At 41.8% G+C, this 131,869-nt stretch overlaps 16 protein-coding genes and 3 long non-coding RNA genes across 29 annotated transcripts; 8 read left to right on the forward strand and 11 right to left on the reverse strand.

Moving 5' to 3' along the window:
* Nucleotides 1–6,808: 6,808 nt before the first annotated feature.
* LOC117767373 (gamma-crystallin M2-like) lies at nucleotides 6,809–8,090 on the reverse strand. The gene is made up of 3 exons (XM_034594939.1): nucleotides 7,991–8,090; nucleotides 7,231–7,476; nucleotides 6,809–7,122 (listed from the first exon to the last, which is right to left on the reverse strand). The coding sequence occupies exons 1-3, from the start codon at nucleotides 8,021–8,023 to the stop codon at nucleotides 6,844–6,846; spliced, it is 558 nt and encodes a 185-aa protein (XP_034450830.1). The 5' UTR covers nucleotides 8,024–8,090; the 3' UTR covers nucleotides 6,809–6,843.
* A 1,560-nt stretch (nucleotides 8,091–9,650) lies between these two features.
* Nucleotides 9,651–17,418, forward strand: inpp5e (inositol polyphosphate-5-phosphatase E). Of its 3 annotated transcripts, none has more exons than XM_034594919.1 (11): nucleotides 9,651–9,759; nucleotides 11,048–11,905; nucleotides 12,720–12,843; nucleotides 12,933–13,030; nucleotides 13,234–13,358; nucleotides 13,893–14,012; nucleotides 14,124–14,231; nucleotides 14,450–14,611; nucleotides 14,715–14,830; nucleotides 14,953–15,089; nucleotides 15,312–17,418. In XM_034594919.1, the coding sequence occupies exons 2-11, from the start codon at nucleotides 11,109–11,111 to the stop codon at nucleotides 15,442–15,444; spliced, it is 1,920 nt and encodes a 639-aa protein (XP_034450810.1). In that variant the 5' UTR covers nucleotides 9,651–9,759; nucleotides 11,048–11,108; the 3' UTR covers nucleotides 15,445–17,418. The 3 variants fall into 3 exon arrangements, with proteins under 3 accessions (XP_034450810.1, XP_034450812.1, XP_034450811.1); XM_034594921.1 differs by having other exon boundaries at nucleotides 9,661–9,752; nucleotides 11,051–11,905; XM_034594920.1 differs by having other exon boundaries at nucleotides 9,675–9,813.
* Nucleotides 17,419–18,238: 820 nt separating this feature from the next.
* pmpca (peptidase, mitochondrial processing subunit alpha) lies at nucleotides 18,239–23,453 on the reverse strand. The gene is made up of 13 exons (XM_034594922.1): nucleotides 23,361–23,453; nucleotides 21,574–21,776; nucleotides 21,398–21,477; nucleotides 21,186–21,268; nucleotides 20,957–21,051; nucleotides 20,704–20,804; nucleotides 19,997–20,260; nucleotides 19,468–19,560; nucleotides 19,256–19,374; nucleotides 19,064–19,154; nucleotides 18,786–18,848; nucleotides 18,536–18,680; nucleotides 18,239–18,445 (listed from the first exon to the last, which is right to left on the reverse strand). The coding sequence occupies exons 1-13, from the start codon at nucleotides 23,405–23,407 to the stop codon at nucleotides 18,276–18,278; spliced, it is 1,554 nt and encodes a 517-aa protein (XP_034450813.1). The 5' UTR covers nucleotides 23,408–23,453; the 3' UTR covers nucleotides 18,239–18,275.
* Nucleotides 20,664–41,296, forward strand: LOC117767374. The gene is made up of 3 exons (XR_004614875.1): nucleotides 20,664–20,676; nucleotides 28,412–28,416; nucleotides 40,655–41,296. It is a non-coding gene; the product is annotated as an uncharacterized LOC117767374 (long non-coding RNA).
* LOC117767370 (granzyme K-like) lies at nucleotides 24,084–26,390 on the reverse strand. The gene is made up of 5 exons (XM_034594937.1): nucleotides 26,180–26,390; nucleotides 25,949–26,090; nucleotides 25,268–25,406; nucleotides 24,888–25,163; nucleotides 24,084–24,792 (listed from the first exon to the last, which is right to left on the reverse strand). Exons 1-5 carry the CDS (start codon nucleotides 26,241–26,243, stop codon nucleotides 24,637–24,639), a joined length of 777 nt encoding a protein of 258 aa, XP_034450828.1. The 5' UTR covers nucleotides 26,244–26,390; the 3' UTR covers nucleotides 24,084–24,636.
* On the reverse strand, nucleotides 32,744–38,263 carry LOC117767369 (granzyme A-like). 2 transcript variants are annotated; one of them, XM_034594935.1, is made up of 5 exons: nucleotides 37,985–38,263; nucleotides 34,324–34,465; nucleotides 33,647–33,785; nucleotides 33,267–33,542; nucleotides 32,744–33,171 (listed from the first exon to the last, which is right to left on the reverse strand). In XM_034594935.1, the coding sequence occupies exons 1-5, from the start codon at nucleotides 38,046–38,048 to the stop codon at nucleotides 33,013–33,015; spliced, it is 780 nt and encodes a 259-aa protein (XP_034450826.1). In that variant the 5' UTR covers nucleotides 38,049–38,263; the 3' UTR covers nucleotides 32,744–33,012. The 2 variants fall into 2 exon arrangements, with proteins under 2 accessions (XP_034450826.1, XP_034450827.1); XM_034594936.1 differs by lacking the exon at nucleotides 37,985–38,263 and adding an exon at nucleotides 34,554–34,617.
* Nucleotides 41,297–42,219: 923 nt separating the features above from the next.
* LOC117767366 (granzyme K-like) lies at nucleotides 42,220–44,275 on the reverse strand. Its single transcript, XM_034594928.1, has 5 exons — nucleotides 44,018–44,275; nucleotides 43,794–43,935; nucleotides 43,123–43,261; nucleotides 42,743–43,018; nucleotides 42,220–42,647 (listed from the first exon to the last, which is right to left on the reverse strand). The coding sequence occupies exons 1-5, from the start codon at nucleotides 44,079–44,081 to the stop codon at nucleotides 42,489–42,491; spliced, it is 780 nt and encodes a 259-aa protein (XP_034450819.1). The 5' UTR covers nucleotides 44,082–44,275; the 3' UTR covers nucleotides 42,220–42,488.
* Nucleotides 44,276–45,331: 1,056 nt separating this feature from the next.
* Nucleotides 45,332–51,585, forward strand: LOC117767375. The gene is made up of 3 exons (XR_004614876.1): nucleotides 45,332–45,697; nucleotides 48,553–48,557; nucleotides 51,550–51,585. It is a non-coding gene; the product is annotated as an uncharacterized LOC117767375 (long non-coding RNA).
* LOC117767368 (granzyme A-like) lies at nucleotides 45,689–47,450 on the reverse strand. 2 transcript variants are annotated; one of them, XM_034594934.1, is made up of 5 exons: nucleotides 47,349–47,450; nucleotides 47,125–47,266; nucleotides 46,539–46,677; nucleotides 46,167–46,436; nucleotides 45,689–46,071 (listed from the first exon to the last, which is right to left on the reverse strand). In XM_034594934.1, the coding sequence occupies exons 1-5, from the start codon at nucleotides 47,410–47,412 to the stop codon at nucleotides 45,913–45,915; spliced, it is 774 nt and encodes a 257-aa protein (XP_034450825.1). In that variant the 5' UTR covers nucleotides 47,413–47,450; the 3' UTR covers nucleotides 45,689–45,912. The 2 variants fall into 2 exon arrangements, with proteins under 2 accessions (XP_034450825.1, XP_034450824.1); XM_034594933.1 differs by having other exon boundaries at nucleotides 46,539–46,683; nucleotides 47,122–47,266.
* Nucleotides 51,586–51,704: 119 nt separating the features above from the next.
* On the reverse strand, nucleotides 51,705–58,030 carry LOC117767367 (granzyme A-like). 3 transcript variants are annotated; one of them, XM_034594932.1, is made up of 6 exons: nucleotides 54,666–54,716; nucleotides 53,234–53,309; nucleotides 53,018–53,159; nucleotides 52,339–52,477; nucleotides 51,959–52,234; nucleotides 51,705–51,863 (listed from the first exon to the last, which is right to left on the reverse strand). In XM_034594932.1, the coding sequence occupies exons 2-6, from the start codon at nucleotides 53,295–53,297 to the stop codon at nucleotides 51,705–51,707; spliced, it is 780 nt and encodes a 259-aa protein (XP_034450823.1). In that variant the 5' UTR covers nucleotides 53,298–53,309; nucleotides 54,666–54,716. The 3 variants fall into 3 exon arrangements, with proteins under 3 accessions (XP_034450823.1, XP_034450820.1, XP_034450822.1); XM_034594929.1 differs by having other exon boundaries at nucleotides 52,339–52,475; nucleotides 53,004–53,159; XM_034594931.1 differs by lacking the exons at nucleotides 51,705–51,863; nucleotides 51,959–52,234; nucleotides 52,339–52,477; ... (1 more) ...; nucleotides 53,234–53,309; nucleotides 54,666–54,716 and adding exons at nucleotides 56,212–56,614; nucleotides 56,710–56,985; nucleotides 57,090–57,228; nucleotides 57,572–57,713; nucleotides 57,788–58,030.
* Nucleotides 51,958–56,866, forward strand: LOC117767376. The gene is made up of 3 exons (XR_004614877.1): nucleotides 51,958–52,025; nucleotides 55,391–55,396; nucleotides 56,783–56,866. It is a non-coding gene; the product is annotated as an uncharacterized LOC117767376 (long non-coding RNA).
* A 1,826-nt stretch (nucleotides 58,031–59,856) lies between the features above and the next one.
* On the reverse strand, nucleotides 59,857–63,741 carry LOC117767364. 4 transcript variants are annotated; one of them, XR_004614874.1, is made up of 6 exons: nucleotides 62,961–63,741; nucleotides 61,821–62,189; nucleotides 60,720–61,031; nucleotides 60,454–60,576; nucleotides 60,179–60,353; nucleotides 59,857–60,128 (listed from the first exon to the last, which is right to left on the reverse strand). XR_004614874.1 is itself a non-coding variant. In XM_034594927.1 (5 exons), exons 1-5 carry the CDS (start codon nucleotides 63,238–63,240, stop codon nucleotides 60,250–60,252), a joined length of 1,167 nt encoding a protein of 388 aa, XP_034450818.1. In that variant the 5' UTR covers nucleotides 63,241–63,741; the 3' UTR covers nucleotides 59,857–60,249. The 4 variants fall into 4 exon arrangements, 3 of the variants coding, with proteins under 3 accessions (XP_034450818.1, XP_034450817.1, XP_034450816.1); XM_034594927.1 differs by having other exon boundaries at nucleotides 59,857–60,353; nucleotides 60,454–60,555; XM_034594926.1 differs by having other exon boundaries at nucleotides 59,857–60,353; nucleotides 60,454–60,558.
* A 1,477-nt stretch (nucleotides 63,742–65,218) lies between these two features.
* Nucleotides 65,219–75,348, reverse strand: LOC117767363 (cell division cycle protein 20 homolog B-like). 2 transcript variants are annotated; one of them, XM_034594923.1, is made up of 12 exons: nucleotides 75,172–75,348; nucleotides 74,662–74,721; nucleotides 70,054–70,276; nucleotides 69,286–69,395; nucleotides 68,750–68,801; nucleotides 67,911–68,030; nucleotides 67,288–67,493; nucleotides 67,098–67,192; nucleotides 66,650–66,878; nucleotides 66,022–66,147; nucleotides 65,823–65,946; nucleotides 65,219–65,575 (listed from the first exon to the last, which is right to left on the reverse strand). In XM_034594923.1, exons 2-12 carry the CDS (start codon nucleotides 74,713–74,715, stop codon nucleotides 65,478–65,480), a joined length of 1,437 nt encoding a protein of 478 aa, XP_034450814.1. In that variant the 5' UTR covers nucleotides 74,716–74,721; nucleotides 75,172–75,348; the 3' UTR covers nucleotides 65,219–65,477. The 2 variants fall into 2 exon arrangements, with proteins under 2 accessions (XP_034450814.1, XP_034450815.1); XM_034594924.1 differs by having other exon boundaries at nucleotides 67,911–68,027; nucleotides 75,172–75,347.
* gpx8 (glutathione peroxidase 8 (putative)) lies at nucleotides 71,143–72,751 on the forward strand. Its single transcript, XM_034594938.1, has 3 exons — nucleotides 71,143–71,409; nucleotides 71,550–71,811; nucleotides 72,133–72,751. Exons 1-3 carry the CDS (start codon nucleotides 71,203–71,205, stop codon nucleotides 72,294–72,296), a joined length of 633 nt encoding a protein of 210 aa, XP_034450829.1. The 5' UTR covers nucleotides 71,143–71,202; the 3' UTR covers nucleotides 72,297–72,751.
* A 3,829-nt stretch (nucleotides 75,349–79,177) lies between the features above and the next one.
* LOC117767795 (multicilin) lies at nucleotides 79,178–82,375 on the reverse strand. The gene is made up of 7 exons (XM_034595658.1): nucleotides 81,904–82,375; nucleotides 81,739–81,811; nucleotides 81,571–81,650; nucleotides 81,037–81,097; nucleotides 80,687–80,913; nucleotides 80,284–80,394; nucleotides 79,178–80,173 (listed from the first exon to the last, which is right to left on the reverse strand). Exons 1-7 carry the CDS (start codon nucleotides 82,087–82,089, stop codon nucleotides 79,733–79,735), a joined length of 1,179 nt encoding a protein of 392 aa, XP_034451549.1. The 5' UTR covers nucleotides 82,090–82,375; the 3' UTR covers nucleotides 79,178–79,732.
* Nucleotides 82,376–83,534: 1,159 nt separating this feature from the next.
* Nucleotides 83,535–85,821, reverse strand: LOC117767793 (cyclin-O). The gene is made up of 3 exons (XM_034595655.1): nucleotides 85,283–85,821; nucleotides 84,522–84,707; nucleotides 83,535–84,426 (listed from the first exon to the last, which is right to left on the reverse strand). The coding sequence occupies exons 1-3, from the start codon at nucleotides 85,646–85,648 to the stop codon at nucleotides 83,875–83,877; spliced, it is 1,104 nt and encodes a 367-aa protein (XP_034451546.1). The 5' UTR covers nucleotides 85,649–85,821; the 3' UTR covers nucleotides 83,535–83,874.
* A 1,134-nt stretch (nucleotides 85,822–86,955) lies between these two features.
* tut7 (terminal uridylyl transferase 7) lies at nucleotides 86,956–99,740 on the forward strand. Its single transcript, XM_034595915.1, has 29 exons — nucleotides 86,956–87,297; nucleotides 88,295–88,730; nucleotides 88,866–89,020; nucleotides 89,202–89,318; nucleotides 89,439–89,616; nucleotides 89,762–89,850; nucleotides 90,153–90,204; nucleotides 90,338–90,407; nucleotides 90,537–90,663; nucleotides 90,803–90,922; nucleotides 91,030–91,164; nucleotides 91,322–91,499; nucleotides 92,113–92,798; nucleotides 92,966–93,116; nucleotides 94,058–94,144; nucleotides 94,241–94,341; nucleotides 94,541–94,598; nucleotides 94,817–94,920; nucleotides 95,034–95,123; nucleotides 95,212–95,325; nucleotides 95,658–95,735; nucleotides 95,836–96,013; nucleotides 96,332–96,379; nucleotides 96,509–96,600; nucleotides 96,692–96,807; nucleotides 96,928–97,127; nucleotides 97,354–97,427; nucleotides 97,533–97,596; nucleotides 98,045–99,740. Exons 2-29 carry the CDS (start codon nucleotides 88,313–88,315, stop codon nucleotides 98,101–98,103), a joined length of 3,939 nt encoding a protein of 1,312 aa, XP_034451806.1. The 5' UTR covers nucleotides 86,956–87,297; nucleotides 88,295–88,312; the 3' UTR covers nucleotides 98,104–99,740.
* A 625-nt stretch (nucleotides 99,741–100,365) lies between these two features.
* isca1 (iron-sulfur cluster assembly 1) lies at nucleotides 100,366–104,889 on the forward strand. Its single transcript, XM_034596482.1, has 4 exons — nucleotides 100,366–100,521; nucleotides 102,084–102,137; nucleotides 102,924–103,029; nucleotides 103,544–104,889. The coding sequence occupies exons 1-4, from the start codon at nucleotides 100,441–100,443 to the stop codon at nucleotides 103,690–103,692; spliced, it is 390 nt and encodes a 129-aa protein (XP_034452373.1). The 5' UTR covers nucleotides 100,366–100,440; the 3' UTR covers nucleotides 103,693–104,889.
* A 4,184-nt stretch (nucleotides 104,890–109,073) lies between these two features.
* psat1 (phosphoserine aminotransferase 1) lies at nucleotides 109,074–113,933 on the forward strand. The gene is made up of 9 exons (XM_034596553.1): nucleotides 109,074–109,247; nucleotides 110,429–110,489; nucleotides 110,650–110,719; nucleotides 110,858–111,063; nucleotides 112,082–112,254; nucleotides 112,401–112,570; nucleotides 112,748–112,876; nucleotides 113,246–113,383; nucleotides 113,552–113,933. The coding sequence occupies exons 1-9, from the start codon at nucleotides 109,191–109,193 to the stop codon at nucleotides 113,652–113,654; spliced, it is 1,107 nt and encodes a 368-aa protein (XP_034452444.1). The 5' UTR covers nucleotides 109,074–109,190; the 3' UTR covers nucleotides 113,655–113,933.
* Nucleotides 113,934–131,869: the final 17,936 nt, after the last annotated feature.

Genomic DNA, 131,869 nt, shown 5'->3' on the forward strand with positions numbered 1-131,869 from the left:
TCTGATGTTAAAGCAGAGACTCGATCTGCGAGTGAACTCTGCGCTCCCGGTGTTCTACGTGTTTATCTTCTCGACTTGCTAAGTGGCTAACGTGACAAAGGTCAGAGGTTAATCCGATGAAGCCGTCTCAGAGGCCGTGAAGACTTTCCTTAACCCCTTCACTTCCTCATCTGGACAAAGCCGAGTAGACAGGGAAAAGTTGATTTAATGGCAAAAGAAAAACAAACTCACCTTTTCAATCTTCTCGCAGCAGCTGTGGCAGCAAATCCCTGTTTTTATTTTAAAAGCTGCTATAATCAGTATAAGTATAATTAGTATAGTAAGTAAAAAATGAGGAATCCAACCCTTAAAAACATGAATTCATCATTTTGGCACAAGAGACGTTTCTCATCGGTCAAAGCTGGTTTGTGTTTTCCATGTTGGTGCTGATAACACTCAACCTGCTCATCATGAGGTCAGAGGTCGATGTCTGACCGCCGCTAACCAGTGCAGGGTGTGTGTGTGTGTGTGTGTTCGGTTACACAATGGGAACACAATAGTCCTGGCTCGATCCCATTGCTCTGTTCACCCAGCACTTCCTGGATGTCTGCTGTTACGAGCAGACGGGATTCCACAGTTTGTTTCTTTCCCAAAAAGCTTCCAACTGCAACAAGCTGGAGGAATAAGTCATCGAGGACAAACACTCAGCGCCGGAGCCAACATTCCTCCACCTGAGTTGTTATCGGTGATGGCTGGAAACAGAGGAGGAAAGAATGAAGAGTGTGAATTCTTTAAAACTTTAGATTTATCTGAGCACAGGTTTAACTGGGCAAAAAAATATATATATTTAACTTTAGTAGTTGGAATTTATGATTTTACTTCTGCTCTATTAATTTTAATTGATCAACCCATATGGATTTTTGGGGGTCGATGACAATATGATGGAGTAAAAACTTTGTGGTTCTGATTATCAAACCCTAATAACAAAGAAATGTAATTGAGGATTCATATTTTACAGTTTAACCATAAACTTAATGATAATTAACTATACAACAATATACAGAGCTTGAATATGATACAGAAAACATACATAATCATTTTCACATGAAATATAAACACAAATGCATCTTTTCCACATAGTAAAAATGTAAAATAGAAGTTTTCATGTCGGCAAATGCAGAATTGAAACAATTAGTTGATTTATTCAATCAATTAATGATTCAATTTGATCAATAAAACTAACAGTTTTGATGACTGAATAACTTTTTATGTCCCATTTTAGATTTCTTCAGTTTCAGCTTCTTAAATGTCAGGATTTTGCTGCTTTTCGTATCGTATATGTTGGTAAAAAATATTTTAAAATAAATTAATAAAGGCCCCAAATCAAAAGGTCGTGAACTTGCATAGTTGGTTTTAATGTGCATTTACATTATGTATTTTATCATGTTTTCTGTGTCAAGGCCTCAGGTAAGTGTGTCTTCTGATTTTCACCTGAATGAAAAACCTCCACCTGCCAGAGAAGCTGAAAATAGAAAAATCAAGTAGTATCTAAGTATTAAAAGTATCTAAGTATTAAAAATATCTAATTTAAGGATTATTCTACAAAATCAATGAAGTTCATTCTTGACTTTGGAAACAGTGGTTTAACAAAACAATTTACAACCCAGCTTTTCTCTGAGGAACAAGGAACGTACTGTCCTTGTTGTACCTCAGTTAAAGATAGTCATTAGTCATGGATTAAATATCTCATAAAAACAAGCTCCATCTCAGCCGGCTTCTTAAATTTCTGCAAACATGTTACAAAGGGAGTCCCCTTGGCCTGTGTGTGTTTGGACGGTCACGGCCGGCTGCAGTCGCTCCCTCAGCTCTGAGCTGCTGTGCCTCAGGTCTGTAACGTGTGCCTGCTGTCTGTTGGCTGGAGATGCTATCATGTGTGATTAGTGAACAGCACATCTGTCGGCACATGCTCCCTCTCTGTCTAACAGCCGTCACAGCTGGGAGCCGCCCCGAGGAGAAACACCCTGCACCTGCCTCCGTCTCCGCTCGATGTAAACAGGTAGAAAAAACAATCTGTGTGTGTGTGTGTGTGAGCAGGAGGGGAAATGTGGGATGTGAATGAAGGCATTTGCACGGATGAGATCAAGTTGTCAGGACACGTAGAGGCCACGATACCTGAGGAGAAACACTGAGCTCAGTGGGGGTCACAGGGACGGAGCCCAGAGGATGAGTCATGTGAGGCCGGTGGGATCACATCCAGCATGTTGGAGCAGAACATCAGTGAAAACATGCTGATGTTTATCAGTGTTACACAATATTTCCAACAGAAAGTGGCTCCAGCCATCACATGAATTTACATATCAGTCATAACATGGTATTTACATATATCCAGATCTTTACCCTGGAGCATGCAAGTAGGGTGTTGTATGTTTGTATTGTGTGTGTGTTGGTGTGTGTGTGTGTGTGTGTGTGTGTGTGTGTGTGTGTGTGTGTGTTGATGTGTGTGTGTGTGTGTGTGTGTGTGTGTGTGTGTGTGTGTGTGTGTGTGTGTGTGTGTGTGTGTGTGTGTTTGTGTGTGTGTGTGTGTGTGTGTGTGTGCAAAATAAGGTCTACAAGGTCTACAGTTTAATAGAGGGATGATCTAAAGCTTATATTGATCAGAAAATGATTCCTTATCGTTTGACGTCATATGACGGGTTGAATTTATAAAGTCATGATGAAATAGCATAGCCCATCCAATGCTTTTCATTTAAAAATGAAAGTCTTAAAAATGACATTAAACCAGACTGTGCTGAACTATCTTCATCATTTGCAATTATGACATTTGAGGCTTTTTGTGTGGACGTTTCTAAAATGGTCTTTAAAGTTGCCAAATCTAGTGAGAAAATCGTTAGTCGTCACATTTATTATGCACCGTCTTTTATTTCAGCGTCTTTTGGACCAAATTATTGGACGTTTTTGGACAATGTTGGCTGTTTCTCAGGAAGACGTCAAAGTATGTTCAGAATTTCACGCTATAATCCAGCCGATAATTAAGATATGTCTCTCAAAACCTGTATATTTTGAGACATTGGCCACAGAGCCACAAAAACGTGGGAAAAACCAGTCCTCTTTTTCTATGAAGATTCACCAAACTTCTTTTTATAGAACCGCAAAAGAACCTTTATCTTATTTTGCAACTTCAAAAATTAATTCCCATCTTCACAACAAGAAAATGCCACGGGTGCATCAGTGGAGAAATCGTTTAGATTTTTTTTTTGTTGCGGTTTTCCGAGTCTCCACAGGTTGGGATCAGGGAGGGAGAAAATGGAAACCTGCCAAACGAAAGCGAGCTGTGATTTTGAAGAATCCCGCCTCGGGTTAAAAGACGATGACCCGAAGCCGACTTTGATCTGTGTTCATATCCAGGCTGAATAATCTGGGCTCCTTTGACCGCAGCTAATGATGTCTGTGGTGTGTAAGCACAGACTGCGGAGGGGGATCTGTAGCCACACAGGCACCTTTAATGAGTTTTATTTGTTTTGTTTTATCCTCCTCCACCTCCCGCTCACCTCAGTGCAGGGTAACGAAGAATCAGACGTCTCTACACCTTCGCGGGGCTAATTATCCGACCCCCGTGAGGATCATCTCACAGCTTCACCTAAAGGAAAAGAGATTCCTCCTCCTCCTCTCCACATAATTCTATAATAACCTCCTTTGTTAGTCCTCATTGAATGTTGAGCGTCTGTCTGCTGCTGTTTCTAAATTTACTCGTGGACAAAGAGGAAGCGTGTGAAATCAATCCTGAGCAAATATTCTTTTGTTTGGCTTTTACTTGATAGTAATTAGTAGTTTCACCGAATCCTTTCTTCAAGAAATAAGAAACACATTTATCCGCCAAGACTCACCAGTTCCATTAAATTCAACCAAGCAGCACCAAATTTCACACACTCATTGAAATCAAAAATGATGAAAAACGTCTCATCTTGCAATGTTTAAGAAATTGAAAAGAAATTCCTGGATCCGCCCCCTGATTCAGATCCACACCAAAATTGAATGACCAATACTAAATGACAGGTGATGACAGGTTAGTTTATTAACTGTTAACATTTTATATATGGGGACATAAATAAAATAAAACACGACATTTGAAGATGTAACTTCGACCTCTGGGCAGTTGTGGAGAACATTTCTCACCAGTTTCTTATGTTTTCTAAACCAAACAATTAATTAAATCTAGTTCCACCTCAACCAAGTATTGCTAAGTAATAATAATCAAATAAATTATCACACTCACAGCGTTGAATACTTTTACTTTTGAATCTTTGAGTGTATTTTTGTGATACATACTCTGACTGAAGGAACTGAATAACTCTTCACTCGCTGGTGATGGAAACGTTATATAGTGTTGAAAAGGAAGAGAAACAGGTTCATGACAACGAGGTTGGGAAATTAAATCCCGGCCCATCAAGGATATACTGTATGTACCACGAATACTTTTTAACTTGAGTAAAACTTCCCCCAACTTTTGTGTTAATGCTGCACTAAACCAAACCGCGGCCTCGGAACGTCTCCAGGGCTCAGCGTTAAACTTTAATCCATGTGTCCCACTTCAGAGTAATTTTCTCTCTCTCAGAAGTCATAATCACTGACGCGGACGTTTGCCTGGAAAGCATGTCCTTTAGCGGTATCGGTCACGGCACTTCCTCTTTCACAATGCGCTCCCTATCTCTCCGTCGGACGGCAACTCCCAGGTCCCAGTCCATCTCCTCCTCATTAAGCATATGTCTCACTTTCCATTTCAGACCGGAGATAGCGAAGAAGCTGCACACAAAAGCACTATTTTCAGGCCTTTCTGCTCATCTCGTCTGAAAGTCTAATGAGAGCAGATCAAATATAACTGACACCGAGGGGAGACAAAGGGAGACGTAGCCCTCGGTGAGAGATGAGGCGAGGCAGAACAATGGGCCGGGATGTGCCGTCACTGCGGCGGTACGGAGCAGGACCAGTGAATGTAGATGATTCTGTAATGAGGGATTAAGTGGTGGATTATGGGTCTTTATTAAGATGTTTCTGATCCTCATTAGGCTGAATCTCATATCAGGGCATCGATTCCCCTCTCGCTCGCTGGATTGGCTGCTCTCTGGAGGAAGAGGAGAGAGGAAGGAGTGAGAAAGAGAGAAAGAAAGAGAGAAAGAAAGAAAGAGGAAAAGAAAGAAAGAAAGAAAGAAAGAGAGAAAGAAAGAGGCATGCGCCTTTAATGTGCTCCTCCGAGACATACAACTAAAACTGTCTGTATATAGGGATTTATCTTGTTGGAGTATATAAGTGAATGATACATTGTGTTAGCAGTTTATTAGGTACACCTAAAATCATATATAAAGATGGACGACATGACAGATCCACAAAAGTGAAGCCAAAGCGTCACGATCGCCATCTGGTGGCCGACTGAAGTAATGCTCATACACTCTGCCTCCTCCATGTTAATGGCTGGGCGATGTGTGATAATGTCATTGAATCTGATTGGTGGTGTGAGTCATCTGCCTGTGTGACTGCATTGGCAAACACACAGTCGAGCAGAAACATTTCAAAACAAATTATTCACATCTCATTGTCCTTCAGCGGCCAAACTGCAGCAGTGTAAATATAATCAGTGAATCCTGGCTATTCCAGTATTTATACGACACCGTCCAAGTTTACTATGTGAGGCTGTAGACACAATGGTTTACAGTTCACTCAGATTCAGACTAAACTTCCTCCTGCTCGGTGCAACCATTTCAGTATTTATAATGAGAAGGAGGCAGTTTGAGTCTGTATGTTTCACGCATGGAAATCTACCGACTCCTGACACTTGTCCTACATGAAAACCTGTTTTTTTTATTTTAATGTCTGCTCTGCCCATAAACAACCAGCTTGGGTTTAACAGCTTGTGTGATTTCTATATCCACACAGTTATATTCAAGGCAGCCTGGAGCTTTTCACCCAAGTAAACACACTATGGAGCAATGTGTTGTTTTGCCAATTTTTTATTGTAGATATTTTGCTTTCCTAATTTCTTCCCCCAAAATAGCTTGTATTCATCAATGAGTCTCTATGATATTTTCACGAAAGCCAGATGTACCTGAAAGATTCAGTGTGTGGGATTTAGTGGCATCTAGTGGTGAAGTTGTGTACACACAACCAACTGAATACCCATGGCCTCGCCCTCACGTTTCACTGACTCCACCTTCTACTCTCTGATAGAAACACAGTCACAGACATAACACATTTTAAAACAGTGCAGGTCTGTTTCTGTGTAAAGACACCATCGATCTTATTGACCTGGCCAAGCTAAAGAAAAATGCTAAACTTAAAATTAAAAAGAGCACATTAGACTGCTAGTGCTTTAGTTTGTGCAGGTTTTTGGAATAAAAATATTTATGACAGATGGAGAGAATCGCTATCAGACATGCTCTTGAAAAGATGGTTAATGTTGGATTTGGGTCATTACAACTGTACAACCGTCATTTATGCAATTTTCAGTTTTACTGATTTTATTTTTACATACATTTTCTCTTTGTAATGCTATTTTTGTAATACGAAGACACACCCTGGTCTTCTTCTTCTATTTGGCAAGTTAGGTTTTCTATTTTACATGTTATATTTGTTTAAAAAAAATGTTGTATCCATTATTTATTTATTTTATTGGTCCTTAAGCGCATTGTACAAGTACTTTGTTTGTTTGTTTGTTTGAAGATTGTTCACAGTTGTATGTTCAGACCCACAGCTCAACTGACTGAATGATGATGAAAAACCAGCTCTGAACTGTGTGAATGTGTGGAAACGCCCAGAGTAAAACGACAGGAAGCAGCAGTTTAGGTTTTGACAGTTTTATTCAGTGCAAAGAGTTTAATAGCAGGAGTCGGTGATGCGCTTCATGCTCATGAACCTCATTCCGCTCATGCCGGTGTTCATGAAGGTCCTGTACTCGCCGGGCCTCATGTACATCATCCTGCCTCTGTAGTTGGGCTGCTCGTACATCAGCCAGTGGCCCTCCATCACGTTGCTGGACTGGCAGTTGGACATGCGGAACCTCTCCATGATGTTTTCACAGTCGTCCATCAGCTCGTGCATCTGGCCGCTGAAGTTCTCCCTCTCGTAGATCTTCATCCTGAAGGAACCCCTGTGCTGTGGTGCAGAAGAGGAGCATTATCTTCAAGCTTTTCTACGGCTTACTATCACTTGGATTTCAAGCAATTTCAGTTACAGGGAATCTAGCCAGGTGTGAGATCTTACCATGGGGATCATGCGGCAGGACTTAACGCAGTCGCCGCTGGTGCCCATCATGCTCATGTAGTCGGAGTACTCGCCCCTCCTCAGGAAGTGCTGGTTGCCCATGTAGTTGGTGCGGTCGTACACCATGAAACAGCCTTTCTCCACCCTGCAGGACTGACACCTGCTCAGGAAGGAGGACATGTCGGGGCAGTCGCTCATGCACTCGTAGGTGCGACCCTGGAAGTTCCTCTCCTCGTAGAAGATGATCTGGAGGGATAGAGGGAAAGGCTTTGGTTTGGCAGTCGTGAGGTACATGAGAGGCACAAGTTCGAGTAAACCCAGTAAATATGGAGTGACATGAGTTGTGCTTCAGGCCCCATAAGTCAATCATTCACTCTTTAGCTTTATGCTCAGTTTTTGTTCTCCACCACCAACTTTTACGGGAAATGTCTTTTTCTTTTTTTGGATTAAATTCTCCTATATGTTTGTTGGCTAGATGCTAACTTTGTCTACTGTTTGTAGCTCGGCAGTTTTCGCTGCTTGCTACGACCAAAATACGCAACTGGATCGCTGAATGAAAAAACAAACAAATTAAATACCAAAACAATAAGCTAAAATACACTCAAAAACTGAAAGTAAACAGACAGGACATTACAAGTCCAAATGTTGTGTTTGTCAATATTTCTGCCAATTAAGCCATGTGCAGTTTAATCATTGAAAGATATAGTTATCTTAAAGCAGTAATAATATTATAATAATATTACTGAAAAGAAGAACTTACCCTGCTCATGGTGTTCATTCCAGTGGAAGTCATTTTTGCTGGTCAGTGGGTCTCTGCTGTGGCTGGAGCTGCTGCGGTTCTTGCTCTTGCACTAAACTGTACCCTGCCTGGTTTAACCCTTTTCTTTTATACCTGCCGCCGTAGACTGGCCCTTTGTGTAAACCCCCTGAGCCAGCAACGATGCCATAGAAATGCACAGAATATGGAGGGATTGTCCCCCGTTTCCAGGGGGCGTTTCTCGCACAACACATGCTGGTCACAGAAAGGGGGGAAGGGGTTAACAATCGGGGGTCTCACCTTGACGTTGTTCTGTCATTGTCACAGACAGGGTTGTGTCAGCAAAAACATTTTTCCCCCCGCTGAATGTTTTTTTTTAACGTGGATTGATTTATTATCTGTCATTTGTGAAGTCGCTGACGTCGCCCTGTATTCACTGTTGTACATTACATGAAAAAAAAAAACTATAGGTAAAAACAGAGTGATTATAAAACCCTGAATGTTAAACATTTTAAAAAGAGTTTTATACAATAAACAGCAAAAACTTGCCTGTGAAGTTATAGTTATTAGTTCACAGAGAAATATTGGGTTAGTGATTATAGGGTTGATCTTATTAAACACAAAACACATTGATACATCATAAACCAAATTCAGTAACAAAAGGAGTTATCTTCTCATGATTCCACATATACATTTTGAAACACATTAATTTGGTTGTCTTTTATTTTGAAATACAGTAAAATTAAATACAGTAATCCCCTTATCTATGTATCGAGGTCAGAGTTAGAAGGTTTCCCAGCCAGGTTTTATATCTGAACCGAGCAGCTCAGAAAACACAACAAACCCTGAGGCAAATGGATTAAAACAGCAGAACACGTCAGGTTTTTCACTTCTATCATCCAAGACCAGAAATCTGAGGCTGCAGTGGACACAGGCTCAACAAAACCTGGACAGTTGGAAACTAGAAAGAAGCAGATGGTAAGATTAGAATTGAATGAGGGTGAATTCTTGGACCCAGCCCGTTTGTGTCACCTCTCAGTGTTGCCGGCAATGTGCATCCACTTATGGCCAAAATGTACCCATCTTCAAATGTCTACTTCCAGCAGTCACCAGATTTGTATCTAACAAACACTGGATATCTGCAGTATCGCTGAGAAATCTAAAGAAATAGAGATTTGAAGCAATCGGCTAAACACGGCTCAAGATGTTTAAAGGGATAGTTCACAGAAAAATGAAAATTCACTCATTATCTCCTCACCACTATGCCGATGGAGGAGTGGGTGAAGTGTTTGAGTTCAGGCTAAAAACACAGTGTAAATGATGTTGTTTCTAGTTGAATTTGAATGTCCAGGTTTACGGACACTCTTGTGTTTTTATTACATTTGAAGAAGTCGTTATAATTTACTTATTGGATTGGATTTGGCTGCAAGGTTGTTTACCCCTGAAACTCCAGAAGTGTTTCATGACTCAAACACCCATCCTCCATCAGCAGAGTGGTGAGAGGATAATGAGTGAATTTTCCTTTTCTTTTTAAACTATCCCTTTAAGTTCTTGGCGAATAAGAAGAATAAGGAAGGTTCCGCTTGCAGTTCCACTTCTCCTCACAGGATGGCGCTGTGACACTGACTCAGACTCGGCTGTGTGTCACCGTCTCCTCTTGGTTACTGGATCTTTGTTGTCAAACGTTGCTAAGGAAGTCAGAGCTGCTTCTGTAAAACTTAGCCTCACCGAGAGCAGACAGCTGAACACGAGAGGTAACTTCACTTCAGTGTGTAAACAACAACAAGACACGAGGACTGGAACATCACCTGTTTATTAACACAACTGTAAAAACATCCGCTGTACACGTTAGCTCGGCTAGCTGCTGCACCGCTAACATGCACTAGCTTTGCTAACTAGCAGAGCTCTTGCTTTGCTAACTAGTAGAGTTGTAGCTGTGCTAACTAGTAGAGTTGTAGCTTTGCTAACTAGTAGAGTTGTATCTTTGCTAACTAGTAGAGTTGTGGCTCGCTAAATTAATCCAGATTGATAAATAACGTCAGTATCTAAATGTGACTCGTTAGCTGAACGACAGCTAGCTTAGCACAAATCACTGCGTCTCTCTTCAGCTGTGTAGTTGGATAGCAACAGGGTTGTTGGCTAAGGTTAGCATTAGCTAGCTGCTATTGATCAGTCAACGCTAACTAACTAACTAAATAACTAATAGTCCATGTTGTCATGATGACACTATGTTTGTTTATTAACTGATAAACTACAGTACAAACTTTTATCGTGATTCTGTGTGTTGGATGAAGAATAACAAAGAATGAACCACGCTTCAGATTTGTTGCATCTGAGTTCAGGGAAACTTGATGAAAACAATAAATAGAGATTTGGTTTTTGACTAATTTGAAACTGGGGTTTTAGCTTCTCTGAGTTAATTTAGTCCAGATTTGATGAGTCTAGATCTGATCTGCATAAAGAAAAAAGCTGTGAAATTCCCCCTTTTCATTTTGTTTGTTTCTGTTTCAGCAAATTTAATAAAATTGTAATTCTTATTTTATTTTGTTACTATGTTTTAAACAGTCTTAAGCTCCTCTGGCTTAATTTAGTCCCTATTTGACAAGTGTAGATGTGGTGTCCTGGATGAGGGACATCAAAGTGTTTCTCTCTTTCCTTTTTGTTTGTTTTTCAACACATATAATAGATTTTCCACAAATCTGAAGCTGTGATTTTAACTGTACTCTCTCGTCCAGATCTGACAAGTCTCACTACAGTGGTTGTGCTTCAATCTGCACTGAAACCTGCTTAATGTTAATTACTGTATAATAAAGCAACAATAAAGATCACTCATCACTCCACAGACAAATCAAAGTTATGAAAGAATAAATTATCTGGAGTCAACTGATTACTAGTCTTTGATTTGACAGATTTGTTTTTCCAGTTAAGATTCCTCTGAACTGTGTGTGAAATGAAAGCAGCTTCTACAGTGTTTACATTCTTCCTGCCAACTGATGAATATTTGGCTAAATACATTTATTTGAACATTTTACTGAATCCCTTTCTGCTTTACATCTTCAGGTCTAAGCAATGAGAGAAGTTTTACCATCTGTCCACAGCGGGTCTCAGACATGACGAGAGGATGACTGAGAATGGCGAGGACGGCGGCGTCCATCAGCACAGTGAAGCTCCTGACATAAGGGGTTCAGTTGTCAAGGACAGCCGGCCACTCAAAGCCCCCTTAGTAGATGTCAAGCAACCAAATGATGCCCTTAAACTCACTGCTAGGAACAGAGAGGGAGAGCTCATTCCTTACCAGCCTCGGCCGCCCTTAATACCCAGGCAGACAAAGTCCAAGAGGAGTGGCTCCGTTGAGGAGACGATGAGAAACAGGAGGCTGAGAAACAGCCAGGAGAGCCTGAGTGACCCGGCTGAGACTGGCTCCTCCACAGACTCGCTTAAAGACGACCAAACAGGACCAGATCCAGGCGGGTTCATCGTCAGTAGCGCTGCAGCCGTCAGGAACCAGGACTCCGGTGCGAGACCCCTCTCTGCCACTTCCACAGGATCCCCAGTCTTCCGGGAGCGAGGGAGCAGTCTCTCAGATTATGAGAGGAGGCCTCAAAGCCAGCAGAGCGACCCCACGGACCAGCGGGTGCGGTCCACCAAGGTGCGCCTGTCCCCGGTGCAACCCACGGGGCCGCTGCCCGCTCTGGAGAAGGGCTTTGTGTCAGCCACTTTAAAGGCCGCTAATAGGATTGACAGGGATTGTTTGGATTATGCCGTGCTGGCCAGAGAGAAGCTCGGGGAGAGACTCCACAGGAACCTGAGCGACAGCCGGCTTCTGGAGAACATGGGGTCGGATAGTGCCTCTGTCAACTCCATGAGGTCCACGTACAGCGTGCTCAGCCCCATCAGACCTCAGGACGTCAGGAACAGGTACAGTAGCAGAACAAGGAGAGGATTTCGCTGGAGTCTTCTTCAGTCTTCTTCAGATGTGCAGCCTTTTTCCTACAGTTTATTCTTTCTGGTGTCAGAGCATTTTTAGAAAACCGGTTTCTGCCGAGGCTTCCTAAGCTGCTAGTTTAGACGTAGGTTAGTGACACCTTGAGCCAAATTTAGAACTGGGTCTGTGTATTTTCATCCTTTGTATAATAAATAGTTATTCATTTGCACATTTAGTTAACTTTGTCTATAGTGGGTCAGGGAGCTCTGACCAGGCGTTAATATCATTCTCATCAAAGGAAAGGTTACTATGCACATACACTTTAGACACAGTATCTTATATCTGCTATGAGACTTTAAGATTCAGTAGTCCCCTCTGCTTGGACGGTTTGGCTCAGCACAGCGCATCTTTCCTGATGGTGAGTTTGGTTCAACATCAGGACTGAGCGACACCAGCAGACTGTTCATTTCTTTGTGTGTGTGTGTGTGTGTGTGTGCAGTGCTCACATCTTTTAGAGAAAAGGGGAACGTGAAAGTGTGGAGGGAGATTAACACAGGATCTGAAGAGATGCTTGTTCAGCACAGTTTTTGACAGGAGGAGCAAAAAAAAAAACAGTTTTAGCCTAAAGTCTTGCTACACATTCAGAAGCCAGGAGGGAAAAGTCAGATGTTTGTTTTTATACCTTTGATATAAAATCTGAACCACAGTCTTCACTTCTCTCCTATTGTATATTAAGTTGTTATCAGTTAAACCCAAACACACTATGCTTCTAATAAAAGTGTTAACTGTCCAACTTGTATTTTCTAGGAGTTTTCTGGAGGGCAGCGTGCTGGGAAACGGTGCGCTGCTCGGGGCTGAGGAGCTGGACCGCTACTTCCCTGACCGGAGACTGGGCGTCTTCATCGCCACGTGGAACATGCAGGGAGAGAGGGTACGAGGAAATCGTGTCTCTGCAGCGTCTCACAAACCCAGAAACACCTGCACCAACTGGGATGTAACTGAGTTTTTGTCATTTCTCAGGGGCTTCCAGTCAACTTAGACGATCTCCTCCTTCCAACTGACTCTGAATTTGCACAAGACTTTTATATTATTGGGGTTCAGGAGGGCTGTCCTGACAGGTATGATACACTTTGTTGGATTTTAGTCATGTTCACTGAATAAAAGTGCCTTATGTCATGATTGATTATTCTATCAGGGATGTAAACATAGCTCTAAACGTGTGTGTGTGTGTGTGTGTGTGTGTGTGTGTGTGTGTGTGTGTGTGTGTGTGTGTGTGTGTGTGTGTGTGTGTGTGTGTGTGTGTGTGTGTGTGTGTGTGCAGGAGGGAGTGGGAGACTCGACTTCAGGAGACTCTGGGACCTTATTACGTCATGCTGTACGCAGCATCGCATGGCGTTTTGTTTCTCACTGTATTCGTCAGAAGAGACCTCATCTGGTTCTGCTCGGGTCAGTGCTACTTCACTTAAAACATGAAATAAACGTCAGTTTCAGGGGATTAAACTCGAGCTGAAACACTTTAGCAATAAGTTGATCTACAGATATATATTTTTTTTTTTAACAGAAATGCCCAGAATTGACCAATTCCACTTCTTGAGAATATTTGGTATTCGCTGATTTTGTTATTTATGTGATAGTAAACCGAATATTTTAATATTTGTGTGGACATAACAAGACATATGAGAACACCCCTTTTCTCTGTGGGAAAATGTAAAGAAAGTCTGATTGATGATGAAAATAAGTCCCAGACTCCTCCCACATTGATCTATGCTTTCATAAGTTTAGTGTAGATGAGATTGTGGAAAGATGATCATATTATTTTATTTTTAATTTGATGGTTTCACATTTAATCCACAGTTAGAATCAGTGTAAAAGGATTTTAATGTGATGACACATTTCTTCTCTGTACACGGCTCCTTCTCAGGTTTTTGTGTTTGAATCCATCTGATTTGTCACTAACCTTCATTCTGTTGACTGACGCAGAAGTGGAACACGCCACAGTCACGACCAGGATCATCTCTCAGATCAAGACAAAAGGGGCTGTGGGAATCGCCTTCACCTTTTTTGGAACTTCCTTCCTCTTCATCACATCCCATTTTACCTGTGAGTAGAAAGTGCGACTGTAGAAAGGACTGGTTATACGCTTCTACTGAAGTGAAGGAGGGATTGTGGCAGTTCCAGTGTTTCTAACTTGTCCTTCTGTTCCTCTTCCAGCTGGAGACGCCAAAGTTTACGAGAGAATCCTCGATTACAACAAGATCATCGAGGCTCTGGCTCTTCCCAAAGGCCTTCCAGACACAAACCCTTACCGCTCCACGCAGTGTAAGTTTCCCCTTCTTGAAAGATGAGGAATCAAGACTGTGTTCCAACCCAGAGATTTAATAAACCGTGTATCATGATGACTTTAACAGCTGCTGCAGTAAACGTCATTCTCGTTGTTCAAACATGATATTTCATGTATTTAAGTCACTTTTAAAATTGTCTTAAAACTGTTAGAATTACATTTAAATATATTGAGATCCAGTCATTTTTAATTGCAGCTGACGTCACCACAAGATTCGACCAGGTCTTCTGGTTTGGAGACTTTAACTTCCGGCTGAGTAAGGACCGCGGTGAAGTGGAGACCATCATGAGCCGCACCACAGGAGGCGACATGGGCCCCCTGCTGGAGCACGATCAGCTCTCTAAGGAGATGAAGGAGGGTAAGCAGGAAAGACAGAGGGTTACATTTCTGTGAAAAGATTTGTCCTAAATGGTCTTGGTGTGTTTGATCCTCACCCTGAGAATTTGATTCCGTTTCTCCAGGTTCTATCTTTAAAGGCTTTCAAGAGGCACAAATACACTTTCCCCCAACGTACAAATTTGACATCGGCCGCGACGTCTACGACACAACTTCTAAACAGAGAACGCCTTCATACACTGTAAGAAGCTCTGTTAATTAAACCTCCAAAATGAGTCAAATACAGTGTTCAGCTGCTGTATCTGGACTCAGGTCCTGTTAAATCTCCGCTGGGTTTAAGTTTTCTGTTGTTTGTGTTCACAGGACAGGATCCTGTTCAGGAACAGACAGGCCGACGACATTAAAGTGGTCAAATACAGCAACTGCTCCGGCATCAAGACCTCAGACCATCGACCCGTCATCGGTGTCTTCCAGGTCAAACTAAGACCGGGCAGAGACAAGTGAGTCACAGACAGTGTTAGTGGCTTCACTGTAAACGTGTTTTTTATAGGATCACCTTCTGTTGTAGGTCATTTAAAAACTATCTTATTCATACATTTTGGCCATTTGCAGATGTTTGGTCAGTAAGAATGTTTTTTCTGCCCTTTAAACTCGATGCTTAATTACTTTTTTTATTCTGACCTCATAACATCTGCTGTTCCCTGTTTACCTCTGTTTGTCAGTATTCCTCTGGGTGCGGGACAGTTCGACCGAGGCTTGTACTTGGAGGGCATTCGGAGGAGGATCAACAGAGAGCTGAAGAGGAGGGAAGCCATGAAGCACCAAGGGAGCAGCACCATCTGCGCCATCTCTTAGACCCTTAAAGTGGATTCTCTGGACCAGGCCAGACTGGACCAGGCTGGACTGGATCCAACTGTTCCAGAAACAGGTGGAAACGGACCAAAGGGAAACCAGAGTTGTCTTGAAGTCCCGCTCCGGGGGAAAATCATGTTTTTATGTCCCCTTAGTGCCTTTTTATTTGACAGAAGACATATTAACACCTTAACACTGCAGTAAACAAATGAGTCTGAAAATAACGGATTTCGTACAGGCAGGTTTTGTGATGTCACAATCCTCAGAAACCATTCCTGTCAACATGTGGGAGGGGCTCAGCGGCTGGAAAAGGCTCAGCTACAGGTGAGCGGAGACGGGGGGGGGAGAAGAGGAAGAGAGAGAGAGAGAGAGAGAGAGAGAGAGAGAGAGAGAGAGAGAGAGAGAGAGAGAGAGAGAGAGAGAGAGAGAGAGAGAGAGAGAGAGAGAGAGAGAGCGAGCAGGAGGCCTCACTTCACAGATCCTGCTCACAAAATAAGAAAGGGACGTGTAGAGTTGTATTTAAGCCATTTTAAGGCATTAAACCTTTTGAATATTTTATTTTGGGGAACAAAGATGATTTTTTTGGGGATGTATTAAAGTACCGGAGTGGGACTTTAACTACACAGAACCAAGTGCAGGTTGTGGTAACTGAGCAGACTGCGCCCTCTGTTGGACATTCTGGAGAACTTTGTGTGTGTGTGTGTGCTGCTGGTCTAAGGGAGTGTCTGACTGTCCTTGAGGGCAGGGACCTTGAGGTCAGTCAGACAAGCAGCGATTCGCAGACACAGCTGCAGTCTGGCCTTTATTTATTCAGCCCCCTCCGCCCAAACACAACAGGTACAGCGTGGGGGTGGGGGGGGTTGTCATTGTTGCTTTACTCTTCAGTCACACGCTGCAGTGTGAGCTGATGTAACTGCATTTCATTTTCTAATTCATTTTCTAGCCATTTAAAAAGCATCATGAAACCCAGTGTTAAGGTTTTTGTCTGAATTTGTCATTATTGTTGAAATGCCTTGTGACTTAGGGAATCACACGTAAGTGCAGTCAACGTTTCGCTGCACCTCACATCACACTGGTCGATTTTTACCTTTAAAGAAGAAGAAGAAGGGAGCTGTTCCATTGTTTCTGTCGTCGAGTCAAATGGCATGAAATCAGCGAACACTACAGGGATGCGGTCGTTACACGGTACTGTTGAATTTCAAGTGTATCTGACGTTTTATTTTTTTAAGGAACTCACTTCCTGTAAAATAGACGGAGGATTTTATTTATTTACGTTATTGCCTGTCACACATTTTTCTCTTATCAGGCCAAGTGATCCTTTACAGCAGATTCTAACTCATTGCCTTAACCTCTCACCACCGTGCTGCGTAACCTCATATATACTGTAACCTTTCCACGTACTGTATGTCACATTAATGTTTCCATCATGAAGAGCAGTCGGCTCCACGAAAAGTGCCTGTAGGTCTTGTTTTCATTTCCTCTGGACCTCTTTGTCTTTTTCTATGTTCACCTGTGATGTCACAGCGTTAATAAACATTTTAAAACACTCGTTTGTCGGCTGAATTGTCGTAAATCACACTGCAACGCTGGAGCTTTTGAAATATATTGTTTTTATTTCAAAAAAATAATATATTTGATGGAATGGAACTGCAGTTGTTTACAGGTCACATTTGTTGTATTGGCTGCATATTGTCAACGTGTGGCCTTCTCTTGGTTTTCCAGTTTTACCAACTCCTAGCTTTAACAGGCGACCTCCGAAATTTTATTTTAATTACGACTAAATTTCCCAAACGTGAGGTGTTTCTTTACTATTCTGTCATTATCAAGTGTATGTTCAAACACAGGACAGCATTAAATATTAACTATTCATGTGAATCCTCTCAATTTACTGCCACTTGTGTAATTACCACTCAAAACAAAAGGGACTTTGAATGAGTCGTGTCGACACTGAGGATCAAACCGCCCACTCCTCTCTCCTCTAACTGTCCAGCCCAAAATAATTTACTGTCAAACCTCACCTTAAATTTATCCCCTTTTATTGAAATCTACACGGACACCAACAAAAACATAAAATACAGAAAAAGGTTTGACTGTAGAGTTCAGTCTCTTCACAGAGCGTCGATCTCAGTCCACAGATGTACAGTTGGCCAGCAATGTCTTTACCACGAGTATCAACACTAACAATCACTGTGAATTGTGTCTCCTGAGCCTTTAGAGATTATGAAGTGCTTTTGTATAAATAGTACGATTTTTCAGTTTCTTCATCATCTGCTCTGGAAAAAAAAAAAAAAAGAAGGTCTGAGTTGGAGCTCTGTGAATTTTTAAGAGCAGGAACGTCTGTAAAACTGAAAAATCGAATGGCTCAATAAAAAGTAACAGCATTGACAGTGCTGCGGATGTTACCCGTCCTCCTTTCTCTCGTCTCTATGCTGATTCCTCTGTGTAAAAACTAAACACATCGATGCCGAGGTTTTTTTAAAACAGGAAATGAATACTCTTAACTTTGCTCGTGGGTGGGGGGGGGTTGTCCCTTTAAAACCCAACTCCTGCAAACCCTCAGTAAATAATGACGCGTGGCTTCATGCCCACCAAACAATAAATACATACAATCCAACCGTATGTAGACTACATCTGAGTAAAATGTACCTTCTCTTTAAAATCCACAGTCGCAAAGGTTCACTTGAGAGGATTAGCGCCCCCCCCCCCACTGGGTGAGCTGTGCGGAGCTCTGGGTGAGGAGGGAACACTTGATCTTCCAGTTCAGCTTATTTACAGGGATGTTTGCCAGTTCACATAGTGGTGGTGGTGGTGGTGGTGGTGGGAGGGAGGTGAGTCTATCGGAAGAGACGATACATGCGGGGCAGACGTCCGTCTTTGCTGGACAGGGCGGCCTGGATGTGCTCGTACGACGGCAGCTCCGTCAGGTCTCCCAGAGCCGCTACTGCGGGTTTACTACGCAGCATCTTGGTGGTCACTCTCTTAATGTCGCTGGCTGTCACGTTGCCTGGAAATTAATAAGACAAATAAAATAAGAATTAATTTTACAATGTTTTAGAGCCACTTTCCCAGTCAACAGATGTTTCTCAGGACTCACTTATTAGGTCGCACAGTTCATGTGGCAGTTTTCTCTTTCCCGTGGACAGAACCTGTCGTCCGACGTCCTCAAAAATAACCGGCCGCGACTCCAGGTTCATCATCAACATGGACTTGAGCTGAGTCTTGGCTCTCGCTAGCTCCATCTGGACACACAGGGGGAAATGTATAATCACTTACTTACTCTTTGATCAAGTGACAAGAGTTATATCACAAACTCCGTACTGGAGTTTCCCTGCGATGAAAGTTACCTCTCCTGCGTTTCCAGCCATTTGAATGAACTCTCTGGTTATTATTTCCACCATTTCCCGCACCTGAAGAAATGAATGTATGCAACAAATGAACAAACGAGCTATTAACCATTAACCATTAACAGGAATGGTTTTCACTAAGACAACACTTTCAATACCGGTATTAGTGTGTGTGTATATATGACATATATCCGAGGAGGTAGCATTAAGGACCTTGACTAAGGGTCAAATTACAAGAACCAGAAGACACTCTGCTGGTGTTTGGGCTCAGTACCAACCTGTCTGGGGTCTGAACTGGCATGGATACACAGCAGACCGCTGTCCTCATAGCTGTGATGGTAGGACGTGGCGTTGTACATCCAGTGATGCCTACAACAGATAAGCCAAATTAGTCACAATGAATAAAACCTGTTGTCTGGAGTTGTATTTGTGAAGCAAAGGCTGAAACTAAAATGCACAGAGATGCTGACCTGTTGAGCACGTTCAGGTAGAGGCGGGTGAACATGCCTTTACCGGGTCCTCCTGCCGAAAAGGAGCCTCCTCCACCCATCATCATGTTGAGCACTGCGAAGGGGATGAAGTCCTCCTCCTGGAAAGGGAAAAACAGGAAGCACTTCTTAAAAAGGTTTGTAGATAACAGGCATCACACAAGTGACTGAAGGAAAGCTCCACAAACACCCACCAGGAAGGAGCAGCTCTCCAGGCCGATCATGATGTGGGTGAGCTCGGGGATCGGGGTGGGGCCGAGGCTCACGTCCGACATGTCCTTCTCCATCTAACAGGTGAAAAAAAAGATGTTGTTATTAAACCTTATATCTTATTAATAAATTAAAGTAGTGCTTGAAGCAGAATTTCCACTTTTAACTCAAATTCCATCCTTCGTAAATACAGCCAAAAAAGAAGATTTTCTTTAATAACTAAAAATAACTAACACTAGACTTGGACCAAATATAGATTCATTTGTCCATCAATATTTATCTACATGACAGCAAACTGTGTAGTGCCGTGAAAACGTTATCCGTGTGTTTTTGTATTTAAAGCATTAGACGCATTTTTTTTATGGTTGTTGTTCTGTTCCACATGATTCTGTTAATGTGAACAGATCTTTTATTATCTTTTCCACCATTTAAAAGCTGGAAACCTTTGCACCTGAAAATACGTTTGGGCCCAAATCTGGTACAAAGATGTCAACAATAAAACCGATGAATCACCTTGACGATGCCCCCCGTGTACTGTGCTACGGACAGGTCCACGTTGGACACGCCGCTCGCTCCCCACACCGGCCTCACATCCAGCAGGTACTTCCTGGCACATTCCACCAGCTGCTCGTGCTCGATGCCCACGCCGGCCAACACCATCCGCTCAGGGCAGTAGTAGTTACTCAGGTAACTGTGAAGCATTTTCCTGTCGATCTTTTCCACGTTATCTGTGGGACAGAAGCGCGGCAGTCCGACCGTGTTGCCTCGATATGCAGCCTGGCAACAAACGGCAAAGAGTCAGGTACATGTTCGAAGACACTTCAGTAAGACAAATTACAACTTTGGGCTTTTACTTCTGTTGTCGTGCAGTTACATAGAAACCTTTATATGACCAAGACGTAGTGGTGAGATTCTACAAACACGAGTACAAAAATAAACAAATATATAACGTGTTTAGTGGTGACATCTTAAAATGTTAACATTAGTTTGCCTCTTTGTTTGATGGAGTTATGAAAAGCTTTTTAATCTTTAATCTACAGGTTGAGCTTGACAGAAAACTTGTAAAAACTTTCTGACATGTTACAATTCACCCCAAAAAGCTGCAGCCCCCCCATAATTAACTCTCTGGGTGTTATAAGACACTGATAAAGATCTTGGATTATTCCAGGTTACTTTAACAGAGAGGTAGTGTTGTAGTGTCAGAACCATGTGTGACTCACAGCGTGGATCATCTCGGTGAGTAAAGGTTCAGGGTCCGGCCTCATGTTTAGGTCTTCTAACTCAAAGCGCACCACCATTCTGGTCATCTCAATCTCATCATCTGCATGGAAACAACACATTTCACTTTCACTCAAACACTGGTGCAGACACCTCGCAGGTGGTATAAACCTGTCCATTTGTTGTTGAGTTATTTTGCTTGCACTTACACAAACAAACACACACACACACGCACAGGGTCGTTATTTGACTTACCCAGTAGGCGAGGCTGTAGTACAGCATCAGAGAGAAGACTAACCACTGTATCCAGACCCTTCACTTCAGCAGACACTGCATACATGGTTGTATCTCTGCACAGGAAAATAAAACGCATCCCAAAGAGCTGTGTTACTAATAACAGAGGAAATAACAAGCTTCTACTTGGACAGCATGAATATACAAGTGTTAGACTTTACAACACTGAGACAGGTGAAAGATTTCCTACCTTGATGATTGGCAGTCACATATTCCTCCGTGCTTTTCCAGCGTCAGCAGGATTTCATCTTTGCTTCCATACTGAGCTGTAGACTTTGAGGATAAAACAGACTGTTGTCAACAGGAGTTGATGTAAGATGATCACCTTTTATTTTCTTTATTCGGCCTTACTGTTAACATAACATTTTTTTTGCCAAAGGAAGTACAAGTGGAAGTACTTACAGAAAAGGCAAGTTTCTCTACGAAATGTGCTATTCCACTTGGGTATTTTGCTTCATATCTGGATCCCGAGTTTACTAAAACTAAAAGAGAAAAAAAAAAAGAATCCTTAATTTACTTCAACCAGATCCTGAACAAATTATAGAAATTAAAATTAGCATATGAATCCTGCAACTTACTTCCAACTGTGCAAAATTGACCAAACTTGTTTTGTGAAGCAACTTTGAGGCCATTTTCTAGAGTAGTGATCTTGGTCTCGTATTTCTCGTGACCATCCACGGATGCAAACACTGGCTTAGGGATCCCAGGCAGCGGCGAGGACAGGGAGATATTCGAGTATCTGCCGACGCTGCTGTACTCTCTGTAGGCGGCGATCCCAAACCTTCAAGTACAACAAAGAAAAGCATCTTCAAAATCCTCGCTCAACCTCAGGCAGTAGTAGAAACAGTACAGAGCTATAACGATTAATTGATTAATATTAAAAGAATTAACTGCTGCTCTATAGATAATCAACTAATAACTTTGAATAGGGGTGGACGATATGACAAAAAAATCTGTCAATATTGTTAATTATCACAATAAATGTCACATTGTGAATTTCTTTTAAATTTAAAGACTGATGTTTGCTCTAGAGTGAAGTTTGTGGTTGTTTTAAACTTTCCTATACGAGCCGAAAATGACAAACAACATTTGAACATGACTCTTCACATGTGTTTTGCTACCTGTTCGCACTTTATTTGAAAAAATTTGAAATGACTGATACACACACACATGTGCAATAACTATACATACACACAGTTAAAGTTGTTACTTCATTTGCAAAGAATGTCTCACTGCACCTTTGAATGTATATAGTGTTAGTTTTGTATTTGACTGTTTTATAGTAACCTCTTTCTACCTTGCTTTTATTTTAATTGAACTATTGCACCGCTGAGCTGATCAGTTTCTTCTTTGTACTGTTGACCTTGTGTGGACACTTCTCTAAAAACAACAACTGAACTTTACAACCTTCACGAAGGGAGCATTACCCTGAGTCTGTCCCTGTGAAAACTATATATACTTAATGGTTTAGCTACTTTCGGTTTTAGTTACTACTAAACTAAGTTAAACACGGTTTTAGGACTGTCACTGACTGGTGTTTTTAATTATTCTCGATTAATCAATTCATCTCTAGGTCAATAATAATGTGAAGAAAAAAGAAATCCAGAACCAAACATATTGAATTCACTATAAAAAAAAACAAATACATTTGAGAAGCAGAATCTGGATCATTTTTACTTATTTTCTTTAAAAGAAACTAGAGCCGGGTGATAAAACAGTATCGGTCAATATCACAATGCAATTTTCATGTAACGCAATTTGACAAAAGTCCCCAATAATAGATATGAATTAGGTGAATGAATGTTAAAGCAGCTCTTACGAGTATTTAAGTTAAATCAGTATCTCTCTATAAAAAAAAAAGAGGTTTAACAGAGACTTAACATTATAACCTTCACTTCACAGCTGTTCGGGACATTTAGCAGAGTGGAGGGCAACTAGAGATATTTGACTTGTTCATTAATGTGATTAAACATGAGGCTCAACATTGATTACGTATGTTTTATTTGGCTGTTTTTTAAAGTTGTTGCTCTCAAATCTTAGGTTCAGCTCACTATCAACAGACAGCAGCGAAGTGACGGAGCTGATGAACAACAGTAAATGAACAAACCGGAACTTTAAACTTCCATCTGTCTTCTACACCCCCCCCATCAACAAAGCCACTGACAGCCTCCTCCTGTTTTCTAACTGTATCAACTCTTTGATGCAACATTAGCTCAGCCTGTTAGCATCGTGCTAACCGAGGGAGCTAAACCAAACTGACGAGAACGTAAGAGTCGTGACACTGAACACGCGCATCGCGTTGTGTTGACGGTGATTAAAAGAGTCTGGTGACGGTTTACAGAGACGAGTTTAAACACGTTGTTACCTCTGGACACGACTCCAGGATCTGCACCTGGACATGTGAGTCGCCATCTTCGATCTCCTGTGACCGGAAGTCAACCCGGATGAGAATGATGAAGTCTACACGAGCACTTCCGCTTTGGACAAAAGATACAAAAATAAAAACTCTATTTATTTGATTTATTTCCATTTTATCACAATTATAATGTCACCACAACTAAGTAAATGGTATTATTACTGTTGTAAAATTGTGGATAGAGAATTGTATCCATTCTTCCCACAGAACGACTTCAGCTCAGCTTGATTTGGCTTCATGAGGTAATTCCCCTGCATCCAATGTAGACTCCATCTCTGTCGTCACTACAGTGTTTTGTTTACCAGGCATCAGAGCTGAGACTCATCGAATGTTGGAGCAGACGCTGTGTTTGACTGAGCTGCACACTGCTGCACCCCCTCCAGCACCATGGGCTTCCTCCTCTTCTTCTCCCCTCATGTGATTCTCACTCTCTTGTCATGACTCACATCCAAGAGACCTTCATCTTATTTAAAACATCACCTGGATAATATAGTCCTTGTTGGTGTTTGTAAATGTGAATATAACTTTACACCTTTATTCAGAAGGAGAGGAACGGCAATTTTAGAAAATGGCTGAGTTCTCTTGACATTTGCAACAAGTAAATATGATAATTTCATTTTTTGTGAACTACAGATGACCTGAAGGAGAGCAAGAGAAAGAAAACACAACATATAAAATGATTTGTTTTTATTTGAACACTGATCTTAGGACCCTGAAACCAGAGAAAACACGGCGCTGGGAGGGAGAACAAAACGTAAAAGAGTCAGCTGAGAGAAAGAAAAGCTGAGAGAGAAAGACAGACAGACCATGTGCCCTCTTTATTTCGGCCTCTGCCTCTATGACGACAGAAATGTTGGTGTGGGGTTTTAACACAGTATAAGAACATGGATCAGTGATGATTAGATAATACATCATGGCCCAGAATTTATCTTTATTACAACACTTGTTTTCCACAAGACTTGAGCTGAAGCCTCAGTTTCAATTTAGGCTCTTGATACAGGAAGTGGTGAATCTGTCTGGTTGGCATCAGTCTGGTTGAAGGACTCAATAATGTCCCTTTGGCGATTTGCTTTCATGATAAACACGTGTCTCTCCAGTTTAGATTTCAAAATAAAATCACCTTGGCCTGTTTTATTGCAGCAGAAGCAGAAATCTCCCTCGTATCACCTCACATAGAATTGATTAACATGGTCGCAAATACAAACTCCTTCACAGCGGGTGCTCATTAAATGTTAGACTTCATTGTCTCTTTGATCCATTTGAGTTGTTCCTCTGTGAGATACGAGTACACTGTTGGCTTGTGAATCCGGCCACACCCTTCTCCGAAAGAAGTGACTCCAACCAGCCCGTCGCTGCACATCAGTGGGCCTCCTGAATCCCCCTACAGAGAAAACCACAATCACTGACAGGCAGTCCAGACACTGACAGGAGGGACGGCAGTTAAATCCCTGCAAACAAACATTCACCGTTACTTACATGACAACTGTCAGCAATCCTCTTCCCGTCTGAACCGGCACATATCATGCCGCTGGTGATCTGGTAAATGCCTTTGTAATATTTAGCAGAGTTGCACTTCTCTCTGTCGACCACAGTCACAGTGACGGACATCAAGACGTCGGACCCTGCATTAGCATCCTCGTTTGTTTTGCCCCATCCTGCCACCATGCAGCTGGTCCCAGCTACCGGATCTTTGATGGCATCATCCAACTTAAGACACTTCACCGTCCTGGTTTCCTTCACAGGTTTGTCAAGCTGAATTAAGAAAAGAACAAAATGTATTGATGTTGACTATCTTCACATATATTGGCTGATTGTTCCATTTATTCATTAACATTGATGCTGTAATGTTATTTTACCTTGAGCAACATGAGGTCATTGCCCTTTGTAGCTGAAACATACTGGGGATGAGGAAAACGCTTCTTGACATTTATGACCTGCCTGGAATTCGCTTCATTTGCCTTGATGGAGTGCACCCCCAGAAACACAGTCCTAATTCTGCAAGACCAAAACACAGTATTGTGTTTGATTACAATTCACATAACTGCTCTGCACGCTGATATTTAAAGTGTTTTTAGATAAGATAAGATAAGATAAGATAATCCTTTCTTAGTCCCTCAACAAGGACGGCAGCAAAGAGGACAGTCAGAAATACACCAGTAAAGTAATGATAAGTAAACATGTGATACTTATAAGTGCAAGGAAACACAAATGAACTAGAATGTAAACAGAATATATACAGTGGGAGAGTATATGCCTCATTAGATTGATCGTATTACAGTGATCATGTGCGTCCAGTATGATAAAGTAACTGTGATTAAGTCATAATTAGTTTATGCATTCAGATCATGTTAACATGTTATTTTATCCAACACATTTGCATCGGCAAATTAATCCGAAAGAAACATAATGCTGCATTTTCTATAACCACGTAAAATTTCTTAGATTTTAATCAGTACATAATGTCTTTTACACTGTCTGTTGGAAATGAAGATTATTGTTGCCGCATGTCCTGAAATGTTATAATTATGGTAACGCACTGTCCACAGTGGGCAGCAGTCAGGACCCATGATTCATCGATCAGTATCCCTCCACATGCTGGTCTGGTTCTCAGAAGCAGAGCCATGTACGGCAGCGAGTGGGGCTTCACTTCTTTCCCATTGATAATCTCAGAGCCATCACCTAAAACCAAAATTCAGATGATACATTTAAAAAAAAGAAAATAGAAAAAGTAGTAACTGAAATATTTAAATCAGAAATATTCTACTCACTTGAGTGGACAATGAGGAGGACCATGCAGGAGAGGAGACCGGTGAAAGCCCCCAGGCAGGACATGTCTTCTTATCTCTCTCTTTGATCTGATGGTGAGATGCACTGAAGTCCCCCTCAGTGCTCACACTCGTCTTTATGTCCTGAAGTCAAAGGATGTGGTCTGACCATGGAAACTCATGAGTCAGCATATTGGACGCAATCTTGACATAAGATCTGATGTGCACCATCTCTGTGCAGAAGTCTGTGGTAACCACTGTTATCATTTACCGCTCATCAGGTCGGGTGGAGACTATAAGTGATGCAGTTTTTTTTAATCAGTACAAAAATGTAAATGTAAAACAGGCACATAACACTAACAGCTAATAAACTGTGGGATAGCAACCAAATATGAAAAACTAATCAGTGAGCATGAGCATTAGGCATGGTTCCTATAGTCTTTATACTGGATCAGCTTCACCTTTATTGTACAGGTAAGAGAGTGGTAATACTTTCACTAACTCTGTGTCAGAAAGAAAATACACATCATGTTCTTCAATAATCTTCAAATGAACAGAACACATCAATCAAGTCATCAATCTTACTGCATTAGTTAATTCCTACTGACACAGTTTGCCACCACAGACACTAACAAATTGCTTTCTGGTTACACCATACCTACACATTGTCAGGTATGACTGGGGAAACAGCTTTTTAGTGTATGTGTAGGTCTTAGACAGTGAATATAACTCTGGTACAGTACATTTCTACTTGGAGAGGTTCTAGAACATACGATGAATGGCGATGACACAATAGGTAACCACTGACCACTCATTTCAGGAGATGTGGGAAAATCAGACATCCTAACCACAGAATAACCTGCACCAGAGTCGACCATGAAATTTAGTTTGTGACCGTTAACACAGTTCGAGTTGAGGCATTTTCTTAAAAGCATCATTATATTTAACATAAGAACTACAAGGTTTTATGTGCTCTGGTGTAAGTGTGTGTGTGTGTGTGTGTGTGTGTGTGTGTGTGGTGAGTACAGCAAGCTGTCTTCATTGCAAGTGCGTGTTTCACTTCCAGTGAAGGGAGCAGAGGAGCGGAGTAGTGGGAGTATATTTAGGTAGGTTAAAGACCAGTCGAGCTGCTGCATTCTGGAGGAGCTGCAGAGGTCGGATGGCACTAGCAGGTAGACCTGCAAGGAGGGAGTTACAGTAGTCTAGGTGTGAGATGACAGAAGTGGAGAGGACAATAATGAAAAGAGAATATCATAAGTGGAAAGATTAGACCTGGTTCGTTTTCTCATCGTCATGTACATCAGCACCAGACCTTTGTCCCTGTGAGACCTGTGTCTTCACAGCACTTTGCAAGCTTAGTTTTAGAGTGTGCCGTTCTCTCGTTCCACAGCTCCACCACTGGCTTGGTGACCACACTTGCAGTTTGTTTTGAGGCAGGAAAGGCTTCAACCCATTTTGACCACATGTCGACCATCACTAAGCAGTGAGATTTACCTTCTGATGGTGATAGCTCTATGATGTCCATCATCAGATGTTCAAAAGGTCGAGTAGGTGGTGGGTGTGCTGCCTGGCTGGTTACAGCCACTGGCCTGCCGACATTGTGTGTGGCGCAGATTACTCATTCCTGACAGTATTTTTGAGCAAAGGTGGAGAAAAACCTTTCGGATACCAATGTTCTGTGATCATAGATAACATCTTGTGATCTTTACCGTGAGTTAACTTAGCATAATGAGGAAAGAAATGTTTTGGCAAACAGGGTTTGTTGTCAGGGTCATACCACACACCAGTTCGTAACATAGCACCAGAGGTCTTCCATAGGGAGATCTCAGGAGGAGTAACAGTGGACTGTACTGCAGAGAGAGGAGGTCATATCAGAAGTGACATATACTGTGTGTATGAAAAAGAGGAAGTGACATGTGAGTGTGACAGCCTGTTGTTTGAAAGAGGAAGGTACATTTGAAGATGTGATGAAGTTTCTGTTTTGCCAAAGGGTGTCAAAACCATGAGTTACACCGAATGCATATCTGGAGTCAGTGTAGACTGTGGGTGTTTTACCAGTAGACAATTTACATACTTCCGTGCTGAGAGGTGATGAGGAAGAGAACTCAAGAGGAGAACGTCATTATCTGAACATGCAGAAAAACCAACAGTAATTACCAGAGACAGGGTCACGTGAGGAGGACCCATCTACATACACAGAGTCAAGTCAGAGTTAGAAAGAGGTTCGTCAGAAAGGTCAGGTCGTGGTGAACACTGGACTTGAAGTTCAGCAACACAGTTGTGTTCTTCCCCGTCGTCCAAAAAAAACATTGGATAAGTCTAGAACCGAAAAATATTGGACACATTCAGAGATTCATCGGGAAAAGGCAAAAACAGAGATTCATAAACATGATCTGGTGTGTCTGTCACATGTGATGTGCAGTGCAATGAATCAGTGTGCATAAAATCAGAAAAGGGGTGACAAGAGAACGTGACATGGAGAGCAGATCAGTTAAAGTATTTATAGGAAGATGCCACTGACATGAGGAAAGGGGGGGAAGAGGACTCATGCGTAACCGTCACTCCATCAGGGGAGGATACCAATTACAGGGAGACAACAGAAAATCATGTTCAAACCTTATGGGCTGTTTGTCAAATTGAACCGTGCACGGGAGAGGTTCTGTGAAATTTTCCTTTACTGTTGCTGTTGAGCCTTGAGAGAAAATAAAGCGACCACTCATTTCAGGAGATGTGGGTAAATCAGACATCCTAACCACAGAATAACCTGCACCAGAGTCGACCATGAAATTGAGTTTGTGACCGTTAACAGTTCGAGTTACTGCATTTTCTTAAAAGCATCATTATAATATTTAACATAACTACAAGGTTTTATGTGCTCTGGTGTAAGTGTGTGTGGTTAGTACAGCAAGCTGTCTTCATCGCAAGAGCGTGTGCATTTCACTTCCAGTGAAGGGAGCAGAGGAGCGGAGTAGTGGGAGTATATTTAGGTAGGTTAAAGACCAGTCGAGCTGCTGCATTCTGGAGGCGCTGCAGAGGTCGGATGGCACTAGCAGGTAGACCTGCAAGGAGGGAGTTACAGTAGTCTAGGTGTGAGATGACCAGAGCCTGGATCAGAACCTGCGCCGCCTTCTGAGTGAGAAGGGGACGTATTCTCCTGATGTTGTGCATCATATAAGCATATAAAAATGGAAGGTGTAGGAGGAAATTAGGTTAAACATCATTATCACACAAGTCTGTTGACGGAAGTGGAGAGGACAATAATGCAAAGAGAATATCATAAGTTGAAAGATTAGACCTGGTTCGTTTTCTCATCGTCATGTACATCAGCACCAGAGGCCGGACCTTTGTCCGTGTGAGACCTGTGTCTTCACAGCACTTTGCAAGTGTAGCGTGAGGGAAAGCGGGGATAGTGAAAGGTTGCCACCTGGGGAGTTTCACCTCCAGGAAATACTAGAATATGGTAAGTGCAACAGCACAGGTTCGTTTGAATCACGGGGCAAGAGACATGTACTAATGGAAAATAACTTTAATATAATAGAATAAACGCAAACAAAAGCACAATGACACAAACAAACAGAATACAAATTAACATGTGAAATAAAACACTTCTGACAAGATCACACAGGGACAGGGCTGGGACTTACCATGGCGACGAGAACCAAAGAAAAAGGGAAAGGATTAATAAACTAACCACCCGTGACACTGCAAACCAACAAAACGGGTTGTGAAGAAAACTCCACCACCAGGGATTGGGTCGCCGCCTCAGGCCCACAGCACCTGACCAACAATAAAAGGATAATTAAAACATGTCAGGGTTGAAAACAACAAAACAAACCAAATACAAACAGAGTAAATGGGATTACAGGTTACTAAAAGCTAGGCGTCCCTCTGATGTGGTCACTCCACGCGCCGTGAAGATGTAGCGTGGAGAGCCACAGTGAACGAGACAATACTTTAAAAAAAACCATACACTTCGTTGGTCCGAGCCAGGCAGTCTTTAACTGTTCGAACCGTGCCCCTATCAGCCGCAACAGTTCATAAACGTGTCGGTTAAGACAGTGCAATTTCCAGTAAAGCCAAAACAGCAGGTCCGTCTGAGGCGTGGTGGCCAATGACGGCCGACGAAGGAGCAGGGCCTCAACGAATGCAAAGAAACAAATTCAGTAATTAATATGACAACATACCAGAGTTTGATGAATAATGGGACCATGCGCACCACCCTGTCAAGCCAAGGTACAGCCACAGCAGCCCGGAGGGTGGGAGTCTCCCCCAGCCGTAGCTGAATCCAGCTGTAGCACAACATAACCAGTCAGCTAGGGTAAGATAAGCAAGAGACGGCAGACAACGTTACTTACCAAGCGGACCCGCAACTGCAGCCCGAAGGTCCCCTGGCAGAGCGATCCCACGCCAGCGGTCAGGCACGCTGCGTATGAGGGGGGGGGGGGGGGCGTATTTAAGGGAGGCGTTAGCTGTTGCACAAACACGCCACACTCGGCCGCGGCTACAGAAGTAGCTCTTCCACGCCATCCAACACCCACCGGAGAGGAGCGGAAACGGAAAGGAGGGCGAGCCAAACACGGCCACCTCCTTAAATACGGGACGCATGACGTCACCTAACGACCGGCGCGCCATTACAACAGGTAGAGCGCCCCGCAGCGGCAGGGAGGGAGCGCGCATCTGGCTACACAGGCATCGGTGCTGAGACTCATGGAATGTTGGAGCAGACGCTCCGCTCCCCCCCCCCATCTCCAGCACCATGGGCTTCCTCCTCTTCTTCTCGCCTCATGTGATTCTCACTCTCTTGTCATGACTCACATCCAAGAGACCTTCATCGTATTGAAAACATCACCTGGATAATATAGTCCTTGTTGGTGTTTGTAAATGTGAATATTACTTTATACTTTTATTCAGAAAGGTTTTTGGCTGATTTCTTCTTATCTCTCTCTTTGATGTGATGGTGAGATGCACTGAAGTCCCCCTCAGTGCTCACACTCGTCTTTATGTCCTGAAGTCAAAGGATGTGGTCTGACCTTGGAAACTCATGAGTCAGCATATTGGACGCAATCTTGACATAAGATCTGATGTGCACCATCTCTGTGCAGAAGTCTGTGGTACCCGCTGTTATCATTGACCGCTCATCTGGTCGGGTGGAGACTATAAGTGATGCAGTTTTTTTAATCAGTACAAAAATGTAAATGTAAAACAGGCACATAACACTAACAGCTAATAAACTGTGGGATAGCAACCAAATATGAAAAACTAATCAGTGAGCATTAGGCATGGTTCCTATAGTCTTTATACTGGATCAGCTTCACCTTTATTGTACAGGTAAGAGAGTGGTAATACTTTCACTAACTCTGTGTCAGAAAGAAAATACACATCATGTTCTTCAATAATCTTCAAATGAACACAACACATCAATCAAGTCATCAATCTTACTGCATTAGTTAATTCCTACTGACACAGTTTGCCACCACAGACACTAACAAATTGCTTTCTGATTACACCATACCTACACATTGTCAGGTATGACTGGGGAAACAGCTTTTTAGTGTATGTGTAGGTCTTAGACAGTGAATATAACTCTGGTACAGTACATTTCTACTTTAAAATATCCCAAATACACCACGGATATAAAACCAAACAAACCTAAAGGTGAAGGTGTGACAACGACAATATTTGTGCATGGAATACTTTCTCTGAAAAACATGACATCTATTTCATTTCTTGACTCATCAGTGTTAGCTGAGTTACACATTTGCTCATGTTGTGCAACAAGAAACAAGGGAGGTCACAAAGTTCAGCAGTTGCAGTATTTATTTTACAAAGAAAGCTAACTTAAAGTTATACATGGTAACCAGTTCTGTGGGTGGGTGAATAGAAGTAAGAGTCACAAAAATGCCAAGCTGGGATGTCCATGTCGAGGTAGACCTGGTGAAGGAGAGAGAGCCAGATCCCAGTCTGCAGGCCTCTTAAATATTAGCCCCCCCCCCCTCCAGCACCATGGGCTTCCTCCTCCTCTTCTCGCCTCATGTGATTCTCACTCTCTTGTCATGACTCACCTCCAAGAGACCTTCATCTTATTTAAAACATCACCTGGATAATATAGTCCTTGTTGGTGTTTGTAAATGTGAATATAACTTTACACCTTTATTCAGAAGGAGAGGAACGACAATTTTAGAAAACGGCTGAGTTCTCTTGACATTTGCAAAAAGTAAATATGATAGTTTAATTTTTTGTGAACTACAGATGACCTGAAGAAGAGTAAGAGAAAGAAAACACAACATATAAAATGATTTGTTTTTATTTGAACACTGATCTTAGGACCCTGAAACCAGAGAAAACACGGCGCTGGGAGGGAGAACAAAACGTAAAAGAGTCAGCTGAGAGAAAGAAAAGCTGAGAGAGAAAGACAGACCATGTACCCTCTTTATTTCGGCCTCTGCCTCTATGACGACAGAAATGTTGGTGTGGGGTTTTAACACTGTATAAGAACATGGATCAGTGATGATTAGATAATACATCATGGCCCAGAATTTATCTTTATTACAAAAAAATTTGCCACAAGACTTGAGCTGAAGCCTCAGTTTCAATTTAGGCTCTTGATGCAGGAAGTGGTGAATCTGTCTGGTTGGCATCAGTCTGGTTGAAGGACTCAATAATGTCCCTTTGGCGATTTGCTTTCATGATAAACACGTGTCTCTCCAGTTTAGATTTCAAAATAAAATCACCTTGGCCTGTTTTATTGCAGCAGAAGCAGAAATCTCCCTCGTATCACCTCACATAGAATTGATTAACATGGTCGCAAATGCAAAATCCTTCACAGCGGGTGCTCATTAAATGTCAGACTTCTTCATTGTCTCTTTGATCCATTTGAGTTTTTCCTCTGTGAGATACGAGTACACTCCTGGCTTGTCAATGCGGCCACACCCTTCTCCGAAAGAAGTGACTCCAACCAGTCCTCCGCTGCACATCAGTGGGCCTCCTGAATCCCCCTACAGAGAAAACCACAATCACTGACAGGCAGTCCAGACACTGACAGGAGGGACGGCAGTTAAATCCCTGCCAACAAACATTCACCGTTACTTACAACACAGGTGTCAGCTCCATTTGTCCCGTCTGAACCGGCACATATCATGCCGCTGGTGATCACGGGATGTCTGTTATAATATTCAGCAGAGTTGCACTTCTCTCTGTCGACCACAGTCACAGTGACAGACATCAAGACGTCGGACATTTTCTTAACATCCTCGTTTGTTTGGCCCCATCCTGCCACCATGCAGCTGGTCCCAGCTGCCGGATCTTTGATGGCATCATCCAATTTAAGATATTTCACCGTCTTGGTTTCATTCGCAGGTTTGTCAAGCTGAATTAAGAAAAGAACAAAATGTATTGATGCTGACTATCTTCACATATATTGGTTGATTGTTCCATTTATTCACAAACATTGATGCTGTAATGTTATTTTACCTTGAGCAACATGAGGTCATTGACCTTTGTAGTTGAAACATACTGGGGATGAGGAAAACGGTTCTTAACCTTTATGACCTGCCTGGAATTCTCTTCATTTGCCTTGATGGAGTGCACCCCCAGCAACACGGTCTTAATTCTGCAAGAGCAAAAACACAGTATTGTGTTTGATTACAATTCACATAACTGTTCTGCAAGCTGATATTTAAAGTGTTTTTAGATAAGATAAGATAAGATAATCCTTTCTTAGTCCCTCAACAAGGACGGCAGCAAAGAGAACAGTCAGAAATACACCAGTGAAGTGATGATAAGTAAACATGCGATACTTATAAGTGCAAGGAAACACAAATGAACTAGAATGTAAACAGAATATATACAGTGGGAGAGTATATGCCTCATTAGATTGATCGTATTACAGTGATCATGTGCGTCCAGTATGATAAAGTAACTGTGATTAAGTCATAATTAGTTTATGCATTCAGATCATGTTAACTTGTTATTTTATCCAACACATTTGCATCAGAAAATAAATCCGAAAGAAACATAATGCTGCATTTTCTATAACCACATAAAATGTCTTAGATTTTAATCAGTACATAATGTCTTTTACACTGTCTGTTGGAAATGAAGATTATTGTTAGCGCATCTTCTGAAATGTTGTAATTATGGTAACGCACTCTCCACAGTGGGCAGCAGTCAGGACCCATGATTTATGGATCAGTATCCCTCCACAGACTGGTCTGGTTGTCTGAAGCAGAGCCATGTACGGCAGCGAGTGGGGCTTCACTTCTTTCCCATTGATAATCTCAGAGCCATCACCTAAAACCAAAATTCAGATGATACATTTAAAAAAAGAAAATAGAAAAAGTAGTAGCTGAAATATTTAAATCTAAAATCTTCTACTCACTTGAGTGGACAATGAGGAGGACCATGCAGGAGAGGAGACCGGTGAAAGCCCCCAGGCAGAACATTTCTTCTTTTCTCTCTCTTTGATGTGATGGTGAGATGCACTGAAGCCCCCCTCAGTGCTCACACTCGTCTTTATGTCCTGAAGTCAAAGGATGTGGTCTGACCATGGAAACTCATGAGTCAGCATATTGGACGCAATCTTGACATAAGATCTGATGTGAACCATCTCTGTGCAGAAGTCTGTGGTAACCGCTGTTATCATTGACCGCTCATCTGGTCGGGTGGAGACTATAAGTGATGCAGTTTTTTTAATCAGTACAAAAATGTAAATGTAAAACAGGCACATAACACTAACAGCTAATAAACTGTGGGATAGCAACCAAATATGAAAAACTAATCAGTGAGCATTAGGCATGGTTCCTATAGTCTTTATACTGGATCAGCTTCACCTTTATTGTACAGGTAAGAGAGTGGTAATACTTTCACTAACTCAGAAATTTTTTAGAAAATGGCTGAGTTCTCTTGACATTTGCAAAAATTAAATATGATAATTTCATTTTTTGTGAACTACAGATGACCTGAAGAAGAGTAAGAGAAAGAAAACACAACATGTAAAATGATTTGTTTTTATTTGAACACTGATCTTAGGACCCTGAAACCAGAGAAAACAAGGCGCTGGGAGGGAGAACAAAATGTAAAAGAGTCAGCTGAGAGAAAGAAAAGCTGAGAGAGAAAGACAGACAGACCATGTGCCCTCTTTATTTCGGCCTCTGTCTCCATGACGACAGAAATGTTGTATGGGGTTTTAACAAAGTATAAGAACATGGATCAGTGATGATTAGATCAGTGGTTCTCAACTGCCCTGGCTTTGGGACCCACCATCACCCCTTAATGACAAGCCGCGACCCAAATCGAGGAAAGTTTTCAACTTCTCAAATGTATTTAATGAAAAGATGGTGCAGTTTGAACATGAGATAGTACAGAATATCACAGTATGCCAACACAATAAAACAAGTTTAATGATAAACCAAAACGACCAGCAGGTGGCGATGCTAGAGAGGGAAATATTCCCTTTTATACTCAATTAGCTGCATTTTAATTAAAAAACAAAAAGTGCATCTTAGGGACACAAGGTAATACAACATACATAACAATTCAGTAACTTCTGCCTTTTTTAACAGACTCAACGGTGCTTTCATGCACAAACATGAAATAAAAAAGGTCCACCTACTGAGAAGTAGTTTCAAAAAGACTCAAATTATGAAGCTTTAGCTGAGAATACTCACTCACTGAATCTATGACAACCAACACTGCACTATGGAAAAAATTCAGTGTCTTGAGTTGCAGCTTTTATCCACAAACTCAAAATAAATCAAACAAAAAGTGCAATTGAAAAAGATTCAAGTATACAAAATTAACTTTTCTTCTGATTACCTTATCCCTTTTACACTCAATTAGCTGCATTTTAATTAAAAACCAAAATGTGCATCTTAGGGACACAAGGTAATACACCATACTGTTAAGGAGTGTGAACAGACGGCACTCCGCTGCATTAAAAAATCCCCTTCAAAATAAAAGCACAGGATTTCTTTTAACATTTTTTTTGCCCAGGTAAAGGCCCGCGACCCACTTTTGGACCCACCAGTTGAGAATCACTGGATTAGATAATACATCATGGCCCAGAATTTATCTTTATTACAACACTTGTTTTCCACAAGACTTGAGCTGAAGCCTCAGTTTCAATTTAGGCTCTTGATGCAGGAAGTGGTGAATCTGTCTGGTTGGCATCAGTCTGGTTGAAGGACTCAATAATGTCCCTTTGGCGATTTGCTTTCATGATAAACATGTGTCTCTTCAGGTTAGATTTCAAAATAAAATCAACTTGGCCTGTTTTATTGCAGCAGAAGCAGAAATCTCCCTCGTATCACCTCACATAGAATTGATTAACATGGTCGCAAATGCAAAATCCTTCACAGCGGGTGCTCATTAAATGTCAGACTTCTTCATTGTCTCTTTGATCCAGCTGAGTTGTTTCACTGTGAGATACGAAAACACTCCTGGTTTTTTAATCCGGCCAAACATAGATCCGAAAGAAGTGACTCCAACCAGCCCTCCGCTGCACATCAGTGGGCCTCCTGAATCCCCCTACAGAGAAAACCACAATCACTGACAGGCAGTCCAGACACTGACAGGAGGGACGGCAGTTAAATCCCTGCAAACAAACATTCCCCGTTACTTACATGAAAGACGTCAGCTACATTTTTCTTGTCTGAACCAGCACATATCATGCTGCTGGTGATCACGGGTTTGCTGTTGTAATATTTAGCAGAGTTGCACTTCTCTCTGTCGACCACAGTCACATTGCCGGACATCAAGACGTCGGACATTTCCCCGTTGTTTGTTTGGCCCCATCCTGCCACCATGCAGCTGGTCCCTGCTACCGGATCTTTGATGGCATCATCCAACTTAAGATACTTCACCGTCTTTGTTCCCTTCACAGATTTGTCAAGCTGAAATGAGAAAAGAACAAAATCTATTAATGCTGACTATCTTCACATATATTGGCTGATTGTTCCATTTATTCATTAACATTGATGCTGTAATGTTATTTTACCTTGAGCAACATGAGGTCATTGCCCTTTGTAGCTGAAACATACTGGGGATGTGGAAAACGCTTCTTAACCTTTCTGACCTGCCTGGACTTGTCTTCATTTGCCTTGATGGAGTGCACCCCCAGCAACACGGTCTTAACACTGCAAGAGCAAAAAAACTGTATTGTGTTTGATTACAATTCACATAACTGCTCTGCACGCTGATATTTAAAGTCTTTTTAGATAAGATAAGATAAGATAACCACCAGTGAAGTGATAATCAGCAAACATGCGATACTTATAAGTGAGAGAAAACACAAATGAACTAATATGTAAACAGAATATATACAGTGGGAGAGTATATGCCTCATTAGATTGATCGTATTACAGTGATCATGTGCGTCCAGTATGATAAAGTAACTGTGATTAAGTCATAATTAGTTTATGCATTCAGATCATGTTAACATGTCATTGCAAATAAATCCGAGAGAAACATAATGCTGCATTTTCTATAACCACATAAAATTTCTTAGATTTGAATCAGTACATAATGTCTTTGTACACAAGATTATTGTTGGCGCATGTTCTGAATTGTTGTAATTATGGTAACGCACTTTTTACAGTGGGCAGCAGTCAGGACCCATGATTCATGGATCAGTATCCCTCCACAGACTGGTCTGGTTCTCTGAAGCAGAGCCATGTACGGCAGCGAGTGGGGCTTCACTTCTGTCCCATCGATAATCTCAGAGCCATCACCTAAAACCAAAATTCAGATGATACATTAAAAAAATAAAAAAAGTAGTAGCTGAAATATTTAAATCAGAAATATTCTACTCACTTGAGTGGACAATGAGGAGGACCATGCAGGAGAGGAGACCGGTGAAAGCCCCCAGGCAGGACATGTCTTCTTATCTCTCTCTTTGATGTGATGGTGAGATGCACTGAAGCCCCCCTCAGTGCTCACACTCGTCTTTATGTCCTGAAGTCAAAGGATGTGGTCTGACCATGGAAACTCATGAGTCAGCATATTGGACGCAATCTTGACATGAGATCTGATGTGAACCATCTCTGTGCAGAAGTCTGTGGTAACCGCTGTTATCATTTACCGCTCATCTGGTCGGGTGGAGACTATAAGTGATGCAGTTTGGCCATTCTCCGTAGGCGCATTGGCCTGCGGGAGAATATACTACCTAGTGAAAACTGTTATGTGCGCCATTCACCGCCGCGGCGTGGCCATTCTCCGTAGGCGCATTGGCCGGCAGGAGAATATACTACTTAGTGACACTGCATAAGGTTAGAGGGGAATGTACTACCTTGTGAATGTAACAGTGAATAACCAGCAGATCGAATGCTCTAAACCCAGCAAGCACCAGATTTGCAATGAATAGTATTTTACATCGGAACAGATATACACATTATTCAGGCTCAAGGGGCAGGAACTCATGATCTTTTGAGCATGCAGAATGTCCTCCTTATGGAATCTGACGTAGCGTTGGTATGCAGAGGATGACCAGCGGCCCATTGCCTTGCAGGAGAACATACTACCTAGTGAGACTGGTATGTGTGCGCCATTCAGGAGATTCTGCTGTCCTAGTGTTCCTAGACCTGACGGCCGCTTTCGACACGGTCGACCACGCAATCCTAATGTCACGCCTGGAAAACTTTGTAGGGATTAAAGGTACAGCACTCAGGTGGTTTGAGTCTTACTTAACAGATAGGAGTTTCTCTGTCCACCTGGGTGACTACTCCTCTAGGAAGGCCCTACTTACATGTGGGGTACCTCAAGGATCTGTTCTAGGCCCTGTCCTTTTCTCTCTATATATGCTGCCCCTAGCCTCAATTTCTGAAAAATATAATGTCTACTTTCACTGCTTTGCAGACGACATTCAAATATACTTGGCCCTGAACCAAAAAACTAAGACATCACTGCAGCCCCTCTTTGATTGCTTAAATGACGTAAAATCATGGATGGACTCAAACTTCCTCAAATTAAACAACAATAAAACTGAGGTTATCATATTTGGACAACCAGAACTGCAAGATATGGTCTATCTTGGGCCTTTGGCTTCTTATACTCACTCCACTGTAAAGAGTCTTGGTGTTCTTTTTGACAGGGCTTTTAATTTTGAAAAACAAATCTCCTCAGTAGTCAGAGGTAGCTTTTTTCAACTGCAACAAATAGCCAAGGTAAAGGCTTACCTCCCACAAAAAAACCTAGAGAGAATTATCCACGCATTCATAACCTCCCGTCTGGATTATTGTAATTCCCTGTATGTAGGCTTGGACAAATCATCCATTAAACGCTTGCAGCTAGTCCAAAATGCTGCTGCCCGCCTGCTGACTAGGACAAAAAAGAGAGACCATATTACACCCATGTTGCGCCTCTTACACTGGCTTCCTGTTTGTCACAGGATCGTTTTTAAAATCTTACTTTTAACTTTTAAATCTCTTAACGGACTGGCACCGTCTTACTTATCGGAACTTCTCTTTATGCACACTCCAGTTAGGGAACTGAGATCAGCCACGCAACTGCTCCTTGACAAACCTCAGACAAGGCTAGTAACCAGAGGTGATCGCGCCTTCGCAGTAGCCGCCCCAAACCTGTGGAACAACCTACCACTTCACATCAGATCTGCCCCGTCTTTAACAAACTTCAAATCACTACTGAAAACACACCTGTTCTCCCAAGCTTTCATCGCAGCTAATTTTATTTATCTTACATATATCTTTTATTTTGTTTTATTTATTTTACATTAATAATTGTATTTTATTTGTATTACTTGCACTATAATGTATTACCTTTTTACTGTCCTTTTGTTGTACCATTACTCCTGTAAAGCACTTTGGTCAACCAAGTTGTTTTAAATGTGCTATATAAATAAAATTGACATTGACATTCATCACCGTGGTGTGGCCATTTGCCTTACTTCTGTGCAGAGTGAATGACTCTACATGAACAACTAAACTTTTACCGACCCGAGTACTTAAAAGGGCATTTTAAGAAATGATAGCCGAGTAAGTGTTGAGGCCCTCACTGTGTGCAGGTAAACTTGGTTCTAAAGTTCCGAGGTGACGTTGAACTAGGCCGCGGCTAGATTTCAAAATAGGATCCTTGATTTTAGTAAGTACGAAAAATACCTGAAATCCACTCTGGATTCCGTAGCGGGCATCATGGCCTGTCATATATGAAGATTTTCTTATATGTATATCTGCGTATACATATTACATTACATTACATGTCATTTGGCAGACTCTTTTATCAAAAGCGATTTACAATTAGTGCATTCACCATCTATGAGGGGCCATTTGAGGGGTTCAGTATCTTGCCCAAGGACACTTTGGCATGCAGATGGGAAGACTGAGGATTGAACCCCCAACCTCTGGTTGGAGGACGACCACTCTACCCACATATAGATATTATATTCATATAAATGAATATTTCCAGAATAACAAAACAGATTACCTGCTAGAATTGGATTCCTATGGGAATCAGGAATTGTTGCCATAGGAGACAGGAGAATCAAACCCATGGCTGGAGCTGGGACTACAGCTCCCATAATCCTGTTGGAGTGAAGTACCAGGAAGTACTGAAACACAACCCGGCTCGCAGGTGTTGTTTACATCACGTGCAGGGAAGATGGCGTATTATTCGAGACTGAATTGTTTCAGTCATAACGTGCAGTGCAGATTTCATTCAACAGGGGGGACAGGATGGAAGCCCAGCGGTTGCTTCCTCTGCCTTCGAGGGACAACATCCCGAGGTGAGGGAGAAGTTGGTGGAGCAGCGAGGCCCCGGGAGGAAGCCGTCTGCGAAGCTGCCACCAGCGTTTGTTCGGCCTCGCGGAGCCTCCCCTTAGTCGAGAAGTAGTTGAAAACCTCTTCGTGGCTCAGAACCGATGAATTAAACGCTGCGGGCGCGCAGCTCCTCCAGGATGTGGTGCACGCCGAGAGGCCCGCGGGAGCCACGGCGCAGACGCTGGACGTCCGATTAACACGTAGTGAATCTCGAAGGACCGAGCCCAAATTTCGGGAATAAAGCGAATTTCTTCATCGGAGGACTCACTCGCATTGAGAGAGACAAACGACCCACGGAGGAACAACGGTCACTTGGTCAACCGCTGAGACGCTGAAGTAACTGGTAGCCATACTGCTGCAGCAGTGTGAGCAAAGGGGATGATGGGAAAGTCCTCTCTGGTTAAATAGACCACCTGATGATGTATGTCACCTGATTGGCGCAGCGCAGCTCGAGTTGCCTGCCAGAACTAGCTCGCCGGCGTCGCCACATTTAATTTCTTGACTCATCAGTGTTAGCTGAGTTGAGATCTTTTTCATTTTTAATCACAGCTTTGTAAACGTCATTTGTTTTCCAATGAGCTTTGGCCTTGGTCCCAAAACCTCATTGGATGTAGGCAGCACGCACTAATATAAAAAATACATGTAAAAAAATCTAAAACTCTGTTTGACTGAGCTGCACACTGCTGCCCCCCCCCCCCATCTCCAGCACCATGGGCATCCTCCTCTTCTTCTCGCCTCATGTGATTCTCACTCTCTTGTCAATACTCACCTCCAAGAGACCTTCATCTTATTTAAAACATCACCTGGATAATATAGTCCTTGTTGGTGTTTGTAAATGTGAATATAACTTTACACCTTTATTCAGAAGGAGAGGAACGGCAATTTTAGAAAATGGCTGAGTTCTCTTGACATTTGCAAAAATTAAATATGATAATTTCATTTTTTGTGAACTACAGATGACCTGAAGAAGAGTAAGAGAAAGAAAACACAACATATAAAATGATTTGTTTTTATTTGAACACTGATCTTAGGACCCTGAAACCAGAGAAAACACGGCGCTGGGAGGGAGAACAAAACGTAAAAGAGTCAGCTGAGAGAAAGAAAAGCTGAGAGAGAAAGACAGACAGACCATGTACCCTCTTTATTTCGGCCTCTGCCTCTATGACGACAGAAATGTTGGTGTGGGGTTTTAACACTGTATAAGAACATGGATCAGTGATGATTAGATAATACATCATGGCCCAGAATTTATCTTTATTACAAAAAAATTTGCCACAAGACTTGAGCTGAAGCCTCAGTTTCAATTTAGGCTCTTGATACAGGAAGTGGTGAATCTGTCTGGTTGGCATCAGTCTGGTTGAAGGACTCAATAATGTCCCTTTGGCGATTTGCTTTCATGATAAACACGTGTCTCTCCAGTTTAGATTTCAAAATAAAATCACCTTGGCCTGTTTTATTGCAGCAGAAGCAGAAATCTCCCTCGTATCACCTCACATAGAATTGATTAACATGGTTGCAAATGCAAAATCCTTCACAGCGGGTGCTCATTAAATGTCAGACTTCTTCATTGTATCTTTGATCCAGCTGAGTTGTTTCACTGTGAGATACGAGTACACTCCTGGCTTGTCAATGCGGCCACACCCTCTTCCGAAAGAAGTGACTCCAACCAGCCCTCCGCTGCACATCAGTGGGCCTCCTGAATCCCCCTACAGAGAAAACCACAATCACTGACAGGCAGTCCAGACACTGACAGGAGGGACGGCAGTTAAATCCCTGCAAACAAACATTCACCGTTACTTACCCCACAGGTGTCAGCTCCATTTGTCCCGTCTGAACCGGCACATATCATGCCGCTGGTGATCTGGTAAATGCCTTTGTAATATTCAGCAGAATTGCACTTCTCTCTGTCGACCACAGTCACAGTGACGGACATCAAGACGTCGGACCCTGCATTAGCATCCTCGTTTGTTTGGCCCCATCCTGCCACCATGCAGCTGGTCCCAGCTGCCGGATCTTTGATGGCATCATCCAACTTAAGATACTTCACCGTCTTTGTTTCCTTCACAGGTTTGTCAAGCTGAATTAAGAAAAGAACAAAATGTATTAATGCTGACTCTCTTCACATATATTGGTTGATTGTTCCATTTATTCATTAACATTGATGCTGTAATGTTATTTTACCTTGAGCAACATGAGGTCATTGACCATTGTAGCTGAATTATAGCCGGGATGTGGAAAATGCTTCGGATCCTTTCTGTCCTGCCTGGACTTGTCTTTTTTGGCCTTGATGGAGTGCACCCCCAGCAACACGGTCTTAACACTGCAAGAGCAAAAACACAGTATTGTTTTTGATTATAATTCACATAACTGCTCTGCACGCTGAGTGTTTTTAGATAAGATAAGATAAGATAATCCTTTCTTAGTCCCTCAACAAGGACGGCAGCAAAGAGGACAGTCAGAAATAGACACCAGTGAAGTGATGATAAGTAAACATGCGATACTTGTAAGTGCAAGGAAACACAAATGAACTAGAATGTAAACAGAATATATACAGTGGGAGAGTATATGCCTCATTAGATTTATCGTATTACAGTGATCATGTGCGTCCAGTATGATAAAGTAACTGTGATTAAGTCATAAATAGTTTATGCATTCAGATCATGTTAACATGTTATTTTATCCAACACATTTGCATCGGCAAATAAATCTGATAGAAACATAATGCTGCATTTTCTACAACCACGTAAAATTTCTTAGATTTTAACCAGTACATAATGTCTTTTACACTGTCTGTTGGAAATTTAGATTATTGATGGCGCATGTTCTGAAATGTTGTAATTATGGTAACGCACTCTTTACAGTGGGCAGCAGTCAGGACCCATGATTTATGGATCAGTATCCCTCCACACTCTGGTCTGGTTGTCTCAAGCAGAGCCATGTACGGCAGCGAGTGGGGCTTCACTTCTTTCCCATTGATAATCTCAGAGCCATCACCTAAAACCAAAATTCAGATGATACATTAAAAAAAAAAAAAAAGTAGTATCTGAAATATTTGAATCAGAAATGTTGTACTCACTTGAGTGGACAATGAGGAGGACCATGCAGGAGAGGAGACCGGTGAAAGCCCCCAGGCAGGACATGTCTTCTTTTCTCTCTCTTTGATGTGATGGTGAGATGCACTGAAGCCCCCCTCAGTGCTCACACTCGTCTTTATGTCCTGAAGTCAAAGGATGTGGTCTGACCATGGAAACTCATGAGTCAGCATATTGGACGCAATCTTGACATGAGATCTGATGTGAACCATCTCTGTGCAGAAGTCTGTGGTAACCGCTGTTATCATTGACCGCTCATCTGGTCGGGTGGAGACTATAAGTGATGCAGTCTTTTTTAATCAGTACAAAAATGTAAATGTAAAACAGGCACATAACACTAACAGCTAATAAACTGTGGGATAGCAACCAAATATGAAAAACTAATCAGTGAGCATTAGGCATGGTTCCTATAGTCTTTATACTGGATCAGCTTCACCTTTATTGTACAGGTAAGAGAGTGGTAATACTTTCACTAACACTGTCAGAAAGAAAATACACATCATGTTCTTCAATAATCTTCAAATGAACAGAACACATCAATCAAGTCATCAATCTTACTGCATTAGTTAATTCCTACTGACACAGTTTGCCACCACAGACACTAACAAATTGCTTTCTGATTACACCATACCTACACATTGTCAGGTATGACTGGGGAAACAGCTTTTTAGTGTATGTGTAGGTCTTAGACAGTGAATATAACTCTGGTACAGTACATTTCTACTTTAAAATATCCCAAATACACCACGGATATAAAACCAAACAAACCTAAAGGTGAAGGTGTGACAACGACAATATTTGTGCATGGAATACTTTCTCTGAAAAACCTAAGATCTATTTAATTTCTTGACTCATCAGTGTTAGCTGAGTTGAGATCTGTTTCATTTTGAATCACAGCTTTGTAAACGTCATTTGTTTTCCAATGAGCTTTGGCCTTGGTCCCAAAACCTCATTGGATGTAGGCAGCACGCACTAATATAAAAAATACATGTAAAAAAATCTAAAACTGTGTTTGACTGAGCTGCACACTGCTGCAAACCCCCCCCCATATCCAGCACCATGGGCTTCCTCCTCTTCTTCTCGCCTCATGTGATTCTCACTCTCTTGTCATGACTCACCTCCAAGAGACCTTCATTTTATTTAAAACATCACCTGGATGTTTGTAAATGTGAATGTAACTTAACACCTTTATTCAGAAGGAGAGGAACGGCAATTTTAGAAAATGGCTGAGTTCTCTTGACATTTGCAAAACGTAAATATGATAATTTCATTTTTTGTAAATGACAGATGACCTGAAGAAGAGTAAGAGAAAGAAAACACAACATATAAAATGATTTGTTTTTATTTGAACACTGATCTTAGGACCCTGAAACCAGAGAAAACACGGCGCTGGGAGGGAGAACAAAACGTAAAAGAGTCAGCTGAGAGAAAGAAAAGCTGAGAGAGAAAGACAGACAGACCATGTGCCCTCTTTATTTCGGCCTCTGCCTCTATGACGACAGAAATGTTGGTGTGGGGTTTTAACAAAGTATAAGAACATGGATCAGTGATGATTAGATAATACTTCATGTCCCAGAATTTATCTTTATTGCAACACTTGTTTTCCACAAGACTTGAGCTGAAGCCTCAGTTTCAATTTAGGCTCTTGATGCAGGAAGTGGTGAGTCTGTCTGGTTGGCATCAGTCTGGTTGAAGGACTCAATAATGTCCCTTTGGCGATTTGCTTTCATGATAAACACGTGTCTCTCCAGTTTAGATTTCAAAATAAAATCACCTTGGCCTGTTTTATTGCAGCAGAAGCAGAAATCTCCCTCGTATCACCTCACATAGAATTGATTAACATGGTCGCAAATGCAAAATCCTTCACAGCGGGTGCTCATTAAATGTTAGACTTCTTCATTGTCTTTTTGATCCAGCTGAGTTTTTCCTCTGTGAGATACGAGTACACTCCTGGCTTGTCAATCCGGCCACACCCGATTCCGAAAGAAGTGACTCCAACCAGCCCTCCGCTGCACATCAGTGGGCCTCCTGAATCCCCCTACAGAGAAAACCACAATCACTGACAGGCAGTCCAGACACTGACAGGAGGGACGGCAGTTAAATCCCTGCAAACAAACATTCACCGTTACTTACACCACAGGTGTCAGCTGCATTTGTCCCGTCTGAACCGGCACATATCATGCCGCTGGTGATCACGGGATGTCTGTTGTAATATTCAGGAGAGTTGCACTTCACTCTGTCGACCACAGTCACATTGACGGACATCAAGACGTCGGACATTTTCCCGTTGTTTGTTCGGCCCCATCCTGACACCATGCAGCTGGTCCCTGCTGCCGGATCTTTGATGGCATCATCCAACTTAAGACACTTCACCGTCTTGGTTTCCTTCACAGATTTGTCAAGCTGAATTAAGAAAAGAACAAAATGTATTAATGCTGACTATCTTCACGTATATTGGTTGATTGTTCCATTTATTCATTAACATTGATGCTGTAGTTATTTTACCTTGAGCAACATGAGGTCATTGCCCTCTGTAGTTGAAACATACTGGGGATGTGGAAAACGCTTCTTAACCTTTATGACCTGCCTGGACTTGTCTTTTTTGGCCTTGATGGAGTGCACCCCCAGCAACACGGTCTTAATTCTGCAAGAGCAAAAACACAGTATTTTGTTTGATTACAATTCACATAACTGCTCTGCACGCTGATATTTAAAGTCTTTTTAGATAAGATAAGATAACCACCAGTGAAGTGATAATCAGCAAACATGCGATACTTATAAGTGAGAGAAAACACAAATGAACTAGTATGTAAACAGAATATATACAGTGCGAGAGTATATGCCTCATTAGATTGATCGTATTACAGTGATCATGTGCGTCCAGTATGATAAAGTAACTGTGATTAAGTCATAATTAGTTTATGCATTCAGATCATGTTAACATGTCATTGCAAATAAATCCGAGAGAAACATAATGCTGCATTTTCTATAACCACATAAAATTTCTTAGATTTGAATCAGTACATAATGTCTTTGTACACAAGATTATTGTTGGCGCATGTTCTGAATTGTTGTAATTATGGTAACGCACTTTTTACAGTGGGCAGCAGTCAGGACCCATGATTCATGGATCAGTATCCCTCCACAGACTGGTCTGGTTCTCTGAAGCAGAGCCATGTACGGCAGCGAGTGGGGCTTCACTTCTGTCCCATCGATAATCTCAGAGCCATCACCTAAAACCAAAATTCAGATGATACATTAAAAAAATAAAAAAAGTAGTAGCTGAAATATTTAAATCAGAAATATTCTACTCACTTGAGTGGACAATGAGGAGGACCATGCAGGAGAGGAGACCGGTGAAAGCCCCCAGGCAGGACATGTCTTCTTATCTCTCTCTTTGATCTGATGGTGAGATGCACTGAAGTCCCCCTCAGTGCTCACACTCGTCTTTATGTCCTGAAGTCAAAGGATGTGGTCTGACCATGGAAACTCATGAGTCAGCATATTGGACGCAATCTTGACATGAGATCTGATGTGAACCATCTCTGTGCAGAAGTCTGTGGTAACCGCTGTTATCATTTACCGCTCATCTGGTCGGGTGGAGACTATAAGTGATGCAGTTTGGCCATTCTCCGTAGGCGCATTGGCCTGCGGGAGAATATACTACCTAGTGAAAACTGTTATGTGCGCCATTCACCGCCGCGGCGTGGCCATTCTCCGTAGGCGCATTGGCCGGCAGGAGAATATACTACTTAGTGACACTGCATAAGGTTAGAGGGGAATGTACTACCTTGTGAATGTAACAGTGAATAACCAGCAGATCGAATGCTCTAAACCCAGCAAGCACCAGATTTGCAATGAATAGTATTTTACATCGGAACAGATATACACATTATTCAGGCTCAAGGGGCAGGAACTCATGATCTTTTGGGCATGCAGAATGTCCTCCTTATGGAATCTGACGTAGCGTTGGTATGCAGAGGATGACCAGCGGCCCATTGCCTTGCAGGAGAACATACTACCTAGTGAGACTGGTATGTGTGCGCCATTCAGGAGATTCTGCTGTCCTAGTGTTCCTAGACCTGACGGCCGCTTTCGACACGGTCGACCACGCAATCCTAATGTCACGCCTGGAAAACTTTGTAGGGATTAAAAGGTACAGCACTCAGGTGGTTTGAGTCTTACTTAACAGATAGGAGTTTCTCTGTCCACCTGGGTGACTACTCCTCTAGGAAGGCCCTACTTACATGTGGGGTACCTCAAGGATCTGTTCTAGGCCCTGTCCTTTTCTCTCTATATATGCTGCCCCTAGCCTCAATTTCTGAAAAATATAATGTCTACTTTCACTGCTTTGCAGACGACATTCAAATATACTTGGCCCTGAACCAAAAAACTAAGACATCACTGCAGCCCCTCTTTGATTGCTTAAATGACGTAAAATCATGGATGGACTCAAACTTCCTCAAATTAAACAACAATAAAACTGAGGTTATCATATTTGGACAACCAGAACTGCAAGATATGGTCTATCTTGGGCCTTTGGCTTCTTATACTCACTCCACTGTAAAGAGTCTTGGTGTTCTTTTTGACAGGGCTTTTAATTTTGAAAAACAAATCTCCTCAGTAGTCAGAGGTAGCTTTTTTCAACTGCAACAAATAGCCAAGGTAAAGGCTTACCTCCCACAAAAAAACCTAGAGAGAATTATCCACGCATTCATAACCTCCCGTCTGGATTATTGTAATTCCCTGTATGTAGGCTTGGACAAATCATCCATTAAACGCTTGCAGCTAGTCCAAACTGCTGCTGCCCGCCTGCTGACTAGGACAAAAAAGAGAGACCATATTACACCCATGTTGCGCCTCTTACACTGGCTTCCTGTTTGTCACAGGATCGTTTTTAAAATCTTACTTTTAACTTTTAAATCTCTTAACGGACTGGCACCGTCTTACTTATCGGAACTTCTCTTTATGCACACTCCAGTTAGGGAACTGAGATCAGCCACGCAACTGCTCCTTGACAAACCTCAGACAAGGCTAGTAACCAGAGGTGATCGCGCCTTCGCAGTAGCCGCCCCAAACCTGTGGAACAACCTACCACTTCACATCAGATCTGCTCCGTCTCTAACAAACTTCAAATCACTACTGAAAACACACCTGTTCTCCCAAGCTTTCATCGCAGCTAATTTTATTTATCTTACATATATCTTTTATTTTGTTTTATTTATTTTACATTAATAATTGTATTTTATTTGTATTACTTGCACTATAATGTATTACCTTTTTACTGTCCTTTTGTTGTACCATTACTCCTGTAAAGCACTTTGGTCAACCAAGTTGTTTTAAATGTGCTATATAAATAAAATTGACATTGACATTCATCACCGTGGTGTGGCCATTTGCCTTACTTCTGTGCAGAGTGAATGACTCTACATGAACAACTAAACTTTTACCGACCCGAGTACTTAAAAGGGCATTTTAAGAAATGATAGCCGAGTAAGTGTTGAGGCCCTCACTGTGTGCAGGTAAACTTGGTTCTAAAGTTCCGAGGTGACGTTGAACTAGGCCGCGGCTAGCTTTCAAAATAGGATCCTTGATTTTAGTAAGTACGAAAAATACCTGAAATCCACTCTGGATTCCGTAGCGGGCATCATGGCCAGTCATATATGAAGATTTTCTTATATGTATATCTGCGTATACATATTACATTACATTACATGTCATTTGGCAGACTCTTTTATCCAAAGCGATTTACAATTAGTGCATTCACCATCTATGAGGGGCCATTTGAGGGGTTCAGTATCTTGCCCAAGGACACTTTGGCATGCAGATGGGAAGACTGAGGATTGAACCCCCAACCTCTGGTTGGAGGACGACCACTCTACCCACATATAGATATTATATTCATATAAATGAATATTTCCAGAATAACAAAACAGATTACCTGCTAGAATTGGATTCCTATGGGAATCAGGAATTGTTGCCATAGGAGACAGGAGAATCAAACCCATGGCTGGAGCTGGGACTACAGCTACCATAATCCTGTTGGAGTGAAGTACCAGGAAGTACTGAAACACAACCCGGCTCGCAGGTGTTGTTTACATCACGTGCAGGGAAGATGGCGTATTATTCGAGACTGAATTGTTTCAGTCATAACGTGCAGTGCAGATTTCATTCAACAGGGGGGACAGGATGGAAGCCCAGCGGTTGCTTCCTCTGCCTTCGAGGGACAACATCCCGAGGTGAGGGAGAAGTTGGTGGAGCAGCGAGGCCCCGGGAGGAAGCCGTCTGCGAAGCTGCCACCAGCGTTTGTTCGGCCTCGCGGAGCCTCCCCTTAGTCGAGAAGTAGTTGAAAACCTCTTCGTGGCTCAGAACCGATGAATTAAACGCTGCGGGCGCGCAGCTCCTCCAGGATGTGGTGCACGCCGAGAGGCCCGCGGGAGCCACGGCGCAGACGCTGGACGTCCGATTCACACGTAGTGAATCTCGAAGGACCGAGCCCAAATTTAGGGAATAAAGCGAATTTCTTCATCGGAGGACTCACTCGGATTGAGAGAGACAAACGACCCACGGAGGAACAACGGTCACTTGGTCAACCGCTGAGATGCTGAAGTAACTGGTAGCCATACTGCTGCAGCAGTGTGAGCAAAGGGGATGATGGGAAAGTCCTCTCTGGTTAAATAGACCACCTGATGATGTATGTCACCTGATTGGCGCAGCGCAGCTCGAGTTGCCTGCCAGAACTAGCTCGCCGGCGTTGCCACATTTAATTTCTTGACTCATCAGTGTTAGCTGAGTTGAGATCTTTTTCATTTTTAATAACAGCTTTGTAAACGTCATTTGTTTTCCAATGAGCTTTGGCCTTGGTCTCCCCCCCCCCCCCCCCCCCCCATCTCCAGCACCATGGGCTTCCTCCTCTTCTCGCCTCATGTGATTCTCACTCTCTTGTCATGACTCACCTCCAAGAGACCTTCATCTTATTTAAAACATCACCTGGATAATATAGTCCTTGTTGGTGTTTGTAAATGTGAATATAACTTTACACCTTTATTCAGAAGGAGAGGAACGGCAATTTTTGAAAATGGCTGAGTTCTCTTGACATTTGCAAAAATTAAATATGATAATTTCATTTTTTGTGAACTACAGATGACCTGAAGAAGAGCAAGAGAAAGAAAACACAACATATAAAATGATTTGTTTTTATTTGAACACTGATCTTAGGACCCTGAAGGGAGAACAAAACGTAAAAGAGTCAGCTGAGAGAAAGAAAAGCTGAGAGAGAAAGACAGACAGACCATGTGCCCTCTTTATTTCGGCCTCTGCCTCTATGACGACAGAAATGTTGGTGTGGGGTTTTAACAAAGTATAAGAACATGGATCAGTGATGATTAGATAATACTTCATGGCCCAGAATTTATCTTTAGTGCAACACTTGTTTTCCACAAGACTTGAGCTGAAGCCTCAGTTTCAATTTAGGCTCTTGATGCAGGAAGTGGTGAGTCTGTCTGGTTGACATCAGTCTGGTTGAAGGACTCAATAATGTCCCTTTGGCGATTTGCTTTCATGATAAACACGTGTCTCTCCAGTTTAGATTTCAGAAATCTCCCTCGTATCACCTCACATAGAATTGATTAACATGGTCGCAAATACAAAATCTTTCAAAGCGGGTGCTCATTAAATGTTAGACTTCTTCATTGTCTCTTTGATCCAGCTGAGTTTTTTTTCTGTGAAATACGAGTACACTCCTGGCTTGTCAATCCGGCCACAATCATCTCCGAAAGAAGTGACTCCAACCAGCCCTCCGCTGCACATCAGTGGGCCTCCTGAATCCCCCTACAGAGAAAACCACAATCACTGACAGGCAGTCCAGACACTGACAGGAGGGACGGCAGTTAAATCCCTGCAAACAAACATTCACCGTTACTTACCCCACAGGTGTCAGCTTCATTTGTCCCGTCTGAACCGGCACATATCATGCCGCTGGTGATGACGGGTGTGCCGTTGTAATATTCAGCAGAATTGCACTTCTCTCTGTCGACCACAGTCACAGTGACGGACATCAAGACGTCGGACATTTTCTCAACATCCTTGTTTGTTTGGCCCCATCCTGCCACCATGCAGCTGGTCCCAGCTGCCGGATCTTTGATGGCATCATCCAATTTAAGATACTTCACCGTCTTTGTTTCCTTCACAGGTTTGTCAAGCTGAATTAAGAAAAGAACAAAATGTATTAATGCTGACTCTCTTCACATATATTGGCTGATTGTTCCATTTATTCATTAACATTGATGCTGTAATGTTATTTTACCTTGAGCAACATGAGGTCATTGACCCTTGTATCTGAATCATAGCCGGGATGTGGAAAATGCTCCAGAACCTTTATGACCTGCCTGGAATTCTCTTCATTTGCCTTGATGGAGTGCACCCCCAGCAACACGGTCTTAACACTGCAAGAGCAAAAACACAGTATTGTGTTTGATTACAATTCACATAACTGCTCTGCACGCTGATATTTAAAGTGTTTTTAGATAAGATAATATAAGATAATCCTTTCTTAGTCCCTCAACAAGGACGGCAGCAAAGAGGACAGTCAGAAATAGACACCACTGAAGTGATGATAAGTAAACATAAGATACTTATAAGTGCAAGGAAACACAAATGAACTAATATGTAAACAGAATATATACAGTGGGAGAGTATATCCCTCATTAGATTGATCATATTACAGTGATCATGTGCGTCCAGTATGATAAAGTAACTGTGATAAAGTCATAATTAGTTTATGCATTCAGATCATGTTAACTTGTTATTTTATCCAACACATTTGCATCAGAAAATAAATCCGAGAGAAACATAATGCTGCATTTTCTATAACCACATAAAATGTCTTAGATTTTAACCAGTACATAATGTCTTTTACACTGTCCATTAAAAATGAAGATTATTGTTGGCGCATGTTCTGAAATGTTGTAATTATGGTAACGCACTCTTTACAGTGGGCAGCAGTCAGGACCCATGATTCATCGATCAGTATCCCTCCACAGTATTGTGTGGTTGTCTGAAGCAGAGCCATGTACGGCAGCGAGTGGGGCGTCACTTCTGTCCCACTGATAATCTCAGAGCCATCACCTAAAACCAAAATTCAGATGATACATTTGAAAAAGTAGTAACTGAAATATTTAAATCAGAAATGTTGTACTCACTTGAGTGGACAATGAGGAGGACCATGCAGGAGAGGAGACCGGTGAAAGCCCCCAGGCAGGACATCTCTTCTTATCTCTCTCTTTAATGTGATGGTGAGATGCACTGAAGTCCCCCTCAGTGCTCACACTCGTCTTTATGTCCTGAAGTCAAAGGCTGTGGTCGGACTATGGGAACTCACGAGTCAGCATATTGGACGCAATCTTGACATAAGATCTGATGTGCACCATCTCTGTGCAGAAGTCTGTGGTAACCGCTGTTATAATTTACAGCTCATCTGGTCGGGTGGAGACTATAAGTGATGCAGTTTTTTTCAATCAGTACAAAAATGTAATTATAAAACAGGCACATAACACTAACAGCTAATAAACTGTGGGATAGCAACCAAATATGAAAAACTAATCAGTGAGCATTAGGCATGGTTCCTATAGTCTTTATACTGGATCAGCTTCACCTTTATTGTACAGGTAAGAGAGTGGTAATACTTTCACTAACTCTGTGTCAGAAAGAAAATACACATCATGTTCTTCAATAATCTTCAAATGAACACAACACATCAATCAAGTCATCAATCTTACTGCATTAGTTAATTCCTACTGACACAGTTTGCCACCACAGACACTAACAAATTGCTTTCTGATTACACCATACCTACACATTGTCAGGTATGACTGGGGAAACAGCTTTTTAGTGTATGTGTAGGTCTTAGACAGTGAATATAACTCTGGTACAGTACATTTCTACTTTAAAATATCCCAAATACACCACGGATATAAAACCAAACAAACCTAAAGGTGAAGGTGTGACAACGACAATATTTGTGCATGGAATACTTTCTCTGAAAAACCTAAGATCTATTTAATTTCTTCACTCATCAGTGTTAGCTGAGTTGAGATCTGTTTCATTTTGAATCACAGCTTTGTAAACGTCATTTGTTTTCCAATGAGCTTTGGCCTTGGTCCCAAAACCTCATTGGATGTAGGCAGCATGCACTGATATAAAAAATACATGTAAAAAAATCTAAAACTGTGTTTGACTGACCTGCACACTGCTGCAAACACCCCCCCATATCCAGCACCATGGGCTTCCTCCTCTTCTTCTCGCCTCATGTGATTCTCACTCTCTTGTCATGACTCACCTCCAAGAGACCTTCATTTTATTTAAAACATCACCTGGATAATATAGTTCTTGTTGGTGTTTGTAAATGTGAATATAACTTTACACCTTTATTCAGAAGGAGAGGAACGACAATTTTAGAAAATGGCTGAGTTCTCTTGACATTTGCAAAAAGTAAATATGATAATTTCATTTTTTGTAAACTACAGATGACTTGAAGAAGAGTAAGAGAAAGAAAACACAACATGTAAAATGATTTGGAGGACCATGCAGGAGAGGAGACCGGTGAAAGCCCCCAGGCAGGACATTTCTTCTTATCTCTCTCTTTGATGTGATGGTGAGATGCACTGAAGCCCCCCTCAGTGCTCACACTCGTCTTTATGTCCTGAAGTCAAAGGATGTGGTCTGACCTTGGAAACTCACGAGTCAGCATATTGGACGCAATCTTGACATGAGATCTGATGTGAACCATCTCTGTGCAGAAGTCTGTGGTAACCGCTGTTATAAGTTACAGCTCATCTGGTCGGGTGGAGACTATAAGTGATGCAGTTTTTAAATCAGTACAAAAATGTAAATGTAAAACAGGCACATAACACTAACAGCTAATAAACTGTGGGATAGCAACCAAATATGAAAAACTAATCAGTGAGCATTAGGCATGGTTCCTATAGTCTTTATACTGGATCAGCTTCACCTTTATTGTACAGGTAAGAGAGTGGTAATACTTTCACTAACTCTGTGTCAGAAAGAAAATACACATCATGTTCTTTAATAATCTTCAAATGAACAGAACACATCAATCAAGTCATCAATCTTACTGCATTAGTTTCGCAAATAATAATTAATGGATCTTGAGAAAGAAAAAGAATCTGGCATATTTACAACCGACTGATATCTATCAGTGTGTAAAATTTGGTGCAGCCTGATTTAATTTAATTGGACTGAATACCTGCACGTCTGCAGACAGTGGTCCCACACGGTAAGGTCTCAAAACAAAGGTTGGACTCGATGAAACGTCGACTCCGTCTCTGTCGTCACTACAGTGTTTTGTTTACCAGGCATCAGAGCTGAGACTCATCGAATGTTGGAGCAGACGCTGTGTTTGACTGAGCTGCACACTGCTTCACCCCCCCTCCCCAGCACCATGGGCTTCCTCCTCTTCTTCTCGCCTCATGTGATTCTCACTCTCTTGTCATGACTCACCTCCAAGAGACCTTCATCTTATTTAAAACATCACCTGGATAATATAGTTCTTGTTGGTGTTTGTAAATGTGAATATAACTTTAAACCTTTATTCAGAAAGGAGGGGCATGGCAATTTTTTAAAAACGGCTGAGTTCTCTTGACATTTGCAAAAAGTAAATATGATAATTAAAGAAAAATTTGGGGGGGAGGGCCCCCAATCTCCACCTCAGATCAATAATGCGTCATAACCAGGGCCCCACGTTCCCCCAAGTTCAAACCAAACCGTGAATGTGAGCAAACTAGGGCTGGAATGTTCTTTACAAGTTGTTGAATTGAATTATACGTTTGAGAAGGTTTGTGGGAACCATCTGAACTACAGATAACCTGAAGAAGAGTAAGAGAAAGAAAACACAACATAAAAAATGATCTATTTTTGTTTGAACACTGATCTTAGGACCCTGAAACCAGAGAAAACAGAAAAGCTGAGAGAGAAAGACAGACAGACCATGTGCCCTCTTTATTTCGGCCTCTGCCTCTATGACGACAGAAATGTTGGTGTGGGGTTTTAACACAGTATAAGAACATGGATCAGTGATGATTAGATAATACTTCATGGCCCAGAATTTATCTTTATTGCAACACTTGTTTTCCACAAGACTTGAGCTGAAGCCTCAGTTTCAATTTAGGCTCTTGATGCAGGAAGTGGTGAGTCTGTCTGGTTGGCATCAGTCTGGTTGAAGGACTCAATAATGTCCCTTTGGCGATTTGCTTTCATGATAAACATGTGTCTCTCCAGTTTAGATTTCAAAATAAAATCAACTTGGCCTGTTTTATTGCAGCAGAAGCAGAAATCTCCCTCGTATCACCTCACATAGAATTGATTAACATGGTTGCAAATACAAAATCCTTCACAGCAGGTGCTCATTAAATGTCAGACTTCTTCATTGTCTTTTTGATCCATTTGAGTTGTTTCTCTGTGAGATACGAGTACACTCCTGGCTTTTTAATCAGGCCACACTTGGTTCCGAAAGAAGTGACTCCAACCAGCCCTCCGCTGCACATCAGTGGGCCTCCTGAATCCCCCTACAGAGAAAACCACAATCACTGACAGGCAGTCCAGACACTGACAGGAGGGACGGCAGTTAAATCCCTGCAAACAAACATTCACCGTTACTTACCTGACAACTGTCAGCAATCCTCTTCCCGTCTGAACCGGCACATATCATGCCGCTGGTGATCACGGGTTTGCAGTTGTAATATTCAGCAGAGTTGCACTTCACTCTGTCGACCACAGTCACATTGACGGACATCAAGACGTCGGACATTTTCTTAACACTGTTGTTTGTTCGGCCCCATCCTGCCACCATGCAGCTGGTCCCAGCTGCCGGATCTTTGATGGCATCATCCAACTTAAGACACTTCACCGTCTTGGTTTCCTTCACAGATTTGCCAAGCTGAAATAAAAAAAGAACAAAATGTATTAATGCTGACTATCTTCACATACATTGGTTGATTGTTCCATTTATTCATTAACATTGATGCTGTAATGTTATTTTACCTTGAGCAACATGAGGTCATTGACATTTTCAGCTGAATCATAGCAGGGATGTGGAAAACGCTTCTTAACCTTTATGACCTGCCTGGAATTCTCTTCATTTGCCTTGATGGAGTGCACCCCCAGCAACACGGTCTTAATTCTGCAAGAGCAAAAACACAGTATTGTGTTTGATTACAATTCACATAACTGTTCTGCAAGCTGATATTTAAAGTGTTTTTAGATAAGATAAGATAAGATAATCCTTTCTTAGTCCCTCAACAAGGACGGCAGCAAAGAGGACAGTCAGAAATAGACACCAGTGAAGTGATGATAAGTAAACATGCGATACTTATAAGTGCAAGGAAACACAAATGAACTAATATGTAAACAGAATATATACAGTGGGAGAGTATATGCCTCATTAGATTGATCGTATTACAGTGATCATGTGCGTCCAGTATTGTTAGCGCATGTTCTGAAATGTTGTAATTATGGTAACGCACTCTTTACAGTGGGCAGCAGTCAGGACCCATGATTTATGGATCAGTATCCCTCCACAGACTGGTCCGGTTGTCTGAAGCAGAGCCATGTACGGCAGCGAGTGGGGCGTCACTTCTGTCCCACTGATAATCTCAGAGCCATCACCTAAAACCAAAATTCAGATGATACATTTGAAAAAGTAGTAACTGAAATATTTAAATCAGAAATGTTGTACTCACTTGAGTGGACAATGAGGAGGACCATGCAGGAGAGGAGACCGGTGAAAGCCCCCAGGCAGGACATGTCTTCTTTTCTCTCTCTTTGATGTGATGGTGAGATGCACTGAAGCCCCCCTCAGTGCTCACACTCGTCTTTATGTCTTGAAGTCAAAGGATGTGGTCTGACCATGGAAACTCATGAGTCAGCATATTGGACGCAATCTTGACATAAGAACTGATGTGAACCATTTCTGTGCAGAAGTCTGTGGTAACCACTGTTATAATTTACCGCTCATCTGGTCGGGTGGAGACTATAAGTCATGCAGGTCATGATCAGGGTGCAGACGTGTCAGTGAGGGTGGGCCCAGAACGCAGCCGCTAAACGTGGAGGCTGGTGTCGACCTTCTCAGCTTCATTTCCCTTATGAGTGGCTTTAATCACGATTCAGAGGAAACCTAGACTGCTGGAGGGAAGTGAACGTGACACAAGGCGGGTGGGACAAATGCACAAAAAATGAAACTCTTAGAAAGGTTTATTTTAATTCATTGTTACCTTGAATAAATTGTTTTTTTAATCAGTACAAAAATGTAAATGTAAAACAGGCACATAACACTAACAGCTAATAAACTGTGGGACAGCAACCAAATATGAAAAACTAATCAGTGAGCATTAGGCATGGTTCCTATAGTCTTTATACTGGATCAGCTTCACCTGTATTGTACAGGTAAGAGAGTGGTAATACTTTCACTAACTCTGTGTCAGAAAGAAAATACACATCATGTTCTTCAATAATCTTCAAATGAACAGAACACATCAATCAAGTCATCAATCTTACTGCATTAGTTAATTCCTACTGACACAGTTTGCCACCACAGACACTAACAAATTGCTTTCTGATTACACCATACCTACACATTGTCAGGTATGACTGGGGAAACAGCTTTTTAGTGTATGTGTAGGTCTTAGACAGTGAATATAACTCTGGTACAGTACATTTCTACTTTAAAATATCCCAAATACACCACGGATGTAAAACCAAACAAAACTAAAGGTGAAGGTGTGAGAACGTCAATATTTGTGCATGGAATACTTTCTCTGAAAAACCTAAAATCTATTTAATTTCTTGACTCATCAGTGTTAGCTGAGTTGAGATCTGTTTCATTTTGAATCACAGCTTTGTAAACGTCATTTGTTTTCCAATGAGCTTTGGCCTTGGTCCCAAAACCTCATTGGATGTAGGCAGCACGCACTAATATAAAAAATACATGTAAAAAAATCTAAAAACAAACACAAGTATTGGCTAATACTATTTGAAAAACGTGTGTCTTTTTGATACAGTCTTTTAGAATTTGCCACCACATCTACGTGATGGTGACGTTTCCCTTTCAGCATTGATTTTGAACACAAGAGGCTTTATATGACGTGACTTTATGTTATGTAACTTCTGGCCAATGAAGAAGATTTCACATTTATTGACATTAAGCCTTTTGAAATAAACCAAACGCTCTGAGGTTTTATTTGATACAAATTAAATTAAAAAACGGCTGAAGTTCAAATCAGTGCAGTAATAAAAAATAATTCAGAGAACATTTTGCCAAGCAGCTGTGTTGAACTCACAGTGCTAATGTAAACAATAACTTACTCTCTAAAGAAAGAGGGCTTCATATATCCCACCTTGTTTCACAGGTTTAAGTAAAGCTTTGTCGACACTGCAAACATCAATGTGTCCACCCTCGATTATTCATGCAAACAGATTAGCTTTGATTAGCGATGGTTTGATATGATCTCAGAATCAACGAAACAATAAATTGCAGGTATAATCTTTCAGTGTTTGTGAAAGAGATGAGAAGATGAGAAGATTCCAGTAAGTATGACACTAAAATACCACAAAAAATACAGGCACGACTCTTCCTCCACATACTGTGTGTACAACTGTAGTTCAATTACATCATTGTCACAGGATTGTGACGTACAACAACGTCGGCCGGTGGAACTCTTCAAATGTAGAAATAAACGTGTTTGCTGCAGTTTGTGCTTTGATGCGCTGCTCTTGTTCATATTTGTTTACGACAGGTCGGCACTTTCGCCTCTCGTCTCTCTGCTGATGATTAGTGAGTGCCACAGTGGCGCCCAACACGGGGCCCAACATGGCGCCCGACACATCCAATTGAGTGACAGCTCCGCAGCAGCTCCAGTCAGTGGCTGCACTGATTCAAATGGTGGAGGAGATCACGGCGATGCACTGGGAGCAGGCGGCGGTGAGCAGACAGCAGCGTGAGGTGCTCTACTGAGCAACCTCCACAATGATCTACAACACGGATCATTTTAATCTTCACTTACTGGTCAGGTTACTGGTCAGGTTCTCAAGAACTTCCAAACATTGGTCCTGTTTTTCCAGGTTGGAAAGCTCATCTCTTCCTTTCAGTTATATATTCAACTTTTTCTGGATTCTTCATGTTGTCATTCCCTTAGTGGATGGATGTTTACCCCTTTTCAGCCAGTTCCTGTGGTTTCTCAGGGATCAGATCAATAATTACACCCTCCATTGATCTCAACTCCTCTGAGACGTCATGATCCAACTCAAAACCTGGAGAAGAAGAAAAGACAGGAGGGATGCATGTTTAACAGGCTGGTTTGTTATGAAAAGTATTGGATATTCATTTTCTTACACAACAGAGGAGACTTGCCTTTTTTGATGATACGATAAAGAATCCACAGCGGAGGAACCAGGGACACGATCTTGAGCAGCTTCAAAATGACAGGGATCACGTTGTGCTGCTTAGTAGAATCTGCTAAGGAGAAGAGAATGTCTATATATGACACAGAGATATAAGAGTTAACAAGCAGCAGTTTTTAAAATGTTGTCAGTGTTGACCAGTCATTGTGATGAAACAAATCTTCCTAAAGTCCACAACAACAGACAAATATGTAGTTTACACGAAGTCCTTCCTACCCGTTTTGAAGTGTAAAGTTGTAGGATCACTTTGAAGGATCCTTTCACCACCAGTCACAGCATCAGGCCGAACAACGAAAGCAGCGACGTGGATGAAGGTCTCCGGGGCTAGAGTCAGGTTGGAGATGTTGACGCTCATGAAGGCAGAGCCATCGGTGTAAGAGTATAGGACCGTGTCACATGTGCTGGTACACGTGGTCACGTTGTAACTGTGTGGTGTCATCTGCATAAAGGCAGAGATGTTCCAGCTAAGATTCAACTGACCGTTGCCCACTGATGCTGCCTTCACTGCCGTCTGTGGAGCAAGTGGACCTGTGAACGAGAATAAACAAGCCAGTCAGGTCGGTTTCACACTTGTAGTCCAGCTCACGTGAGCTTGAGTGTCTTGTGCAGAAGTTTCCTTCCCCTTAGGTGCCAAGATTGTTGCTGTTATACATCACAAATATAACTGATTAGGGTTTGGGTATGGCTGCTTTAAAGTCTAGTATCATATAAATGAAATGGTTGGAATTCTATGCTTGGCTCTTTGCAGGTAGGGGGGGAAACACATACACATGTAACATCAGCAATGGCTCGGTTGTGTCCCTGCATTTCATGACAGTGTGACAGTAGCCGTGTCTCAATTCAGGGGCTGCGTCCTTCGGAGGCTGCATCTGAAGACCAACTGCATCACAGTGGCGCGACTAGACTGTACTATTTCCAAGGCTCTTCCAAACGCAGCGGACAAACGATTAACTGTTTTTCAAGGGGTTAATGGAGTCGGCAAGCAACGAGACATCCGATGCTTAAGTAGCAGGCTTCAAATCAGCCGTACACATGTTAAAAAAACAAAGGGGCATTAAAACTTTCTCATCGTGACAAGGTGGTGACGGGAATCCCCTGTAGACCAGACCGTCTTGTCTTGGTTCGGCCTTCGTTTGCATCCTATGTGCATTATGTATCTACATGTGTAATGTGTGTATCTGTATGATTTCCATGTGAGATATGAACATGCACAACAATAAAAACAAAGCTCCACCTGGAACAATGACGAAAATCCACAAAAATTATCATATTTACCAGTTTATAACTTGTAAACAACTACGATGAAGCATTACTCACCCTGACAGACAAACATGTGCAGCTCGTCACAGAAGCGAGCCAGCAGCTTCTCGTCTTTATCCAACATGGACTCCAAACTGGCACAGAGGCTTCTGTGATTCCTCCTGTACCAGTGTGTGTACTTCAGCTCTTCCCCGTTCACCCAGGTCCAGTTGCTGAGGCTGCTCTGACGCCGCAGACCGAGCCAGAAGCTGACGTTTCTTCCAAGAGTGGCATTGAGGACAGAAAAGTATTGCTCCTCTGTGTTTAGCACGGCCAGGTCCACATAGTACCGCTGACAAAACTCCCGCGCTTTGGACCAGGACATGGGTCTCTGGAACAGGAAGTGATGTGAGGGAATCTGAGCCACCGCTACGACAAGGCACACCACTGAGTCAGGGGGACAAAACAGAAAGGAAGAATGGTTGAGCTATTAACAGCTGTGTTTCTGACCTGATTCCATCACTGGGCATGGATGGATTACTGTATTTTAATACTGGAATGTTCTCCAACTAAATCCAGTATTTGTTTAATTTGAGTTTTTTCTTTCATACAAAATACAGAAATACAAAATACAGAAATACAAAACACACAACGACCCTAAAGAAACACAAAATTACATCAAACTGATAAAAACGGCTGCTAATAACCACAAAAACATGCAGGATGACTAAAAAGATGTAATGAGATGTAAAATCATCTCAAATATAGCTGCAAAACAATACTAAGACATCAAATGTGGCAGCAAAGATTCACAAAAAGTCTTGTTTCTCTTTCAAACTCAGGGACCAGCTCATATGTTGGACAGATGGGGTCCCATCAACACGTTTGACCATAAGTGCATCTTATTCTGTCTTAGTCATACAATTATACAACAGCCAGGGTACAGGATAAAGACTCTCGTAATACTATACTGCAGGTGGTATGGTTTTTTCTTATCATATAATAAAGATCTTCAGAAAACAGCACTAGTCTGTCAGGGGGGGGGGCTGTGATATATCCTAATTCTAAGATTATTAAATAAAAATGAGTTCTACCCAATGAAATAAAAAAAAAAAATCTGACATAAATCACATCTCATGTCAGCTGCTGCGCTTGTGCATGATCTCTCTAAATCATTCCGACTTGAAATGAACTATAAGTCAAAGCATGTTTGTTTACCCAGAACAGCCAGTCGCAGCAGAATCTGCATCTCGCAGGCAAACATCAGATCTTTTTTTTCCAGCAGTATTTCCCAAATCTTATAATTCTGAGTATGGAGATTGTCTTTAGGCCAAATTCTCATCCTCTGTCCCCTCTCGTCTGCCTCAAACTCCTGCTGCTCTGGAAGTTTTATTAAATCAGCTCTCGACCGTGTGAGGTGATACAAGAGGTGGATCAGGTGGGCGTGGCTCACCTGCTGGCTCCCTGCATTCCAGAAAATACTCCATTTCCTGGTCATTACCTTACAATGGTTCAGCTCTTTTGTGTTTATTTAAGGGCCAACAAGAGCTATAAATACATCTCCAGACTTTCTGATGGTGAAACAACAGACTGTGTACTTTGGCAAAGCAAGTTCCTGAACAGGCTGAATGATGCAACTCAAACTGAACAATGGGACAAAGGCATCCAGCTTTTGTAGGAGCTGCTAAAAATAGCGTTCTGTAGCCCCTCCTTGATTCAAGTGCTATATAGCAGCCTGGATATTATTAATTCGAGCGCACTTTGTCACATATCAATCCGACAATGAGTTGCTGGAACAATCCACAGCGTGAGAAAATGCATGACATGTCCTCAAAGAAGGTACATCTGCCATCTTGAGTTTTAAAGGTGACCTTATTGCAAAGAAAACATGTAAGTGATATCCAGGGGCGCATCCTATTTCAGGAGATCTTGTTTTGCCAGTTTGTCCTTGAACTCGTGCTCAGTGTTGTGAATATATGATGATGAGTTACTCTCTCTCTCTCTCTCTCTCTCTCTCTCGAAGAAGAAGAAGAAGAAGAAGAAGAAGAAGAAGAAGAAGAAGAAGAAGAAGAAGAAGAAGAAGAAGATACTAATTTAATTATTTTAATATATATTCTTGTTATCATTTTATCATATGTGTTAGCCATCATTGTTACACAAGATAGACAAAATATCCATAAAATATAATACAAAAACCATGCAGTTAAATGACTGTATCATCAGTCTTCTGGTTTTCTACATCCTGACATGATCCCTGAGGTGATTATGACAGATGAGCGATAGCATCAGTTGCAGCCCCACAGGCGACATGTGCACATATAGGTACGTTTTCAGTTTTATTCTTCAAACACCCACGGGGATAGTTGGGGTCAGAAGTCCTGAGAGGCAGTGCCGTTTGCAGGAATTAACCTCGTTTCAGTTTCTAAATTCACAATTCTTTTTTAAAAATTTGATTTGTTTTCTGGAAGTTTGCATTGCACAGCGTCTGTGTGTGTGTCTGTGTGTTGATGAAGAGTGGTTTGGTGCCGTCTGAGAAACGGATGCCTGAGGTGACAAAGTCAAAACCTCACATGTTGCACAATGTCCTCTACTCAGTCACAAGGCATATCACTCAGGGTCTTCAAAGGAAGTCTTCACCACAACAGGCACAAAGTGTTCTCTCAATTCTGACATGACAAGTTCTAAATGAAACATCTTTCAACACGCAGACTTTTGCTTCGCTTTCATTTTATCGATGTGAAACATAAGTGTGGGAGCTTTCGCTATGTGACGGCTAAATAAGTCCTAAAAACAAATTCCCCAAAACTTGCACTCTGATTATCTGCCAGAAAAAATCAAGCAGTGCCAGTTCAGACACAGACACAATACATTCACATAAGAAAAATCTTTAAAACTTCAACCACATTTTTATATGATTGTCTAGATGTACTTTATTTGTCTGTATAATACAATTGTGTTTTGCTACTACTTCTGTAAGGTACAATAAGTAACTTCGGCCTCTAGGGGTCTCTCAATCAAAACAATAACGAACGAACCAAAAAGACCTTGATGTCGTGAAGCAGGAAATCTACCTGAAAATCATGTTCACAGATGAGATCATGTGTTTTATTCACGTTACACAGCAAATGGCAATAAAATAATCATTATCCGTTACATGTAGCTATCCAAAGCAACTTCCAATTGGGCTGGGATTTGAAGCGTCAACCTTTTGGCTGGAGGACGACTGCTCTTCCCCTCAGCCACAGCCACAGCCACTACTAAAGAAAAGGAAAGGAAGGAAATAAACGCACACTTGCTAATTGGCTAGCAGTGAAATCTGTGTGGCGTTAAAACTGATGTGATGTCATTGAAAGGCGACCAAAATGAATACGATTGTGGATTTCTCTGGGTTTGAACATTGTTGGAAGCATTTTGGATAATGTAAGTACACAAGTCAACAGAATTGTCAGATATAATACAAACTTAAACACGATGGTGTTATATGTCCTTTTATTTATATGTCCTGTTGTTATTGTTTCATGCTCTCTCGACATTTTAAAGTAAATTGCTACATAAAAAACATCCACAATGATTTGTACAAATTCACCCTGAAGGAGCCAACGTCTTATCTTAGTGTGACAACACATTTGACTTTGAAGTAAACAGGCTCTGCAATGTGGTTACTTCAGAGCAGTGGCACAGGAAATGTGCAGGCTCCAGACAGTGTTATTACCAAGAAAGTTGTGATGTTGATGATTAAATGTCCCAGACGTGGAAGCACTGGTCGGCTGCAGCAGAGAAAATCTGAGTACTGTCGGGGTTTGAGGCCAAGTGCAGAACTCGACGAGAATGACCTAAATAAAACAATAACAGCAAGATTTAAGGTTAATGTTGAAATACATGGTTTCCCCCTAATGTGTCACGATTCTGTTCTGTGTTCTTGACTTTTGATTTATCTGTTTCGATTTCAATATTCTCAGAGATCTCCCGGAGAATAATTCATGGATTCTGATGAAGAAATGTGATTTGGTGCAGTGACTGTTGGGCCTTGGTGGAGGTGTGAGCTCTACTTCTAGTTGATCATATTTCAGGTTCTCTAACCTGTGAGCTGACAGACCGGGTTGAGGGACGCGGACCCCCAGCTCCAGCAGGTGACTTGGTGATGAGGAAGGCCGTGGCCTGTGACCAGACACTTCTTCTTTTCAGCCCATCGTAGAGAACAGATCTGCAACTGGACACATTAGGACTTGTCCATCCAACATGTACACACGGTTAAATACTTCTGTGATAATTTAAGCACCTGCGAGTTGGTGTTGGCAGAATTCACACAAGTCCCCGATTGTGTGTCCCAGATTCTCAGCTCTCCGTCTTTCCATCCTCCACCTGTAGCGATGATCTTCTCTTGCCATGGACACCATCCCATCGCCTAATCACACAGACACAGTGAATAGTTGCAGGATTAAATAACAGTGTTTCACCAACCAGGATCAGGCTCCACAAGATGGCACATGACTGTAAATAAAGATGGACGACAATCAAAACGTTTTGGGTTCACTTTCGGAGAGCTTTCATGGCGTCCATCTTTAAACTCAGTCTATAGCTGGGTCCCAATTCAGGGAATGCTTCCTTCGGAGGCTGCGTTTGAAGACTGATTGTGTAGACTGTCTTATTCTGAAGGCTCCGACAAATGCATCCTTTCTTCCCTGAGCCACTAAGTGGATCCCTCTTAAGTCCACCCATCCCAGGATTCATTGCCCTTCTGTGACTTATTATTTTTCATCAAAGAGTTAATAGCAGTAGTTTCGATTTTAATTCAACCAATACAGAATTTAAAAACTCTTGAGTTTTCCCAGACTGGAAACACAAGTAAACAGAAAAGTCACACAAGCAGTTTCTTATTCTCATGTCCCAGTTTCTAGTCCACTGACCTTAACAGCACTGGGCTGTTTCATTGTCGTCACCGGCTGCTTTGTCCTTGTGGGTCCTGCAATGTCACGGTCCCATATATGGAGGAGGCCGTCTGTGGAGCCGCTGGCCAGCCAGTCGTCTCCCGGTGACCACTGGAGGCTGCAGATCCCCTCGTCCTGCACGGCCGCACCAACCAGAGGCGCAGGAGCCCGAGGGTCAAGGTGATGGATACGTCCGAGAACTGAGCCGCTGTCAGATGGTGGAAAATGTTATTTCCCAGCGTTTGATAAATACTTCATACTGATAATAAATGTTCTGCTTCTTTCATGCTCAGGACAAAATCACCTACATTTATTTTGCTGAGGAATTAAATCGTTATTGATTAATTTCTGCTTTAGTGCAGTTTATAAAAAATGGTTTTCTGTGTAATATGGTAAACTGAAAACACACACACACACACATCAGTACCTGCTGAGTAACTGCTGCTGCCAGGAAAGAGCTCCGACCACAGAAAGGTGTGACGGCAGACACCTCATATTCTGCTTATTTTCAACATCCCACAGCTGAGGAGTCAAAGAGAGACAAAGACACCACAAACCGTCATTTGCACAGACCCCTTTAACCACACTATGAATCATGCTTCTAGTGAAGTACTTACCTCTACCTCCCCTCGTCTGGTCCCAATGCACAGAGCTCTGCCGTCTCTGCTCCAGCACAGAGACGAGACCGACTGGTGGCGTCCCGTTTGCGGACTCGGCTCCAGGCTTCCCACCAGAGCTCGGGTTTCTGAATTCCAGAGGAAAACAGAAGAGCCCAGGGCTAATGCAACCGTACCGTTACAACTGCAGTCCAGAACATTAGTGTCTGAGGGGGAAGAGATGGAAAAGAGAGATTCTCTACTGTCACTGATGCGAGTTTGTTGACAGAATGACACTGGTGTTATTTTATATTTTCATATATTTGCTTAAATCAGGGGTTGCTGTTTGCTGTTATCTCACTGTGCCATGTGTGAATGAGTCAAAACAGCAGTAGTACAAGTAGTGTTTGATATAAATGGTCTTGGTTTCTAAAAATATTGGGAAATGACGTCTGCTGTGGCCCTGGATTCTTCTTCATCCCCAGGTGATACGTCAATTAAAAAGGACAAGACTGGAGATATTTAATTATACATTAATAATAATATAGGAGGTGTTAACTTCTAATCTTTTAATGGGTCCTTGAGGCTCTGTTTTCTTCCTCATGCATTTGGGAATATAAAGCAGAATTTGTATCTTCTCTTACAGTAGTCGTTCAGAAGTGACGGAGCTGCCAACTTCATCACTGACCCTCCCTGCGGACTCTCGGGAGCTTTGTCCAGAACTGTGAATGGCAGCAAACTACATCTTCTCACATCAGCGCCTGCCGATGGAAAAACAACGTTTCACATCAGCAATACATCTTTGATTTACTGATGATAGTTTCAAACACATTCATTCTCTCTCCCCGGCGAAAAATGAAAGTCATTTAAAAACAAATATTACATTAAAAACAGAATGGCAGCAAACATCCCTCTTAAAGCATATTCAACACCAATTGATTCATCATCTCTATCGCTTGTCCACTGAGGATCACGGACCGGAGCCAAGCTGACATTGGGGCGAGATGCGTCACCAGCGTATCACAGGGCTGATCAACCACCCAGGTGCACATTCTAACCAATGAACAATTTAGATTAATCTAAGCAGCAGGCCTTTGGACTGGTGGGAGGAAGCTGGAGAAATCAGACACATTTCACACGGACACAGGAGAACATGCAAACTCCACATCGAGAAAGTTACTCTGCCGTCAGGTTTGAAACAAGAAATATTAAACCCTTCATATTGTGGATTAATGACTCCTGACTAAATTTGCACTGAGGCTTACAGAGACGCAAAGTGTTTAAACAACTGTGAAACAACTTCCTTATGTGTGTGTGTGTCTTTATCTTGTATCTTGTGCGAACGTCATGACTCCATTATCTGAACTTATATTAACACAACACAATCATATCAGAAAAGATAAACATACACTACGACACTTCTCAAGTTTCTTTTTTATTTAAGCCATTTGCTTCCTGGAGTGACGTAAGGCAGGTGCTTTACCAGTCTGTTGTGTGCTGACCGGTTCTTCCACTGCTGCTCTCCACATCCATCCCTGTGAAAATAAATCTATTATTGTGATTAGATTTGATATTTTACATGATTTGATATAATCATATGGTTTTTCAAACGTATTTATCTATAAATGTCATCAAAGTTTCGGACATATTTAGCCACTGTTTCCTGTATTTTGTGGCATAAAAAAACACCAGTAGGAGTTGAATTATGTTATTGAAATGATTCAGTAACTTTTCTTATTTCACATCATGTCATCCTTTCACAAAGAAACCACAGGTTCTCGTTGTCGTCACACAATGTGTTGCTGATTCATAATGTTTGGACGATAGCCAGCACGGCAGGAGGAGGAAACCCCAACACCCTGTCAAAGATTTTCATCTCTGAGGACAACCGTTGTTTTGTTTGCATGTGGGAGTCACACACACCCACACACACACACACACACACACACACACACACACACACACACACACACACACACACACAGAGAGAGAGAGAAAAATAATGTTCCTGAAACAAACCTGTTGTGAGACATTTTGTGACGCAGGTCTTCCCCTGGCACTGATGGTATGTGACGTGTTTAGAGGTATAAAAGTCGGCCTGTGGGACAGACCTCCCTCCAGTGTTGTCTCTGATGAGGACAAACAATGAGACAGATATTGACATCAATTAAAGGAATAAATCTACTGTGTCTGTGCAGATCGATTGAATTTAATTGTGGTTTTCATGAGGGGACTGTTTGGCCTTGGGCGGAGGGATATGTGCTCTACTGAGTGATGAAGTTTTTATTTTGCTTTTTTGTTTCATTTTATATGGCACAGCTGTGTCCATTCATTTGTGATAATGTTTGTTAAATGTGTGTTGAAAGAGAGAGAGAGAGAGAGAGATGGAGAGAGGGAGAGAGAGAGAGAGAGAGAGAGAGAGAGAGAGAGAGAGAGAGAGAGGGAGAGAGAGAGAGAGAGAGAGAGAGAGAGAGAGAGAGAGAGAGGAGTCAGCATGGACTTAATGAACTAATGAATATATAGGATATAATATAATGTATAAGTATGTATACAGTCCATTATATCAGCAAAACAAAATGATAAGTAAGAAAACAACAACCGACAACAGAGTCAGCGGTAGACGATATATTTGTCCAATCACCGGCTTGTAGTCGGCACAAGTGTTTCTGGGAAATCAGAGACGTAGACAGTAAAGTATACGGTGATGTAATGATGAGGCTCTGGCCCATGCACAGTACAGGCAGGTCTGAAGAGGAGGGTGACGTGGGGTGTTGTGGAGATAATAACCTTGCAGCGCCCCCTGCAGGCCTCCGGGTGCTGCTTCGTGGTGTGTGGGTGGCGAGTCCAACTCCAGCCTCTGACACACGGTGTCCCACTCGAAGCTTCGCTCCCTCTGCCGCCGCCCAGTGGTCAGAGGTGTACTCACAGCAGGCGCCTCGGTGCCGCTCCTGTGGAAGTGGATCCACCTCCTGAAACGTTTGTATGAAACGTTACAAGCGTCGTTTTGTCCCTGAGAAGACAAAGAATAGCAATAAATTAAATTATAACTCACTGCAAAAAAATGTAAACAAAAATACGATCAAACTTCAAACGTCTTCAAACTTCACCACAGCATCAATGAGGCCAAATATAGATCAATACTTCTGGTTGAAACTTTCAAAACAAAAGCCTTGACATTAACCTGTGACCCTTGTTTTCTTTTTAAAGACACCAGTCAAAATATTAATGTATAGCTTATAAATCCTGCTCTAGGGATACAAATATTTTTCAATTGATTAAGTAGTACTTAATCATTTTAATTAGTTTGTTTCTTATTCAAAAATTCTAAAATAAAATAAAATTTGAATGAAAATATTTAATAATGAATTATTTAACTTTTCTCTTTATCCACCTAATAATTTTCCTAGACTTTTTCCCATTCAAATTCGACTTTATTTTGTGATACGTTTGATGACATTTACTCATTCAATTACAACTTTATTCTCATTATAGCACTTTATTCTCATACTCTCAATATTAATATTAATAATTGTGCCTTTTTATATAATCCATGTAATATTATGTTTTTTTTCCTCATTGAATTGGGATTTTATTCTGTGTTCCCATGATTTTTCCTCATTAAGCTAAGACTTTACTCCTGTATTATTGCGACTCTCAATTCCAACTTCATTCACATCGTAATATTACTACATTATTTTCAAAGTCTCTTTTCTTTTCTTCAATATGGTTCTGATACTCTGTCATACTTTCTGTAATAGTTGTAATATAATGTGTATTTTTGGTAGTGAGACTGGTTTTATTTTGACAGATTCCTCCCATTGCTTCCTGTTCCATCCTGGTGTAGTTCAGGGCATTTTACGCAGCGCCCTCCTCCATCCGCCCGGACTCGTCTGGAGCCCCTGACAGCGACTCACGGTCTGTTCTTCCCCCTCCAACATGGAGGCCTTAGGGGGCTACCCCACCAAGTCCTCCGGCCCCAGAGCCAAGAGGCTGACGGTGCTGCTGAGCATGACGGTGGGTGTGGGCTGCTTGTTCCTCCTGCAGACGCAGCTGGTGAAGCCGGGGAAACCCAAAGACTTTTACTCTTTCGAGGTGAAGGACGCGAGGGGGAGGTCTGTCTCTCTGGAGAAGTACCGAGGAAAAGTAAGTCCACATCATCAATTCCCCCACGGTTGATCTGAGCGGACTGTGTCCTGGTTAACCACCGTGAGGGGAGTTTTACAACAAATCTTTCTTATTTGTCCAATAACCAAACTTTTACGCGCTGTTCCCTCGGTGTCCAGGCGTCTTTGGTTGTAAACGTGGCGAGTCTCAGCGAGCAGACGGAGATGAACTACTTGTCCCTGCAGGAGCTGCACCGGGAGCTGGGCACCTCGCACTTCAACGTGCTGGCCTTCCCCTGCGGACAGTTCGGGGACACCGAGCCCGGGAGCAGCCGGGACGTCGAGGCCTTCGCCAAGTCCACGCACGGAGTCACCTTCCCCTTCTTCAGCAAGATCAAAGTAATGGGCTCAGAGGCGGACCCTGCCTTCAGGTTCCTCACAGGTCAGACAGACAGCACACATCTGTCCACACATCTGTCCACACATCTGTCCACGATTACACGTGTGCACACAAGCTCAAATATTTGGGAGCAAACTATAAAGTCACTGTGTTTAAAGTAGCCTATGACAATGATTATTTATGTCTACACCAGGTCTCCACCTTATTTTCAAACTATTCCTTTATGATCAAGTCATTAATCAGATTATAAACTACTTATTATTATTTAAACGCGCACATCTGGCCACATATTCAGCTCATAATGAAAAGGTGAAGCTGTATCTGTCATCTTTAATGACTCTATGAAACCATGTTGTTTTCCAGATTCTGTGCAGAAAATTCCAAAGTGGAACTTCTGGAAGTTTCTGGTGAATCCCGAGGGGAAAGTCGTCCGCTTCTGGCGAACTGACGAGCCCATGGAGAACGTCCGAGCGGAGGTCACAGCGCTGGTGCGGGAAATCATCATAAAGAAACGCGTGGAGCTATGATGGAGCTTATTGACACACAGCTGTTTTCATGTCAGCGTTTCCTGTGCTGGATCAACAAGCGGTGGACTGAGAGCTGCTCCAGTGAGTTTGGTTTGGGCGACGTCTCCAGACACATGAGAGACCAAATGATCCACTAGCTTCAGACACAAATACAATCAGTGTCAAAGCAAAGCACGTCAGGATATGTGTGTATTTGTGTGTAATGGGGACCATCCTGCTAATGACAATGATGATGAACACTCCCTTTGATGACCACTGCTGCGGCTGAAGAATTTTTAAGTATTGGATTTTTACGTTTACTTTGGCTAAGTCTCGTCTCTACTTCCCTAATGTTTACATTCAAATCTATTTGTTAAGGTGAAGCATTCCAACTTAGGCAATTCTGACTGATTTGAGCCCAGCAAATTGTGAAACATCCATCCAACAATAAAATGATTTCTTCATTATCTGATTTAGCTGATGAGCCTGGAATCTTTCATGTTTCTGCAAATGAGAAAAATGTTTTTTTTACTACGACTTAATTTGCAAATGTAAATTTAGGCCTGGAATGTTTATGCCATACAAAATATTGACTGTATATAAAGATTGATGACGCGTTTCCACTTCTTCCATCTTGCGTGGTACCACAATACAAGCTTGACCAAGTCAGTCTCAGCTGTCAATCATTATGTTTTACTCTGTTATTGTAGCATCAAAAAAGATGATCCAAGCTACCAGAAGAATTGACACTTGTACAAACTACCTAAAATGACAGAAACCATCTTTGAGAAAAACATTATCAAACGTGTACTTTAAATTTTTTTATTAGTCCACTAACAGAGAAGGTGGTGTTTATGATCTTTACTGCAGCCCGCCACCAGGGGGTATCAGTCACCAATCACCAACTTGCTAGCAATGCAACACAAATGCATATTGATGCTGATATTATATTTGTTTTAATTAGTAGAAGTTCACAGTAATTGCAGAAGTTGCCGGTGAGGATTTCAATGTGGACAGTTGGAGGGCAGCAGCAGGTAAGCTGGCACTCACACAATCAACCAGCTAACAAGACACTGCCTTCCAGCCACCCACCACAAGACGATCACACAGCTGATATCTTAAAATAAACCTCATTCTCTCCTATTTGCCAACAGTCTTTTGTGAATCAGGATGCTTGAGTCTGACGATGCAGGTAAATGTGACTGTTAAGGTAGCAGAGCAGAGTGAGCTGGCAGAGGAAACATCAGCTAACATTACACTGCCTCCCAACCAGTCACAGCTCGTCAGGCCTCGTGCAAATTACATGGATTTGCTGAACGGATGTGGGGGACAGATGTTAATCGTGGTGTTAACTGTTAAATGTGAGGTTTGCTTGTATAAAAGCAACAGTTCTCGGAGGTCAGTTGAAAGCAGCAGTGAGGAGTGCAGCTGGCAGCTGTCAGTCATATAGTTACACAGCCAGCAGCGGTCACTGCCACACTGTCACCACCAGGTCTATCTATCTATCTACCTATCTATCTATCTATCTATCTATCTATCTATCTATCTATCTATCTATCTATCTATCTATCTATCTATCATCTATAAAAATGTGGACAATGAGAAAACATTAAGTAATTTTTAAAAGATAATTAGCTGATTATTAACAATAAAACAAATATTAAACAGTACAACAAATAGAAGAAATAAATGTCGATAAAATGGGATAAAAACACACTAATAATAGACATTACAGATACAGTTTAATACAATTTTAACTTTAGATGAAACAAAATCAAGTCTTTAAGCCATAGAGACGGGTTTTAACCTTCTTGCTGCTCAGGAGCTACTCTTTGTCAAGGAGGCTATAATTTTGGTTTATTTGTTAATTAATAAAACCCATTTCCATGGTGGGGATGGGACCTTGGCCTGAGAAGAACCCATTATTTTGATGTGCAGATTGAAGGGTGGATCCATGGTGGGGTTTTCCCCACTTTCTTTAAAGCAACACTATGTAACTTTTGCTGAGCAACAGCGCCCCCTGCAGCCACATGTGGGGATTGTTTCTGTTGGGCCCTGTGTCCTAGCGATTAAGTGGTTTTCATGTCAAGTAAAAACAAAGACTATCAACGTGTTACCCACGATCCCCGGCTTCCTGAACCAGAAAAGCAGCCAAAGTTTGTTTAGAATTTTTTCACAGTGTTTTGAATGACTTTTAAGTCTTTTTAACTCATCCACAACTCTTAAACTTCCTGGACCTGATTCTGAAATTTTAAGCTGCGTCAGTTACACAGGCGATTGTACCCACACACCAATGTTACATAGAGCAAGAACATTCAGGAACGGTCAGGGTGAGTAGTGGGAATGAACCATCATTCCAGTTTTATACATTATTCTCCCCTCTTACCTGGAAGGGGTAGTGCCTCCTCTTCCCCACGAAGTCCCTGAACATGTCCCTCATGTCGCCCTGGTCATGAACAAACAAACAATAAAATGAAGTCAAGGTGATTTTCCCCATATGCAAAACTTATTTATATGTAATGTGTGTTTGCTCTGTGCTGAACAACATGTTAATGCAAAGAGGAGCAGTCGTGTGTTTAGAGTTTGAAGTGGTTGCCCGGTAGCAGCAGCAGCAGCAACAGGCCACATACTGGAAACAGGGACATATAGTTCATGAGATAAGACAAGATAAGATAAGATAAGATAAGATAAGATAAGATAAGATAAGATAAGATAATCCTTTATTAGTCCCACTATGGGGACATTTGCAGTATTACAGCAGCAAGAGTCAAAATAGGCACCAGTAAGTAATAAGTTACATGCATTAAGTGTAAGGAATATAAAAAATAACCATTGATATTGCACAGTTAAGAGAGTTACACTATTTTCTATATTGTTATAAAAACACAAAGCTCACCCATTCATCTTGTGGTTTCCAGACGCCTCTCCAGCGCTCATGGCTGTGTTTCGTTCCCTGTGTGCGGGCAGTGGGAGCACTGGGAGCACTGGGAGCCGGTCATGCCTGGTGCACCTGTCGCCTCCTCTCCTGCTCCTCTCCGGACTCCGGCCTCTAAATACTCCCCCCGGGGCGGACGGCGGCGCGGGAAGCTCCGTCCTCTGGGCTGCTATTGGCGGTTGCACGTGGACCTGGTTTCTACTGGAAACTAAAGAGACACAGAAAACAAAAGAGCAACGCGGTGATGCTGTAAAGCTGCAGCGTGTTGTCATCGGTTAATAACACAAGGACAGACGCTTATTTCACTGTTTGTCGTGTAAATACCCAAACACACTCAGACCATTATCAGTGTTTGACAGAAGACATTGTGATGATTAATAATGATAATAAAATAATAATGTCATCATCATTATTATAAGCACCTGTTAAAAGATTTAAAAGGAGGAATGATCAATATTAAAGGCCTTTAATTAATATCATTTTATTTCAACTATAACAGTACAGGCAGGAAATTAGACAACAGTACAATAATAACTGACTATTAAATGAAAATATTATTTTCTTATTGTACAACTTACAATAAAATAACTTAGATGCATTTAAATGGTTTATGCAAGATGTTTTTTTCCTTTTTTTTAAAGAGACATATTTTTGCTTAGTTAGTACTAGTAGTTAGTAAGTTAAAACACAAGGGATAATGCATTATATTTGATTCATAGTTATTTTTAGTTAAATAAATATTTTTAATTAACAATGGCTTGAATTAAAAACAATGGTGATCATGCAAAATTATTTTAGTCTATTTAATTTATCTTTGTCTTATTCTAGTAGTTAAGTGAAACAATAATAAAAGTACAAAAATCTGATATAAACTAAACACACCAACACCATTCAAATAAAGCACATTATACTGAATACATATTTTGGATCATTGGTTTATATCTATACATCTATACATCTATACATCTCTATATCTATATATCTATATCTATATCTATATCTATATCTATATCTATATCTATATCTATACATCTATACATCTATACATCTATACATCTATACATCTATACATCTGTACATCTAGCTCTATAATTCTCTATATATATAAATGGACCCTCAGGTGCCAGTTTAATGACGAGCTGCTGTGGCGCTAAGTTCACTGAACGGCGCGAGCGGACGCACGTCGCCGCCACCTGTCACTTCCATATGCGCCCACACCGCGGGCTCGCGCCTGTGCACCAGGTGCGCGCTCTGCACAGAACAGAGCAGCTCCATCATCGGAGCAGCAGGAAACATGTACTTTAAATACTTGAATCCGTTCATTATCAACAGCAATCGATACACTGCACATGTGACCGCTGCATTTTGAATGTGACCCCTGGATGAATGTATGTAACCTGTGATAATAATCATAGCAATCATCAAGTGTTGGTTTTCTCCAACTCATTCGACTTATCACTTATAGATACGTTTTTCTCAGGCTTTGAATTCACTTAGTCTTGTATTTTTATTTGATTTATTTTATCGTATTTTATTTTATTCTTGTGCATCTCTTCTTTTATTCTATTGCACAACTTGTTTTAAATTTGCTTTATGAATAAAATCGACTTAACTTGACATTCACAAAATAACCAGTTAATTAAACTACCTGCTTTTAGTTAAAAGTGTTGATAACGTTTAATAAATGACAGCCTGTACAATTGTCTAATGAAATGTTATATGGGCCTATATGTTGGTGGGGTTTTTCTTGATTGTTGTATTATCTTGTTTCCTTTTTGTTGCTTCAAGTTAATAGTTGTATAGTGTTTTAAATCTATGATCCGCTTTGATAAGAAAACTATTTAAATGCGTGACACAAATAAACCGTGTAAATGACACGTGCACCTCTGGCTTCCCACCCTCCACCCTCCCTCCACAGTGAATGAAGGGACTTTCTCCGCCTTCCTTCCCGCGGGACTCGGTCTGGTTTGCAGGCTGTATGAGGTTTGGCTTCCGTCACCTTAGAGACTCATTGTGTCTGTGTTTTCCCTTCGCCCCTCCCGCACCGTCCCCCGCAGTTTGGCGGTAGCTTAACCGGTCAAATGTGTCACAGGCAGCTTATGAAACAAAGCTGCGGTGCGAGGCTGCATGTGTGCGGCGCTGCAGCTCAGAGAACAAGCGGTTGGTTTGCAGGTTAAGAGGCTGGAGCAGTGACCTGCTGGTGTTGACCTGACCTGAGGGTCTGACAACAACAGCCTCCTGCTTGGTGCACGTTGGCAGCAGGAACCTACATTGTTGGCAGTGAAGGTCTTTGGTCAACCACTGGGGTCAGGGTTAGTCAGGATATATGGTGCACCATGAAAGAGGTGCTTCAATTCTGCAGCTCTGCAGAGCAGTTAGCATTGGGACAGTCTAAAAACACAACAGGCCCCTGCACACATGCTTTTGTAGTTTTTAATACAAGTCATACCTCTGTGATTTTGCAGGTGTTTTGTGCCTCTTTGGTCATTTTGCTGCAGTCTTTACTCAGTTTGTTTCTCAATGGTGGTTTAACATCCCTTTAGTTCATCACTAATTGTGCATCTTTGACTTTTATTCATTATGTTGGTCTGCCCCCGGAGTCCTTGTCCTTTATCGTTTGCAGATCCAGGATCATGGATCATGACGGTGGATCATGGTGGCAGCTGATCATGGACTATGATTATGCCTGCTCACATATTCTACCAATAACTCCTGCGAATGTCATTGATGCTCCCTTCATCAGACATTTTCTTATGCATAAATACTTTAAACATTGACACACTTTTCCATTATGTTAAAAAACGTTTCTTCTAATCCATGTTGTTAATAATGTAATTTTGTTGATGTGTTCAGCTTCACGAGGCATCTATTGCACTTCTGTCTCTCTCTGAGGTTTTTTCCCCTGTTAATAGTTTTTGTTTGGTAGTTTTACTCTTGTTGAGGGTTAAGGACAGAGGATGTCCCACCTTGTTAAGCCTCATGAGACAAATTGTGAATTGTGAATGTGGGCTATACAAATAAAACTTGATTAATTAATTGCTTTGTGTTCATTTAATTGACATTGTAGCTGTAATCAGTCACTTATGGCTTTGCTCCACACGTTTGCAGGGGATTTGTTGCATATGCACAAAACATGTAATCCAATCAATCAATACATTTATATTTGTATCGTCCATATTCACATATCACAGTATATCTCATCGGTCTCACCTGGGGCCCGAGCTGAGTGAGGTTTGGTTGAAGACTATAATGTATAAACGTGAGTGTGTGGTGTGCCATAGGATGTCTGCACTTAAACTTTACTTACTACTATTTGTTACTTTTTTGTATTTGTTGACTTCCATTTATTCATTTATGTGATGATAAAAGTATCATTTGAAGAGGGGGATGATGTGGTTTGGTATTGTGTGTTTCCTTGGGTGGGACTTGGTTTGGTTCCTTTTGCATGGGGTCCCCCAAAGGCCCCTGCACATTGGCCTGAACTGAATTGAATTTACTAGTTGAACACACATCCTGACTTCCCTCTGTAATTAATTTCTCCTTATCTTGATTTGTGGAATCCTGGTGTTCACGACAGAAGCAGCATGCAGCAGTACTGTGAGGGGCTGCAGTGCTGCCTTCACTGCTCTAAAGTAAACACGGCTCAGGGGGAGTTTAAACAGGTGCCTGAACAGAGGTGTAACATTGTCCTCTGCCACGCTGCCTCACACAATCCTGCGTTTTACAGCAGAAGCCCTCAACAGGGAGACTGGAGGAAGATACCATCACTGATACCTGCAGGTCAGAAGGTCACATCCTCTCTAGATAAGTCCCTCTTTTCTTCATGTTTGGATTTCCTCTGTTTTTTCCACACCCATGATTGAAAGATGTAACATGAGACTGGAGAATAAGGTTTATACTTATATTGTTTTTATCACACAATAAGAGAAAAAGAAAAATCTGTTTAAATTTCCCAAAAAAGAAGGATACAAACAAGGATGTTGCTGCAACACACCATGACTCAGGCCTCAGACCACACAGTCACTCAGACGGAGACAAAAGGGAAGGAAGTCCCTGTTTTTTAAAGAGGTCACAGGGTCACATTTGTTTCACAAGGTTAAACAAGGAAAACTGTTTCTTTTCCATTTGTTTAAATAGTTTTCCCCATGGTGTCACCTTTTCCATACTTCAAACTCAATTCAAACTCAAGTCAGTTTTTATAAATCACAACTTTTATTCCCAAACTTTCCATCTTTGGAGACAAAAACATCCTGTGAGGTGCCAAACTAAACATGGCATTGGGGCTTGTAAACAGAAAGGCAATGTAAACAACAGCCTGGGCAGTATTATTTCCTTTGTCAAGCACCTGCAATTAGCTTAGGAGCTACCTGAGGAAGACATCATTTAATCATTTACAGATATCACTATAGATTATCGGTTAAGCATTAACAGTTGCTGCCCACCCTCCCGTCTTTCACAGCCACTTCACATCACTCATTTAAAGCATATATTGGAAATTATTTTACATTTGTTAACTATGGTTTCAGCTTTGGTTGGGAACCCAGCGGAATCTGTATCCACCCTGCTGAGTCCTCGAGGTGAAGGCTCGTCCATGAGGAAACACCTGAGTCCTTATGGTGCTGTGCTCTCTGATAGAAGTCCTGAAGGATGAGACACTCTCCTCAGCCTCTGCTCCGTCTCTCCTCACGCTCATGTCTTTGGATATAGACGTCTGTAGGCCCGAGAACGCACCGAACATGCGCACAGTCTCCGATTCCTGCTGTGGGCTTGTCGCAGTGGCAGAGCTGTGCAGGACAGCGTTGCAGCGTGTGCTGATGTCTCTGAGCATGTCCTCCACTGAGTCGGACGACTCGGTCTCATATCCTTCATCCAGCCGCTGCCGCTTACAGGGACTCAGAGAAGGTTTAACACCACAGGACAGAACTGGCTCTCGTTCGTTTGGGTCTCTGACTGTCATCAGTTTCTGACGGGGGAAAGATGGAAAACCAACGTAAGCATACATTAGATTTAGTCTATGAGGATAAAAATGAGAATTTATAAAGTATCCAGGATGAAACTGTGGTTGTCACTCACTTCCAGTACTGAGGCCAAGTGCTTTGCTCGACTGGCAAGTTGCCTGAGGTGAAGATTTCTCTCCTGCAGAGAGTCAAACTCTTCCTGTCGTCTGTAAAGAGTCTCGTTGAGCTGCAGAGGCAATGAGCAAAATCTGGATTGAGAATAATTCATTTTACCAACATAATCTTTTTTAAATCTAAGTAGGCCTTTTTATAAACTATAGGAATATACAGTTATTTCAAATGTAACCTGAGGTAAATATAAAAAATCTTCCAAACTTATATAAAGCTTTCACACATAACTGAAAGAATAAAGAATGGTCATCAGCATACTCTAGATCCACTACAGCACAAATCACATATAAACATTGCCTCAACTCCAGATTTCCACATTGCACACAGGTCAGAAATCTCACATTTACCTGATTGTTGACTTCCACAGACTGTTCCAAAGCTCTGCTGTGACACTGGGCGATGTCCCGCCACAGAGCTCCATCCTGGGCAGGTGGGTTGGCAGCTTGGGTGAATGGGTTGATAAGACTTTCCTCTGGAGAGAACTCTGGCTGAGGGGTGAGGGGAGGAATGACACATCCCTGAAATGGGACCAGTTCAGCTGGAGACAGACTGCTCTCCAGTGTGGTGGGAGAATCTGACAAGGGGAGACACGTGGATTCAGTTAGACCATCTCCTCAGATGAAGATAATAACCATGATGATTGTAACAGTGACACACACATTCATTATCTGTGTAGAAGACATTTTTGTTTGCTCACCTGCCATGAAGTCCAGCGCATAATCTCCAAAGTCCTGGTCATCTAGATCAGATTCATTCACCTGTGCACAAATACAACTGACGATTAAAACACATGATGGATATATTTGAAAATAATCCGTCGATGAAGAAAGCTGAAAAATAAGTTTCTACCTGAAAATCCCACCAAGCAGTAAAACATGGCTTTATGGCAGAACATATCCTGGTGGTCATTTCAGTGAGTGGAGTGCAGATGCGTAATGCGTAATGAGCGCACGGTGATCTGTGCCAAAGAGGCAGTTTGTGAACAGAACTCGTGAGGTCCAGCCAATTAGCGGTAGCCTGCGTGTCATGAGTAAACTACGACGGCCATTCGTGCAGGATTCCAGCACACCGTGTCAAACATTAACAGCCTGGGAGGGAAGCAGACCTGAAGATCTGCCGATTCCCTCAGACAGATGCGAAGTGGGTGGAAACGCGTGGATTCTTACGAGATGTACAACAACGATAGATGCATGAAATGAAAAATAAGGTGCAGAAGAGTTTGTTGTCTCACCTGAGAGCCCAGGGAATTGCTGTCCCTCCTCACTGCAGATGCGCAGTCCTCCAAATCATCCCAGGCAATTGTTGAAAAAGCTGTAATGCAAAAAAACTCATAATTTATTTGTCACATATTATCTTTACATATGCACAATAAGAACAATGGTGTCAGAGATTCACGCACCTTCTTCAAGGATGCAGGGGAGCTCCACGTACACAGTGATCGGACTGCTGCTCCTTGGCACAAGCGCTTTATCCTGCAGGTGTAAAAAGCCTTTTAAACGTCTTTTCAATTATAAAGGGTAACACGTGATGTGTGCATCCTTACAAAGACAAAGACTTCTCTTACCTTTCTGTTCACTGCAGCTCTCCTCCCGTGCTGGGTCATTTGGCTGTGGCAGGACGCACCAAACACGGTTCTGTCTCTTGGCATATCCATCATCGGGCTGCAGAAGTGAAGGGGACATGATTTGATCCAGAGCTGATATATACACCACATTCTCCCGGTTTGTAGCTCTGCGTGCCGCGGTTTCATACTTTTGGCCCAATCACATGCACCTATTCGGTCTCCAGGGAGCGACAGCGTCCTCGGAGATTAACATGGTGCAGGCTAACGGTTTTCAAGGTCTGAAGTGTAAAGTGGTACCGCGCAAAACGGCGCCGTTGCAGCAGGTGTTTTCTCTGCGCCAGATTTTGCCCTCCCTCCGCCTGGGGCCAAATCTCCCCATGCAGTGCCCTTCCAGAGGATGTAGCCTGTTATGTCCTCTTCCTACAATGTCTATGTTATATCTAAAATACCCTAAACCTTTTTTGTCATGGTTATAGTCTAAATAACATAAAGACAAGGAGAGCAGCCGATAAAATCACGGATAAACACCCACAAGTTGCTTTATTGCTTTCAGAGGGACGCATGGTCGTATAATCATCCTCTTTAATATCAGTTCTGCTTCATGTGTTTGTTGCAGATTCAGTGGGTTTAATAGTGCGTGGCCACGGCAATACGCGCGTGTTTTCTACCCAACCGTGCGTAAAATACCTGCCTGAATGAGGTCAGCGCCTGTTGACACATTTGAAGTGAAGTGGAAAAGGAAAAGGGGGTAATTGCAGCAGACAGCTCAGCAAACACTCGTGACAAATGCCTCTTTTAGTAAACAAACACGAGCAGGGCTCCTCGGCCCTTAACGCTGAATGCACCTGTGTGGTCGACACCGTGTCAGCAGGTCGAGATGCCACGCGTAATGGATTATCAGATAAAGCCCGGGCTCAATTGACCGGACTGTGTTGGCAGAGTTCAGTGTAGAATGACACTGATGCAACGTTGAATAAAAACGTGTTTAAACTGACCTCCTGGCAAACAAGCACAATAGACTGAAAGACACAAGAATCAGTTACACTTGGTGAAAAGCATTTATTCCTTCTTTTGTCCTTTAAGGGGTCGTGTACCCGTGTAACCTGAGTAACCCGAGTAACCCATTCACAGGAATGTGATGTGTAATTATGAGATTTACAGTAATTAAGTCATTATTTAAGAGAGGCTCATCTTGAATGGGTTTATTAGCTACTGATTTCAATATCTATATCATATGCAATACTGTTCACGTGGAATCCAGTTTATGTTGAATATATCATGTTTGCATTCTAAATGTCTTTGCTATTCTCTTAAATGTTTATATTTGCTTATGTTTATCGTGCTTGTTTATTTCTAATACTGATGTTTCCTGTATTTTTTGGTATATCACCTTTGCTGATTTGACTTCTTATGTATTATCTTATCTCGTCTCATCTGATCTTATCCATAGTTTATGTTTCACCAAAGTTATAGAACATCCAAGTCAGTAAAGTCCAACATTCCAACATTTGCATTATGTCATCGAGACTTCCTGACACTGTTATAGTATTCAGTTGATATTTATTTCATTTTTCATCATTTGACACCAACACAAATTGATTTACTGATAATTTATTTCACAATCAGTTCAGTACAGCACAGTTTTCAGCTCCTTCATTTAGAGGTTGCAACAGTAACATGACATATAAACCTGCAGCAAGTCAGTGCATAAAAAAGATTTTGATTTAGAATTAATTAAGACATAAAATACTTCATTGATAAACAATAACCTATTAACAATAAATAGTAAACAATAAAGCTAAGTTGTAAAACATTCAGTGACTGGTATCAAGTATGACTGAGGTCGAGTGGACATGACTGGATGAACCTTCATCAACACATAAACATGAGGCACTTCATCCTCACTTCTGTGTTTTGTCTAAATAATCTCAAATTTTGGCATTTTGCAAACATCTGGGTGGCTCACTGCAGTCACATGTTGGACATCCCGTCCAGTTTCTCCTGGTTTAAAGACACCAGCATCTTCAGGTTGTCTTTGCATTCCCGAGCCAGATTGTGGTTGTGGCCGTCCTGACCTACAGATCTCTCGGATGAGGCTGGTAGGACACATGGCTCATCCACAAAACTGTCCCACTGGTCTTCCCCTGACTGGATTGTAAGCCCCTGCTCAGTGTTCAGCAGCTCACTGGCGAGCCTCAGTGCACAGCTGGCAGTCAGAGACGCTGGGTATTTCTTGAAAGCATAGTCTGCTAAACTCAGCTCGCACACCTTTCGTGCGAGGTTGCTGCACCGCCTGGGTCTTTTTGTGTCCAGATTCCTTCTTGCAAAACCGCCACCACCTTCGTTCTGGGCGGCCTCCATGCAGTTGGTGTAGTAGTCCATGAAGAAGGCCAGGGTGGGTGCAGCAAGGCGGAAGTTGAGGCGAAGGAGGATGAGACACTCCAGGTTGCAGAGCTGCTCCTTGGTGAAGGCATCGCAGCACAATGACAAGAGATGGCTGATGCGTGGCGAGCAAACCTCCACCTTGGTGACACAGAGAAAGAGATGGCTTTATAGTGAGAAAATCCAAACATGAAATCTATCTGTTCCTTAAGCATGTTCCGCACTCGTAGACTCACCTGTTTAGTGGCTAAAAGAAGTGCAGTGACACCCAGTAGCTGGAAGCAGTCAGCGGCCACCGCTGTGGACGCCAGGAACCTGTCCATGATGTTCACCGCCAGGCAGCAGCACTCGAACGACAGACGGAAATGTCTGTGCACAGGGATGAGCCAGCTGACGAGCTTACAGCGTGCCTCTGCCGTCAGCTGCAAGCAAACAGAATCCATTAGAACCGGCATGAATGTGAAACCTTTGAAACATTAAAATAACACAACATAATAATTGTCTTTGTGACATTCATGGAAATTAAAAACTAAAATCCGTTCAGATTAACCTTTAACAGCCATGGATGCTCATGTTTGCTGATATGAATACTTTTATTTTCCAGAATAGAAAAGGCAGAAAAGATGTGCATGTTTAAATTTTACGGTAGTTTTCTGTATTGTTTTCAAGTTCCATATATTATTAGGATATTTAGGTTTTCTTTTTATTAGTCGTTACATATAAAGAAGTTTGAATATCAAGCATCAATGACATTGATTTGTCATTGATGCTTGATAATGGAATCATTGCAAATTTATATTTTGTGCAGCCTGCAACTGCATTTGAAAATAGATTGAAAGGTGCTGTATAGACTAAATAAGGTTTGATTATACAATATAGGCTATGTTGCAGAGAAGAAGCATAGTTTATATAAAATAACTAATATTTTCATATTGTGATTGGCACCAATAGTCCACATTTCTGTGTCCTCATAACTTTACTGTCTGAAACGTCCTACCTGTGGCTGTCGTGCCAAGCTGCTGCAGGGATGGAAGTGCTCCTCTCTCTCCCTCTGCACGCTGAAGCCGATGTCTCCGTACTGGAGGAACCAGCTGCCGGACAGCTGCTGCCCAGCTGCAGGCTCATGCACTCGGAGCGGGGACACTGTGTGTCTCTGGGTCGGGGATGAGACCGGAGAGGATCCCAGGTCCTCCTGGAAGCCGGAGTCACTCAGCCTGGATATGAGTTTCTGTTTCCTGCGTCTGGCCTCCGACCTGCGCTGTCGAGCCGGGGTGAGCGCGTCTGCTGGAGGGGACGAGCCGCTCATGCGTCTCCGCTTGAGACCGACTTCTGATCCGCAGTCACCGTCCACAACAGACACCATCTTCTCGGTGCGCGGTCACACGGTCCCCGGCGGAGTCACTGAGGACAGTTCACTGAGCTGCGGGACGCTGAGGGGGGGGGGGGGGAGTTCCGCCTGCTGACGTCACTTTCCCGGGGTCTTCCCCGCTCGTGCGGCTCACCTTTCTCCCGTCGCCCCTGGCAACCGAGGCCAGACAACACTCCCCCTGCCCCATGTTTTAATTACCCTCAACCATATGTTAGACCTTTGTGCTGCAGGTGTCATGAGATTAAGTAAATTAATGTGTCATTTCACACAACACATTTTCTTTGAATGTTTATTTCCCAGAAATTCGGTTTATAAGCAAATAAGGAGAAATGCACAACAAACAAAAATTATATAAACCATGCCTGAAAAGGAAGAAGAAGTTTATACTTATCGAGTCCCACCCCTCTTTTTAATGAATTAAAGGTCCAGTCTGTACGATTTAGGTGAAAGGGATCTATTGGCAGATATTGAATATGAAATAATCCTAGTGATGTTTTCACTAGTGAGTTTCATTTAAGTTTTTTTTACCCTATAATGGGCCTTTTGTATTTAAATACTTTATATTTACTTCAGAGTGGGTCCTATCTATGGAAGTCGCCATGTTTTTTTACAGTAGCCCAGACTGGACAAACTAAACACCTTTGAGTTTTTATGACAACTGAAGGTTACCACAGGTTCTCCTTCATGTTTAGAAGGGGAAGGTGAGGTGAGGGGTATTCAGATGCAACATGACACTTCACCACTAGATGTCACTCAATTCTACACACTGAACCATATTATACTCCTTATTATCTTTTAAATCTCTCTTAAAGATACATTTTCAGATAGATAGAAATATATAGATGTACTTTATTGATCCCAAAATGTGAACTTCCTGTTTATTTTGTTTTTTTGTTTTTTTATTGTTTGCCTTCAATTATTAATTTTTTGACTTGTAAAGCACCCTGTGACTGTGTTCTGAAATGTGCTATACAAATAAAGTTTATTATTCTTATTATGTGAAAATTTCCAATTATAATTATATGGTTAATCATGGACGTCAGAGGCTTGTTATGTTCTAATCGTTAATAACAGGTTCCAACTTTAATCCAGGGTCACTGAAAATAATTATTGTTAATGTTCCTTTGTACAAAAACTCTCCCTCTCTTAAAGATAGAAAGATATAGGAACTTTATTAATCCCAAACTGGGAAATCCTTGTTTGTTGTATTATGATTACTAAATAACTGTAATTATAGTAAAGGTTTTGGTAGGAAATGAAAGTGAAAATGATCAATGATAAGTAAACAGTTGATCAAGGAAGTCAGAGGCTTGTTATTTTCTATGAGGTAGCACCAGGTCACGTCCAGTGTCGGTGGTTACATCATGGTTTATCCGGAACAGCTGGAGTCTTAGCTCCAAACGCTCACTCTGTTCTCTCGGTGTCACGTTGCTGCACTTTATGACGACAGTTTGAATTTTTTAAAACAACTTTGTCCCGGGTTAAAAGGAACCCGAGCTGTTTTTTCCGCAGGGGGCGGAACTGAAGAGCTGACTGCTACAAAACAGATCAGTCCGGACTTCACCTCTCAAACTCCAGTTCAAGACCAGCGATCACCAGAGCTAAACAAGGCTTCCAGTATGATGTCTGCTCCCCGACCACAGGTATCTAATGGCTCCTTTCGGACAGATGGCCCCCCCAGTAGTCTGACCAGTGGCTGTCTTCCGCCTCATCTGCACGTTTACACCGGCGGAAAACTCAAATAAACAGCCACGCTAGCTGGGTGCTAGCTGGCGGAGGGGGAGGGCTAGGTGTTTTGGTGTCGTCACTTTAGCTAACGAGCTAAACGGGGGTAGCTAGCTTAGGGTATGTGGGGGGACAAGCTAGCTAAGGTTGCGTGTGGGGGCTAACCGCGGGTTTGTTGACAGCGACTTAGCTTCAGACGTGACACTGGTTCGTGCATTTAACCGAAGGGCGAAGAGACACCGGAGCCAATACAGAGGCTAGTAAGCTAGCTAATGCTAACGGAGCGTGCCTCAACAACGTCGGTTGCCGCTAGGATACGTGGCTAATGTTGCAGTTAGCCGAGGGACTCGAACCGTTGTTCAACGTGACATTTACATTTAAACGGTCATCGTGATTAACCCTGGAGTTTCTGTTAGATCAGAAATAACCGCGGTAGCATTAGAAACACCGATGTTGGCGTCAGTTTTCCCACGGTGGTCAGATTTCTGCTCTCAGCGTTCATTGCTAATACAAGTCCGTTTTTAGTTGACCTCTGTTTTGTGTATTTCTGACAACGTGATGTTAAGTTGAGCTGAAATGACTCAGTTTATCGCCAGGCATCTCCTGGAGTAACCTACACAAGTTACTGAGGTAAACTTGTGGGTTTTTGTCGCATTTATCTGCCACAGCCTGGTATGAATTAAATGACAGGATGTTAAAGTTGGGAGCTGTAACAGTCAATGAAGGTTTCTGCCCTGAAGGAATATAAAGGCAACTACAGCAGCATGCTTCTGTTTCGTAGACCAGACATCTGAATGTCATCACTCTGTCAGATGATCCTGTTGACACTCAGTTTTAGTCAAATAAAAAACTGTTTCCATAGTAACGGAACATGAAGTCCTGCTGTTTTTGCATCTGAACACATTCATCCTTCAGTTTTAGCACAAGTGAACCATGGAAAACTCGGGCAGGCCTTACCGGACCAAGCCAAGCGGCTGGGAGAGGGGAGGAGCACCAGACAAGGAAGAAGCTTGGAGGCTCCCAGACCAGGGTCGAGGACAGAACTTCAGACCAGAGGGAGGTCCGCAGGGCAAGAAGAATCAGGGTGGGCCCTTTCGGGCCAGCCCCAGGAAGGGGCCACTGGGACCTCTGAGCTACTCCCCTGGTGGATTTAGAGGCGGCCATAGCCCCTCACAGAAGGAGGACGTCCGTTGGTTCCCTGGTCTCGAGAACAGTGGTGGGCTCAGAGACGATGCCTGGAGGGAGCGTTCACAGCAGCAGCACTGGAGGAGGAGTGGCCAGGCAGACGGTCCGAAGGAAGACAGGGAGCAGGGGAGGAGAGATGACAGTGATGGCAGTGCTCAAAAATTAGGTAAAGATTTGGACTTTTTTCGCAAATGGACACTTTTTAAAATGGGTTACACATCCAACATCCACCATTATTGATTTACATCCCCACAAAAACACAATCTTGTACATTTGACACATGTTTTTCTTCCATCCGAAGCGAAAAGACGGAGGAACAGAAACAAGAAGAAAGGTTTTGGTGAAGAGAACAGGAGCCTTGTGAATGAAGACTCCGCACTATCAACCCAAGAGCTGCAGAGCCTGCGGCAAGCAGAGAATCGACTCCTCAAAGACGGGATCTGCTGCTTGAAGAAGGTACAAACATTCTTTGTACAGTCTGGTGTAAATTTGCTTTGATAAATCAGCTGTTCAGTATTTGATATATATATATATATATATATATATGATTCGTGACTGAGTTAAGAACATTGATAACCACAACATTTTTGCAGCCATTGTCTAATGTCTGTTTTCCCCCCTTTTTAAACGGTCTCAGAAGCCCCACAGTAACCCCAATGCAGTTTACACCTGCACTCTGTGTGATGTTCTCTTGGAATCTGTGTCTGATGGTTACAAGCACGTCAGAGACAAACGGCACAAGAAAAGAGTCAGGGTAAGAAATGTATTTATTTTGCATAATCATTTATGGGATTACAATGAACATTAAGGTTATGCTATCCGACTATAATGTCATTGTGCAGTAATAGATGTTGTGTGTGTTTTGTGTTTTCAGGAGAGGCAAGAACAGGTGATGCTGACTGAGATTCTGCCTCCAGGTCCGGAGCAGATCAGTGCAGTGACTGCTGCACTAGAGGCTGTTGTCCTGGCGCATGGGATGAACGACCAAGATGTTGAGACAAGACAGTATGTGGTCTCCATCATGCAAGACCTCCTTCTCTCCGTCCTGCCTGGTACGTCACCTGAGGACAAAGTGTTTATTTTATGACGGAGACGTGACCTTAATTCATCCTGATTGTGATATTATTTTGTACCAAAGAGGCAGTTGTTGTTTTAATGTAAATAACATTATGCCCTCTCTATTTCTCTCACCTGTAGAGATCAGGCTCAGGCTTTATGGATCATCTTGCACCAAGTTTGGATTTAAGGATTCTGATGTTAACATTGACATTCAGTATCCACCTCATGTGAGTAGCCCAGAATGAGTTTGATTGTGTGAATACTGTTTATTGATATATGACGAAAGATGAATTTTTACAAGCTAACAGTCTCATAATGTACAAGATAAGACTTACAATAAGAGGATACATATATAACAACAACATCCCACTTTGGAATGAATATGTAGCAGACACAGTTATTACAGTGGAGATGGTAAAATAATTAATGTTTATTTCAAAAGTGATTGAATATTGTGTTTGTAAGACACTTCACATCCATCATATTGTATTCATGTTGTATAAAGGTTTGAAATTGGATGTATTCACAGATGCATCAGCCAGACGTCTTGTTGTTGGTCAAGGAATGTCTCTCTGTGAGCCGTGAGTCACCTCTTACTCATTTAACTGCAAGAATTGTTTTCCCCTTGTGAACATATTCTGCCATAGGAAACTCGAGTCAGGTGCTTGGCTGTTATGGAAGATTACAATTTAACATGTTTTGTTGTGTCCTCAGCTGCCTTTGTTGACATGGAAGCAGATTTTCATGCCAGGGTGCCTGTTGTCATTTGCAAAGAGAAAAAGAGGTGGGTGTGTCCAGTAGCTACTCAGTTAGTAGATTCATTTAAATTGATGAGTCTCTGATCTAGTGAATTGCTGAAGTTGTAATCTTTCAGATATTGTAGAAGTTGTAATGCTGTTTTTCTTCTCAACAGTGGCTTGATCTGCAAAGTGAGCGCAGGGAATGAAAACGCATTTCAAACCACCTCCTATCTTTCTGCTCTCGCCAATCGGGAGCAGCTTCTCCTCCCACTGGTTCTGGGCCTCAGACGCTGGGCCAAGGTATGTTTCCGACTGAGACCCTGACCTCTTGCTCTCATCCGACAGGCAACTTGAGAAAGGCGATGAACAAATCTGTGTCTTTTATTTTTGTAAAATATCACATTTGGTTTTTAATGTGTTGTTCTTGTTTCTGTTTTAGATCTGTGAAATTGACCGTGCAGAGGAAGGTGGGCTGCCACCGTACGTCTTCGCCCTCATGGTTATTTTCTTTTTACAGCAGCGCAAAGAGTCCCTCTTGCCTACCTACCTGAACAATGAGGTGGGTGTTTCTTTGCATCGTGTCCTTCAAGATATTTAGGGTTCATTTCAGTATTGTTCATTGGTAGTTGTTTTCAGTGGAAACTAATCTAATCATATTATTTTCAGATCAAGGTGTTTTCACTTAGCAGGTTGTCAGACCTAAATCTCGTCCAAGTAGAGGATGGGTATTTACATTGGACTTACACTCCTGCCTCCAGAGACTCCTCACAGCCAGCAGAGGGCTCCTGTATCAAGGGAAAGGTAACCATGAAGGCTATACTTGTTTGGGTTGTTCTATATGCAAATTTTACAATGATGGAATGCCTTTTCTAGATCAGAGGTAATGGATTTGTCTTGTTTATCTCATGGAATGGGTCCAAGGCAACCTTTAAGTGCTGTCCGGCGTGTTTTCGTGCAGGTTCCACTGGTGTTTCAGAGCCCCCATCCGCCTGTTGAAGTCGGGCTCCTCTGGGTTGAAATGCTTCGCTTCTTCTCGCTGGAGTTCATCATGGCTGACAATGTAATAAGCGTGCGGACCAATGCCATCCTCTCCCGAGAGATTAAAGACTGGCCAAAGAAACGCATCGCAGTGGAAGGTCAGTTTATTTTTTTTCATGTTTTGCGTGATTTGAAATCTTTTTTTGCTTTTGGGTATTGCAGAAATCGCTTGAATACTTGCATGTATTTATAATTTAGTATGTGGAAAATTATGTCAGGGGAAAGTCCATGTTATTGTCACTCAGTTCTTGGTGAGTTTGATCACTTCTGGTTGTGCAGCATCCAGGGATAGTAAACCTATGCTAACACTCAAGTTGAAAGAAAGAAGCTCCAATGAAATGACACTTGAGCAGCTCAATATTCAGAGGTTAATTCTGTCCCAGCTATAAATTATTAAGTTGTGGCTCAGGAGATGGAGCAGAGAGGCTAGAGGTTCAATCCCTGGCTACTTCAGACCATGTGTCAATGTATCCTTGGGCAAGATGCTCAACCATGATGATGCACCATTGGTGTGCGAGTGTTTATGTGGGTCTGTGATAGAAAAGTGTTGTACATGAATATGTGTGTGATCTTTTGTGGTCATTTGGTTCATGATGGTCTATTAGCATTTTAAACGATTAATGCAATTCAAATATGATTTCTGTTGAATATATAGTTTTATTACTCTTGCCTGCACATGGTTGATCTAATACTGTTTGTTTCTGTACTCAGACCCTTTTGCTGTGAAGAGAAACGTGGCCCGCACAGTGAACAGCCAGCAAATGTTTGAGTACATGGTCCACTGCCTCAAAACCACGTACAAGTACTTTGCACTTCCACTCAACACACCAGCTGCTAATTGTAAGACAGGAGCGCGGCGTGGACCTATTCAAGGGGTAGATGCGAAGGCTTTGAATAAAGCGATCTTAGATCCCTCCGATTTCAGTCAGCTCACCCTTCAGTCACAACCTGCAAGTCAACCTAAAGCTGTGGAAAATGGTCCTGAAGACTCTGATTGCATTATCGAGGAGGAGGAGGAAGTCGAAGAATACAGCGACTCGGATGAAGAGAGGGAGAAGGAGAAGGTGGATCAGGGCAAAAGCAGCCTCTCGGAGGATGAAGACGAGGATGGAGATATTGACGTGGATGCTCACACCAGGCACCACTTGGACAGCTTCACCACAGAGGATGAGGAGATTTTCCTAGTGGATGAGATTTCAGGGGAGGAGCTTTTGTCTGATGAGGAGGGTCCAGATTTGGACACACCTGGTTCAATGGATGATGAAGAGGAGGAGGACGAGTCCAATCTGTCACTTGAAACTTCAGAGGATGCAGTTAAAGACGAGAGGCCAGAAAATAAAAGCCAAAAACTAAGACGGTCTTATGAGTTCACCAGACAAGCTTTCACCAGAGGAAAGGTAGGTTCAGCTCTTAATTTTAATGTGTAAGAAAACAAATACATTTTTAAACTTAAGTGATGATTTTAAAGCTATGAGGTGATATTTTGCCTTGTAGATGGCTGGAAGTTATACTAGACAAAGCATTGGTGCATCATCTCAGTTGAATTCTTTTCAATGTCTCTTAGCCACACATGGTCGTGTGCAGCCTGTGTAAGCGTGATGGACATCTGAAAAAAGACTGCCCGGAAGATTTCAAGAAAGTGCAGCTGGAGCCTCTGCCCCCAATAACATCAGAGTTTCTAAGTGTCCTTAACAAAGTCTGTGAGCAGTGCTACAGTGAGTATTATGTGATTCCACAAGGAATTCAGGTCAGAGGTGATAACATTATTCGCAATGAACAACCTACTGTTTAAGTGAATGAGCATTGTTCTTTTCATTACAAAGTGTTTTAAGCATTTCATGAACAAAAGGGCTTATGCAAAAACATTTGTATGAATATTTATAAATCATATTCTAAATGTCCATGAGGTTTCCTGGTTTGAGTTATCAAAGTCAGGTTTAGTAAACTCTTAAGACGCCTGTTTCACAGCAGACATTTGTCATAGTAGGAAAAGTACAGGTGCTGCTGAAAACATGAACAATGACTCATGGCTGTGTCAGTGAACCAGCATTCAAAATACCACGACCCTGAAAGTGAAGCAGCTTCTTGGATTCAAGCTTTCATCTAAATGATTCTTTACACTTGTGCTTTTCTTACTGTTACATGTCAAAATGTCTCCTGTGAAAATGGCCTCTTGCAGAACTTCCATGTAAACTGCTTGTTTCAACTTGATCAATGGCGCCTGTTTATAAATAGCTAAATATTTGATGGATGTAAATGTGCTTCTAAAGATTTAAAACAATACTGGGCAACAAGCACTATTATGAAAAGCCAGCAGAAGAACCATAACATGACAAATGGGTGCCTGAGAAAACACCTTTTTAAATCCAAAATCAACACAGATCTGCTCCAGTGTCTCCAATAACTTTTGTTATTTTAAATAACTGAGACACAAAGAATTCAAAGGTACATTTTTCTCACCATAGACTTATTAACCAGGAGAATGCACTCAGAATGTGCCATTCTGGAAAGTCATTCATATCTACATACATGTTATAGCAGTAACTTTGTGTCAGTCAACTGTGTTCAGTTAAAAGTACAAACATCTACTATTGTATTATATGTAACAGTTTGGTGAAATGAATTGTATCTGACTAAAGGTCTGTTCCCTCTTTAGCTGACTTTGCCCCAGATGAACTGGAAGTGGGAGTGAGAGAGCACATCCTTCAGGACTTGGAGAACTTTGTCAGACGACAGTTTGCTGGTGACGTAAACTAACATGTTGACCGTTGAGCTGCTTCACTTATTCAGACCGGAACAATAAGTAATTGTATTGACTCGCCCTTTTTTTTATGTATAGGAGCTCGGCTGCAGCTGTTTGGATCATCTAAAAATGGCTTCGGCTTCAGACAGAGTGACCTAGACATCTGCATGGTGCTGGAAGGACAGGAGACCATACCTGTAGGTTTTATGTCACTGCTCATTTCACATGCATACAGTCACATTGTGCAGGTATACATCTACTGTTGTGGTCAGGCTCTGTTTAGCAATTTATTTTCTATTTCCCAATTAAAAACTTTGTTCTGGGACATTTGTAGCAATTAATATAGTGACTTCCTTTTGTGATATGCTTAAAGTACAGCTTTCTTCTTCCCAACAGGATGTTGACTGCATCACTCATATTGAAAGTCTTGCCAGACTACTGAGGAAACACCCAGGTAAGGTCAAGCAGAGCATGACTAGATTTATATTTTTCTGTCATTGGTTGTTTATGGTTTTTTTGAGCTTGTAATTGATGTTAGTTTAGGTTTGAGGGAATCACAAGCTGTCCTAGGGAAAGTTAAAGGTCACCATAATGTCCCATGGAGTAAAATGTATTCAAACAGAAAATGTAAGCACATGCTAATCCGTCACCTCATCGGCACCCTGTGACCAGGTTTGAAGAACATCCTGCCCATCACTACGGCCAAAGTACCCATTGTAAAGTTCTACCATGTGCGCACCGGCCTGGAGGGAGACATCAGCCTCTACAACACACTGGTGGGGCTCTTTGTCTCACGCTGCTGCTGTGTTTTCTCATTAAAATCAAACTGATGGGGTTGGAGAAAATCACACATTTCCAATTGACCTTTGAATGAAACTTCTCTGTTCAGGCGCTGCACAACACACACCTGCTCGCTTCCTATGCTGCCATTGACCGGAGAGTGAAGATCCTCTGCTACGTTATGAAGGTTTTTGCCAAGGTGAATATACTTTGAACACTTTTTTATTTCTGTAATATTATGTTTCATTATATTGTACTGAATTACCACTGTAATTGTCCCATTACAGATGTGTGACATTGGGGATGCCTCTCGTGGCAGCCTTTCGTCCTACGCTTACACGCTCATGGTGCTCTACTTCCTCCAGCAGAGAAACCCACCGGTTATCCCTGTGCTGCAAGAGGTACCGATAACATGTTTGTCAAAAGGTTCAAACTCAGTTTTTTGCCTTTTGACTAGATGCCTGAGTGGCATTGCCATGAGAATAACTTTATGGTTTGTTATTTCATAATCCCAGAAACTCTATTATCTCCCCTGCAGGCCTTTTTACAGCTAAGGAGTCAAATGGGTTTCTTTTTGCAGAATCTTTTTCATTTAGGATGCAGAGTAATCTAAGAAAACCTCTATATACTATTATCTCTATATAATATATTGTATTACCAAATGTACAAATAACGAGGTGTCTCAATTGTTATATGTTCATTAAAACATTTTCAAACGTCACTTACTTTGCAGATCTATGATGGAAAGAAGAAGCCCGAGTCGCTAGTTGATGGCTGGAACGTGTACTTCTTTGATGACTTAAAAACATTAGTGAGTGTTTTATATTTTTACAAATCCACTGTGTTGTGTCTATATAATTATTGTATTGATATCGTTTTCCACACTGTGTCTTGTAATCTTCTACCTGCAGCCCAGTCGCTGGTCACAGTACGGGGGGAACACCGAGTCAGTGGGAGACCTGTGGCTCGGCCTGCTCCGCTTTTACACAGAGGACTTCGACTTCAGAGAGCATGTCATCTGTATCCGTCAGCACGGCCGCCTCACCACCTTCAACAAGCAGTGGACGTCCAAATACATCGTCATTGAAGGTGTGTGTGTGTGTGTGTGTGTGTGTGTGTGTGTGTGTGTGTGTGTGTGTGTGTGTGTGTGTGTGTGTGTGTGTGTGTGTGTGTGTGTGTGTGTGTGTGTGTGTGTGTGTGTGTGTGTGTGTGTGTGTGTGTGTGTGTGTGTAAAAGTACACAGTAGCATACCAGTGTTATTGCACAAGAAACTAATCACCTATCAAACATGCAGTTGATTGAATGTATATACTTATTGCTGACTGAAATAAAATGATGAATGTAGTGCTGTGCAGAAAGATTTGTCATTGTTAAACTGCGTCTCTTTCTGTTTTGTTTATATTACAGATCCGTTTGACCTGAATCATAATTTGGGTGCTGGTCTGTCCAGGAAAAGTATGATTTTCTTTATTTTCTCTTTAGTTCTGTCTTGTTTAAATCTGTCCTCTGTTGTCTCATTTCCTGCTGTCTCTTCCTATTTATGTATTTTTCAAATATTTTTTTTGTCTTTTCGCTTCAAAACAGTGACTAACTTCATCATGAAGGCTTTTATCAACGGCAGAACAGTGTTTGGCACACCCGTCAAAGCCTTCCCTCTCGTATACCCCAGTCAGATGGTTAGTATTTCCTCTGTAAATATCATATTTGCATATTTAGGCAACATTCTCTAAGCATTGACATTGTGTGACTTGTCCTCATCTGTCGCAGGAGTATTTCTTTGACCCGGAGGTTCTCACTGAGGGAGAAGTGGCGCCCAATGACCGCTGCTGCCGTATCTGCGGCAAGATTGGCCACTTTATGAAGGACTGTCCCTTGCGTAAGAGGTGAGTATAATTACAATGCATGTCTGAATTTGTCACACAAAAATAACGTGTAGATAAATGTCTAACCCATCGAGTGTCAAGCTGCTTGATTAACCTGTATTGTGGATCATTTCTGTCCAGGTCCAAGCACAGGTGGGACTCGGACAAAAGACAAGAGCACCAGAGAGACAGAATGGATTCAGCCGATGACACCAGGGATCAGGGCAGACACAAGAATGAGAACTGGAGGAAAAGAGATGCACTGGAAATTCGCTGCTGCTACCTATGTGGATCAAGTACCCACATTAAGAAGGACTGTCAGCTGTACAGAAATCCTGCAGGTTCTCATTTTTTTACAATTATTATTTAATTTCACTTTTTTGTCATTTGTATTGTCGAGTACTTCCACAAGATCAAATTCTTCACTCCATAGTAGAACTGGCAGTTTTGTAAGTTCATTCCGTTTACTCTTGCATTATAAATGTATAAGAAGTTATATGGGAAACTATAATGAAAAAATTACAGAGGGAAAAGTCGGTTGTTTCATTTTACTCTTTGATTTGTCAGGTAATGTGAAGATGGACAACTATAACTACCCTGCTTCCGCCCACATGAGGAATCTGAGAGAAAAGGAAAAACAGGTATGATCTCAATTTCTAATAGGCAATTAAGAATTTGTACTTTATATTTGTAGGCAGCTATGTTCACTCCTACACCTGGAGCCTGATGACGTTTTCCTATTTCAGGGTTTACCTTTACAAGAAGAGAAGAAGAGAAAGCAGCAGAATGTCATGTTAAGTCCACAAGCAGGTATGAAGAGTTTCTGCTTCAGTTGAAATTCATTAGATACTGTCACAATTACAGATTTGGTCCAAAATACTTTATACTTTGGGTCATCTGTCTTGTTTTAGGGCTGGTGATTAGAGGGAATGAAAGAAAGATATTTTTGGAAACGGCTGACGTTGAATCTTTTTTGGGAAACACTGAACGCTGGCTGATGTTTTGGCTCACCTTTGGCATTTTGCTCTTGTTTTTATCTGATTTTTTCAACACATTCTGAGAACATGTTCTGTGATTTACCATCCCTGTAACCTGAAAGGATTCTGTGCAAATAAATAAATAAATCAAATACGGCTTTCAAGTTTATCAGCTTGAAGTTATCCATGACAGATGTATTTCTACATGAGGAAAGGTGCCTGGTGCAGGTTAACAGTGTGTAATGGAATAATCTTGACTGTTGCATTCTGGTTTGTTTCAGGTGGTCTAGCCTGCCGAAATGTGGGTCGTTCTGGTCACAGGAAGAGCCCAGTGGAATGAGCAGCAGCAGCTGTGGCTACATACACCATGAGGTTCTCCTCTTGTCCGGGCAGACAGAAAATCCAGAAACCCTAAATCTGTATGGAACTGTTGGGCCAATGAGAGCCCATTAAAAGCCAAAGCCAGGACGCCTAGACTTGAAGCCAAATAGGGCCTTTTTAAATGTTGATTCTTTTTTTTTTTCTTCCCTACAGTGCTTCTCCTAAGAGGAGCTTTTTAAAGCTTTCATTTTAACAAGACAAGCCATTACCCCATGCCCCTCATGTCCTTGTTTACCCACACTGCCAGTCAAGTTTTTATATTCGCTACCTTTTGAGCAATGTCATTGCAGATTCAGTGTGGAACTGCTTAAATTAGAAAATGTAAGTAATTCAGAAGTATCATCTATATGACTCAGATCTTGATCATCATCATTAGAAGGTATCTGCAGACAACCTACTGCAGATTTGTGTTGTAATCGATGATGAAGCTTCTTGGCGCTTTATAGGCTCAACTGTCTTCACAGGTAAGACCTAGTGTTTGTAAACGGTGCTTCAGCATTCAGACAAAGGGACAACAGCATTGATAACGTGTGATGCCTACTACTTAAAGTGGCCTGAGGTCAGATTCAGCAAGAGCAGCGTAACCAGAAAGTCATTCATCAATTCAATTATTCATTATTTTCTCATCACTATGTTTTTATGATTCAGTATCTGGTCATTTATCTTGAGATTTAACAAAGACTGAATAGGTTGGAAAAACCTTTAAATGGCAGTGTAACTTTTGTGATGGCCAGGATATTTTTTAATGGAATTTCTTTTAAAGCCTATTTAATTTGTCACGTGCACTGACGTCCCTCAGTCTCTAATTCAGAATTGAAAGCAGCTCTTTGTGAATCTTGTCTCCGTGCATTTATAAAAACGTCTTGTTGACATTTTTCCGGATCATAAATGATTTTTGTTAGTTTTTGGACATAACTGATACACCCTGATTTTCATAAATGCATAAATACCTCCCCTCGACTGTGAGCAACAAGTGCAAATTGAAGATAACATGACAGTAAAACTGTTTGTCCTGTGATTAATCTGGCCTGTATTTGTTCCACACATTAGGAAGTGTCGTGACTTTAGTGCAAGAACATGTATTTAAGAAAGATCCATGCTTACGCTCAGTGGTAACGATTGACCGTTCCAGCTGATGACATACAGTGCTTCAAACGCTATGTTCATGTTCTGTTGGTAATTTCATTTCGTTCAGTGGAGATATAAATGTATTTATTTGCCACAAAGGCTTCATTTTGTAGTAATGGTGCCACAGATTGGTAGCTGCACTGTGAGGGTCACACCCTCGTATTCTGTTGCTGCTACTTAATGTTTCAGAGAGCTGCTTATCATTCAGCTTCGAATATGGACTGTTTGGCTTTATTGTTGCCCTAATATGGCTAAATTTTACTAAAAAAAAAAAGTGTTGTTGATGGTATTGTAATGAAATTCCTCATTTTAAAAGTAGCTTTGTTTTAATGCCGGCCTTGTTGTGTTTTTTTTGTTGTACTTAAATGGAAGATTTAGTTTAAGGAAAACCAGTCCTGCCAGGAAAGGTTTGTTCACAATCCATTCTGTGCCCCAGAACAAACATTAAACTGAAATTTGTCCTCGAAAATACATTTTCTTTTGTTAATTTGTTTTGTTCAAGACATGCAGATATCAAACTGTCTATAAAGGACTGTATTCTTCAGTATCAGTAATCATACATCCTATACTGCGATAACCATTGGTGTTGACAATGTAAGACATGTTTGTGAGCTGTCACTTATGAAATAGCTGATACTATGGATAAATTAAATCACTTTTTTTCCTCTGTCGATCTGCTTTAATACATCTGTAACTACAGTAAATACAACAGCTATGGTATTAATAGTTATATGTAAATATATAGGATTGGTCATTTTATTTTATTTTATTTCAGGTTGCCTTGTAAAAAATGGTCTTATACAACAGATGAAAATGAGTTTGTCTGGCTGATTTACATTATTTTGTTTGTTTGCTGAGGAATGTCCCCATCAAATAACATAAATCATCTAATAAATATTTTACAAAATATTAAACTATTAGTTGAACCCAAAAAAATCAGGTAGAATGGGAGTTATTAGAGTTTATTTAAGTTAAAAGAACAGCAACATCACTGTGAGATTAGGTTTACGCAACAGAAATGCATGGGAGGTTTATCCGTGATCCCATTGGTTCAGTCGCCCGTCCGTCAAAAATACCAGCCAATCATTGAACGGCTATCATATTTGGGGCGGAACCTGAGCTGTACGCGCCTGCGCAGTCCAGTGTTGTGATTGTTAGCTTCAGAAACATGTCTGCCTCCATGGTGAGGGCGACCGTCCGAGCGGTCAGCAAGAGGAAGCTACTGGCGACCAGAGCCGCTCTCACGCTGGTAAGTTTGATCTACTGGTGCTAACATCGTCTAAATCACTATTTTATATGTGCGCAGTGTTGATTCAGGCCGTGTGGCGTCATCACCTGCTGCTGTTAGCTAACGTGACGTGATCCGGAGTTATCTAAGCTAGCTAACCAGCTAGCCAGCGGTGACTGGAACTTTACACGCCGACTATCTTTCGTAGAAACTTCTGTACAGTGTCGTTGGGCTCGTGTTGACCGATGTGCACACGATACACACTCGTGTGATAATACAAGTACAACACAAGGTTGTAAAAGTACATATTTCCTTTGTTTTTTACCAGATGCTAACCTCACTGACAGGCAGTACAGCGTTAGGATGCTAAGCTAACTGCCCCTTCGTGACGTGCGACAGACTTCAGTTAGTTAATAGTGACTGTTGTGTATAAACATGTGTATAAATATATATATTAAGTTATAGCTAAGTTAGTAACTCAACACTGAACAACGTTGATTTGTTGACGGGACACAAGCTACAATGTTAATGAGAATTATCCAGAGGTCAAGACAGTTCCTGTTTATTAAGTCAGCAGCTCCAGTTAAAAACAATACAACTTTACATCATGGTTTATTTAGCCTGTTCACACTTGATATGTGTTTATCTTGGGCACACTATTTATTATCCAGTGAGAACAAGCACGGAGTTAATATCTGCTTAGTAAAGACACGACTGGCCCGATGCTTTGAAAACAACACTAAGTTGTGTTTATAGCTTTTAAGAGTTAGTTAATTTCTCCAGTTTTCTGATTGAAACCCAGTCCTTCTGTCGCATGAGCCTGTTTTCCTTCAGCAAATGATTCCTGACAGTCCTGCGTCTGTTCAAGAGCAACAGGAACTATTTTAGCTAAATTGTCTTTATGTAACGGTACAAATCTGGTGTCTGTGTGCATCTGAGTTATTAAAACACAAACATCTTCTTAAAATTAAAAATTGTCTTTTGAGACTTCAGGAGCTCCGTTTATTCACGATTGTCCCAGTTAGTAAAGTATGAAACTAATCTATAAACTCTGAACACACTGTAAATGACTCCCACTGCAGTGAGCTGCCGGTTCATTGATCGTTATTATCGTTGGGATGATGGTGAACATCACCCTTGCGGTGTTGTGTCAAGATAATGTGTATGCACGGTGGCAGGAGGTGATAAAGAATAGGAGCTGAAGTAAACACCACATATTGGCAGAGGCAACTGCAGATGATGTCATTACACAGAGCTGCACTGTGGCTGTGAGGGATAATGATATATAATATGTCAAACTAGTAATAGTTGTTATGAACTGTACACTCGTAAATTAAATTGCTTAATTTGTGTTGCCTAGAAAAGGTGGAAATGCACCCTCACATTTAAGATCTTATGTTTCTACTTTTAAAAACATTAAACAAATATAACAATAAATTGTACGATTGGATCACAGTACTTGTTGAATAGCAATACGTATCGACTCGGCACCCAAGTGTCCTGATGGTATCTAATCAGGAGATAAGGATGTTGTTCACCTGATGTGTACTGAAACCTTTTTTCTTCTGTTGTCTCTTCCTCAGACTCCAGCAGCTGTGAACAAGATCAGAGTGTTGTTGCAGGACAAGCCGGAATATGTGAGTAATGCATTCAACCAGCATCCACTGACATAGTATATCAGCTAGTTGTCAATAAACCGGTTTGTCCTCAGCAAAGGAATTTATCCTCCCCTGCACTGGGTTGTTAAAAATGAACTGTTATAAATGTTTATGGATGTTTTTTATCAATTCATTCCGTCCTTACAAGGAGTGTAAGAGTATATGAGTTCATATAAGGCCACTAAATCTAAAGGTTCTATAAGGAAAGTCCGTCGAAATATGGAGAAGCAGGAGACTACAGCAACATCAGCAAATATCCATAATAACACATTTTTAGATTGTAGCTTTATCTTTGTAAAGCGGCAAAACTATCAAACAGCAGCGAACAGCCAGCATACGTTTCTCTAACTTAACGTAAAGTGAACCTCTCTCTCTCTCTCTCTCTCTCTCTCTCTCTCTCTCTCTCTCTCCAGCCGTTCTCTTTCATTCACTATTTGTGGCACTTCTCATGTATGCAGCTGAGTCATGCCTTCCAGGAGAAACTGCACTTTAACACTATTGTTTCTCTCTCTCCTGGTTTTTTCACTCTACCTTTCAATGTGGTTGATTAGAACAACTATAAACATTTTTGTTTCCAGTGTGGTCAGAGGTGTCATCTTACAGACTTGGTGTGTTCACGCTATGTGACGTTAACTCATCTGCATCCCATGTTCCTCCAGTCATGCATATAGAATATACAGGTTCTCTTTGTAAAGTTAATGACAATGCAGTGATGTTTGAGGGTAAATTACACAGGATGTTAATTGCAGTGTTTTGGTTTTTTAGATCGGTTTGAAGGTTGGAGTGAGAACTCGTGGTTGCAATGGACTGACGTACACACTGGACTACACCAAGGAGAAAGACAAGTCTGATGAAGAAGTACTGCAGGATGGTAAATAATGTTTTAGTATTTTGTTTCCCACATGAAAAGTGATTTTGAATTACTTTGGTTATTAGGGCAAGATTAGTATCAAGAAACCCAGTTTAAATGACACATAAATAATCTATATTTACACATAAATCCTGATTTAAGGGACATATTGCACAAACAAACTTCTGTATTTCAATATCGCACCTTGTTATAGAAATCAATTTATTGTTTTTTTTAAAAAATGTATATCTTGTTGCGTATAATATTTCTATTTTAACTTGTTTGTTTTGGAATCTGTTTCGATTGTTATTTTATTCTTATTTAGTTTCCCCTTGTGCTGCTACTTTTTTACTGCCGTTGTGTCAAATTGAATTTCACTTAAGTGGATCAATAAAGCAAAATCCTATCTTATTCGCAGCATGTACAACTGTCTGTGAAGGTGATTTAAAACAATACTACCACTTGATGATGTGTCAAATTCTTCACATGATGCTTTGATAATGAAATGCTTTGTTTGCTGTTTTGTTGTCTGCAGGAGTGACAGTGTTCATAGAGAAGAAAGCTCAGCTGACCCTCCTGGGAACTGAGATGGACTTTGTGCATTCGAAGCTGTCCAGTGAATTTGTCTTCAACAATCCCAATATCAAGGGCACGTGTGGCTGTGGAGAGAGTTTCAACATGTGAGCCTCCGTCCTCCCGCACCAACCCTGCTCCAAAGCTCGTCCCATCGGAAAAGACTGAGAGACTGAATGTTGACGAGGAAGTTAGACACGAGGAAATCGTTTGCGATGTGGACGTGCCTCCTTTCCTGCCTCCTTTCCTGCCTCCTCTCCTGCAGCCCACACACTGGTTTGAAGCCCACGTATGCATCTCTATGATCAAAGGAAGGTTTCAACACAATATGTGTCTGAAAACCATCTCAGCATAACTGATTTTAGTTTCAGAAACCTTTTGTCAGTGTTTTAGTTCTTGGATCTGCATTTTAAAAAGAAGCCAATAGAAGGACCTGAAAAACAAGGTGGTTTTAGCGACTTTCTACCATTTCACACTTATACGCACATTATTTAATAAGTAAATTTCAGCGTGACTTGTTTGCAGGAGGAAATGCTCACTGAGGTGAAGAGTTGATCAGGTTTAACTTGATAATCAGAAAGGATTAACCATGATACTATTAAAGGAGACATATTATGCTTTGTAAGTTTATCTCTCCTCAAGTGTGTTCATGCAGGAGTTATGTAAAAGTTTTGTTCGCCCAGCTTACCCAACCAGGTAAAGGGAGACCAAAGGCATTTCTTACACACTGGAGGTTGTTGACCAATCAGAGCAGACCTGGCTTTATCTGGAGGGGGGCCTTAAAGTGACAGAAGCTAAAAGTGTTTCAGACAGAGGCTGAAAGGAGGAGCTGCAGCAATGGACAGGATGAGGACAGTGATGTGTTTTCTGAACCTTAGAGCATATAGACCATTTCAAGAAATAAATTAAAATCACAAACGTAAACTTGAGCATAATATGTCTCCATTAAGTTGAAATGTAACCACCAAAATCAGCTGTTTGATAAACAGCTCGCTAACCACCGGTGGGAGAGGGCGAGCCACTCTTCAGTGTCTCGTCCCAGCAGAATACAAACATGGAGTTTGAGTGTCTTGAAACTGCTTTTTCAGTTTGTATAGTCTCTGAAATGTCTAAGTGTATATTTATCTCTATGTAAAGAATGTAAATCTCCCTTGAACCACAGAAACACGCACACAAGAAAAAGTAACGCACAAAACATGTATCCCTCAAATACGAGGTTCCATTTTGCTTGAATAAAGCCCGGAACTGGTGTCAGTGTAAACTGTGCAATAGGTCTGTAAATATGAAATAATAAAAGGCTAAATCCTGTTCTATGCAACTGTGTTTCCATCATCTCATCTCGCCATGGTGATGACTCATCAGTACGAGTTTCACTGTCTCCACGTTTCTGCAGCAAACTGACGAGCTGTCATCTCTTATTCTGCTTAAGGTTGATTATGGGACGAAAGAAATATGCACAGATATTCAACTTGAAGTGTATTTTTAACCCATATAAAGTATATATGGGAGTTCTCTACTTTTTCCAACCTGTGACAGATTGTTTCAGGACTTGGAAAGACAAACAAAGACTTGTTGAACACAACATCCTCATCTTTTTATTTAAGAAAGAACATAAATGGTGCCAACAAACACATTTCCTGCTGATTAAAGAAAATATAAATTCCCTCTCTTTTTCTCAGTGATGAAAATAATTTAGAAAAAGCAAACATATAATTTGGGTTGTAAGACTATGAAACATCCAGCTATGCTAACTCGCTCCACATCTGTATTTGAACCCATTGGATGAATAAAATAATTTTATGAACCCAGCTGCAAACATTGAACAGAGCAGCCAGTCCTGGGGAATTACAGCTCTACAGTGCAAAATGACTGCCTTTGTGCATGGACATGAACTATGTGTGTGAATTGAGTGAATAGTAAAATCCCAGGAGATAAGACACAAACACATGCTGAAGGCCTCCTGGTCAAGCCCAGTCAGATATGTGGCTCTGATGTCATCTTAACAGTTTCACAAGGAGAAATAGTATGCATAAGCAGAGATAATACAAGTGTGGTATAATGGTAACATTTCTCCATTACAGAACACAAGATAGTTTGTGAATTTTAAAAAGTCAGAAACTTCAGCACCCGTTAGTGTTATTGGTACTTGTTCACCTATTTATGGAACTTTCTCCCCCTTGATTCCTTCTGACACACGACTGTGTGATCTTCCTGTCTCAGTAAACCTGACTACGACTGACCTCTTGTTTCTGGTGTGCTGTGTGCCCTTCACTGCCACACTGTACCCGCTGCCCAGCTGGCTCTTTGGAGAGTCTATGTGTCGACTGGTGAACTACCTGCAGCAGGTGAGAGACACACAAGATAGTTCTACTTATTTTTTATAAAAACCTGTGGACCTTGATGATGTAATGGTTGCATCTAATATGTTGTGTGTTCCAAGTTACAATCTTCTGCCCCCGTGTGACAGTGTTGAATAATTACCAACAAAACATGATGATGACACAGTTAAATTAGATATTTGAAAATGTGTCATAATTATGCGTATTAATTAGAAATTATAAAGTTATGACCAAAACCGTCTTTGTGATGTCAAATTGACTTTGACCTTTGGATCCACCCATTATATAATATAAAGTCATGGGTGTACGTGAAGCACTTTGTTATAGCTGTTTTGAAAGGTGCTGTATAAATAAAGTTATTATTATTATTTATGTGTGGAACGACGGATGGACAACCTGAAAACATGATGCCTCCAAAATGTGGAGACGTCGATCACCCGGCACCCAAAGGAGAAGCAGAGATGAACTTTCTTTCATCTGGGCCCTGAAGGCCACTGTGGACATTTGCACTCATTGTTTATTTATAGTTTGTCCTGGAGATGAGAGGAGTCTGGTCCACTGTTTGTGTTGCATAGACGTATACACACACACACAAACACACACATACACACACAAAATTGTGCTCAAACTTAAACATGCTTGATTTTTTTTCATCAGATCCATGAATTATTACCTTAGAAATGAATGAAAATGTTGAAATACGCCTTAAATCTAAATTCATGGATTGGCCCCCTGACCCAAACCACAGCCTTCCACCAAGTTTAGCAGAAACCTGATCAGCTGTTTTGTAATCCTACAGACAAGTACAAAGAACACCAGTAAGTGACAGGTTTTAACACACACACACACACACACACACACACACACACACACACACACACACACACACCATGTGATCTCCTAAAAGAGGGCAAACAGCAATAGTCTGATTCCTCTCGTGACCTCCACAAGCTGCTGAATTATCTCAGTCACATTTTTCTGACTGAGCTGAACTGAAACTGTGTTTGTTCACTGGACGTCAAAATGTTTCTCGTCGTGGACGACAGAGGGAAACTCTCCATTTACTTTGAAAGAGTTTGCTGCTGCACGTGAGGATGTCATGATGTTAATGTGTGACGCACTAGAATTTAAATGGAATTCATTTGTTTCTTTTTAAATAAATAAATTGTTACAAGTGTATATTATTAGTTTTATTCAATGTTGGGCGCAGGCTCGTCACAGTTTACCTGGATTTCATTTCCTGCTGAAATGATCAACGCACAGTGACAGATGAGCACAACGTGTTGGGTGAGGTGGGGCCCAAATATCCGCTACACAAATGTGGATCTTTTTTGGCAAACATGTGGTGCTCTCTGCCAGGTGTAATCTGGAGGTGAACCCAAGTGGCCCATGTGGTAAGAGGTGAATCTACCATTGGTTGACGTGCAGTATTTCTATGGCTCACTTGTGGCCCAGATCTGCTGCAGGAGCCAATTGATCCATTTATTTATTGGTGATTGACTACATGTGGAAATGTGAAAGCAAAGACAAAGGTTGCTGCCTCTGTACATGACCTGAATTACCAGTGAGAGAAGGCTCTCCAGTTTCTATTCTACACAGTGGGAGACTACTTGTCTGTCTCATGCCTCTGGTGAGGCCTGAGGCAAATCACTAAATCAGTATTGGTCAATGACAGTCGTTTAATAATCAGACATTTGACACCAGCCAATAGGAAGGCTCTGGTTGCTTATGTCATTGTGTTGCCTTCAGGTGATAGTCTGAAAATTTGTGTTATAAATTGTATTATTGTGTTATTGTATACAACAGAGGTCACTAACAGGCAGACCGCGGTCCGGGTCCGGACCCAGAAGCCGTGGAGAAACAGGAGTGAGACGGAGAAAGTGGAGAAACAGGAGTGAGACGGAGAAAGTGGAGAAACAGGAGTGAGACGGAGAAAGGGAGAGAAACAGACGAACAAAGTGGGGGAGTGGGATATAAGAGGGGAACAAAGTGATTCTAAAACTGTTCAATTGTTAAGATGTGTTGAGATTTATTATCTGTAAAATTGGTTGAGACTTTTGAGTCAAGATGTGAAACAGAAAAAGGGAAATTCAAGCTTTTGCTCCCTTTATTTTATTTTTCTGAAGTTAAGCCCTTTATTTGAACATGCACAATTTTCACATTTTATTTATTTTCTCTTATTTTGAAATGCAGCCCTACTTTTATTGAGTTAATGAGAGAACATTATACATATCTGCAATCATACATATATGTTCAGTTCTATGTTACGTGACAATAAATATTGTCAAAAAGTTTTTGAATCGTACTGAATTCATTTGATTTGACAGTCAGGTATTTAGGACATGCAGATGTTGATAGAACTACTAGGCTACTTAAATATATATTACACTAAATAGTTAGACATTATGATCTTCCGGACCTTTGCTTCAAGAAATTTTCTCTAACTGGACCTCTTTAAATTTTAGTTGAATACCTCTGGTATACAACATGAATATGAGTAAAGGTGTATTTTTATACATACGTGTGTGTGTGTGTGTGTCTGTGTAGCGCACAATTAGATATGAATATAAAGATGTTAAAATGATAAATTTAATATCAAAACAGCTGCAGATTGAACGACTGTCTATCAAATAACCACTCGATTTATATATATATATTCACAGCAGTATACAAAATGATATGAATATAAAATGGTAAATATATACAGTATATATTAGTACATACAGAACAGTACGTACAGTACCAATATACATATATAGTATGCATAAGGCCTTTTTGTGCATATATATATATATATATAAATCATATAAAGTAATCATAAATCATATACAGTATTTATAAATTATATAAAGTATATTTATAAATCAAATACAGTATATATGAATAATATACACTGTATATACATTGTATACAGTATATATAAATCATATACAGAATATTTACATCGATTTAATTAAGCCACAAGAATCCAGAAGATGAAAAAATATATCGTTCATTGAAACAGCTGCTGATTGATCGTTTGTCTTTGAAATAATAACTAAAAGAAGTACGACGTTTTGTTAGTTACGTTTACAGGATTACGAGCAGCCCCTGAACGCCTCCTTTCACAAAGAGGAATAACTGGCGTGTCCCTGAACACCTCATTTAACAAACCAGTGTAACCAGTGATTTGCAGGCATAAGTCGCAGCAGCACAGGAGCTGGACACACACACACATCTTCCTCTTCCTCACCCTGCAGCAGCAGAACACAGGACAAGTCTCTCTTCAACATGGAGCAGAAACCACCCATCAACTTCTGCGCTGGACCCGCAAAACTCCCGCAATCTGTAAGTTTTGTGCAGCGTCGGTTCGCTCCGATCTGCGTGAGAGTGAATCTAGAGAAAGGCGCCACTGACGCGTCGCTGAGCAACGCGCTGATTCATTCGGTCGTGTCTGGTGATTTCGCACACGCATCCTCAAACCTGAGACTCTCACGTCGAGCCTCGGCTTGATTGATGACGACGTTTACAGAGTTGACACCTGAACGCGTCGTGCAGATGTGCGGGGGGGTAACATCTGGCTCGCGTGGTGCTGCTGCGCGTCGCGTGGCTGCAGCGGAGCCTGAAAACAGTGCGATGAGTTGCATCAGCCTCGATCCGGTCATGTGGAAAACCGGCTTGTTTGTGGCTCGCTGACACACACGCGCCTGCAGGGGGCAGCAAAAACCCCGGTGACCAACTTCAGATCAGAGACAACTTTTATTGTTCGAGTGCTAAACAATACAAAAAATCTGCTCATATCAAACCACAGGTGGAATTTAACAGATGTTTTTGACTGGAAAAAAGTCAAACTAATACTACATATTGAGTTCATTCACAGGGTTTTGTGACAAAGATGTATTTTGCAAAGTTTCTCTGCTGAAAAATGATCTTCAACCATTTACACGATCTGTTAATTGTTTTAATCAAGAACAAAATGAAACAATTTCAATCTTTATTGTTCCAACTTCATAACTTGAGGATGTGAAGACATATCTCTGCAGATTGAGTTCAGGGAAATCCTGCAGTTTTAGATTAGATATTCACGTAGAGATAAAATAAATAAAAACTGAATTGTTTCTAATAGCTCCCATGAATAATATCAGATGTTATTGCTTCCTTAGACAAACAGGACACACCTCTTTTAACTGGACTTTACCGTGTCCTCTATTTTATGTGAATATTAACATTTTCAAAAACATGTTTTTCAATAGCTCCCATGTCATGTGACCCACTGATTCCAAACTGATGTCTTTTAAATGTGATTGACTCTTGAGTAAGTGATTGATTGAAAAGGAGAATTGACAGATTCATGAGAATAAGTTACAGAAGCTACTTGAGTTCTCAGGAACGTCTGTATCTGGGTCAGACGGACTCTGAGCTCTTCTCCACCTCTTTCAGACACATGACTTCTTCTTGCTGTTCAAACTTGATCTTTTTAATCCTCTCTTGATGCCGCGTGTTGAAATACTTGCTGTGGCCTGTTGCAGGTGCTGCTACAAGCACAGAAGGAGCTCATCAGCTACAATGGCATCGGCATCAGTGTTCTTGGTGAGTATAGAAGTACGACATGAGTCGCGTGTAAATGATAATGAAACCGGACTATATACAGTTGCCAGTTTATTAGGGACACCTTTTAGATTAAAGCTAATGCAATAACAGATGTGCAGTAACTCCTCCTTTGTGACTTTTTGATTTCTGTTCGACCCAGAGATGAGTCACCGATCGTCAGACTTCAACAAAATCCTGAACAAAACTGAGAGTCTCCTGCGTGAGTTGCTGTAAGTGACTTTTATATTCACATTTACATGATCCTCTGTATCTTAGTACAGAATTAATCGGTTTAAGTTTAAGTGAGTTTACTGTGATGGCTGCTCTGCAAACGCCTTTTTTAACACTGTGACCTTTTGCCCTCACAGAAATATCCCCGCCAACTACAAGGTGATGTTCCTGCAGGGCGGCGGCTCCGGACAGTTCAGCGCCGTTCCGCTCAACCTGATTGGCCTCAAGGAGGACAGGTGTGCCGACTACCTGGTGACCGGCACGTGGTCGGCAAAGGCGGCGAAAGAAGCGGAGAAATACGGCAAAGTCAACATCGTCCACCCGAAGCTGGACAGTTACACGAGTAAGTCTCACCAGTGAAAACATCACCAGGACTATTTTATATCCATTTTCTGCCAGTAGATCCTTTTCACCTAAGTCCAACACACTGAACCTTTAACTATCCCTATGTCGTACATAGTTTCCGCTCGTATGAATTGGTCATTGTCATTCAGGCTGCGTTACGGCAGCTCTCTGGCTGCGAGTCCAGGCTGTTATGTAACCGACCAATGAAAGGCTCTGGAATGTGAGCAGCCTCTTTCACATTGTTGTGTCTGTTTGCTTTTCAAAGCCATCACAAAGACACTTTTATATTGTGTTGGAATTACATTCATTAGGGAACAACATTAATTCATCACTTCTCTCTGTCCCCTGATGGGCTGCTTGGTATTAAAGAACGTTTTCACAGGTTCCAGCTTCTGAAACCTTCAAACTGAAAATCTGAAAATAATGTTTTTTAATACAAAAGGATGAATTGTGAAAAACAATCTGTTGATGAATCAGTCATGAAGCTAATTGTAATTTGCAGCTGTACAAATCCCAATAGAATCTGGATGTTTAATCTAGATTGGAGAGATTCCACTAGATTAGTGTTGATTATATCACAGGTTTTAAAAGCAACTGGTTAAACTGTTTTTTTGCAGGAGGGTGTGAGAGGTGTATTTGGTTTCAGAAGTTTTCTTCAGAAGCTGGAAGAAGTTTTTTCTCAAAGATGGTTTCTGTCATTTGAGCTAGTTCTCTCTGACGTATCCTCTAGCGCCACCAGCAGGTTGACATCTATGTTTTTTACAGAAATGGCTCGACAGCTATTCGATGTATTGAAATTCTGTTCAGATAATCTGTGGTGGGCAAGAGCTGCTTTTGTTAATTAGCTAAAATTATTTTGCTAACTCCTGTAACTCATATGTTTAACATGATATGTGTTGAAATCAGCATCTTTGTATTTAGACCGTTCAGCCACGTCGTCACCAGCGTGTCTGTCGACTCTTCACTCTGGTTTAACCACGTTAGTCTTGTTTCAATCTCTGTCTCTCTCTTGGCAGAAATCCCGGACCCCAGCAGCTGGACTCTGAACCCCTCGGCCTCATACGTGTACTACTGCGCCAACGAGACCGTCCACGGCGTGGAGTACAACTTCACGCCCGAAACCAACGGGGTGGTCCTCGTCAGCGACATGTCCTCCAACTTCCTGTCCCGACCTGTGGACGTGTCGAAGGTGAGGACAAGAATGACGCTGAATCAAATATTCAGCTCTTTCTCTCATATCTCATGTAAAAATATAAGAATTAGGCAAAATAAGACCTGTTATTAGCATTGATAACATCAAATTACCGTGGCAATCTTTCCTCTTGTGTTGTGTAGTTTGGGCTGATTTTCGCCGGAGCTCAGAAGAATGTGGGCTCTGCCGGTGTGACCGTGGTCATCGTGCGTGAGGACTTGATAGGCCACACTCTGAAGGAGTGTCCCATTGTCCTGGACTACAAGGTGCAGGCTGAAAATAACTCCCTCTACAACACACCGCCGTGTTTCAGGTACAAACGCTCCTCGGTTTGTTGCATCAGAATCTCCTACAGATTGAACATATTTGTAAAATATACAGTACTGTGCAAAATTATTTGGGAATAAAAACATTAACAGTTTTAATTTGTCAATTAACTTCACAACAAAGGGCATTACATGTTTTTAATCGTCACCATCATTTTGTTCAGTATCTACATCATGTGTCTGGTGCTGGACTGGATCAAGAACAATGGCGGCAGTGCTGCCATGGAAACGCTCAACAACCAGAAGTCCTCCATAATTTATGACATCATCAACGCCTCCAACGGTTTCTATACGTGAGTATAGACAAAACTTGAGTGAGGGAAAAACTTACTGAGGACTTTCCAAAACTTTTTAAATATTGTTTTTAATTTAACCTTACACTGCTGGAGAAACACCTTCAAAATAAGAGCTCTTTTAAAATTATATAAAATACATTAAAAAAAAGAATGAAATCACAACACAGTGTGACACTTCTTGTACAAAATGCCTATGAAATGATCAACATCTTTATTTACAGTCTGTGCATGGAACCAGTGATTTTCGGAATTGGACAAAATCCTCACACGCACTAAAGTAAACACTGACGGTAACGGTGACGAAAGTGATTCGAGCAATGAAATGACAGATTCAAATCAGAGCTACTGTTCTATCCACACGTCCAGGTGTTCTGTAGACACGGCCTGTCGAAGCCGCATGAACATCCCATTTCATGTGGGGAAGAAAGACGGAGATGAAGCTTTGGAAAAGCAGTTCCTGGACGGAGCAACCACACGTGGAATGATATCATTGAAAGGTCACAGGTCAGTTTGTCGAACACAGGCCTCCTCTTGTTGTTTTTTGAAAACTTACAGGAGTTATTAGAGAAGATATTGAGTCCTACATGAGATATTATGTAAATTTGTTTCCTCATTGCAGTGCAGCTTCTGCATTTCAAGCCCTCAAACGTGACAATTTGTCTCCCCCTGCAGGTCAGTTGGAGGAATTCGTGTATCCCTGTACAACGCTGTGACAGTGGAGGAAGCTCAGACCCTGGCTGCCTACATGAAGGATTTCCTCAAAGAGCACCAATAGAACAGACCTCACATCGCCAAGTGGCTTCTTATGACTTCAACATCTTAAAAAGTGTGAGATCTGTGTTGGATCTGTAAAATGATTCCTGCTACGTAACACACATTCATTCTTCCTGAAAAGATTTAACCCCTTCAAGTGGCCAGAAATGTCTTAATTACATCTGTGTTTCATAGAATCACAACTCTAACAAATGCATAGACTGAAAGTGCTTTGATAGTTTTCTTAATTCTTGTTACTTACTGTTTACATTCCAGTAAATCTAACTTGGTGATACTTCCATTTTGCAGTGTGTTTTCTGAAGTGCTGTTTTCTAGCTGACCACAGAAATCAATGATAAACGACCAAACTATACACTCGTTGTTTGAAAAGGCCATAAATCTTCCCTCCATGTGACATGGACCAAACCCCCCCAAAAAACCCCAAAATTTAAATAATGGTTTCTATCATTTAAGATTGTTCTTAACACACTGGTGTTCGTTTAATTTGTCGTTTGATATCATAAAAATGGGGGAAAATGTCGTGATTGACAGCAGAGACTGACTTGTAATTGGTCAAAACTCCAAATACGCAAAATGCCGTCGTTCGTATCTCTGATATTTGAGCTTCATTTCTGGATGGTGGGAGGAAGTGAAGCCGTGTCGTCCATCTCTATTTACAGTCTATGGAACAAACTGCCAGCAGCATTATTTATTTCAAATCACTGATTAAAGAAACCGTCAGTATTATCTCAAAATGTCCCATAATAAGGACAAACGTCAATCACAAGTGCCCAGAACACAAGATGAGTTCAGTCTTCAACCATCAGATCATCGGACTTTCTGCTCAATAAATTACTTTAACGGTTAAATCATGTATCAAAATTGTAATTTTCACGTTGATCGACGACTTATTATTTTGGTTCGGACTAAACTGAAAACTCTGACGGTCCAGACCAAACAAGGCAGGTGAGAAAGTGCCAAAGCAAATAAAGTTTACAATATAATTCAAGATCCAACTTAATTGTTATCACACTATTAAGAATATTTAACCCTCCAACACTGAAATATCACCACGGACAAGAAAGTTGATAAACCCATCATACATGTATGTGACTGAGCCCGTTGCTGCTGCAGCCGGAAGATGAGCATCAAAGCATCAGTAAGTTGGACCTTTGTCAACCTGCTGTTTCCAAAGTCAAAAATTATATATAATTTAAGCTGACTTTAACAATAACCCATTTGCAGCCAGTCTCAAGTGGTTTTCGTTCAGGCGGTGAAAAGGGTTGTCCCTTAACTAGAAGGTCGGTGGTTTGATCCCCAGCTCCAGTGTCTATCCCAAAGTTCCCCTCATGGCTGTGAAGAATATAAGAAGCTCTGTATATAGAGGATTGCATGAACATGTGGGTGATTGCATTTACATCTATAAAAAACAACACAGTTTAGTGAATTCCCCGATGTGTCGGAGCATCAGTGGTCGGTCTGGTTATTTGTGCAGCCGGTGAAGTGTGTGATGCAACAGACTTGAAACTTAGAGAGCAGTGGAAATTAAAAAAAATTAACCTGGTGTCGAGTTTATTATGCAGCTACTTCACAAGCACAGTTAGTCTCTTGCATGTGAATTTAAGAAACCACCTCCTGCTGTTTCGCTGACAGCATGAACGGCTCCGTGCGCAGTGGAGTGAGCCGGTCTGCAGACATCAGCACGGGGGGGTGGGACGGCCCCGTGGCGAGGGAGACGCTCCTCCATCTGGACGTCCAGAGGCCAGTTCCCCTGCTGCATCAGCCCCGCTGAGGCTGTTCCTCAGCACGACGCTGCAGCCGCACCAGCTCCAGGAGCCCAGTGTGTATCCGACTCTGACCTTTGACCTCCCGGGAGAGTGAGCCCGCTGTTTTTAGTTTTCAGAGAAAAACTGAAAAACCCCAGAAACAAGTTCACGTTTTAAATCGTCTGTCAGACTTGTACAGACTTGTGTCACAAGAAAGTTTTGAAGAAATTCAAAGTGTTTAAACATTTATTATAAAGTGCTTTTCAGAATGCAGGTTACACAGAGTTTCAAACAATAAGGGAGAAACCAAAATGAACAATTAGGAAAATCAAAAATACAAGTATATAAAAACACAAGAAGAATGACACAATTACAGCACGGAAGAAAGAAAGAAAGAAAGAGACAGAAAAAGAGAAAGAAAACTCATCAATAAACAGGAACAAAATATGAAAACTAGATGTTTTTGCTGCAGATGACCTCTAGGTGGAGGTGTTCTACAAGAATCTTGTGTTTACAAAATGAACAAATGGACGTCTGACACTTGATGGCTGTTACTGCTACTGCCTCATCATTCAATGTCCCCTTACACACAGGCTATTCTATTTAAGTTGCTTGTACTTCTGACTTCGTGAGGACCCTCATTGACATAAAACATTCCTCTAATTCTAAAAACAAGTCTTCACCCTCAAACAGCCCATTGAAAAGGTGAGGACTGGACAAAATGTCCACACTTTCCAAAAATGTAGGATTTTGATATAAGGATTTTTTTTGTGAGTGTCATAATGAAAAAGTAGCAACATTTGGTTTGAATTTTCTCAGAAATTATACAGTAAAATCTTCTGAAACTTGACATACAGACAGTGGGATTCACCATGAACAAGAGTGAGGTGAAATATCTGTGCCACCTCTCAAAGATTAAAAGAACTAAATTGTAATATGAGCAAGTTATGAATGCAAAATTAAAAAGTAACCAACTTTCCCTTAAGTCTTCATAAACATACATAATATTCCATGTCTTTATACTTGTTTATGTTTTGTGAGGAAATCAAATCAATCGTCCATAATTAGTGACATTAAACGTTCAACCTTCATCTTCGGCCTTTTCCCCACTCCAAGGACCTGTACCGTAAAACCACGAATAGAAGAGCATACATTTTTTAATGGGCAGCTGGCATGACCCGGCTTTCACAAACGATGGAGCACATGACCTCAGTTGACAAGGTCAGTGTTTAAGCTGAAAAAGATCCTCAAGAGATATTAAAGTCGAGTACACACACACACACACACACACACACACACACACACACACACACACACACACACACACACACACACACACACACACACACACGTATATTCATGTTTTGTTTCTTCTGATAAGGTCAACTCACCACCACAGGCAAAGGCCACTCAAAAAGTATATAAAGTATATAAAGTAAAATATAAACGATATTGCATTTAACTTTCTACAAATGATTTACACGTAGCCCAAAGAAATTGGCACTGAAGCACATCAACGAATATATAAATCATAATATCCCACTTGTAGAAGACAGTATTGTTTATTTAAAAAACTATTTCTTCTCAAACTCCTCCGTATCTTTAATCTCCTGTTACTCACTAACTGCTGCTGTGATGTGGTTTTTGCTCTGGCTGCTCCACCAGGTTCCTGGATTTACTGTGAACTTGGCGGAGCAGCTCTCTTCTACTTTGTGCCCCGGTTGTAGGAAAAACCTCCAGAACCTTCTGCTGCTTCGTGATTTTGTCTCACTGGGACACTTCAAAGCTCTGATTAAAAAAAGACGTGAGTAACTGAAGAGTGCAAACGCTGCTTCTGAGCTTTTCTCTCGTGTATCTGGTGTCTCTTGTCAGTTTCTAACAAGCTCTATTTCTACTACATTCTTCCTCATTGTTCTTGCTCAAATCCTACAATTCTGTAACCTCCAAATTATTTATCATCTTGGCCACGTCTCCCTCAAAAGAAGATTTGAATCTCCTGGTTAAAATTAAATCAAATTAATAAAACTACCTATATTAGTTACAGGAGGTTGTTTACAGTTGTTGCCGGCACTTGATATCTGGGAGCAGGATATTTTAGGTGAGTGCTCTCCAGATGCCTGTCGTACTGATGCACACTGGTATAAAAAGGCTATTAGTGAGCAGTGATGTTAATAGAACATGAGATGCACCATTTTCAGCGCTTTTTATCTTTCATGCTTTACAACTCTGTCGGTGCGTGAATGGGTGGAATGAGTGGGAATTGAACTATTAACCTGGTAGGCTCTCGTGGTAATATCTGTATTACGATGCAGCCCACTGTTATGGAAGCAAAATACATCCTATTTATTTCTTTATATTATATCTTATTTGAAATATATCAAGGTTGTAAGTAATCATGAAGAGTAACATCTGAAACTAAGGGGGGGGGGAGCCTCAAGCAATTTTTTTTTTAACTTTCATTTTGAAATGTAATGAAACACAAGGCAAAGTTGATCCTGGAGTTATTATTTTATATAACATCCATGATGATTCTTTCCAAAAAAGTAATTTTGGCTGTTAGCAAATATCAATACCAAGAGCAGGGGAGGAACTCTGAATGCTGCTGTTGACTGTGGATCCCCAGAGCGGGAGATGTTGGACCTGCTGCAGAGCTTTGTGTGCTGAAAGGTAAAAAATGTTCTGCCAGAGTGAGGAACTGCTTTAAGCGAGATGAGTTATTTTTTTTTTCTCCATCAGAAGGATAAGACACTGCCTCATCACTTTCTTTATATCTGCAGCTTTTCCGAGGCTCGGTCTCTCAGCGGGCGGTTCCACGGTCATCTCTGACTGTGGCCTCGAAAAGCCTCCGCGCTCCCATCAGCTGCAGGAACTTTAGCATCATGCTCATTTCAGTCCAGCTGTCGATTTCTTTGCAACTTTCTATTAAAGCCACAGGGGCATATAAGCACATATCTGAAATCCTGTACTTCCAGCTTTACTGTAGTGTGATTTGGTTCTTCAGTGTAGCGAGACTTCAAGGCTCCCGGCAAATTCAGCAACTGCAGCTGGCTCTGCTGTTTTTAGCTTATTTGTTGTGTGTTTTTTGGCTCAGTTCCTAGTTTTACTCACAATACTTGTAATACAATTCACAGAAACTGTGCTTGGAAACATGGGAAGAAAAAACGCCTTCTGTCTGGGGCTGTGGCTTTTATTCTTAATTTTAACATTGATTCAAACGTGGGGAGAAAGTTCATATTCAAACCAAAATGACAGGTTTGAACTCAATATACAGTTTAGATGCACATCCAGCAGAGGACGTATCACTAAACCTATGTTGACCGATCAGTAAACAGCTTCACTCAACATGATCACTACTGCACAGACTCTGGCTCCAAGTGACGTCAAAATCTCAAAATGGCGACGCCTGTGTCCAGGATATTTTGGCTTAATTTTCGTTCAGTGAGAGGCATTTCTTCTCTGTCTCAAGAAACGTGCCACAACACAACATGTACAGCACGTTTCTGGAATTAAGGATATCTTAACTGCATTTCTAAGATACCTATAAACCCCAAAAGTCCATGCAACTAAAACAGGAGACATAGTCTGGAACAAATCAGGGCATGTAAATGAGCAACGCCGAACAGATGTAAAATTGCTCAATCGAAGAGCTGCAGTCGATTAAAAAAATCTGGGTTTACAAACAATCCTGCGATGAGTTACAACAGCCACTAGAGGGTGCAAGCTTCAATTGCAGTCAAGCATTGACTGGAACAGGCTCAACAATTTGTGGATGAATGCAAAGTGTGATTGTGTTAAACAAACATTTTTACTTGAGCTTATAGCTATGAAATGAACTGGGCAGTGTTAGACTCGGCAGCCAGGAAATAATAAATCAGAAGCACAAATTTAAATTCCGATAGCTGCAGCATTAGGGGAATTTCAATAATTTGAATAGATGAAAATGTTGTCTTCGCTAATTGTGTTTTCAGTCTTTCCAATGAAGATTTTGCTCTTGTGCTTCTATCAGGTATAAAGAGACAAGTTCTTTATACTCTGCTCTCTGCCTAAATGCAATTTGGATTCCGACAAAATGCCAAACCTCTCGGTAATTTCCCAAAAAGCATTGTCCATGACCCTGCTGCAGATCAGAGCGGGGGGGGGGGAAGAAAGCAAGTGAAAGATAAGAAGCGGCAGAGGAGCTTTGAAATGCGAGTGGGGTTACGGCGGAGATGGGAGGTTGTAGCAGGATCGTGTGGTGATTCTCGGCCTGTCAAGCCCACTAATGTCGAGGTAATGCCACCGGTGGGCTGCAGTAAGGCAGTGATAATGAAAAACACCGGGGAAGACAATATCAAATGGCTCCTCTACATCCTACAGTGGAGATTAGTCGACACAAAAAGTAGGGTGGCGGAGGCAGAGGAGGCAGCAGCAGGCTTTAGTGCTGCTGATTGAGTCTCTTGTCAAGAGCTCCGTGCTAGCTGCATGAAAAGTTACTGTGACTGACACGCACACACACACACACACACACACACACACACACACACACACACACACACACACACACACACACACACACACACACACACACACACACACACACACACAGTCTGCATGTCCTCAAAGTCTATTTTCTATAGATACTGTATTCTGCGTGCTTAGGGGACATTGTTGTTCTGCCTTCATTCCAGCAGTAGGTGTCGTCACAGCTGGATCCAAATCCAAATATAGAGCTGTGTCGCACGAAAACTTGAACACATAAAAGCAGTAATATGACAATAAAAATAAATGAAGTGAAAAGAAAACAGTAAAGCACAGTAAAAAACCCATTGGTGATATGGCGGGATCTACAGCTATGTCCCAATTCAGGGTCCGTCTTCGTCGACTAGACTGTCCCATTTCAAAGGCTCCTCCAAATACATCCTTTCATCCATGAACAACAACGTTTTTTTGATGAATAATGATACTGGCGAGCGTTAAGACACTTAAACTTGCCTAAACATTTATTAGGATACAACTCAACCGAGCTGATGACACACATGTAAAAAAAACATGGGGCATTTATACTTTCTCGTCGTGTCCAACTGTAGCTCTGTTGCTAGGCGACAGCGGTGAGAACGGGACAAATCACAGAAATCCTCCGTAGACCAGATCGTTTGGTTTCGTACGTTGCTCAAGAAGAAGGCCGGGCCCTCAGAAAACAGACCCTCAATTAGGACAAAGCTTAAGCGTGTAAAACTGGGCGTCACTGAAACTGCCAAAAATGTCCATCTGTATATTTCTTGCTCCAAATCACTCACCCACTAATTTACCTTTTACTTCATTGAGTAAAGAAATCAGTTGAATCCTGACCAGCCAGCTTTCTCCAGCAGTTATTGGGGTTGTAGGCGTGATCTAATTCCATGTTCCGGTGGTTTTACATACATGCAGTAAACTGGTGCCTGATCAATCATAGCTGGTTTTATTTATCACTTCTATAATTTCCCTCACATTTTTGCAGGGAGAGAATGTGACAATCATCTGTGCAAAGTCTCCTAGCAGCCTCTGTTATTATTCACTGAGCTCATGAAGCCGAATGTCCTTTATGCAACAGCTCATTTAAAGGCCACTCCGGTGATTCATGCAGGAAAATGGAAAAAGAAAAAAGGTTCTGTTCAAAAAGCAGACGATTTTTCTCTTTCTTGTACTCTCCTCCCTTCTGACTCTCTCTCTCTCTCCTTCTCAATTTTCTTGCCTACTTTCCTTCTCTTGTCACGTTTTAGTTTCATTTCTCTGAATACGTTTTTCATTGACTTATTTCGACGCCATCTCCCTCTCCAAGACCTTCTAATATCTTCCTCTCTCAAATGAATCTCTTTCCCGTCTTTTCCTCTGTGTGTGTGTGTGTGTCGGTCTCTCTCATAAACTCATTGCTCTATGAGGCTAATCTTGTTAGCACCAAATACACCATGTTCCGCTAGCTCCTCTTAATTGCTGTTGTGTTATTAATGAGCGGGGAGCGGGGAAATCACTCTTAATTAGCTTGTCTCATTCGCCAGGCATCTCGAGTGAAGCGGCGGCGACGGCGCTCAGGCACAAACACGCTGGGGATAATTAAAGCACTTCAATTGTCGGAGTATTTATCTAAACCAAAGAGCAGCAAGCCGTTCCCACAATTAGCCTTGTCATTCATTAGCGGAGGAGTGCCATTGATTCGAGAGTTACGTTGTCATTTCGCCGCGCGTTCACTCAGCGCCGCCGAGCTATAAGCACGCTTAACTTACTCATGTGGCAAAGTCATGGCCAGGCATCACTGCACATTTCTTTATCGTGGTTTTGCTGAGTCACTGACTGCGTCTATAAATAACTGTGATAAATCGGGTTTCAGTAATGCAAGAAAGGTTATGCATAATATTTTTGCATTTATCTTTTTGTGATTATTCTAAACTCCATATTTCCACACCTGGATGGCCACCACGGCCAAATAATCCAGTTCAGGGTTTCTGCAGGTTTCAATGAGTTTAAATTCAGATTTTTCCAGGAACATAGTGAAAGAAATGTTAGAACTTAGTCAAACACGACAGATATGAAGGATAAACAGAGTCCCACAGTTACTCACACATCCTCATAGTTGAAGATAAGGTAAAGTAGTCGAGTAGAGAACAACTGTGGATAAACTACTCTAATGCTCATGCTTTCTTGCAACAAGCAAATTACAGCCTCACATTAATCTCTGCTGTGTGATTAATCAGACACTGTTTACAGCTGTAAACACAGACTCACTCTGCAGCTTTTTGAGCTTCTACCTTTCACAGCAGGAATAGAAAAAAGAAACTGTGTAATTATGTGTTTTCAGTGTGTTCAATGTGCACGTGAACGAGTGCACGTGTGTCTTTTTCCGACAGACCAGTGACAGTGCATTAAGACAAATTTAATTTTCACCTACAGCAAAGAGACATGAGGGAAGGAGCTCTTTTGGGGCAGGACTAATTGACGCCTGGGGATCTATCTTCATGTGTGTGTGTGTGTGTGTGTGTGTGTGTGTGTGTGTGTGTGTGTGTGTGTGTGTGTGTGTGTGTGTGTGTGTGTTTGTACTGTGTGCTTTCCCCTCTGCCAACATAAGCTAGTGAATATTTAATGTACATGTTTATCTGTGTGTGTCTGTCAGTGTGTGATAACAGAATGTCAGCAAAGACAGAGGAGTTAATGAGGCCTTGTTTGCAGCCAGGTGTGGACTGAACATGATGCATCCAGCTCCGTTGGCACGATGTAATCACGACTGTCGTGTGTAATCTGTGCGCCCATCGTGCAGCGTATCAGAACGGATACTCAAATTCATTATCACTTCAGTAAATAAACATTCCACTTGCCAAGTATTGATTTTGGATGGTTCTGCAACCCTCACACCCCGAAGGCCCACCGGAAAAAACCCTGGAATGTGTTCAGCCTCCTCTAATCGTGATTTCACCTCTTTGTTTCTCATGTGTTCAGGGAAAGAAAATAAGGAGTAATCTGCTTGAGTAGTGATGAAAAAAGCTTCGTAGCGTTGTAAATGAAATGCTTATTGTAACTGTGGTCTACTTCCGAAGAGCTAAAAACAAGATGAGGTGCAGGGAGCAATATTTAGGTAATTACAATCACAATGGGCTGACGTTAAAATCTACTGTTTCCACCTGATTAAGTCAACGTCTTTAGTAATAGTTTTGGTACATTGGAGTGTGTTCGCTTCCTAGGCAATAAACGCTTTTCAGTTGCTTCTCACTTGCTTCTCACTTTTATTCAGAGGTCAAATATGGGGTTCCTCAGGGATCAGTAATGGATCCCATTTTGTTTTTATGTGTTTTCTTCAGTCAGAATCAGTCAGTTAATTTCCTCCACTTCTGAGTGGGTTTTAAATCCTGGTACTCTGACTTCCTCCCATAATTCGAAGACATGCAGCCGAGGTAAATTGAATGTTCCATGCATCTCGCCCAATTTCGGCTGGGATTAGCTCCGGCCTCATCACGACCCTCAAAAGATCAGCCCTATAAACGATGGATGGACACTTTCTCCATCTGATTGGGGGACGATTTAAGTTATATTTAGAATAATCAGTAAATTATGTACCTATTAATATTTGTAAAATCAACAAAAAATGAATGTGACCTAATTTAACTTTTAAAAGTCACGTATCTCTTTTTCAGAGAACTCTATCCAACAAAGAGTTTCATAACTTTGACACACGAATGTTGTTTATGTTATGATTCTATTAAAAAAACATATTAAGAGGATTTTTATTGGAGCTTGATTCTCCGTGCTGTGTGTGATGACAGGGGCGTATTTTAATAAGCGAGCTGAGACACTTCCTGTAAGAACAATCTAACACAATGTCGTGTGTTTGCATTTCTGAATAAAGCGAGCGAAAAACTACTGTCAGGGGTAAAACTTTTTGTTCTGTGTAATCTCATCTGATGTAGTGCTGCGGTGTTTCCTCTCTCTCCGCATGCACATGTCCTCAGCAGGCAGGCTCATAAATTGGACAGCTAAGCCTTTCATAAAGTTTAATAAAGCGCTGTTTCGTGGCTCAGGGGAGCTGGTATTAGTGACGAGAGCTACTGCTGCCATTCCGGCAAATCACATCATCATAATGAGGCTGTACTAGGGGAGTAAGACACCTCCCTTACCACCCACACATCCACCCACCTCCCACCTTCCCTCTCTGTTTTCTTTATCATTCCTCTGGCACAATAAGTTGTCTTCACTTAGCAGCGTTTTCCCCAAAGGGAATTGGGGGATAGCGTTGTTAAACGTCGCGGCCAGCTTGGACAGGCCCGGGTTATTCTCATTTAGTAAAGATCACAGCCGCTGTAAATGCTCCAGCGGCATGCCGTGAATGCCAACACTGGCGTGATTGGCAGCTTGACGGCAGCAGCAGCATTTGCATGGCATTTAACTGGGCGGGCAATGGCCACCCCTAACACCAAGGTGGGTAAATAAGATGATTTCTCTGTTCACACAATGTACACACGCACAAACACGCACACATGCTTTCGCGCTCACACATGCAATCTCACTCCTCAATAACCCCACAACCATCTTGGCCTGCCAAACCCGGAGTTGCTCATAATTGCGTGGCATTTCGGTAGAGGGGAGGGACATCTATGGTCATGTGGGCGAGTACAGAGGAGGGAGAAGTCTGAGCCTTCCACTTCTACATGTTGGGCTGTTATTTAAGGATTATTAAACACAGTTGCAATTCTCCTGAGCCCGAAGAGGTGAACTACAAAATACAAATTTAATGAGAGCTTTAATGAGGATTTTTTTATTTTTTTATCGCAAGTGGGTTTTAATTAATAAAAGCAACAACAAAAAAAGGGTTTGTAATTGAAGTCCATCACAGTAATTAGCCACAAGATCCCTGGTGTCATGATGCACTATAGACTGTAGATGGACGACATGACAAACTCCCCTAAAAGTGAAGCCAAATCAGCTTGATGGCCCCCTAGTGGTTGGGTGCAGTATAGTTCATTAATAATTAGAAATTGGTAACATAAACATAAAACCTGTGGTGGAATCAGTTATGTCCATAGACAGTTTATATAAAGGTTCTGTCTATCTGGGCTTTTACCTTTTGTTATGTTATTGGGCTCAGATTTAGAAGAACGCTATGATCTGGCGTTACAAGTTCTGTTTAGACAGTTGCTTTCCCTGGACACGATGAGCAAAGCAGACAAAAGCACAAAGCTGAGTGAGGGCAGAGTGCAGGGAGCCTCCTTTATTCAGAGGAGGCTCCGGTATGGAGGGAATAAGGGCCTCTGAAAGGACAGGTGCCACAGGAAGGTATACGAGTGACCCTCAAACCCAGAAGTACTGCAGTTTTTTATCATGTTATGCTCAAACTAGATTAAAAAACATATATTTTTTGCATTGAAATTCTTCTTACAGGTCTGGCTATTAATAAATATTTACAATAAAGAATGGTACATACTGGAATATGATGTGGTTATGTAGCTCATCACAGAACAACTGGTTCTTATTTTAACTTTCAAACTACATTTTGACCACCTGGGGGCAGCAAAAACAACTGTCCCTGGCCTATTTACACTTTCAAGTACATTGTGATGAGTATTGTTAGTAAAACCGTTAAATAGATATGGAGCAACAGTCTCTCATGGTCATGGATACAAGTCTGGCAATTCACTCTCCTTTAGCTCCGTTTGGGTTTCCACCTCCTTCGTTAAAAATAATCTGGCACTTTTTGCTGTTTTCACCAGCTGATTTAACTTATATGTTTATGTGTGGTGCAGGAAGCGCCTAGTGGGTTTGTGGTTCTTTTCCAATGAAAACACCTTCCTGCTGGGACTTAAGTGCTTAGAACGAACCAAAAGTTTAGGTTTGTGGACAATGAAACCACAACAAATAGTGTAAGGACAATTAATTTCTTGGTCTTAGGTCATAAATATCTGTGGATTCATTATCATGAGCAACCCTTTCCAGAATATCGATTATATCAGCTTCAACAAAAAAGCAACACGTGTATCTATCTTGCATTTATGTAACAAACCTTTTGATGGCAAGATAAGTATCATAAATATATCACCAGTTAAACCTTGGGATTTGCGATACTGTCGCTGAAGGAACGATACCTGCACTGCCTGTTTTACTGCAGAGCATCTGGGCCACAATTGTAACATTTACATTTGTAGCATAACAGGAATTAAATCATAAAAGTGAGCGACAAATCTGTTTCTCATTTTCAGCTATTGTGTGACAGCAGTTTTGTGGTATGATTTGTGAAAGCCTGTGCTGTGTCTGTTGCTAGAAGCAGATCTAGAGGTGGTTTTACTGATGGAAATAATCAGCCAACTAATTAGGACTTCTTATTTCAACCAATTTATTTTTTCACTCTGCATATATGAGCACACTGTCTCCTCTTTCCGGCGCAGGAGGTACGTTCACGTGTCAGAACTCATTTGAACCGCTCCGAGTCATCTTACTTTCTAATATCTCATCCAGCAATCACGGGCCTCACATTTACACGTTGTCCCTCAACTTTTATTCACCTGAAATGATGGTGAAATGACATTACCAGTGACAGCCGCGCAATAACAAAAGCACCAAAGCTTCCTTGAAAAACAATAAATCAATAAGCCCCGCCAACACATCCTGTTACATTCCCGACTCCTTGACACCTGAAGCTCATTAAACACAGCCTAACGTCAACTTAGAGGAAGGAGAGTACACAGACGCTCGCCTTTTCACAGCCTATCACAATAACAGCTACTGAGCAACCTTGATATATTGTATATACTAGAAATAAATATGATTGTCCTTTAATCTGATTTTATTATACTGGGGAGTCCCGCTGGCAAATCTACTGAGGGCTGATGGCCTGTAATCTTATTGCAGGGAGCGCTGTGTGGTTCATATCCCCTTCTTGATGGTGTTTTATCATGTCAGGAGTATTATTGTTCCTATTGGTATATGTGTTTCTGCATTTATACGTGTTGGTGTATATATCCTAATAAATCAAGTTATTGCACCTTCTGAGCGTCAGTTCTCTGTTTGCATATAGTGTGCATGTTTGCGTGCACCCAGAAGTCCCTCCAGCTCGGGCCGTGGGTGCTAATTTTGCCCCGCAGCGTTGCCGGGCTGCTCAGGGAGTTCTGCTCTGTTTATGAACCGAGCATATTGACCCAATTTGTGGCCTGGTGCTTTCTCTCACTCTCTTGTCGTCTTTTCTCCCTCCTTCTCTTCCCCTCTTTGTCCACCTCCCAGGGCAGATTGGGAGCCTGCACGGCTGGAGGAATGGGCGCACTCAGACTGAACTAAACGCCCTACGCATCATTGAGCAGCATTACCAACCTCTCCCCACTCATCACTCTCAGTGGATGCTGCAGGTGTGTGTGTGAGTGTGTGTGTGTGTGTGTGTGTGTGTGTGTGTGTGTGTGTGTGTGTGTGTGCGTGTGCGTGTGCGTGCGCCCGTGTAGAGGGCTCTGTTAACTAGAAAGGTCTAATAAATCAAGTCTGTCTACAACCTCCTCCTCCTTCCTTCGCTCATACCTATTCCCCCATTACTCCTCCCTGCCTCCTCCTTCCTTCCATCTTTTTTCCTTTCTTTCTTACTCCATCATTCTCTCCATCTTTCTCCTTTATGTCCTGTAATTCTTCTTTTAAAGCTCAGGGGGTGGTGTTGGAGGCATTACGTGCCTCCTGATAAATCACTGTCTGGGAGCAGAGCAGAGTAACATGGCCATCTGAAGATCAACTTACTGTCGTGTGCTTGCGTGCGTGCGTGCGTGCGTGCGTGTGTGCGTGTGTGTGTGGTGTGTGTGTGTGTGTGGTGTGTATGTGTGTGTGTGTGTGTGTATGGTGTGTGTGTGTGTGTGTGTGTGTGTGTGGGTGTGTGTGGGTCTTGTAGCCCTGCATAGTGTTGCCCCAGAGATTGTCCACTTTTACAGCAGTGTGTATTTGGGTGAATGCATGTATCTCAGGTATTTGTGATTGTATTGTATGTGCTCTGTGTGTGTGTGTGTGTGTGTGTGTGTGGTGTTGTGTGTGTGTGTGTGTGTGTGGTGTGTGTATGTGTGTGTGCTTGTGCATGTGCATGTGCTTGTGCGTTTGAATGCAGTTTCTGGCCAGTACTGATCTCCCTGTCCTGCTGAATGGTGGCTGATTGAGACACATGGACTGCCTTTGTGCCCTGATCTAGTTGCCATTGATTACCTATCAGGGTTTTTGATTGCATCCTGGAAGTAATTCTTTTAAATAGGCCCTAATGGCCTCCAATCTGGGCTGATGACGACCTGAGAGAGTCCAATCGCAGATCCATTTAGGCCCTTTCAGACCCCTCCATGTACACTCTGAAACTCAGGCTCATTGCTCATATACACTCCCTCTGCCGCTGCCTCTTTGCTTTGTGTCAAGTCAGCACGGCGTCCCTACGCTAGGTTACTGCACATGCAAAAAAAAACACACCCTGACAGGGAAACTCTGCATCCAACTTAGATGCAGAGATCTTACACTTCCCCAGTTCACTGCAGTGTTCGACGGGGTCTTGGCAAAGATCAGAGAGGCTGACGGTGGCAGGAGGTAACTGAGAGAGACAGCGAGACAGACAGAGCAAAGAGAGACAGGGACAGAGTGTAATCCTGCTTTTAACTGAAAAAGACAAAGTGAGAGCGAGGGAGTCGGGGTTTCAGATCTGCAAAAGAGAAGAGGAGGAAAATGAAGCGGGGAAGAAAGAAGAGGTATGACAGATCTATTAGGGATAAGGATGAGAAAGGGTGGGGGGGGGGGTGCTGGTCGTCAGTATGTCAGGGTGTGTTATTATAGTCTGAGGGTTGGATGGAGGCATGAGAAGCAGGAGGAAGAGGAGGAGGGGGGCGATTGCAGCAGACAGGAAGAGGGCTCGCCGTCTAATCCTCCAATTTTCTTACATTACTGCTCCCCCTCCTTCTCTCCACCTCTGTCCTTCTCCCCTCCCCCTCCCTCTCCCTCTCTCCTCGCTGCCAGGCCTGTCGACAAATGAAACTGGAGGTAGCGGCAGCTTCACAGAGATTGACTTGAATGAGTAAAACACACACACACACACACACACGCGCGCACACACACACACACACACACACACACACACACACACACACACACACACACACACACACACACACACACACACACACATACGCACATCCACGCACAAAGAAAAAGAGAAAGCAAGGCAGACAGAGACCTCCTGCACCTCTAACAATATAAATGTACCCAGAAAAACCCCAGTGGCTCGGTCATCTATTGTTCTGTGCTGGAGAACAAAACAACACAGTGTGAGTTCCTCCATGTGCGATATGCTTCCTGCAAAACTTTCTTCCTGCTTCAATCACATGAAATAAATCACGGCAATAGGAACAGGGACGTGTTTGACATGGAGAAAAAACGCAGCTCTCCTCTTGTGAAGGCAGCTCCGAACATGATCAATAACTTCCTGCTGATGAGGAGGAAAAAACCTGATGACAGAATATTAAATTAAAGAGATTGTTTTACGCTGGGAACGTATTAACCGCTCACTTAGCAGAATTATGAAGCAATGATGACAAACAAGGTTCCTTTGCCAGGCAATGCTGCTTGTTAATATGCTGAACCTTGTTTATTTATTGACAGTTTTTTCCTCCGTGCAGGATTTTATTTAATAAGTCGGAGTCTTGCTGAACCTGGTCGTCCTGGCACTGGTTTGATGTACGGCTGCTGTCGATTTAATCTGGGCTTTGGTATTGAAGCTGAGCTTTTAGGGGAATTAAACGCACAAATTACAATTGAATAACAATCACATGCCATTGAATATATATATTTTTTTAGACCACACGTCTGCTAGAAACAAAACCAACCAATTTGGCTGAATCTTCACCTTTCGTACTTTTGTCTCTGGTGACTTTTTCCCCCCCATCTCCTCCAAAATGCACAGTATCCTTGCGATGCTCAAGCCTTCCTTCTTCGCTGCAATTTAGCGATTTCCATTTCCCCGCCCTCCTGAGTGATTTACATTCCACTCATTTCTCATTGGGCGAGGCAGAACCCTGACTGAGTGGGACTAATTTGCCATGCTAATGAGATGGCTCCTACAAACAGAGCCAGCTGGAGACCAGAGTAAATGATCCTGTCATCAGTCAAGAACACAAACATGGCTAACAGCTAATTAGCTTGCGGCAGTTTGTAGAGGTGACATTCTATCTGATCTGTGCCACAGCGGAACAGAGGAATGAAAAAAGAGAAGGGCAGAACAATGAAGGAGAAAGGATGTGGAGGAGGGAGGTTTGGCTCGGTGATTAATGTGGGGGTTTTTTGTTTTGTTTTTTCGCAAACACACTCCTGTGGCATGGAATATACACAGTGAAACACTTTCAAGCACGCAGACACAACTCCCTCGTTTCCCTTTGCATCGCGTCGTGCAATGAGGATAAGAGCGAGCATGTGGCATCAGAATAGGGGGGCAGAGAATATGCTAAGCAGACAATCAGAGGTGTACCCCCTGGTGCTAAACAGCCAATCATAGCTGTCCCAGTGTGTGTCACCAGCCAGCAGGAGGCAGAATTAGTCCTGGTTAGCAGCCAGAGCCCTGCCGAGTGGCTGATTAGTCTTTTAGACTGAAGAGGAGACCGACTGTTAGAAGTCGGACTGCATGTCTGAGAGTCTTCTGCACACCAGACAAAGGCAAGGACTTTTGTACATTGCAAAAGCCGTTAGCAGCCTCATTGCTGCCTTGTGAATGTGCTACACTGAACTGAATCTTAACTCCGTTTATCAGTGTACTCACAAGGTCGTTTTAGCACAAGTTCAGGGACTTGATTTGACTCGTTACAGTGGAGGAAACAGGCAGTTTGAGGTGGATTCATTTACTGGATTCAAGATATATACGATTTTCATTGTATTTATCCATCACAGGTATAAAGCTGACAGCACTTAACTTAAAGGCTGCAGTACGTGGATCACTACAGATGACCCATGCTCATGTTATTGCATTTATTGTCTGACTGTGTTAAGACTCTTTTTTTTAATAATACTTTCTTTGTTTTCTTTGCAGTGCAGGCGACCGACCTTTCCTGTAGGATTTTCCAGAATTGATTCAGGGCAGGCTTTCCACTGAAGCACCATGCACATGGAGCTGCTTAGTGGAACAGCCAATAAGAGGTCCTTGCTCAACTGGCCTGTGATTGGTCAAAGTCTCCCATCATTGGCCAGATTTCCCCCAAGGCTGGAAACAAGAGATCAGTAGAAGTGCAGTTGTTAGTCTAGGATTTCTCTCAGATCACTTGATTGTCATTCTGCCGAAAGCCTATAATGGATTTTTTGTTCAATAACGCCAAAAGTATAGTAGTTACCTGACCCAGCATCGATAAGAGGTTTATACACTTTAAATAAAGGGTTCCTAAGACATAAGAGTTTAGTTTGTAAGCAGTTGCTTATTAATGTATCGTTAACAACTACAACTCTTCCTCTCGGCACCAAAAGATGATAAACACATGATGAATGAGTAAAATAAGTAAAACTTGGTTCTAATAATGTAAAATAATCCTTCATAGTCAAGCCAGATTCATTTATAAAGCACATTAAGAACAACTTCTGGAAAATGGAGCCAAGAGGATGCCTGTAAAGGGAAAATAAAAGTGAGCCTAAAATCAAACCCTGTGGAACACCACCGTCGCAGTTTACTATCTTCACAAAGAAAAATGTGTCCCTAAGATGCTGGACTCTGCAAACCAACTTTGACCACAAATAGGATAAGTTATAATTGTTTACTAATAGTATTATATGCTGCTGCCTGCTAACACTAAACATGGGGACCGAAAGTAAACTGTTACCCATGATGCCTTCTTCGCTATAAACTCTGATTAACTCCCTGCATTATCTGGGCCCTCAGGATTTTTTTTTTCATCCGATCTTCTCGATGTCACCACTTCCCTGGTTATTAATTAATCGCTCTCCATCTCTGTCTGTCCCCCTCTCTCTGCTTTCAGCGTCTCGGCCTGTTTGTCATCTGGACGCT

Source organism: Hippoglossus hippoglossus, chromosome 9 (assembly GCF_009819705.1).
Source record: "Hippoglossus hippoglossus isolate fHipHip1 chromosome 9, fHipHip1.pri, whole genome shotgun sequence".
NCBI classification, from domain to species: Eukaryota; Metazoa; Chordata; class Actinopteri; order Pleuronectiformes; family Pleuronectidae; genus Hippoglossus; species Hippoglossus hippoglossus.

What these genes read in the sequence shown, in the direction of transcription:
- LOC117767373 (XM_034594939.1), bottom strand. Translation starts at nt 8,023, where the DNA reads ATGACTTCCACTGGAATGAACACCATGAGCAGG. An exon ending in GAATGAACACCATGAGCAGG is followed by an intron (nt 7,477 to 7,990) that starts GTAAGTTCTTCT and finishes CTATCCCTCCAG; the next exon opens with ATCATCTTCTACGAGGAGAG. An exon ending in CCTGCCGCATGATCCCCATG is followed by an intron (nt 7,123 to 7,230) that starts GTAAGATCTCAC and finishes TCTGCACCACAG; the next exon opens with CACAGGGGTTCCTTCAGGAT.
- inpp5e (XM_034594919.1), top strand. Translation starts at nt 11,109, where the DNA reads ATGACTGAGAATGGCGAGGACGGCGGCGTCCATCAGCACAGTGAAGCT. An exon ending in CCTCATCTGGTTCTGCTCGG is followed by an intron (nt 13,359 to 13,892) that starts GTCAGTGCTACT and finishes TGACTGACGCAG; the next exon opens with AAGTGGAACACGCCACAGTC. An exon ending in CCCTTACCGCTCCACGCAGT is followed by an intron (nt 14,232 to 14,449) that starts GTAAGTTTCCCC and finishes TTTTAATTGCAG; the next exon opens with CTGACGTCACCACAAGATTC.
- pmpca (XM_034594922.1), bottom strand. Translation starts at nt 23,407, where the DNA reads ATGGCGACTCACATGTCCAGGTGCAGATCCTGGAGTCGTGTCCAGAG. An exon ending in TCCTGGAGTCGTGTCCAGAG is followed by an intron (nt 21,777 to 23,360) that starts GTAACAACGTGT and finishes TTGTACTTGAAG; the next exon opens with GTTTGGGATCGCCGCCTACA. An exon ending in TGAACTGTGCGACCTAATAA is followed by an intron (nt 18,446 to 18,535) that starts GTGAGTCCTGAG and finishes ATTAATTTCCAG; the next exon opens with GCAACGTGACAGCCAGCGAC.
- LOC117767370 (XM_034594937.1), bottom strand. Translation starts at nt 26,243, where the DNA reads ATGTCCTGCCTGGGGGCTTTCACCGGTCTCCTCTCCTGCATGGTCCTC. An exon ending in CCTCCTCATTGTCCACTCAA is followed by an intron (nt 26,091 to 26,179) that starts GTGAGTAGAATA and finishes TTTTGGTTTTAG; the next exon opens with GTGATGGCTCTGAGATTATC. An exon ending in ATGACCTCATGTTGCTCAAG is followed by an intron (nt 25,164 to 25,267) that starts GTAAAATAACAT and finishes TTCTTAATTCAG; the next exon opens with CTTGACAAACCTGTGAAGGA.
- LOC117767369 (XM_034594935.1), bottom strand. Translation starts at nt 38,048, where the DNA reads ATGTCCTGCCTGGGGGCTTTCACCGGTCTCCTCTCCTGCATGGTCCTC. An exon ending in ATGACCTCATGTTGCTCAAG is followed by an intron (nt 33,543 to 33,646) that starts GTAAAATAACAT and finishes TTCTTAATTCAG; the next exon opens with CTTGACAAACCTGCGAATGA. An exon ending in ATGGAGCTGACACCTGTGTT is followed by an intron (nt 33,172 to 33,266) that starts GTAAGTAACGGT and finishes TTTTCTCTGTAG; the next exon opens with GGGGATTCAGGAGGCCCACT.
- LOC117767366 (XM_034594928.1), bottom strand. Translation starts at nt 44,081, where the DNA reads ATGTCCTGCCTGGGGGCTTTCACCGGTCTCCTCTCCTGCATGGTCCTC. An exon ending in CCTCCTCATTGTCCACTCAA is followed by an intron (nt 43,936 to 44,017) that starts GTGAGTACAACA and finishes TTTTGGTTTTAG; the next exon opens with GTGATGGCTCTGAGATTATC. An exon ending in ACTGCTGCCCACTGTAAAGA is followed by an intron (nt 43,262 to 43,793) that starts GTGCGTTACCAT and finishes TTGCTCTTGCAG; the next exon opens with TGTTAAGACCGTGTTGCTGG.
- LOC117767368 (XM_034594933.1), bottom strand. Translation starts at nt 47,412, where the DNA reads ATGTCCTGCCTGGGGGCTTTCACCGGTCTCCTCTCCTGCATGGTCCTC. An exon ending in CCTCCTCATTGTCCACTCAA is followed by an intron (nt 47,267 to 47,348) that starts GTGAGTAGAATA and finishes TTTTGGTTTTAG; the next exon opens with GTGATGGCTCTGAGATTATC. An exon ending in ATGCAGCTGACACCTGTGGT is followed by an intron (nt 46,072 to 46,166) that starts GTAAGTAACGGT and finishes TTTTCTCTGTAG; the next exon opens with GGGGATTCAGGAGGCCCACT.
- LOC117767367 (XM_034594929.1), bottom strand. Translation starts at nt 53,297, where the DNA reads ATGTCCTGCCTGGGGGCTTTCACCGGTCTCCTCTCCTGCATGGTCCTC. An exon ending in ATGACCTCATGTTGCTCAAG is followed by an intron (nt 52,235 to 52,338) that starts GTAAAATAACAT and finishes TTCTTAATTCAG; the next exon opens with CTTGACAAACCTGTGAAGGA. An exon ending in ATGAAGCTGACACCTGTGGG is followed by an intron (nt 51,864 to 51,958) that starts GTAAGTAACGGT and finishes TTTTCTCTGTAG; the next exon opens with GGGGATTCAGGAGGCCCACT.
- LOC117767364 (XM_034594925.1), bottom strand. Translation starts at nt 63,240, where the DNA reads ATGACCAGGAAATGGAGTATTTTCTGGAATGCAGGGAGCCAGCAGGTG. An exon ending in GCACATGTTTGTCTGTCAGG is followed by an intron (nt 61,032 to 61,820) that starts GTGAGTAATGCT and finishes TCTCGTTCACAG; the next exon opens with GTCCACTTGCTCCACAGACG. An exon ending in AACTTTACACTTCAAAACGG is followed by an intron (nt 60,577 to 60,719) that starts GTAGGAAGGACT and finishes TGTCATATATAG; the next exon opens with ACATTCTCTTCTCCTTAGCA.
- gpx8 (XM_034594938.1), top strand. Translation starts at nt 71,203, where the DNA reads ATGGAGGCCTTAGGGGGCTACCCCACCAAGTCCTCCGGCCCCAGAGCC. An exon ending in TGGAGAAGTACCGAGGAAAA is followed by an intron (nt 71,410 to 71,549) that starts GTAAGTCCACAT and finishes CTCGGTGTCCAG; the next exon opens with GCGTCTTTGGTTGTAAACGT. An exon ending in TGCCTTCAGGTTCCTCACAG is followed by an intron (nt 71,812 to 72,132) that starts GTCAGACAGACA and finishes GTTGTTTTCCAG; the next exon opens with ATTCTGTGCAGAAAATTCCA.
- LOC117767363 (XM_034594923.1), bottom strand. Translation starts at nt 74,715, where the DNA reads ATGAGGGACATGTTCAGGGACTTCGTGGGGAAGAGGAGGCACTACCCC. An exon ending in GGTCAGCACACAACAGACTG is followed by an intron (nt 68,031 to 68,749) that starts GTAAAGCACCTG and finishes TTTTTCCATCGG; the next exon opens with CAGGCGCTGATGTGAGAAGA. An exon ending in AACAGCCCAGTGCTGTTAAG is followed by an intron (nt 66,148 to 66,649) that starts GTCAGTGGACTA and finishes CTGTGTGATTAG; the next exon opens with GCGATGGGATGGTGTCCATG.
- LOC117767795 (XM_034595658.1), bottom strand. Translation starts at nt 82,089, where the DNA reads ATGAAACCGCGGCACGCAGAGCTACAAACCGGGAGAATGTGGTGTATA. An exon ending in GAGCTGCAGTGAACAGAAAG is followed by an intron (nt 81,812 to 81,903) that starts GTAAGAGAAGTC and finishes TTACACCTGCAG; the next exon opens with GATAAAGCGCTTGTGCCAAG. An exon ending in CTGTGGAAGTCAACAATCAG is followed by an intron (nt 80,395 to 80,686) that starts GTAAATGTGAGA and finishes TTGCCTCTGCAG; the next exon opens with CTCAACGAGACTCTTTACAG.
- LOC117767793 (XM_034595655.1), bottom strand. Translation starts at nt 85,648, where the DNA reads ATGGTGTCTGTTGTGGACGGTGACTGCGGATCAGAAGTCGGTCTCAAG. An exon ending in GCTTGGCACGACAGCCACAG is followed by an intron (nt 84,708 to 85,282) that starts GTAGGACGTTTC and finishes GTTTGCTTGCAG; the next exon opens with CTGACGGCAGAGGCACGCTG. An exon ending in TTCTTTTAGCCACTAAACAG is followed by an intron (nt 84,427 to 84,521) that starts GTGAGTCTACGA and finishes TGTGTCACCAAG; the next exon opens with GTGGAGGTTTGCTCGCCACG.
- tut7 (XM_034595915.1), top strand. Translation starts at nt 88,313, where the DNA reads ATGGAAAACTCGGGCAGGCCTTACCGGACCAAGCCAAGCGGCTGGGAG. An exon ending in ACATTCAGTATCCACCTCAT is followed by an intron (nt 89,851 to 90,152) that starts GTGAGTAGCCCA and finishes ATGTATTCACAG; the next exon opens with ATGCATCAGCCAGACGTCTT. An exon ending in CATGTTAAGTCCACAAGCAG is followed by an intron (nt 97,597 to 98,044) that starts GTATGAAGAGTT and finishes GGTTTGTTTCAG; the next exon opens with GTGGTCTAGCCTGCCGAAAT.
- isca1 (XM_034596482.1), top strand. Translation starts at nt 100,441, where the DNA reads ATGTCTGCCTCCATGGTGAGGGCGACCGTCCGAGCGGTCAGCAAGAGG. An exon ending in CCAGAGCCGCTCTCACGCTG is followed by an intron (nt 100,522 to 102,083) that starts GTAAGTTTGATC and finishes TCTCTTCCTCAG; the next exon opens with ACTCCAGCAGCTGTGAACAA. An exon ending in TGAAGAAGTACTGCAGGATG is followed by an intron (nt 103,030 to 103,543) that starts GTAAATAATGTT and finishes TGTTGTCTGCAG; the next exon opens with GAGTGACAGTGTTCATAGAG.
- psat1 (XM_034596553.1), top strand. Translation starts at nt 109,191, where the DNA reads ATGGAGCAGAAACCACCCATCAACTTCTGCGCTGGACCCGCAAAACTC. An exon ending in AGTCTCCTGCGTGAGTTGCT is followed by an intron (nt 110,720 to 110,857) that starts GTAAGTGACTTT and finishes TTGCCCTCACAG; the next exon opens with AAATATCCCCGCCAACTACA. An exon ending in AACACACCGCCGTGTTTCAG is followed by an intron (nt 112,571 to 112,747) that starts GTACAAACGCTC and finishes CATTTTGTTCAG; the next exon opens with TATCTACATCATGTGTCTGG.